Here is a 118343-nt window from a genome sequence, read left to right on the forward strand (position 1 = left end):
GGACAAGGGATGGAGAGATAGCACACAGGGAATGGCTCCCACTGCTAGAGGGCAGGGATATTGGGAAGGAGTTCCCTCCTGGGAGGGTTGGGAGGCCCCAGCACAGGGTGTCCGGGGAAGCTGTGGCTGCCCCATCCCAGAAAGCGTCCACAGCCAGGAGCAACCTGGGATAGTGGAAGGTGTCCCTGCCCATGGCAGGGGGTGGAACGAGAGGCACTTTTAAGATCCCTCCAATCCAAACCATTCCATGATTCTATAAAGAAAAAACATTACCTGCTTTCCTAGGCTGAAAATCACAGCATAGGAGCCCTGTGCTAGGGAAAATGAGCAGGACTGAGCTCCTGGCACAGCTCAGCATCCCTGTGCTGGTGTGGGCTGGCAGCAGCATCCACATCCCTCCTCACCCTGGGACCTGGTGCTGGAATGTGTTCCCTTTGGCAACCAGCACTGCACCTATTTGCAGTGGCTGTGAACCACAGCCCTCACCTTCTCCAAATGAAGTTCCCTAAGAACACCAATTAACTGAGCAATAAAATATCCAAACTTTCCAATTGCTGACCCACTTGTCTCACCTCCCTGCGAGCTCTCCCTCCCAGCACTGGGTCTCCCAAGGCCTCCTTTGGTTGAGGTGCACCTTTAAGGCAGGAATTGGCTGGTCCTGGACGTGTGGCAGCACTGGGCATGGCACTGCCTGAGCTCATTTTGGAGGAACGCAAACACTCCTTGAAATTCTTGAGTGCGATCTGCCTCTGGAGCCGCAGCACCTCTCGCTGGGATTCCCGCAGCAGGCGGTCAAACTCGATGACGTTCAGGCAGCGAGGGTCATCCTGTGGGAAACCAACCATGGCACCATGGCACTGACAAGCTCCAAAAGGTGGGGCATCTCACATTTAACATGCAAACTCCAAAAGAGGAGAGGCTGGGAAAACCCACGTAGTGTGGCACACATGCATGGCTGATTCCTGGGTCTCCAAAGCCTCAAAACTCACTTTACAACCTTTATGCAAAAACATTATTCCTTGTGAAGATGAAACCCAGACTGTAATGCTCCTGCAGCTCTCCCAGCAGGATGTGCAGAGCTTTTCCAAGCATGGGCCATCTCATCACATGCCAGCAGGGAGCGTGGTAGGATAATGTCATTTCACAGCCCAGCCAAACCAGAGCTCTCGCTGTTTTCTTTACTCCTTGTTGTGGGTGCTGGCAATCTCTTGGCTTGAGAGGTTGCAGGAATGAAGAACATCTGGGATTTGGTCAGTTCTTACTCAAAATAATATTTGGTTTCCTCACATTCTTGATTTCTCTCCTCTCAAGACAGTATGTGTGATGGACACCGATACATAGCACAAGGGGTCACTCCCATCCACACACGACCCAAACACAGCAGCTTTTAGAAGGAAACCAGCACAATCTGACTATCACAAAGCTGGGGAGAATATGTCACCAGCTTGTTTGATTCTTCAAAGGCTTCCAAATTTCAGGAAGCTGAAGAAACACGTACCTGCATGTCCATATATACAAAATCAAGTTATAAAAACCTGTGTTTAAAAATCTGCTGCTCGAGGGGACATTGTTCATTCCCCTGGAAAGCTTCTAAGCCAAAGAATTCAAGACATAACTGGTATCCAGGACAAATTTAATTTGCTTCCTTGTTTGCTTCTTTTTTGCCCTAAAAATAGTGTGTGCTTTATAAATACAATTTGTGGAGAGAACCATGGTTACTCTCACGCTGCAAGGGGGAAACTGAGGCAGTATTAATGGGAACTGATTATAGATTCAAGAAGTGAGCAGCTGGGCCTGCTCTCTGCCAGCTCCACGTTCAGGCTATCAGGGTAGTAGTTCTTTAAACAAAATTGGCTGGGGCTATGTATAAAATCTCCCTTCCCCCACCACAAAAAGGCAGCTATTCCCAACAGACAGCCTTGGAAGCCTGGGGGAATAAGGGAGTAGAAAAAAGCTGAGTACTCCCCTCAGTTTCTATTATACCGATCCCCCTGCAGCTGTTCCCCCCCCAGTCCTCCACGTCCAAGAATCCATGCTGCAAGAAATTGCAGCCTGGATTTAGCTGGAGCCAGGGTTTGGTTGGAAGCAGATCACTGGAGTATGATTTCAGGAAATTATTTTATTCTGTCCTAAGAGCCCTGGCTTTGCAAAGCAAGGCCAATGCATTTGCAGCCTGGGGTGCAGGTTGTGAGTCCTGCTACTGCCAGGGAACTGAGTGGATCCTTTTCATCACTACTGAAAAATTTCTACTGATTTAAATACCCACGATTGAAATTGATTTGGTTACAAACTCTAAGTGTGCACATCATATCTCTGCATAAAACACCCTTCATTGGCATAATGCATTTTGCATGCTGCAGACAGATTAGGGGAATTTGGAATTTTAAGTAGCTGGAAATTAAAATTTAATGAGTGGTTTGCTTGGAAGAGAAATGGGAAAAACAAGATCAGACAGAATGATCTATACTGCTCTCTTTTCTATGGATTCCCTGCTCAGGCATCAATGTCCCGGCTCCTGGTGCCACAGACAAGGTCACGGTGGTCACCCAGGTCAGCCAAGAAAGGCAGTGACTGAATTTGTCAGCCCTGGGGGTTGCACCCATGTGCTTTTCCTTGGCCAGGAATGAACCTTGCTCACCCACTTCTGTCACATTCCTTTGCAATCTGTCACACCTGTCCCTAGCAGGTCCAGATTGCCCAGCACACTCTGCTAGGAAAATCAGAGTGCTTTGGAAAGGGTCTGTTCCCCTTTCTATGGGGGCCTGAGGTGAGAAATCAAAGGCATGGGAAGGAAACTTCTTGCTTACACTGTAGAGCACAGAAAGACCTGGATAGGTTTGTCCTTCGGTTTAATGCCAGGCAAGATCAATGGGGCAGCTCTGTACAAACACCAAATACACCCCATTGTTCTAGTCCTGACTAGATCTACATTAGGAAAAGACTGAGAATCCACCTTCAAACCTGTAGTTAAATTGAACATATGGGGAGGTCAGGGACAAAAATAAAGATATTTTCAGTGAGGAACTATTTGTCACCTAAATACCACGTAAGTAGGACAGGTAGAAGTGCAAGTGTTCAGCTCAGCTGGGGGCAGGGAGGTAGGATGTCACTTGACCACATTTGCATTAGCAAAACAGGAGGAAACCAGCATAGGCCCAAGTGTTACTGAGATCCTTTGGAGATTTGAACTGACCTAAACTGCAAGCATCCAGTCTGGGAATCAAAGATACAATTTAGATGCCCAGAACAGGTTGCTTTAGTCACCTTGAGTGGGAACCATCTCACCCAGCCCCAGCTGTCTGCAGAGGCTCCTTTCAGAAAAGTCACAGAGAAGAATGTTGCAAGAGTGACACATCTGACCAGTCCTAAATCTTGGGATGAGCTGAATTACCACTTTATCCCACCATTTATATTGACATGGCCTGGGCTGGTACTGAAGGGAATGCAGATCACCAGCCCAGGAGCAGACAGCAGCACTGCAGATGGTTTCATGAACACCCAGCCCTGCCTGCTGATTTGTAGCTGTCATAATAAACATTTCAGGAGGCATTGAATTATCCCCAGTCTCATGGTGGCTGTGACTCCTCAGAAAGCTGCAGCTTGAAGCTTGGGATCTAGATTGGTTTTTGGGAATGTGCTTCTCAAAGAAACGCTTTGAAAGGAGGCCCTGCTTCTTGCCCACATCTTGCTTGCAGCTCATCCTTTTGAAAAGTCACCCTGTGTCTGTGGCTTATCAGGGGTTTCCAGGGAAGGAGTTTTAGGAGTTTTAGTCACTGCTGGAAATGGCAGCTCAGATCCATGAACTGATAGAGGGACAAGCAGGGTGTCCCCCAATGCACTCTTCTGGAGAGATATGGACAGTCTCTGCCACACTCTTTCTCTGCCACTCTTTCTTTTACTACATGCATTGTTTTGCTCTTGATGTTTTCTTCTGTTCATGACCAAAAAATGTTAGTAATAGCAACTTTTGTTGATATCTTATATTTCTCTATGCAATTTTGCAAAACAAGTGTCCCCCAAGTGTCCCCACTCAGCTCACACATCAAATCCCCTCCCCTGTTTTCAGCCTCTATTTGAGGCTAATTCTCCCACCCCCGCCCTCGCCACCACTTCCCAGAGCCTGGCTTCCATCACCACTGTTTGTTCTTGGCCCCAGCCCTGGAGTGATGTCCCACAAAGTGTCTCACCTTCCCTGCCAGAAGTTTAGCCTGCAGTTCCCGGCATTCCTGCTGCAGAGCTTCAATCTGCTTGTCTTTTTCCAGGAGAGCACTGGCTTGCTCTGTCAGGTCCTTGGCACGTTGGCGGGCAAATGCTTTTTTGCACAGTTCCAGGCTGGAGCCCTTCAGAGGCACCGGAGCAGTTACCTACACCAGAGAGCAGTGAGGTGTGTTCATGTTATCCACCACCTCATCACCACTTGGTGTTCAACAACCACCACCCCATCACCCTTTGGTGCTCCTTAACCACCACCCCATCACCCAGCACAGGGAGCACTGCCAACAAAATTCAGCCTGGCCCCAAAGGAGAGACAAACAGACAGAGGAGAAGGACAGACCTATGGAAAAGTAGAAGAGGAAAGGCTGGATGGAAAAGTGGCTCAAAGAATAGGTGGGAAGTACAATGTACCCAATAGGTACAACCAGCACGGGGGCTGCAGGCAGGGCAGAAATGGGGAGGGGAAGGAGAGAAAAACAGGATGAGGTAAAAAAGACAAGAGAAGACAGCAGAGAGGAGGGGAGAATGGTAGGAAAGATGAGCATGGGATCAAAGATGATCAATACGGGATCAAGGGTAGAGATGGTGAAATCAGGAAGAGAAACAGATTGCATGGGTTTCTAGTAGGAAAGAGCTTCTGCATGGATGGGCAGAAGATAGAGGGAAAGGCAGAAGCTAAGGAGAGCCCATCCAGGGCCAGCGCAGCCAGTGGGGACTGGGAGAAAAGCAGGACTGGGGGAAAAGTAGTTCAGGTTCACATGCTCCCTGAGAGGGAGGAAAGCGTAAGATGGGGATGGCAGTGTGCTTAGGGGGAGTGGGGCAGGCAGGGACAGGCAGATGGCTGAGTATAGGCTCTGCCCAGCCACAGTGTCCCTGGGATGTCCCCATCCCTGGAGTTGGCTCTCCCACTGGGTACCAGCACCAAAGACTTGGATGAAGGGGCAGCTGAAACCCTCTGTTCATCCCAGTCCTACAGGCAGTGAGGATACATCCGGTCTCCAGGGTTATCCAACCCTGCCTCTCTCTGCCCAGCTATTTTCATCTGCACAAAGCCTGACAATCTGGGAAGGGGATCCTCTGCTGCCAGATCAGGCACACAGAATCCTGTGTGCAAAGTTTTCTTCCCCAGGTCTTCCCAAATATCTCATGCATGTGCAGAAGCTGTGTGGCCATAGCTCCACAGGACCTGGTACCAAACACTGGAGGGATCTGGTGCCAAATTAACCCCAGCTCCTCAGGGCCCCTTCTCTGGTCGTATCTCCAGCCCACCCTCCAAAAGGCACAGCCACCCCAGCACTTGCTGCTGTCAGGACACGTGGGCCAGCAAGTCAGTTCTCCAGGGCTTGCACAGGCCCTAAACTGTCCCCACCTCAAAGTTTCACTGGGGAAACAAATAAAACAGTATTTGTATAGGTGCTGGAGGGTCTGCATAGTATGTCAAATGGTTTCTCTCAACATAGTATCTGACAAGTCCATCTGTTGCCCTGCAAGTACCAAAACCCTGTGACAGAGGGCAGCAGTGCCAGGAAATCCCCCTACCTTTTCTCCAGCACAGCTTTCACTTCCTCCTTTCTACCCTAAATGGCTTGAATTCCCCATCACAATCCCTGCTTTCCTTCAGGAAGGTGTGCCCAAGATGTGTTGCCCTGCAAGTACCAAAACCCAGTGACAGAGTGCGGCAGTGCCTGGGGACGGAGAGGGCAGCAGTGCCAGGAAATCCCCCTACCTTTTCTCCAGCACAGCTTTCACTTCCTCCTTTCTACCCTAAATGGCTTGAATTCCCCATCACAATCCCTGCTTTCCTTCAGGAAGGTGTGCCCAAGATCCCATACCCTACAGCCACCTCCCACTGCTGCTGCACCATGTCACACACTCCAGGGTTCACAACAAGCTGCTGTTGGGTTGGAAAAGGCAGAAACCCTGTGGTTTGCGCAGCATTTCCAGTGAGGTGTGGATGGGACAGAGCTGCCTCTCACCCCTTCCTGTTTTGCTTCACCGCACTCCTTTTCTTTTTCAAATTCTTCCTGTTTCTTTTTGATGAAGTCAGATGAATTATTTTCATGACTTGCCCAAAGAAAGCAGAGTTAATTATTTTAAACTATGACCTTACAGTAAGAAACCAAGCAGGAAGAAATTCCTCAAACCAGCCCCAAGAGGAGTAGAGAAGCTGGCAATAGCTGGGTTTGGTGATTCTTGCTCTGCTGTGACGTGCAAAGCATGTTTGCTGTAGGTTTAAGAAAAAGGGAAAGGAAAAGCCTTTCTAGCTCAATGGAAGCAGAAAACCAAAGGTCCTGGTGGTGAGATGCTCTCCCAGCCCAGGTCCCCAGCCGCAGCAGGTCCCAGCACCCACCACTTTGAGGTTTGCCTCCTGGAGCTTCCGGGCTCTCTCCTCCAGGCGCTTGGCGATCACCGCCAGCTCCGCGTTCTTCCTCTTCAGGTGCTTCACCTTCTCCTCTGTCTGGGGGAAGCAGCTCCTGCGCTGGAGACCAGAAGGAGAAGTTGGAGGTGAAGCCTTTGCTCAGGAGCCAACATCCTGGCCTGTACCTGACCTAGGGAGGGCACAGAGGCCTTTTCCTGGCCAGGGCTTGGCCTGTTCTTTTGGAACTATCCCAACCATTGAACACCAATCTCTGTTGCCTCTCCCATCCCTGAAAACTGTGTTTTCCTGGTATTTTTGTTAATGTAACCTCTCAATCTCCATAAGATACCCTTCACCCCACCCCAGACCATCCCACATGGTCCCTCTCCATCCACATCCCTGTTGCAGGCTCTGCTAGGACTCAATGTGTTTCCAGCATCAGGGTATACACGGTATATCCACACTTTGGGCTTTCTCTTCCAGAGCCTTCCCGGTTTATTTCCCCAGGATTACAGGACTCATCACATGCCTGAGCATTTGTAATGCACCACCACAGCAAGCTTATCTGTGACCTTTCTGTCCTGACACCAAAGCATGAGCAGGAGAAGGCGACAAATGACTTTACAATATTTGCAAAGCAAATTTCCTTTTTCTTCCTATTGATTCTGTTCGCTCTTAATTCCCTTTTATTTGTTATCTGTCTGTTCCAATAAGCTGCCTCTTGCCAATGGCTCCTTCTCCCAAGGTCGAACCCAGATGTGTTATGCTGTCTTTTCACATCAGCAGAAACGTCAGGTTGACTCATCCTCACGATAATTTCCCTCCCTGCCCCTGTGAGAGTGCACCATGGGTGCCTGGGCTGGAAGGCTGAGGCTGATTTTTAAGAGTCAAAATTTGACACACAGGCTTGTGCTTCACTAAAATCCAGATGACTTGATAAGGGGTAACTCCTTGGGGTGCAGGTCATGCTGAATTTATGCTTTTAGTGTAAGAAAATTCTCTAAAATATGCATTTTGAATGGGGTGATATGAATCTGAAATGCTGAGCAATCAAATTTGCCCAGCATGGCTGGGCTGCACCCACACACTGCAGGGCTGGGGTGATGCTCTCCAGGAGGATGCAGGAGGGGAATATCCCCTCTTTCCTGAGAATCCTGGCTAGCCCACCTGGGGAGTCAGGGATGAGGGAGGGGGCAGAAGGTAGATGGCCCAGGCTGTGGCAGCCTGGCTTGGCTTTGGGGTGCAGCTGGGGAGGATGCTGGTGCTGGGCTCTCATGGGAGCAGGGGGCAGTGCTGCACTGTCACCCACAGCCAAGGCTGAGTGAATCAGTGTTTCTGCTTTTCCAGTTAAAGAGGAAACAAGAGTGACTTCCCCTCCCCTGCCCAGCCCTGCTCAGCACTGCAGGGAAGGGTCCAGCTCCAGCTGATGGCTGCAGCATAAAGGGGACTCATAGCACCAGACCTCCTTTGTCCTCTGGCCCTGTCCAGGTTATCTCATGAGCTCAAGAAGCATTTGGACAATAGTCCTGTACATGGTGTGACTCTTGGGGATGGTTCTGTGCAGGGCCAGGAGCTGGACTCAATGATTCTTGTGGGCACCTTCTCACTCAGCATGTTCTGTGATTCTGTGATCTCTTAGAGTTGGCAGCAGAGAGCAGCTCTCTGTGTCCAGGACTCCCTCCCCACAGAGCATCCATCCCATGACAGCATCTCCTGCTCACCAGCAAGCTGTTCTCCTCGGCCAGGCTGGAGCAGCGGTGCCGCAGGTCCTCCAGTGCACTCAGGAGCTTTGTGTTCTGGCTCACGAGGAAGCTGTAGTCAGCCCCACTCTGCAAAACAGTATGGAGGGGCAAGGCAGGACTTCACCTGCCTGGAGCAGGGACTGCAATCATGCAGGACCACAGGGATTCACCAGGGGCAGTGACAGAGGGGGATGCAGCCTCACACCAGCCCCAGCCCTGTGGTGAGCCTGGCCTGGCTGTGCCAGTGGCTGGTGGGGTCAGGGTGCTGGTGGCAAAGGGTGGGATGTGGGGGCTGATTTCAAGAGGAGGCAAGGCACTGCATGTCCACTGGGCAGCAACTGGCCTTTGAGACCACCCTGAGGGTGACAGCTGCCATCTCTATAGCTTTAAGAATGCTTTCAACTTCCACCCAGGAAAAAAAGCCCAGACCCTTCTGTTGTCCTGAGCCATGGCACCATCCAAACTGGCTCAGGTGAAACATGGGCAAAGCCAGCAAGACCCAGGCAGGCAGAATACAACCCCTGGCACCCCAGGCATGTGTGCTTCTCCTCACAGCTAAAGGATGCAGTGGCCTCCAGCTCCACATGGCTTTGGAGGCAAGCAGACTTCCTCACTCTCTTCCCCACACCAGCACTCGTGTTCAGCCCAGAGCCAGACCCCAGACCATCCTCTCTGTGTCAGCCTTGGCTTAAAAAAAAGGTGACATGCAAGATTCTTTGCAAACACCACCTTCATTTTGCCACCTCAAAAGCAGCAGCAGCAGCAGCTCTGCCAGGACCTGTATATAGAATTTTGTGGTTGCCGCTTCCTGCCCAGAGCAGCTCGCCGCAGGCTCTCTACCGGAGCCAGCTCCCAGCAAAGATTTCTGGGTGTTAGCAAAGCTCGGAGCTGAGCTGCTGTTTCACAGCTGCCATGTGGCAGTGCCTTGGGAAGATCCAGCTACATGTTTTCCCAGCAGCCAGGCAGGTCTTGCGAGACCCACTCCAAGAGCCCAACAAGTCTCCGCTGAACGGCTGCGACCTTCTCAGTGTGCACAGCTCTGCCCTGCAGTTTTCCAGCCAAAGGTACTGGGGAAACATCTCTCACTCCCAAAGGAATGCTGCCCAAGCTTTCTGGGTAGCAAAAGCTCAGACAGGAGTTCAGCTCTAGGAGGTCTGAGCTCACTAAACTTTTGAACAGTTCTGGTTTCTCCATCATGTCCATTGCAGAGATAGGGCAGGAGACCAGTGCCACAAAGTCCCTTCTCACTGAATTCCCCAGCATGGTGCCATGTTCACGGCTCTCCTAACCTCTCACACCTGTTTGGAAATGTCTTGACAAAGCAGGGAGGGAAAACACAGCTGAAGGAGATTGAAAACAAAAAAAAAAACCAAACAAAAAAAACTCCAAAACAAACCAAAACAAACAAACAAAAAACAAACAAAAACCCAGAAGATGACACCCAGCCCTTCCCATCAGCCTCACGTGGTGTCCCCAGTCCCATCAACCCCTTGAGACACCAGGATATGACGTGCCACGAGCTGACAGACTTTTGGCAGAGTGGTTTATAGATGCCCACTCTCCCCACAGATATGCCAGGGCTTGTGAAAACTGGAGTGAAATGCCCCATAGAAGGAGACTGTACTGCTACCCACACGTTGCAAAACAAGAATACATCTTCCTGTATTTTTTTCCCTCCTAGGCACTCCAGGCCACTGCTCCTGGGGACATCACATTGCAGCACCTGGGTGCCCTCTCCTGCTCTCCAACAACTTAGGGCCACTTCCAGGAATGGTTAGGCCCAGGAACAAAGGAAATCCCTGAACCCAGCATCACAGGGATACCAGGAAGCTCCCCTGGGAGCTCTGTGCCCAGTACCAGCTCCTGCAGCATCAGTCCTGTCCCTGTAGATTTACAGGTACAGTGAAGTGTCCCAGAGACCATTTCCCCCATCACCAGCTCCAGGACTAACAAAGCACTTCCTTGGCCAGGAATCCATATAGGGAACACTTCAGGTGACAAAATGGGGCAGGTTCATGGAGAGAGGAGTCCTACCAGCATCTCCTGTGCTGTGCATGGCAGCACCTCAGGCTGGTCCCCTGCTGCCACCCCCAGAGCCAAGAAGGCAGCCCTGCAATGAAGTCAAAGTGCATTATTTCCATCTCCTTGCCACTGCCAAGAGGCCTCAAAATTCTTGTCTGTGGTTGCCCTGAGACAGGGCAAGCACCATGAACCAGCAGCCTCTGTGCTGGGATGGGAGCAGGAGAGCTTTTGACGAGGAGCTGATGTTCTCCTGCCTCCCCCACCAGCCAGCCAGGACTTCTGACATCAGCAGCATGGGGTTTCAGTAGGAGACAATCAGCATCTCCAGCATAGTATGGGGATATTTTGGGGACCTACATTCAAATTTCTGCATTTGAAACCCCATTTCTGTTGCCATAAACCATTTCATTAGGGCAAGATGTAAAGGCTCATAACCCCTCACCCCCACCGTGCCAGGCTGTCCCCAGCTCAGCCCAGGTTTCATGTCACGACTCCAGAGCCCATGACACGGCAAAGGCTGGCATGTCTCTTCCTATTCTGTGGATGTGGCAGCCTCCCCAGGCAAAGTGCCATGGAGCAGGGGAGTGTGGCTGTGTGCTCCAGGCTGGGGCCAGGCACAGGGCCAAGTGTCCCCTGTGCCAGCACGTCCCTCTGCAGCCGCAGCTCCTTGGGGCTTTGCCCAGAGAGGCACAAGGGACAGAAGCAGTGAGAAGACGTGGAGGCAGGAGATCCTTGCTGTGCCAGGATGTCTGTCCTGCGCGGGGACCTCACTGCCACAAAAGCTTTGCCAAACCTTCCTGTTGGCTCTGAGCCAGTGCTGGCTGCATCAGCTGAGCCCTCCGCCAAGACCACAGAGAGCCTGGAACCGAAGGGCTGTCTAGACGTCATCCCACACTCATTAAACATTCATTTCCTATAATGAAATGGCTTTTAATTTATCAACTGCTCTGCAGTTCCTTAAGGATCCCGCGCTGCACGGCGCAGCCTCGCTGCTGGCTGCACTCAAGGCTCCCATGGTGCTTTTCATGGGAAGCTGGAAGAAATCATTACGTAGGAGAGACACAGAGGCTCCCCTCAAAGTGACTCATCCAGATGAAGACATACAAAAGTGTCAGCGGGAGCTGGAATCCAAATGTATTCCTTGGTCAAGGAGGTTTTCTGTAAGCCAAGGCAGAGTTGACACCATGGGGCAGCAGAGAGAGTCTCCAGGCAGCCACATTCCCCAGATCAGGAGCATCCTCGGCCACTAAAAAATTAACCTAAAAATTAACACAAGTGACATGCTTCTCTGTGGTCTTTTGCCACAGGGAAAGTTTCTAAAATGAGAGGAAGGCAGGAGCAGAACAGCAGGGATGCTGAGGGAGGAGAGCAGCAGGCACGTGGCTTTGAAGCCTCCATTTCATCTGTCATCTCTTCTGGCAGGCAGAGCCCAAAGTTTCTCCAAGATGCATTAAAAACAGCAAAGAAAGAAAAGCCTCAGCAGGGCAGCTGCCAGAAAAGTGCTGCTTTTTCACCTGAAAGCTTCAAATGCACCAGAGAGCTGCAGCAGCTTTGGCAGGGAGAAGTGCCCAGCCAGGCTGTTAAATGGGTCATGCAGGCAAAATCCCTCTGGAGCACCCAGCATCCAGCACAGTCCTTAAAGTCCTGCAGAAAACTTGCAGGAGGCCATTGGAGGACAGTAAATCAGCCAGGCAGTGCCTGCAGCCGTGCTCTGCAATGCGGCTGGGGCTGTGCCGGCACTGCAGCACGCCTGGCACCCACCAGCCCAGGGCTCCCCCAGCCAGCCCTGGGGTACAGCTGAAGTCTAAACCCAGCCTTGCTTTGGAGCCCCTGCTGAAAGCCAGACAGGGAGGAGGTATTTACCAGGTGGCCCCATGAACAGAAGGTCTCAGGTAGCCTTTGGAAACAGGCAGGCACACAGCTGATTTGAAAACATACCTAATTTGAGTGTAGAAACCACACACAATTTAAAGGTGTATAAAACACTGACAATTTCAAGATGCCCTGATTTCTCCATCTGCACCTGATCCAGGGTCCAGTTCCTGGGTTTGCTTTGCAGGAGCCATCTCTGAATACAACCCCTCTCTGAAGACACCTTGCAGAGTGACCCAGGTGAAGCTATCCCAGCTCTCCTGCTATCTTGGATGTATTAAATCAACCACCTCTCCTTCATTTGAAATCATTGTCCCCAAACCTCCACAATGCCAAAGCCCTTTAGCAGTTCATTCCACCTGACTTTAGTAATTAGTTCCCTTAACTTCTCAATCCTCTTCACTTGGAAACGAAGCCTGTCATTGCCAATCCATTTTCTTCTCTTCCAGACAGTTTCAATGGAATCAGCCACCTCACAGGACAAACTTATTTTCCACAGGCTGCTCTCTTGCAGTGCCCTCACTGCATATCAAAAGCAAGACAAAAATAGCCTCACCTCCTGTTGGGTCAGTGAGCAGAGTCAGCCCCAGCGCTGCCGGCACAGTGAGCAGCCAGAACATCCCCACCCAGGGAACAGGGACAGTGCTGCCAAGGGTATGGGAGAAGTAAGAGACATGCCTGGGATGAAGCTTGATTATCCTGCCACTCCTCTGACAGGCAGTGTGTTCCACTCTGCTTGTCCTGCTTCCTTCCAGCATTTTGTGCTGTTCCTGGTTTCAGACACGAACATCTCTGTTGTGCCCTTGCCTTTAGGGCACTTCCCCACAGCCCTGTGTGCTGCCACTCCCCTTTCCATCAGTCAGCATTTTCTCCTGCTGCCCATCCCTCTTCCAGCCTACTACTTGCCCTTATTATGTGATTTCCTCATTTATCTGATTTTTATCACCCCATGTAACAAATTCATGGAAGAAAAAATCCATCCAAAGCTATTAACTTCAAAAATCCTGCCTCCAGCATGAGGAGTGCTGGAGCCATGGATTGGAAGATATTGAGGGAATATTCAGGGGAGCAGTCACTATACATTTGCTGTTTCTCTGCATTTCCCCAGGCATCCTCTCCTGCACACCCTCTGACCACTGCCAGCTCTTCATATACTCTTGACTGGGTTTTAAAATGAGATGCAGCTGAAATTGGAGTCTCGCAAAACCAGGTTCTCTCTATCTTAAAACCCTCTGTGGAAGCACCATTATGAATCCCAGGAGCACAAACCGAGCTATGCCAGGAGGAGAATAATCAGCTCAATAGCCCTGATGGACCTGGCTCACTGTCCTTCGATGAGCTCAGCTTCTCCAGCCTCCCAACCAGGGAGAAATTAATGTTCCTGCAAAACTGAGACAGGGAGGAATGTGAGTGGAAAATAAACTCCCAATGCAGAGGATCAGCTCTTCAAAAGCCAAGGCTGCAGCTGGGTTCAGGGTGCAATGCGACACAATTCCTCATGTTTGACAGCAAATCCAAAAGACACGAGGATTTGCAAGGAGATGAGAGAAAATGACACTGAAATACCTCATGGCTGCTGGGAAGGTGGTTCTGAAATGCTCCTGAGATGCTGCACATGTGATTCTTCATCCTTCACCATCAGACAGAAAATAGTGTGAGGAATGGAGGCTTTGCAGAAGCCATGGCTGACTCTGGCAGGGGACAGGTGCTGCTCAGAGTGCAGGTTCTCATCTGGCTGGACACTGCTGGTGTCACCTCTTCTTTTGTCTGGCCATTTTGCTCCTGGCCCTGCTCTCCAATAGGCTATGGAGACATGTCCCTGCTTCCAGATGGCCACGACCCACCTGAAGCAGAGGCATGACAAGGTCTGTGTGGCCCTGGACAGGCTTTCCCCAGCTGTGACCCAGCTCTTTCTGTGTTAAGCACAAAGTGTTTCACAATCCTAGCTTGTGTGCAGCCACAAACTGCAGCTGATCCATCAGATAACCTGAAGCAGCACCAGGTTGTGCAACACTCTTCAAATACAGCAACACCACCCTCCTACTTTTGGGGCACTGTGTGACCCCTGGCCACCCCTGTGTCCCCTGCAGGGTCTTTGCCCCCTAGACACCTTGTAAGAAAGATATCTGCATTTTGTAAGGTGAAAAAAAGGTACAAAGCCTGTTCTTGCAACTGCCCTTTGAACACTGGTTTACAAGTGTTGTAAACCTTGTCTCTTACCAGCTTCCAGAAAGATTTGGCCAAGCTCCACTCTTGGTAAAGCAGGACCATGCTCATCCCCACTGCACTTCAGGGGACGTTGCTGTTTCACTACCCACCTGGGGAATGTGTGGAAGACAGCCTGTGCATCATACAACCTGGTCAGGTTGTAACATTCTGAAGCCAAGACAGCCATGCTCGCTTTTTCCCCCACTGCAGAATTTTCTGGGTGCTGCTGAACAAATAATTGAATCTGCAGAGAAGTAGCTCATGCAACACTATTTCCACTATATTAAAAAAATGCAAAACCTAAAAGATGTGGGAAGCAATGTGTGAAAAACTTCAGTGCAAACACAGAAAGACTTCACAACCTCTGCTGCTGTGTATTCATGCACATTGCAAATTATTTAAGCTAAAGCACGGGTACTGGCTTACTGTAAGACATTTCTGGAGCTTTTTGTTGCTTAGCTCTAAGCAGAGGTCAGTCGGTAGCTCCCAGCACTGTGGGCTCAGGCCCACACCACCCTGAGGTCTTTGTGGAGCATCTGGACTCTTTCTGGATGCCATAGGTCAGATAATTCTATTTTCTATAGAACATGCAAAATACCTCAAAACCCCTGGTAAAGAATGATAAAATTTAGTTCTTTCCAGGTTTGGTATTTGATGGCTGGAGTAGGCATGATTGTTCTCTGATATCTCATATTTCCTGTAACAGAAACTCTAATCCAGAGGAACACTCCCAAGAAAGTCATGAGAATTCTGCCTTCACCCTGGGAAGCCACTGAGCTGCAGGTCAGTAAATCCCCTGCCCATATAGAAGAGCCACAGCCTTCTAAGAGTATCATGGCTTGCAAAGTCAACACCAACTCTCCTTCTCACCACAGAGCCTCAGCACCAACATCCTGATCACAGGTGTGCTTTGATTAAGTGCAAATACTTGATTCCTCAACATATTCAGCTCTGAAGAGGTATATTTGCTCTTCCACCTCGCAGAGTACATCAGGGGGCTGAGGGGCCATGTATGTACAAGTCAGTTTTTGCCCAGAAATCTGCACTGCAGTTTCTCACCCACTTCTTCCTATTTTCCAAATCACTGGCAGCTTCCCAGGGGCCAAGAACACCTTTTCTTTTGGGTCACATTGGCTAAAAAAACCTGCTCTAGTTGCCCAGGCCATGGCATGATTAGCTAGGAAGGAATTGTTCCCTGTGAGGGTGGGCATGCCCTGGCACAGGGTGCCCAGAGCAGCTGTGGCTGCCCCTGGATCCCTGGCAGTGCCCAAGGCCAGTCTTGGAGCAGCCTGGGACAGTAGGGTGGGACTGGATAAGCTTTAAGGGTCAACCCAAACCACTTTGGGATTTTGTGATTCAAAGTTGGGATCAGTGTTCTTGCTCATCTTGGTCATGGTCTGGCAATGGCCAACAGCAAGACAGTGTGACAGCCCTGTCCCAAATTCAGTTTATCTCCACCAGCCCAGAGGAGCCAAGGACACAGCGAGGAGGCACTGCTTGGTGCCCTCACCCTCCAGATGTCACACAAGTGACCTGGTCAAACCATTTGGAGATGTCTTTGCACAGAAGGCATGAGCTTAATCAAAAAAGGGCTAAAATGAGCATTGCCTTCCCCTTCCTAGTCTCACTTTGCCTTGTTTTCCATTCATTCCTACAAACAGAGAGGCATTGGCTTTTCCTGGCAGGCAGCTGCCTGAAATGGCCATGCATCCATAGTGCTGCAGCAAACAGCACTAAGGCATTTGCATGAGACTGTGCACTGCCAAGCCAAGGAAAATTAGTTTACTCAGATTTTGAGCATGATGGAATACAACCTTCTAATTAGGATTGCAAGAAATGGCAAGAACTGGCTCCATTGCCCAAGGTGTCCCTGTCCTACTGCCATCTTTCATCCTGCTGACCTACCCTTCCCAGTCAAGGGTGCAGCTCTACACACCCTCAGACACTAAATGAACATCTTTCCAGCTTTGCCAATGGAAAATTTGAAGCTCTTGAAAGACCACAAATTCCTGCAAAAGGCACTGAGCTTATCATTAAATGATAATGATAATGAGCTTGGCCTAAGCACTTGATGTGGAGGATATTTACCAGCATCTTATAATTCTTCCTGTGTCTCTACTTTGTTTTATTAAGCCCCACTGGGACCAACAGGTTGGGGTTTTTTTTGCAGCCATTTAAATTCCTACTCACTGCAGGGCTCCTTAAATTAAGCATTTTCAGTTGGATTTACAGATTTATTGAATATTCTCAGCTCTACATGACCTCAAGGGAAGGTGAGGCTAGGATTTTAAGAAATTCAAATCCAAAGCAACCTCTTGTGATTGAGAAGAAGTCACAAGAACTAGCTCAGAGCACCCTAACTGTGCCCCTTGCCTGTGTGGTTCTGGGATGGGAACAGGGAATGGTCAGCTGCTGAGCTCATCCCTTCCACGAGTGATCTGGGGAGCTTGGGGAGATGAGTAATCCTGGAAGGGAAGGATGCAGGGAATATACAGAAAGTCAACAACCTTGATCCTCTTCCCTTGTCCAGTGCAGGTCACCAGGAGGGAGCCTTCCCTTCAGCAACCCACTCCCAAACCACCCTGAATTTTCCAGGGCCAAAGCAGATCCTGCTAGAGCAGCATCCCCTGCGAGATGCAGGCAACTGAGCTCTTGTGGGAAGTGCTCTAAAAATCCATCTGACAGCATTCTGAGAACTTTCCAATTTCCAGACAGACTGTATCTGTGCCACTTTAACCCCATTCTTCCTACACATACAATGTTTTTCTCCTCTGATATTCATGATTTGGATTGGGATCCTACCCCTGCAGTGCCTGGAGATTCTCAGCAGTAATTTCTTATGTCTCATGTCCACACAGAAATGTTGGGAAGCGAGACCAGAGCAATTCCAAAGGCCCAGGAGGAAGGATACACTTGTGACAACCCCCAGACAGCATTATCCAGTGGGGCCATGGTGGGACACACTGCTCTGACGAGGAGCTGGGAAAGCCTGCAGTGCCTTGCAGAATGCAGGGACATGTGACAAATGGATGGAGAGATGTGAGCACAAACCTCAACAAGGAAAATTCCCACCAGGCTATGGAGAACATTTCTTGGTGGGATCCCAGCCCCTGGAGATATTCAACACTTGCCTGGTCAGGACATGATCAGCCTCTTCCATCTCTGGAGCCTTCTAGGGGCAGAGGCTGGATGGGAGGCTCCAGGTGTGTCCCCCCTGTCCCACCTCCTTAACTCCAGAGTTCCTCTGCCAGCTCCCAGATGGGAGAAGGGCAAAAGCTCCCTGCACTCTGCACTCAGGAGAGACGCAGGCAAGGACGCCAAGATCAACTTGACCTCCAGACAGTCTTAATGCCTCTCCACAGCCTGTCCCCGAGGGAATGGCTGAGCAGTGGTGGCAGAAGCTGGGACACACAGCAAGAGCTTCATCATAAAATCAACATCTTTAATCAACTCTGTCAGTGATGAGCCCTCAGGAGGCTCTTCTCCACACCAGGAGAGGACTCCCTGGAGGCAGCTGTCCTGTTCACATAATGCAGCTCTGACATCCCAAGGACAAATGTCCTAAAGGAAGCTTGTCTCTGGCAGCACAAGACACAGGGTGTGTCCCAGCCTAGCCAGGAGCAGCCAAGCTTTGGAGGGGAGCTGTGCAAGTGTGGCTTGGCCCCAGCTCTAACACAGCACCTCATCCCCAGGTAGGAGGGTGTTGCTCCACAGCCCAGCAGCCCAGCAGCAGTGGGAACAGCAGCACTGAGCTCTCTCCTGGGGCTGAACTGAAAGCCTTTCACATCCCTAAAGCCACTTGGCTCCAGGAGAAACTGCTGGATTTTGTTTTCCCAGGAAAACACAAGGTAACCTTTCTGGAAATCAGTATCAATGTTAAGGATTGTACTGCCATGGTACCACCAGCACCACTCCAATGACATCACAGTGCCACTGTGGCACTGCCATGATACAGCAGAGTAACACTGGTCCCACAGCCCCATCAGTCTGGCACCAGAGCACATCATGGCACCACCAGCACCACCGGTCCCACCATAGTACATGGAGCTCTGATGGTACTACCATGGTGCTGTCAGAATGCCATGGAAAGGCTCCCACCCAGCTAGGAACCTCCAGGATGCAGGAAAACAGTGCAGCCCAAGGACCAAGGCAAACTGGATGGCAGGTGCTCAGCAGTCACCTCCATGGGGACCAATAGGGGGGACCCACTGCAGGGATCAGCAAGAACTGGTGCACAGCTCCCACCCTCCAGCAGTTCAGCTGCTGGAGCACCCACAAACACCCTCTGAACCAGCCACCTGCCGCCCTTCCAATCCCATCCTTCCCACCCAGGCTCCCACCAGGACACAGCACCCACTCCCTCCCTTGCCAGCCGGCTCTCCCAAAGGACACGCTGGGCAGGGCTTGTGGCAAACTGGTCTAGTGGAAGGTGGGCTGGAACGAGATGGTCTGTAAGGTCCCTTCCAACCCAAACCATTCCAGGATTCTCTAAAAACAGTAAGTCTGGCACAAGTGACCGGAGTCCTGGGATACAAAAGAGGGGTGGGAGCAGAAATCCGTCCCATTCTTCCATCCAATGTTTTGACTGTGGTGCTTCTGGCACAGCCAGGGCTGGGGTCAGAGTCTGACCAATGTTCAATGTGGTCTTTCCCTAAGCATCACAATAAACAGCCCTCCAGAACAGACCCTTAACAAACTAGGCTGCAGTGAAATCACGTTCTCCCTCTGTGGGTTTCCAGGGGCTCCGTTTCTCCCGCAGGCTGCTCCAGGCTGCTCTCCAGCTGGGCTCAGCAGCATGGCACAGCCTTGTTCAAAACACCCCTGCTAAACCCCAACCAGCACTGGTCAGCTCTTCTCCCCTGTGCTCAATAAGAAAAAGTCAAGAGCCATTTCTCCCCTATTTTTAAAGCACCACAGAGCTTCCCCCTGCTTCAGATTCCAGGAGACCTCAGGAAGATGGCTGATGTTCCCCATGGGAACGGGTGGCAAGCTGTCCTAAACAGGGTGAGCCGATGAACTTCTGTGACCTAGATCAAGGCAGTGAGACCCTGAGGAAGCCTTTTGGGCTGTTTTTAGGGAGGGGCTGCAGGGGCCAGGCATTGCACTGCCCCGAGGTGCCCGGGTGCTGCCTGCAGGGGCTGGTTCCTCCTGCAGTGGAGGTGCCCTAAGCCCTCCAGGGCTTCCCAGATAGGAGAGGGGATGCTCTGGAAGAAGGTGGCGGTGAGTCATGTCCCTGCCACTACCCGCAGGGCCATTGATGCTGCCGGAACGGGGACATGCCGCAAGGGTGGCTCAGCCTTGGCTGGTGCATGGCTGTGCCTATTCCAGGTGGGCTCTGCTCAGCGCTGGCTCCGTCAGGGCTCCGGCAAGACCTCGCACCAGCTCCTGCGTTTTCCAGGGTAGAGGTAGCTGGAAATCCCTGCTGAAGGGCAGCAAAGGCTCCTTTCTCTCGCGCGGGTGTGTGGCAGCGGCGGTGGCAGGTGCCGGCCCCACGGTTTGGGGATGGCTCAGCCGCAGCCCCGCGCTCCCAATTCCCCGTTCCCGTCTCGTACCGAGGTGACATCCTCCCGCCTCTCCCCCAGAATGAGCAGACACAGCCCGACCCCCGCCTTACCTTGGGGGGTGTCTCTGTCCGGTCCATCGCTCGCAGCGGCCTGACGAGCTCCGGTGCGGAGTGAACCCGCTGGGGGTCCGGCGGAGGGACGCGGGGGGTTCCCGAGGACTCTTCCCGGGGCTGGGGTGCTCCGTCCTGCTCCGACCCCGGGGACAGCTGGCAGCCGGCCGTGTCACCCCCCGCGCCTTCACGCGTGTCCAGGTCCGGGCGGGCGGAGGCGGCGGGGACACCGCTCTGCCCCGGGGCCGCGCTGGGCACGCCGCGCTCCGGCTCTTGCATGGCTGGGGCAGGGCTGCGCTCACTCCGCACCGGCCAGGGCTGCCCGGGGCGTCGGGAGCCGGCAAGGGAAAGCCGAAGGCATCAGAGCGGCGGCGGGAGCAGCCCGGGCCGCGCTCCTCCGCGGCGGGACCGGGGCAGGGGGCGGCCGCAGCAGCAACATCCCCGCACCGGGAATGGCTCCGTCCCGCACCGGGAATGGCTCCGTCCCCGCCCGGATCCGCGGCTCCCGTGCGGAGGCTGCTCCCGCCGCCCTCAGGCCCCCGCCGCCCCCGGCCCCATGACGTAGCGGAGGGGCCGGGGGAGCTGCCAGCCCCTCGCCGCGGCCCCGGGCAGCCCCCGGCGCAGCCGCTGCCGAGTCATCAATTCGGAACCGGGCCGGGCACCCGGGGGGGCCGCGCCGCGCCCCGGGCCGCCAATGGCGGCGGCTCCGCCCGTTTCCACGGCAACGCTGCGGGAGCGGGGTCTGGTGCCTATTGATGAGGCAGCGGCGGGGGGAGCCGCGCTGAGCCCGCAACCCCCGCACCGGGCCCGGGGAGCCTCGGCATGGGGCTTTGGGGACAGCAATGGCCCGAGCCCCTGCTCGACTCTGCCCCAGCGATGCTCGGCTCTGCCCAGGGATGCTCAGCTCTGGCCCTGGATACCCGACTCTGGCCCCAGGATACCTAGCTGTGCCCCAGGGATGCCCATCTCTGCCTCGAGAATGCTCAGATGTGCCCCAGGATGCCTGATTTGCTGCAAGGATGCCCACCTCTGCCCCGGGCATGCCCTGGGGACGCCCTCAGCTCTGGCCAGGATGCCTGGTTCTTTCCCAGGCATGCTTGCACACCTTCCTTCTGTGTGAACCAAACCTCGGTACCTCCCGGACACACCGACCTGGAAACAACCCTCTTCTGAAAAGGGCTGGGCCCCGCCTGCAGCACGCCCGGGACAAGTGGCAGAGCGTGGTGCGGGAGGGCAGGGAGAGGATGGTTGATAGGATCCTTGCCGACAGGAGTTCGCAGCATAACGCTACAGCCAAGCGGGCACCGCCATCCCCGAGCACACCGAGCAGGCAGGCGTGTACTGTACTCTGTCTCTCCCTGCCTCCTCCCTGCCCTGCTGTGTCTTTGATGAAGATCACATCATACATCAGGCTGCACCGTGTTAGTGATGCTCAGGGGAAAACCACTGGGCCACCCTGGGGGACATCTGTCTGGCCCTACTCCCCAGCCCCACTCAATGCTTGACACACTTGCAGAGCAAGGTTTGCCGATCCCAAACCCAAGAGGGATTGATGATCCCCAAACCCCTGAGGAGCTGGGACAGGTCCTGCCTCCCCACGTCCTTGTGTGTGGTAATAGCTCTCAGTCCCACTGCTGGTGCCTCCCTGCTGCAGCATTCAGGTGGCATTTGACAGCTCGCACGTGCTGCTCCCTTTGTGGAGGTGGAGCCACCAGGAGAACCTGCCTGGGGCCACCTTCTCCAGAAGAGGTCCCATGGGGGGTCTTCAGTGTTCCTGTCAGACACCACTTTGTGGGCACCTCCTTTAAGCAGCTTCTCCAGCCCATCCAGATGAGCAGATGTGTCAGCTCTTGAACACAACGCCATCAGCTCTGTGTCACATCTGCCTGAGCCCAGGCAGCACAGGCAAGGCACCATCGAGACAGCAAATTCACTGCTGACTGCCACAGGTGTAAGACCCACTTGGATGGGTCCTGTGTATAGGCAGTTTTATCAGTGGGTCTGGCAGAGTCTCTCTTATATCTGGGTGTGGCTACAAGTCACCTCTCACAGCGTGCAGGACTCTGCATCCCACCTGAATCCCATATCTCCGAGCCCATTCCTAAGAGGTGTTTATGTATGGTGGAGGGAAGCCCCAAGCTTTTCATGAGCAGAAAATGCAGCCAACAGACCACAGAGAAGATTCCAGAAAACTGATCCCACTTTCCTGTGTGTTCTGGTACTCATGTACCTTCAAACCACCAGCTTATGTGGCTCCTTCTGCTGCAGGAACAAGTCAGGGTAGATCTCACCATCTCCCACCACCAAGATCCCCTCAGTTCCTGCCCATGGCTGTTCCCCCTGGCAAGGTACCAGGCAGGCTCCACAGGTGCTGAACCAATGTGGAAGAACACGCAGGCACTGCTGAGCTCCCCAGTGAGACAGAACAAGCAGGTTTCATTAGGAGGAGTGGGAGGAGAAATGCACCCCGATAAGATCTCATGTGCCTGTCAGCCTTCTCAGAACCACCTGCTTTGTGCTTCCACTGCCCTGTGCTGCTCACAGGCCCTGCTTTGCTCATCTGGGACATGCTGCCCCCAGTGTCCCTCGAGCATCTTTCCCCTTGTCCCACTCATCTGTGCCAGACCCCCCTGGCTCCACGGCACTGCTGGGGCCTGCTGCCCTGGAGAAAGAGGGGCCAGGGATCCCCCCGACTCAAGTCGGGATCACCCACAGCCTTCAGTGAAAGCCCCAGTCAGGTGAGGTGAAGGATGGGGTGTCCTAACCTTAACCCTAACTCTAACTCTAACTCTAACTCTAACTCTAACCCTAACCCTAACCCTAACCCTAACCCCACACCATTCCTGGGGAGAGGATATCTCCTGGAGGCCCTGAGCTTGGGAAGCTGGAGATGATTTTTCACATCTTGGCCAACCTACAGCTGGATAAGTCCTTAAAGTCTTATTAAGTCTACTTAAAAGGGTTAGAGGAAAAATTTTTCTGGGCTGTTGAATACTCAGTGGATCATGAGGTCCCTGAGCTCTGAGTCATGAAGTTCTCATGAGGGCTATGGGGTGCTCCAGGTCCCCTTGGTCCTCCAAGTCACCCAGGGATCTGCTGTAGGGCTGTGCTCCCTGCAGAGGAGACCTAGAAAGATCCTTGAAACTCTCCAGGACAGGGGAAACCACAGGCTCAGGGAAAGGAGGTGACGACATAGAGAAAATTAAGAGCAACAGTGACACTGGAGAGCTCAAGATCAACAGCTCAGACGTGGGGAGACAACAAAGCATCCCAGGAAAGCCCTCCAGCAGCTCCCACTGCTCTCCAAAGGTCTCCAGGGAGCCGGGTCCGTGCCTGGTCGTGCAGGGACAGGGATCCAGTGCATGGTGCTCCCTGTGCTCTCCATCAGGGAGCAGCAAGGATAGGGCTGCACCACAGGCAGCAGCAAATGGGAACCCAAGTGTGATCCAGAACACACAGTGTCCTCAAACCCCAGGGGACTGTCCCAAAGCTTCTGAGCTGGACAGTGGTAATGGGGTCCCTGGACAGCTCCAGACAAGATCAGATGAACCAGGACAGGGACTCCAGGTAGGATCAGGAGAAGACAGAGCTGGGGCTACAGATAAGGCTCCAGCAAAGGTGCATCCAGCCAGGTGCAGGACCAGACACAAACTGGTTGGTCTGGGCTCCAGCCAGCACATGTGGCTGGAGACAAGATTCTTACAGTGATGATCCAGGGCCTGCTGAGTAGATCAGACCCAACAAAAGCCCAGCCAAGGCCTGAAGTACCAGGGCTGAGCCTCACTGATGCTCCTGGCCCAGCACCTGCAGGTCCTACAGGCAATTAAGTCCAGTTAGTGCCTGATGAGTTCTGCTGAGGTCCTCCCCTGGTTTTGGAGATTCCAGCAGGCAATGGAGTGGGCAGTGTGAGCTCTGCTGTGGTTTTGACTGGGAAAGAAGCACAGGAATGATCATGAGGGGCCAAGGCAGCCCTGAGGGAGGTCCCCAGGGTGTGGGGACAGTGACGTGTGTCAGCACTCAGGGGCAGCTCCAGGCAGGTGCCAACCCATTCCCACCCTCTTTCTAGAAGTTCCTTGGGAATGGCTTCAGCACAAGATCCCTCCTGTTTCTGTTCCTGAGCCACGCTGGTGACTGCAGGGATGTGCAGTGACACAAGTGGGCACCTGCTCTGCCAGCAGAGCCCTCCAGCTCCCATTCCCACTTCCTGAGCCTGAGGTCTGATGTGTCCTGGAGCAGGCTCCAAGGAGGAGATGCACATGGCCACATTCGCCCTGATCCTGCCATCCCCAGCAGCACATGGACACTGGCAGGGAACGGCTCCACACTCTGGAGCAGCACTGGGATGGAACCCCTGTAAAAAATAACCTAGAAAAGGAATGTGCTGGGCTGGCCCTGCCAGAGGTCACAGTGAGCCCCAGCCCTGGTAGCTGCAGACAGTGTGCTGTGGTGTGGCATGGCAACACCAGTTCAGGCACTGGAGCTGTGCAGGAGAGCCTGGAGAGAGCCTGGCGGGGCTCTGTCAGTCCCTACAGCCCTTCCAGAGCCATCCTGAGAGTTCTGGGATGGACACCCGCACCCTCCACTGCCCCCAGAGGGGCCTCAGCCCCAAACCCTGCCCTGCTCAGGGCATTTCTGGGTCAGCCTGGGTGGCATCAGCCAGGGAACAGATGAACACAGCAAGGTCCTGTGGAGACTAGGAGCTCACCTCAACAGGGACAGGACACATTTCCTTGCAGTAACCTGCTAAAATGCCCTCAGGATGGAGGGAGGGCTTGAAAAAAAATTGAGGGTTTTAATTTTAAAAAACAGGAAAAAAGTAGCAGTTTCTGTTTTGCTGCTCTCAGCAAGAACTGCCTTTCCAACTGCCTCTCCCAGCAGTGACCACGGAGTAGTATTTGTAACCACAATAGACCTTGGGCATGAAAATTGGATATTTATCCTTCCTAGTAGTTGAATCTATATTATTAGGAGGTAAATTTTCAAAGCTTTTGCATGTTAAAAATTTGAAATTGCTTTTCCTTCCCAGTGCTCACAAACTGGAAGCTGCTCAGGGCAGTCCGCAGTGGCTGCTTGGGGTTTTTTTTAGCCCTTTTTCGTTTTTACTGTTTAAAAACTTGGCTCCTTGTGACCATGACGACAGTTTTGATTTGATTTTTTTTTTCCTTCCACATCCCCTTTGGACAGCCACAAAGCCAGGGAACATGGGAAGCTGGGACAACAAGAAGTAAAACAGTCATATCTGGACAGCTCAGTGAAAGAAAAATACCACAAACTCAGTAAATCCCCCCAAATGATCCTGAGACCAGCATAAGAAGTTTTACAAAATTTAAAAACTTTCCATTTGGGTTTTAAAAAAAAAAGTATTTTTAATATTTTTTCCTACTATTTTTAGATCCTCTCTTCCACAGGCAGGAGGACATTGGGAGTCAAAGACAAAGGGATGGTGCCTGAAGGGGTTTTGGGAGCTGACATTTGGGAACAAGGACCAAACCTCCTCTGTGGAAGCTGGGTTGGTTTTAGACCCCCAGGAAACACAGGCCAGGGGAGTGTGGATGGAGGGAGACTGGGATTGTAGGAGGATTTTTTGGCTTCACTTGGCCTTGTGACCATGGCCGCGGCTGCCATGGGACACAGCAGCTTTGCTGGTGACCCTCGAGGGACTGAAGGGGACAGTCCTGTGCCAATGGACTGAGATTTGCCAGCCACCACCCCCAGCTGTGGTGTCCCCCAGGTTCCCCAAAGCTCCAAATCTGGAATGACCCCACTGCACTTTGCCCTGGGCACGGTGAAGAGCTTTTCCCCAGTTCTCAGGAATTGCGTAAAAAAATCCACAAGTCAATACCAAAAGAGTTTTATTTAGCAGTCCCTAACCCTGCTGAACCCAGCAATCACCACTTTGCCTCCCATGTTCCATGTGGCTGCCACTGCCCAGCTCTTCCCAGGGCTTCACCACGTGGAAAATGAAGATGGGGGGAAATGTGCATGGGAGGCTTTGCTGCCTACCTGGCCTCACAGTGCGAGGCTCACGCCAATGGGATGGGTCCCTTCAGTGGCACTCAGAGGACACTGCGTTGGCCCCTCCCGCCCACGTGGCCATCCCAGGTGCCAGGGAGACACGTGGGGACAAGCAGAGCATCCCCAGGAGGGTGGTGGAGCTCTGGGTGGGTGCTGTGAGCCAGGCAGGGTCCATCAGCACTCTTGGCACGCAGCGGTTCCCGATGGGCTCGTGGGTCTGGTGCTGCTCCGTGCTCTCTTCTCCGTAGCCCACAGTACACTCATCCATAAAGTAGGAAACACTACACCCTGCAGTGCTGTTTAGTAGTGCTTTCTACTTTATGGGTGACTGCACTGTCTCTCAGTCGCTGTCGGCGGCCGCTCTCCTCCGGCGTGGAGCTTCTTCCCCCACATGGGGCCACTGCCACACCCCACGTGGCCCCGCCATGGGGCACGTCTGGCCTTGGTGTGGCCACAGATGTGAATGGCAGGTCTGGTCTTGCCCCAGGACAGAGAGCCTACGGCAGTGTCACCTCCTGGGAGCCATGCCAAGCATGAGGGACATCCTTATCCTGGGGGGAGATCCTGCCTTGCTCTCCCTTATCTCCCCAAAACGCCCATCCTGAGCACAGGGAACATCCTCACCTTTTACCCGTGGGCGAGATGCCACCTCATACCCCATAGTCCCACCTTGAGCCCTGTCCTGGGCACAGGGAATGCTCTCACTTTTTCCCCATGGCAGGGAGGCCACTTAATGCCTCATCCTGGTCATAGGGGACAGTTTTGACTCATTCCCAAAGGAAGAACCCCACATCGGACCCCACCTTGGTCACAGAGACCCCAAATGCCCTGTCCCTGCTTTTAATGCCTGGTCCACATTGCAAACCCCATCACCCCCTCTCAAACCTCATCCTAGACACAGAGGGTGCGTTTGCTTTGACCCCCATGGGGACACCTCTGCTTCCCATCACATTCCCAAAGGACCCCCTTGCCTTGTGCCCACAGGGGAGGTTCCACCTTGAGCTCCATTGCTGACCTTCAGACCCCACCCCAGTCCCAGAGGACCCCCATGTCTGGACCCCAAGGTTAAGATCCCACCTCAAACTCCATCCTTGTCCCTCAAATCCCATCTGCGTCACAGAGGGACCACCATGCCAAGTCCCCATGAGGGGACCCCACCTAAGTGGCATCCTGGACACAGAGGGCTCCTTTGCCTTGTCCCCGTAGCGGCAAGCCCATGGCAAATGCCACCTGCGTGATGGGGACCCCCTGCACCGCCTTGTCCCCAAGGCGGAGATCCTATGGCAATGGGTCCCTCTTAAAATGTCCTCATGGGGACCCTCCTTGTTCTCCCATCCTTTACTGAAGTCCCCTCTGCCCCATCCCTGCCTGGAGGTCACAGGAGCTCCCTGTCCTGGCGCTCCACTTGGACCCCCCCTTGCCCCATCTGCCAGACACATGGAGAACCTTCGGATGCCCCCACAGCCCTTTGGGATTACCCACAGGTCCCCACAATTGAGACCACCCAGCCTCAAGAGCCTCACCTGCCACACCAGCCTCCATGTCCACCCGGTCCCGTCCTAGCTGCCGCCAAAAACCCCCTGGATGCCACTTCTGCTTTGGGCACTTCCTGCCTCTGCCTGCCTGCCTGCACGGCACCTCCTCCCCTGCCACCCCACTGTGCCCCCCTTACCTGTCATCGGCCCCTGGCACCCACTGCCCCCCTCACGGTGGCACCAAGGCAACGGCTGCCAGCGCCCCTGGTCACCCCGTGCCGCTCCCCCAGTGGGCGCCTGGCCGGTCCCCGTTACCAGCTCGGGTGCGGGCGGCTCTCGCTGGGTGCCGATGGCCCGCGCTGGCTGTGGGTGACCCACGCAGGTGCCAGTAGCCCACAGCGGGCGTGGAGGTGAGTGCCAGGTGCTGGTGGCCCAAGCCAGGTGCTGGTGGCCCGTGCTGCGTGCCGCTGCCAGTGTCGTGGGGTGCTGCATGGGGTGCTGGCTGGGGAGCAATGGGCCCCTGTGGGGCGCGGGGCTGCTTTTAACCCCATCCTGCCCACGTGGCCCCACCACAGGAAGAGCCGTCGCTGCGGAGCAGATAACGGTGCCGGTCCCACCCAGCGCCGCCCCGCAGCCCAACCGCAGCCGGCCCAGCACCGGGCCAGGAAGCACCAGCCGGTTACGCTCTCGTGGGCTTTGCTGCTGACAGCGACAAACATGTTTGTACAAAAAAAAAAAAAAAAAAAGATAGAAAGAAAGAAAGACAAAAAAAAAAAAAAGAGGTGTTTGCACAGGGTGACAGTAACTGAATCCACCTCCCACAGCTGCTCGGCTGCACTGTGGCCCCTCACCCAGTCCTAGTGGTGGGACCTGCATGGGGGCAGTTCCTGCCCATGGAGGGTCCAGCAGTCTGTGGCAGGGGCTGCAAGACTCAGGGGCTGCCTGGTCACTGGGCTGAAGCACTGGGGACACAGGTGCCAGCGAGTCACAGTCCCTAAACCTTGCTTTAGGAAACACATGGCGCAAGCAGCTTCCTGTAGCCTCTCACCCCCTCAGGGCTCGGCAGCACCAAAGTTCCCCTGGCCCCGGGCAGCGGTAGTGACCAACAGGGATGTGAGGCACCGGGAAGAAAACCAAAAGCTGGGTTTGGAAGTTGGCACATCCAGGTCACAATGGCCCTGGTGACGACAGTGGGATGGTGCTGGGACACAGAGTAGGTGGATTTTGCACGGTTAACACTACCCCATCCCAGTGCCAGGGTAAGCCCACCACTAAACTAGATCAAAACCTACAAACTAAATCCCCAAAAGTGACCATAAATGGGCCCTGTCTGTCCCTGCACTGGTTTTCATGTGCCTCTGCCAAAGGCTTCTTTTTAGGCCAATGCAATTCACTCTCAACATTCATAATCTGGACAGAAATCTATAAAAAAAACTGTACTGGTGAGGTTTCCAAGATGCACAGGAAGAGCAAAGCCAAAAATAACCAAGCAGCAGCCCAGGCAGAAGTGATTTGACTCGAGCTGCATGTGTGCTGATGGCAGCAGGTAAAGGAGGCTTTAGGAGAGAGGAAATTGGTTGGGAAACCCTTTCCAAACCAAGGCTGGTGGGAGTTTCAGTGAAAAAAAACAACCAGAACCCTGTGCCTTGGGCCACTTAGGGCTGCCCTGTCTCCCACCCTTCCCTGGCCCTGCACCCATCTCCATCCCTTATGGTCATGGGGCTGGGGCCACTGTACTCCCTGTGTTGGAGAGAAATTCAGCAAGGGATGTAAGTGCTGTTGGTGATGCCTTCCAGGGCCCTTTTGGCAGCTCTGAGCCCAGGAGCATCATGCTGCCTTGCCAGGGGCCTGTGGTAGGCAGCCATTCATCCATGGCAGAGGCCACCATGTGCACACCGGGCCCATGGGGTGGCCTTCTGATGCCAGGTGACTTCAGGTGCCTCCCAGACTGGCCTTCCTGGGGACCTGAAACATGTAAATATAATTTCTCATGTGAACAACAGAATATCCTCATTTGGAAGGGATCCACAAAGATCATCAAATCCAGCTTCTTGCCCTGCACAGGACACCAAAACAATGCCACCCTGTGCTGAGAGCAGATTGTTACCAACTCAAGAGACCATCCTGGAGACATGCCCCAGTGCCATCAGCCACCTCAGTGCCATGGGACACTCCCCAGCAGTGGTGGGTGCCATCACAAAGGGTGAAAACTGCACAGGGTACAGGTAACCACACTCTCACAGCAGAGAAAGGAGCCTTTTGGGGGCAACCAGAGAGAGATTTGGCCCCAAAGGTGCTGCTGAGGGACTTTCCCCTTGGCCCAGGGTCAAGGCCATGCTTCTGGCTGATGACAAACTGGTCCCTGGTAAATCCTGCAGTCTGGGAGGAGGGCACAGGGTGAGAATTTGGGCCCAGTGAAGAAATCTGAATTTGAGGCTGACCATGGGGCAAAGCACGATGAAAATATTTCTGAACAGAGGCAGCTGGGGGAGACTGCACCCAAGGACAAAATGTCAGGGGAGAGTGAAGCACGTGGCCAGAGCTGGGGATGTGCAGGATGACAACAGGGAGGAAGCTGTGCCTTCCCAAAATGGGGTCCCTAGCAAGCAGAGCCCAGCCCAGCACCTGCCTGTGCTGCTGAGGGGCCATGCAGAGGGGCCACAGGCGCTTTCCCAGCAGAGAAGTGGGGGGAGGCAGCGCTTCCTCTTTCCCCAGCCCAGCACAGATGGAGGATATGACATGTTGGGTCCTGGGCTGGTTTCCTTCTGCCTGCTCGGGTCTCAGAAAGGAAGAAATCAGCAGATCTGGTTCCTTGGGCTCTGACAAGGTCTCTGAAAGTCTCCAACTGATGATGAACTCACCACATTCCCCAGCCATTGGCTAATTCTACTGGCTGGCAAACAAGGCTGTGGGAATTCCTACTCCAGCCCTTGGCTCTGCATCATTTGGTCCTGCTCCACTCACGTCCATCTGAAGGGGCCCCAGGAGCTTTTTGGGGTTGGGGGAAGCTGAAAGAGTTGCATTTCCTCTCCTGGGAACCTAATGAGAATATCTGGTCCCCAGCCTTCCCAAGGCCCCTTTCCATACTCTGCCCACCTGCTCAGCATCTCCCAGGGGCTTGCTGATGGACTCCAGGGTGCAGCTCTCTGAGACAAACCATGACCCCAAAGGCACCACTCCCCCACTCTTGCCTTCCCCTGCCCTCATCTAGAGCACCCGGATGCAGGTCAGACACTGCCACGCACCCCAAAGTTTCCTGTGCATGGAGCACTGCGGGTGCCTCATGGCCACGCTGCAGCACCGAGGCCCCCTGTGCTGCAGGGCTGTTCCTTTTCCAGTAACTCTCCCAGTATCGGAGAGCGCAGGGCAGCGGGAGCCCGAGGCCTGGGCAGCGGCGCTGCTGGGCCCAGCGCAGGGCAGGGGGAAGGGCCCTTGTCGGGCTGTGCAGCCGAGGCGCTGCGAAAGCGCTGATATTTCTTATCGGCCTTGCAGCAACTTCCCCTCCTCGCCTGCGGTTGCGGCGCTCGCTGCCGGCAGGGGAAGTGCTGCCCTCAGCCCCAGGGTGGGGAGACGAGCTCCTGCCGGCGCCTCAGCCTGGCCTGTGAACCCTGCTCGGTGGTGAGGACAGGCAGCTGCCCCGCCACGCTCATGTGATTCCCATCCATCCAGCGCCCCATGGCTTCCATCCAACTGGCACCTTGTGAAGGAAGAGAAAGAGAAGGAGGAACAGGATGGTGTCACCCAAACCCTCCCTGAGCCGCCTCCACTGCCCTGGGGCCAGCAGGAAAGTGGCCAGGTGAGCCACTGGATGCACAGCCAAGCTGTAGCATCTCCTGGCCAGGTCCCAAAGGAGCTGCAGTGTCTCGGTCAGGCCACTGTTCACACTGAAACCTAATGACACCACATCCCTCTGAGAGCACAGGACAGAGGCACGGGGTGGGGGGCACGGATCTCTCTGCTTGACAGTGCAGAGTGATCTCCTAAAAGACCCCCGGGACAGAGGGCTCTGAGCCCTCTCTCTCCAGCAGAGCAGATGCTACTAAGGACATCTGCAGCACCAAAAAAATCAGGAGTGCCAAGCAAGCACTGCCCCTGAGAACTTTCTGGATGGGAAGAGCATTGTCTGCCACCATCATGGCAAACCTTCAAGGAAGAACTGCAGCACCCGTGGCACAGCCGAAAGGCCACCCCTGCAGCCCAAAGACGGGCTGTGGTAGCGGCGTGGGCCGAGCCCCATTTCCCCACCGGGCACGGGATGAGGCCCTGAGTGGGATGCTCGGGGAGCTCCCGGAGTGCTCCCAGCCCCACGGCCCGGCCCGTTCCCCGCCGCCGTCCCGCAGGCCGGGCGGGAGCGCGGCCGTTAAAAGTGACTCAACCAGAAACTGCCGGGCCAGGGAGGCGGCGGGCGGGAGGCAAATGAGAGCGCCAAGGGAAACCTCAAAAAGGCGAAGTGACGCGGCGGGCGGGGGACACGGCGCTGGATTTGCCCAAATATGGAGAAAATCGCGGCCCGGCTGCGCCAATGGCGGGCGCGGGGCGGTTGGGCCGGGCCGGGCCCGTGGCTGCCCGCGGCACCTGCCGCTGCGGGCCGCGCCGGGGGAAGGGACCCCATGGCCCGGGGCGCCGCAGGGGCCCCCACAGCATCCGCTGCTGCAGATGGGCGGCTCCCGTTCCCCCTCCTCCTGGGATGGAGGGTGTTGTGGGACAGAGGAGGCCAGCAGGGATACCGGGAAGCAGGGATGAGAACCACGAGGCTGAGCTGTGCATTTCCCAGGGCAGCATGTGCTCAGGAGATGCAGGGCTGAGCTCTGTGGTGGCAAACTCTGCTGTCCCTTGACCTTCCAAGGCAAGGGGCAGGGATAGCTGAGCATCTCTGAGAGCGAGAAACATGGAGGAGGGAGTCAGGCACTCAGGGCTGCCGAAGCTGGCATTCATGGCACTTTCCGTGCCAGCCATGCAGTTCCAAAGTCCCCACCTGGCCAAGGGGATGGATCCTGCAGCCACCGGAATGTGTTGCCACAGGAACGTGTACCACACACCTGGGCTGTTTGGGGACCAGAGGTGCAATGTCCTTTCCCAAAACAAGTCCTAGGGCTCTGTTTTGGCACTCTGGTTCTTCTGCAACTGCCCATGCAGAAGGACCGTTCCCTTGGAGGGGAAAAGCTCCTTCCAGCCCAGCACCAGCATCTGCCTGGGTAACATGCAGCTGGCCAGGAGGGGGGAAGGACAAGTGCCACCTGGGATGCAGTGGGAGGTCTGGGAGGTCTGGGGATGCAGAGATACCATCAGATTCTCAAATCACTCCTTGGACTTCAGCTGTGGTCTCACTTTGCTTTGTGCCCCCAGGAAATGCATCCTCAGCACTCCCAGCCACCTCCACTACCAAGCTGAGACTCCACTCTGCCCCTCCCAACCCTCTGCATCTCTCCCTTCCCATGATGGAGTAGACCAGTGAGGTGAAAGATCTCAGTCTAGAGGAGAGTTGGGACTCCCCACCAGACTCCAGAACCCCAGCTCTGTGGGCAGACCCGTGGGTTTGGAGGTGTATCCACCATGACACAGTTCAGGGCTCTGGCTCTTTGAGACAGAGCTCACAAGGGGTGGATGTTCCACTTCCAGGTACCCTTTGCAGGCCTCTGTCAGGAACCCACCAGTCTCTCCCTTTCACAAGAGAGAGCCTCTTCCTTCCACTGCAGTTCCTGAGGGGAAAGCACCCAGAGGACCCATCATGCATCAGAGCTCCCTGTTTCCACACAGATCCCCTGAGCAGGGAACACATCCCAGTTCCTTGCCCACCTGCTTCCATCCTGGTGCACCAAGGACCCCTTGGGATGGGCACATGGCAGCTGGGCCCTGTTCCTGCCACGCTTTGAGAGCTCTTGTAGCTTGCCCCCTCCCCACCTCCCCCCCCAAAAAAAACTTGCCTTCCTCCTGCTGCTGCTCAGATCTGGCCCTGGGTGCCTCCTCTCCCCACATCAGACAGAGGGGCCTCGGCCCTGTGCCCCGGACATAGAGGTGACAGGCAGATGGGGCACCCATTCCTGGCATGCCCCAGGCGTTGCCATCCTCACTACAGCAGCATTTCACTCCAGGTACCAGGACAACTCAGGTCATCTTCCCCATCACCTCCACCTGGCAAGGTCTCCTCAGCCAGTTTCCAAGGAAAACAGTCTTAATTGGGGATCTGTTTGGGGCTTTTCCCCCACCCCTACCACCTGTCTCTCAGGGTTTTCACATGCCTGAGGTAACCAGTTCCCCCAGGCACACAGGGTGGCCAAGAGGCACCTGGGAAAGTCCAAGTCCACACTGGGAGCCAGTGAAGCAGGTAAAAGTGGATTTAGAATGAAGCCTAAACCCGAGCATCCTGCAGAGGCAGGCCCTGGGTTGCTGTGACAGTCACACCTCTTGTCCCACAGGCCTGTTGGGAATTCTCAAGGTCCATCTTCTGCCCAGACTGCAACCCAGCAAGCCTGAAGAATTCTCAGAGAGTAGGAGCACCTCTCCTATCAGGAAAGGCTGAGAGAATTGGAATTGTTCAGCATGGAAAAAGAAGCTTCAGTGTGACCTAACTATGGCCTTCCAATACCTGAAGGGAGATTACAGGAAAGATGAAGAGAGACAATTTACAAAGGCCTGCGTTATATGGGATATTGCGAAGGAATTCTACTCTGCAAGGGTGAGGAAGCCCTGGCACAGGGTGCCCAGAGAAGCTGTGGCTGCCCCTGGAATGGTCCGAGGCCAGGCTGGACGCAGCTTGGAGCAGCCTGGGACAGTGGAAGGTGTCCCTGCCCCTGGCAAGGTGAGGAACAGGATGGTCTTTAAAGTTCCTTCCAGCCCAAACCATTCCATGATACCATGATGCTGTTGCCAGTGCCAGCAACACCTCAATGTACCAGGCCCAGAGCAGCCCTGGGGGCAGAATGGGGGGTGCCCCTGCCTCGGCCCCTGGGCAGGGTCCAGTGTGCTCTCGTACACGTTCTCCCTCACCTGAAGCCCGGGTGGCCCCAGTGAGGCCGAGGGCCGCCCTGACCCGGCTGGGGCAGGTCCCCGTCCCCGGGCAGCGCCGGAGGGGCCCCGCGCAGGTGGGGACAGGCATTTCCCGGCAGCTGCCTCTGCAGACGCACCGAGGGCTCTGCGGTTTGGAAAGTCGCTTTTCTCGTCCGCAGGGAGAGCCGGGGTATCGGTTCTCAAAACCCGCACGAAAATCCACTGGCTCGTGTTTCCTGTCCCGCTGCCGAGGCCGCCCTGGCCCTGCTGCCTAGATCTGCCAGGCAGTGCGGGTGCCAAACCTGCAGCATTTTCGGGCCTAGCTGAAACATTTGAGCGTCATTTGGTGCAGGGGGAGGAGCCGTCCTGACTCATATCTCAGCTCCCAGCCCGTTGACGCTTTTCTCTCCCGATTCCCACTCTGGCTGCTGCCGCACATTTTTCCTCCAGTTTCTTCAACGTGAGAGCTCCCTGCCCTACTTTTTGCAGCAAACAAAGCTCCGCATCGTTTGCTTTTTTTCTCGTACATACCCCAGACAGCTCCGGGGCTGGAGTCTCACTGAAGGGCTGCTTTTGGGAGCCTTGCGGGAGCAGAGGATCACCGGGGCTGCGCGGTGTGAGGGAGCTCGGGCTCAGGGGCTGGCCTGGTGAGAGGCACCGCGTTCTAGGAAGCACTACAGGCACAGGAGGTGCAGCTTTCGAGGCCCACCACCTTCATTTTCCTCACTGGGGTGGATCCTTTGCATCTGCACTGCAGCTCCGGCCAGTCTTAACTCTGCATATCCTGGAGCACTTGGGTTTCTAGCTAGGGGTGAGGTCTCTGCAGGGTTTCCAAACCCCTTCAGTTTCCCCAAGAGGCACAGTGGCAGTGCACACTGCTCCCTGGGGACAATTTCCTAAGCAAAGTTCCCAGCCCTGAGTGGTGACTGCAACTTCCCAGGAAGGGAGATGAGAACCACGGAGCCTCAGCCCCACAGCAACCCCAGCCAAACAAGCCCATCGTGCTCAGGGTTCTGTGCAGAGCCCTCTCGTCACCTCCTTTGTGTCATGGGCCGGGGAACAAGGGTCCTGATGTAGCTCCAGCCTTGAATCAGCTCCAGCATGGCCATTCCCTGCAGACAGGGGAAGGCAGCTGGATTGAAAGGTGCTGTGAAACAACACAGAAAATGCCGTGAAGCAGCAGAAAATGGAGCTTGTGCCTCAGTCGGTCTCCAGCAGTTCCCCAGCCCCAGCACAAGACTGTGCTGCCACCCCGTGGCACTGCCAGCGTGAGGCTCCCAGGGCTGGGCATGGCAGGGGGGTGGATCTGTCATCCAACATCCTCCCAGCCTGGCTGGAGCCAAACCCTTGTCCCCCAAAACCATCTCCAGCCAGCTGGAGAAAGAACCAGCCAGCTCATCCTCCTTGTCCCCTTCCATCCTGAACATGTCAGGCTGCCCAAACAGCCCATGGCTGCAGCTTTCCCAGACCATTCCACGGGATAAATGCATCTGGGGGGATCCCAGGTTATCCTGTGCCACTCATGGCCAAAATTGCCCTCCAGGGCCCTGAGGTGCATGCCCAGAATGCCTAAACCCGAGCATCCTGCAGGCAGGCCCTGGGTTGCTGTGACAGTCACATCTCTTGTCCCACAGGCCTGTGGGGAATTCCCAACACTCATCTTCTGCCCGGACTGCAACCCAGCAAGCCTGAAGAATGATTCACCAGTCAGCTCAAGGGCTTTGATTTCACCAGGGATGTGTGAAAGACATGGTCAACTTCCCCTTTTGACTTCAGAACCGAACCTGCTGCTTTCTGTAACCAAGAGCCCAACCCCCAGACCAGGGGCCAATGTGCTCTCAGCTCTTTCCACAAAACGTGACCTGCACCTGGAGACATTTGCTGGAGCTCAGAGCCCAGCAAGGACTTGACTTGGCCCTGGTCTGCACTGAGTAAATACTCATTACTTCAGCACCACATCTGCAAGGGCCCATGCAAAAGGTGTCTTAAGGCACCTTCCCCTCCAGCCTCCCTGTGCTCCAGGCTTCTCCCATCACATTTCTGCTCCAGATCTCCACAGGAGGCCTTGTCTGACCTGGGGCACCTGGGACTCATTTCTCATAGCAACTCTACAAACTAGAGCAGTGCAGAGAGGGCATCTGCTCTGCACTCCTGGCAGGGTCTCTTCAGCCAGTCCTGAATTCCCTGTTCTGCAGCTGCTCTCATCCCAGACCAAGTGCAATTTTCAGGCTCTACTTCCATTACTTGTCTCCAGAAAACAAAACTTGAGCTTTCCAGCTCCAGGATTATTTCAGGGAGGAAAAAAAAAAAAGGTTATTTCACAGAGCTACTGATGGAGGACTTGGCCCTTCTTGATTGATGGGTGCTGCTGAACTGAAACAAAGTAATTCAAGAAGAAGGCCAAATCCCTCCGGAGTTCAAGTGTTACAGACACTTGCAAGCTGACACTTGTAACAGTCAGATCTGCAGAACACAAGGCTGGGTGCGCGTTTCCACCCTTGCTGGTCCACCTCACCCGTGTGCAAGGCCTGGCGCTGCCTCCCAACCACACTGGCAATGGGCTCGTCCTGCTCTGCCTGCCCTGGAGCCCAGAAACAGCCAGTGGATGGTCCTGGAAGCTCCATCCTGCTACTGCATCCCTTGTACAGGACCTGCAGGCCCAGGGCACTGTGACCTCCATGTAACCAACTCCATCTGCTCCATCCATCTGGCAGCCGCAGGTTTTCCCCATGGAAGGACACCTCACACAGCCAGGGCAGGATCTCGCTCTCAAGGCAGGAATGTGGCCCATGGCACAAGTAGTGACAATCGCAGGCTCCGCAGTGTGGCACAGGCAGGGGGGTGAGTGTGAGCCCCTCCATCTCACCACCCTGCAGTGGTGAAACCAGTGACAGAGTGACAACTGGACCCAGCCCTGACCAAGCAGTGGGCTTTATTGAACTATTTACACAGCTATTTCCCAAATCCCCTCTTTCCCACACCAACTGTAAAAAAGCTTGGGCATCATGATTAAACACCCTTTCCCAACTCTACTCACAGCCTCCCCCCTGTCAAGACTCAGATAAATGTCTGTGGTCTGTGGTGTGGTTCAGTCCAGAGGTACTGAGCAAGGGAAGCTGAGCCAGCACACTCTGAATCCAGCCCCACTTCCCTACAGGATAAAGCTCAGAGGTTTTGGAGCAGTGCCCACTGCATCTTCCATGCAGCACTGGGATCTCCAGGCAGCACAAGGGCCCTTCAGGTTTTTATGGCTGTGTCCCGAGACTTGTAGGCCACGCCACGGCTCTTCAGCTCTCGGACGATCCCTGCAGCAAGGAGACAAACACATTTCAGTCTTCTCCTGGAATGAGGAGCCCTGGGAACATGTGGTGGTTCTGTCATGTAAAACTGGACAATCACCTTTATTTCACAGAATCATGGAATATCCTGAGTTGGAAGAGGACAAGGATCATGGGAGTCTGCCCTGGTCCTGCACAGACACCCCAACAATCCCACCCTGTTCATCCCTGGGAGCAGTGTGCAAATGCTCCTGGAGCTCTGCCAGCCATAGGGCAGTGCCCATTTCCTAGGGAGCCTGGGCAGTGCCCAGCACCCTCTGGGGGAAGAGCTTTTCCCTGAGATCCCATTTAAACCCTAACCCTGGGTATTTCAGATGCACCTGGGCTGTGTCAGAAAGCCTCAGCTTCTGGCCTCATGATGTTTCCAGCTCCTTCCTAATGCAGAGCTCAGTCATTTCAGTCATAAGAAACCTGGGATTCCAGACACAGGCATAGCTTTGACCCCAAGGGTTTGGGATTCACTTCTGGGTTAGGAGTCTACTCTGGGGCTACACACTGGGCAGGAACTCAGCTGGATGGATGATGCCCTTTCTGCATTCCAGAGATGAACCAAATCCTCTGCACCCTCCACTCCCAGAGATGAACCAAATCCTCTGCACCCTCCACTCCATTTGTCAACATACAAATCCACCATGGCATAAACCCTTAGTGCAGGAGTAGGGGTGTACTCACTGGGATTGCCACAACAGCACCCCATCCTGCAAAACCCTTTTCTATGAACAAAACTCCATGTTATCCTAGATCTGAATGGTTTGAGATGTGCCCACTTTCCAGAATCACTCACTAATCCCAGTTTATGCCTCTGATAGCCAGGCTTTAGTCAGCAGCTTACAATATAAACTTCTGGCAGGTGCAGTGCTGAACCCTGAAACTCTCCCGCTCAAGTCCAACACCTCTTCGCAGTCACCTTTGCTGATCCTATGACACCTCTGCTGATCCCATCACCCACACAGCATGTTCCCTGTGCAGTGTTCAGAGCCCCAAACCCTGACTCCATCACACAGGTACCTTGGGGCAGGCGGCCGGTCACAGACACTGCATAGACACCTGGCTTGAAGGTACCTACAGGAAATAAAGCCCCAAGTTACCCCACATGGAGCAGCCAAGTGGGAATCCTCAACATGTGCAGATATCCCCTCATTGGAGGGCAGAACCCCTTCCACAGCCCAACCAGCAGTTCCCACTGCCCCTGAGAAGGGTTTGCAGAGAAGGGATCTCCAGCTCCCAAATTACTCACTGATCCGCTGCCACTTGGAGACCCAGCTGTCCTCAGGGCTCATCATGGTGATGATCCTGCAGGAGGGATGGCAGTGAGGGGATGTTTCCCAGCTGGGTGACCCCACAGTGCTACTTCAGTATTCCCAGGTTCCTGGGGGACCGAGGCCGGGCCCAGCCCCACTCACCCATCAAAGGAGGAGCTGGTGCAGTCATAGACCATCTCACGGTTGCCCTTCATCTGCAGATACGTCTCACAGTTGTCACAGCCATCATACTCAAACTGGTCGATGGTCTAAGGGAACACGGGTGTCAGGGACTGGGACCAGTTAGGGGCCGGGGAAACGGAGGGAACCCCGGGATGGAGGGCTCAGGGCCAGGGCGAATGGGAAGCGCCCAGAGGCTGCAGGAGGCAGGGGAGGGAGAGAGGCCCGGGCAGGGAAGGGCCGTGGCAGGAGCGGGGAGGCCGGGCCGGGGTCGAAGGGACAGACCAGGCGGGGGAAGGAGCAGGAAGGTCCAGGCCAGGGAGGGGGCCTGGGCCGGGAAGGGCCGGGACAAAGAGAGCCAAAACGGGCGGGGAAAGGGCCGGGAAGGGCAGAAATGCTCGGGCCGGGGCCGAGAGGAAATAGAGCCCGCGCAGGGAAGGGCCGCGGCCGGAGCGAGGAGGCCCGAGCCGACCGGGGAGGGCTGGGACAGGCAGTGCCGAGGCCAGGGAGAAGGGCCCGGTAGGGGCTGCGAGGCTGAACCCGGGCGGAGGAAGGTCCGCAACCGGCGGGGAGCAACCCCTATGCCGTCCCCTGTCCCTGTCCCCTTCCCGGTCCCACCTTGACGAGGGAGCAGAGCAGGCAGGCGCGCAGGTGCCGCAGGTCCTTGGGGACGGTCTCCAGCGAGATCGCGGCCATCGCTGCGCCGGTCCCATTCTGCGGCTGCGCGGCGGCTCCGGACCCGCCCCGGGAACGGGAACGGGAACGGGAATGAGAACGGACCCGCCCCGGGAAAGGGAACGGGAACGGGAAAGGGAATGAGAACGGAGCCGCCCCAGCCCTGGACCCGCCCCGGGAACGGGAACGGGAACGGCTCCGAACTCGCCCCGGCCCTGGATGCGCCCCGGGCCCGAGTGGGCGCGGCGGGCGGAGTTTCTGTCACGGCCCGGGCCCGGGTCCCTCCCCGCGGGCTCCGCCAGCGCAGCCCAACGCACAAAGAACAACCGCAGGCAGCAGACCGGTACATGGATAAATATATTAGTAAATAAATATATTTCTGAGCACATCAGCATATTCACACATCTTTCTGTTTATCGGACATAAATACACAGTTTTGCATATATATAAAACGTATTTTTTTCCCCCCCTATGTGTGGTCTTTTTTTTTTTTTTTTTCCCTGGGTCATAATTTATTCCCAAACCCCGAGAGCCAGGTTAGACTCAGCAAAAATAAAAACGAAACAAAAAGCAACAACAAAATGAACTGATATTCACATTTCCAAAGGATATGAAGGATTTGTGCAGGAGGGGATATCCAGCCAGCCCGACCATATGCCCAGTTCAGGAGGTGGGAGCTCCTGGGAAGGGGTGCCCCAGCAAAAGCAGTGGGGCTTCAGTTTGGATAGAGGGAGTTTGGGATGCTCTGGCTTCCATCAGTTTTTGGCTGTGACTTGGGATGCAAAGAAGGAAAATGAGCTCTGCATCACTGCAGGAATGCTGGAGAAATTCCACGGTGGAGCTCACAAGCACTGAGCACTCAAAAGCATCACCCAGAAGCAAGAGGTAAAGAACTGTGAGGAACCATTCCCTATATTCTCAGATACTGCTTCTTCCCTTCCAGGCAGCCAAGGATAGTCATCCATCTACTGAAGAGGACTTTCAAACCCAAGTTCCCAGACAGTTCCTCCCTGTCCTCTCCCTGAGCCCCACTGAGGCAGACCTGCACTCCAGCATCTCCTACGTGAACAGCAGCAGCAGCATAAGGTCGGGGAAGGGAGACATCTGGAAGCAGGAGCTGCCCTGGCAGCCTGGTAATAGTGCAGTGGGGAGTGGAGAGGGTGCAGCTTTCCCAAAGAAGCTTGTGGCTCATACATTCAGGAATTTCCTCTTCTGTTAGGGGTAAGGAGGGAAAAACAGGTCTTTAGAGCTGCACTTGTTCTTTTGAGCAGTGAAATGCATCCCTGGAGGCTCTCTGCTTTCCTGACTCCTAAAAAAAGCAGCAGGAGCACCCTGACTTCATGACGCTCCCCCTCTATTAAGCCTCTGAGCCCTCCAGGATGGTCAAGGACACAGGGAGCTGGTTCACACAAGCCACACACCAGGAGCACAAGAAGCCGAATGAGGTGAATCCAGACCCACTCCTGGATTTTTCCTCTAGTTTAAGACTGACTTCCCTGCACAGGAGAAAACTTTCTGGGCCTGTGTCTTCTGCTTGTGCTGTAGGACAAACAAGAACCTGGAAAGGTCTGTAATTCTGCTGGGTTCTTTGACAAAAGAAATTCAGCTCTTCCCTAGACTGAAAGGTCCCACAGGGGCTTGGTCACAAGGAGACAAGGAATGAGCACTACAAGAGAATAATCTTGGGTTTAAAACAGTGCTATTGGCTGATCACTTGACTGTCAGGGACTGATTAGCAGCTGGGACAAAGATGCCTTTTTCAAGGATTAAGGGCAGCAAACCCCATAAAAAGCTTTCCCACCAACAAAAGAAGGCAGAGGATTATCCTGAACTGGGACTGCATCACCAGAGCGACTCTCTTGAGAAGCTGCTGCTTCAAAGGAAGACATGGGAAGGTTTACTGAGCAGATGGGAAAGTTTGTCCCTACATCAAGTTTCAAACTGTTAAGCGTTATCTTTAGCTCCAGTGTCGTATCCTCACCAATGTTGGAAGCACTTGGTGCCACAGAAACGTGCATTTCACATGGGAATCTGGCTGATTCTTTGGCCTGACTGCTCATTTAGGGCATTCTGACAGGAATTCTCTGCTGTTTGAAAGCTGCATGGGTTCTGTATGTTTTGAATTTGGCAGGTTTTATTTTGCTTGAATGTCTGCAAATTATGAGACGTAGGAAATAAGAACTAGTGACATTCAGAAAAACCCAAAATATTAATAAATGGGGGAGTGGGGGAACATAATAAACTAGAGCCTGATGATTTCTCAAGTTTTCTCCCTGAATCATCAAAATGTTGGAAAAGACAGAAAATTCCTTTTGAAGGATTTCAGGAGTCTCAGAATATGAAGTTATGGCTGGGTGATGGACAGGGCTTTGCTCTGCGTTTATTATGGAAGCTTTTGCTGGGGATTTTTGCTGTGTCTTGGAGCAATGAGAGGAAGGAGAGAAGCAGGAGCCACATGAATTCCAGGATTTTCTATGACTCCTGTGATGGGGACATCTAAGATATGTTTGAAATATGCTCTTAACAGGGCTGGCCATGACAGCTATTTGAGGGTAGGCGGAGGAGTTAGGGGGTGAGTGAGAGACTTTGTTCACATTGCCAGATGAGAGGGTGGATTCTTTGCAATGGAAAGAGTCTGACCCAGCTCCTTCCCAGAAATGCTGACGTCCCTGTGTCTTCCCCTCTCCTGCTGCTGGCAAACAGTCAGTGGCCGAGATGGCATCAGCTGAGGGACACTGAGGTGACCAAAAGTGATGAGAGCTCTTGGTTTCCACTGAAGTCAGAAGCAGCACCTTGCAGGGCAGGCCTGTGAGCGGTGAGATGGAGAATAGCTTGTTCCTGTGTCTGAAATAAGCATGGAAAAGTTAATTGAAGAAATCTGGCTTTTGACCTAAGTGAGGAAATGAAGTCAGGAGCTACCAGGCCACAGAAAGTAATTTCTGCAGCTTTTGGTCTCGAAGGCTTGTTTATTTTTGCAGTGTTTAGCAAAACCTTCTGTGGCATGAACATGCCAAAATAGCAGCTTGCACTCACTCGGTGAGCTCTCCCTGGGAGCCCTGCCCAGCTCGGAGCGGTGCCACGCGCTGACGAGGGGCTGCCTGTGCCTCCAGAGGAGACGGCTGGACAGCAGGGCTCTGTCTGTGTGACTGCCGCGGCGTGGGGACGTGTCAGGAGACCACGAGTGGCCCGTTGCTCTTGCCAGTCTGTGTCTCAGCAGGGCAGGGCTGGGCAGAGCCAGACGTGAGCAGCTCCATCAACATCTGTGTCCACTCCAACTCCCACTGAGCAAAGAGGCCAATGTTTTATTAAACAGAGTGTTCATGAACATCCTGGACCTCCTCTTCAGATCCTGCATTCAAAGAAAAGGACAAAGAACAGTGTCAGCTACACCTGGCTGAACATTCCCAGGCTCTGCAGCAGCTGGGGCCTTGACCCTGCAATCCAGAGAACAAATGCTGCAGGAAAAACCACTAAGTGAAAGCTACTAAAAAAGCCACTAAGCCACTGAAACAGGCTCCCCAGGGAACGGTCCCAGCCTCCAGGCTGCCAGAGCTCCAGGAGCGTTTGAACAACGCTCCCAGGGATACACAGGCTGGGATTGTTGTAGTGTCCTGCATGATCCTTGTGGGTCCCTTCCAATTCAGAATATTGCATGATTCTAGGAAGTTTCTGTCAGTTTTTCAGAGGGAATTTTCTGGCCACCTCCCAGCCAATTTATTCCTCTAAGGTGAAGTACAAGAAAATCTTAAGATAAGACATCAAGCTACTCCTTATATATTTCAGAGGAGGCAAGCTAAGGGACCCTGGGATTCACATCACTGCTAGGTGTTTGCTTTTGAGGCTTTTTAATGTTTGCTCTTTGTGAAAACCCGTACAGCTGATTCAAAAATTATTAGCAACAGAAAACAACACCAATTCATATCTCACAGAGCCAGGGGGCAACAGAAACTCCAGGCAGTAAGAGCAGAGGGCAGTGATGCAAGACAGGAACAACATATGTTCCACAGTGTTCGAGAGGTTGCACAAATTGCTTCTGAGCCCAGCTCAGGTCCGGGCTCTTGCCAGCCCCTTCTGCCTGGAGAATTATTGATAGGCAGGTGCTGACTAGTTTACTTGGAACCATCCAACAAAAGGGCTGCCTGAAAAGGTTCACCCAAGTCACTGCTCCAGACAGCCCCTCTCTCTCTAAGTCACTGCCTGTTGTCACACACACCACAGTCCCTTCCCAGATGTCTCTCAAGCCTGCCCAGAACTCTTACACAAGGTCAGCATAGCCCAGCAAAGGCATACAGGCATTATTCTTCCTATCTCCCTTTTCCTGAATGTTTCTGAGATCAAAGGAAAGAAATGCCCTCTTAAAGATTCATTGAGGGCAATTTAAAACAGCTTTTCAAAACAGTCACAACAAATTCTTGCCGGTTATATATCACCTATGTATCTGCTCCAGCTGTAGGAGCAGAGCCTTGAAAATTAAATATGTGGGAGGAAAACAAACAAATGAGATTTTGCTTGGAAAAGTGTAGCTAACCATGTGGGAAAATGAATGCACATGGTGTTATACACGTACACGTGTGTGCAAGCATGGCCATAGTACCTGAAGACAGAGTTTAAGCATCTCTTGCATTTGTGACTTGAGTCACAAGTATGTGGAATAAACCATTTCCAACTGCTTCCCCTGTCACCAGCTTATGTGCAACCCAAAAACAGACTGTCCAGCTTCAAGCCCTCTGTGTTCACATGCCTTCAGTCTCAAATAGCATTACTACAATATTTTCTGAAAGCTGTGCCTGCGGAAGTGTCCCCTGCTTGTGCTAAGAAAAGATCAAGAACTCGGAGAGGTGGGAGAACCTTGGCTGGTGGACTGGCCATGGCATAGCAACGACCTGGAGCACACCGTTATGACACCATAGAAATCATGTTCTTTGGGTGTTAAAGGTTTTAAGGACAGTCTTTTTTTGCCCTCTAATCCCTTTTCCCCTCCCTAGTAAGGTTAAAAATGTGGCAGGAAAAGGGACACTGGATGAGCAGGAGGGAAGAGAGGGGGAGGATGTCGAGTGCACTGCAGGAGGTGAGCTTTTTCAGGGAGAGAAATCAAGATTTCATCAGCCTGTGCTGGAGCAGTGTGGCTGTTCTGGGATGCTTCCCGGGTGTGCCGGGCGGTTCAGGAAGCCATCCAGCTGGAATTCACTCCCAGCTGTCTGTTTTCCCATAAGAGGATCCATCAGCATTGCTCCAGGATTGATTCTCCAGGACACGACTCCCAGGTGTGGTCTCTCCAGGCAACAGAAGAGTCAGGGATGCACCTTTATGCAAAGCCTGCCAAGAATGGCTGATGGAGATGCTCAAGGAAGAGGCATAAACTCCAAGATCATGCAAGGCTCTTTGGGATCATCCACAGAGTTATTCCCTGAGATGCCAGAGCATGGCACTGCCTGCACAAGTGGAATTTCTCCAGGGGCTGTGCACCAAGATTCAGCCTCACCTGGCAGCTGGGTGAGGTTAGCACACACCTGGAGGGTGCTGCATCCCACAGCAGCACCAGCAGCTTCTGGAAGCCTTCGTTTAGGAACTTCCTGAGCCAGAGGGTGGATTTGCATCTCTGCATTTGCTACCTCTTGATCTGGGCTCTCAAAACCATATTAATTCTGGCATCTACATCCCGGGGGCTACCAGCACCAGTTTCGCTACACACCATGTGTTGCCTTTTGGGTGTTTTAAAGCTTCTGGTTCCCATTTGATGCCATCAGTTACTTTGTTCTAAGTACTCTCTTGTCTGCCTTGTCTTCTGCTCTCCTTATTTCATATCCTCTCTTCCAAATCCTCTGCTCATCACTTTTTTTCCCCACATGAAACTCTCACTATTCTTCTATTTTCTCAGAAAAAAACATTGCTGGGATTGTACCAGATAAATTTCTGCCCTCCTTCCAAGAGGACAGAAATTATTTCCCTTTCTTTTTCCACCCTTTTTGATGATCAGGAGCTGTGAGATCACCACAGGCTTACACAGCTGCATAAAGGCACTTTCTGCTTGTTCCACATAGTCCCCATCCAGCTAATGATAATGGTAATAATAACAACACTAATGATAATAACATTGTGATTTTTACTTAAAAGTGGCTCTCCTCATGTGTGGCATTTTGTGCTACTTACAGGGGATTTCATCCACCACTCTCTCACTCAACAGGTCAGCAGCAGGAGATCCTCCTGTAACACTCTGTATCCAGTTTTAATATGTTATACACTTTCCTATCTCCTCTCCTTGTCCAGGATATTTATGAGCTTGCTGGAAGGTTCATACAGTTGCAGAACTCCATTTCTCTCCTTCCTTGAGTAATTCCCCTCTATTAAGTCTGATCTGCACTTGTCTCCTTTTTCAATGAGTTATTTACCTGTGGGAGCACCTTCCCTTTTATCCTTTCAGAGCTTCCTTCCCCTAAAAGATCTGCCAGGTGTTATCTCTCCCTACAAAAACTGGGTTGCCTCCTCCCCTGGTTTTCACATTCAGCCATGTGCCTACAAGTCAGACCCTGTATTTGAATTTTTAACAATTTGCTTGGCTGGAAAGTCAGGCTCATCGTTCTGTGGCTTCAGCTATTTCCAGCTGATATTGCCCTCAGCTCTTCCTCCTCGGTCTGGGCATGGATAAGAGATTGCAGTCCACATTCAGGATTTATCAGCTGTGTGCTTGAGCCCTGCAGGATGCCCAGTGGGTAATCTGTACCTCTGGCAATTTGTTACTCTCCACTATATTTCAGAAGTGCTCAAACTGATGATTTGATTCATGAGGGATTCTGCCCCTCCTGCTCTGAATGGAGTTGTGCCAGGTGAGAACCTCTCTGAGCACTCCCCTGGTGACCACTAATGCAACAAAGGCATTTTGCTCTTCTGCTCTGCACTTACAGCTCCTGAACATCCCTCAGACTTCTGTTACTCCTTAGATCTGAAAAACCCCAGGCAGCCTTCTCCCTTCCAAAGCAGCTGAAAACGTTTGCATTAATAGTCTGCTTTACACAAGCTGTTCACAGCAATATTTCCTGGCCTGTCTCTCCATGGCTCTGTACTTCACTTGGCATCCAGCTCTGATTTCCTTCTCCAGCCACACCTTGGCTTTGGAGCAGCAGTTTCCAAGTGCCCTCTCTGCCCTGCTGCTTGACCAGCCCTTTTCTGGGGCTGTGCATGATCCCTGTGCCCAAAGGCATCTTTTGACTGCTTATTTTAGCAATATTCTCAAGACTCTCCTGTCTATGTAGCCTCCTCTTTGCAGCCTGTGCTGACGCAGTGTTATAACCCTAATGCCACCCCCCTTCTACTTGGGGGCAATTTGTGTCACTTGTCACTGGACTTCATACTCTTCTTAGTGCACTGTCTCTCCCACGCCACCAGAAGAGACACACGCTTCCCTCTCTGTAATTTCACCTACGAATTACAGGGTCCCACTGTTTGCTTTTCTTCTAAACTGGGTTTCTGAAAAGTTTATGTCAAAACTTTAATTTAAATCTGGGCTTTCTAATTCATCTACTTATATTTTTAGCCTTATGCTATTTATCTGGAGGCGCTGACGCATTTTTCCTTGGTCTCCTTGTCTGTGTTTTGTGTCCTGCTTGCATGGGACTGTCTACTGAGATTGTTCTTTGCTCTTTTTAACTTCTCTATTGATTTATACCTTTCTCAAGATAAAGAACCAATGTGATTATAATTCAGAGGTTGTGTTATGTCAACCAATGTTTTCAGCTTGGTGGCTTTTCTGCATAAGCCCTGCACAAGCTCTATGCTCTGACCTCTGCCCTTAATGAAGTTAAATCTGAATCTGTGTAGTCTCTCAATCTTGCAAGGGAATTCTGACTCTCTGGGTGGCCCTGAAAGCATCCATAGAAGCTACTGCAGTAAACACACATAGATTCATAGCACTTTCAGATACATTGGTCCTTCTACCTGCTGGAATGGGGAGGGAAGAGGGAATGCAGGCTTGGTGTGCTTGAAAAAGCAGCTGGCGTTGGCTCTGGGTGGGGGTCAGAGGGTCATGAGGAGGTGGGCACAGCCTGGGGCCACTGGGACCATTTCCAAAGACACAGAAGCATCCCGGCATGGACCCTGCAATGCCTAGCACCCTGTGTTAGGTGCACAAACTCCTGCTCTTGAAGCCCTCCCAGGCTCATTCGGGAGCTCAAAGCAAGCCCTGAGCAGCCTGCCCTGAGCCAGGAGGGCTCTCTCCCTGTGGGGTACCCAGGGAGGGCATCAGCGCTCAGAGCTCCCTGCAACCAGAGACATCTCTGACCTGATGCTCCTTATCTCTCCAAACACCAGCATCCCTCCAGGCCTTGGAAGAACCTCCCTATGACCTATCTGCAGTGTCAGGCACTTCTGCATCTGGGAAAAATCCCTGTTTCTGGGAGTCTGGGAGGCCAGAAGGCTGCAGGGAGCCAGGACCATGCCCATCCAGCCTCCCCTGCCCCACTGCCTCCGCAGCACCGGGAGCCTGGGTGTGGGGTGGGGCTGGATAGACAAGCACTGGGAGGAAGTTATTATCTCTGTGGCACAATGGGCACAGTGAGTCACAAGTTTAAGGCCAGTGTTATAACAGAAATTAGACAGCCAGATCTGTGTTTGGTACCTAAATCAAAAGGATTTGCCCGAGGACCTGCAATGAGTCAGAGGCAGGGCGAGGAAGGGAGCCAGGCTCTGCTCCCAGCCAGCACCTGTCCCTGCTGACTTGCAGGTTGCTGCCTTCAGAGGACCTGAGAGAGCAAAAGCTGGGAGCTAAACTCAGGTTCTTTCAAAGACACTCGTCTCAAAGGCATTTTCCCTCTCTTTGTGAGAGAACGCAGCACTTAGGCATAGGGCCAAACTTTAATTACATCTGATTTCCAAAAGACTCTAAAAAGCAACTCCCACGCAACAGAGGCAGGTGAGAAATGAGGGATGTGCAAATCAAGCAACTCAATTAGTCTGTTCTACTACCCCAGGCCACACACACTTCCTTTCTCACTGATTCCAGTTAGCTGGGCTTGGCTAAAACAACTGGAGCCCAAAAAGCCTTAATCATAACAACTCTGCCAGTAAGACACCCAAAACTGGTACAAGGACACTGAAAAATGTGGTCCCACCCCTCCTTTTGGGAGATATTCCAGCTGCTAGAGATGTTTAATTAAAATTAGCCACCTTATTTCTCAGTTGTAGTATTTCAGGGTTTGGTGCACTCTTTAACACACCTGCTCATCATTCAGGCCACCACCCTCACAGGTGAGCTTCTGGAATGCTCCTGCAGTCAGTGCTCCTGTAGGAAAACCCATCAGGAAGGTACCAGGTGTCCTGACAGCTGGAGTTCCTTCAGCAAACCCCCTCCTCATTCATCTGCTTGCTGGCAGGAGAGGCGAAGGCCAGACTTACCCTGACCACCGCGCTGGGATGGGCAGTGAAGGCGGACACTCAGACTGTGTCTGGGGGTGCACGTCCCTGAGGAATCTGCAGGAACTGAGCGGTTTCTCTCCCATCCTGACAACCCCTCCTCCTGCTTCCTCAGCTCGGAGCTGGACTGTGGCACTAAACACTTCCAGAGCAGCTGGGAGCCGCTGGGCAGGGGAGCACTTGGGATCAGGGGCTGGGCTTCGGGAGAGCAGCGGTAGCCAGCGGGGTGGCTGGGAGGAAGGTGAGTGTTGCAGGCTCCGGGCTCGGCTGAGTCCTTGGGCAGGAGAGCGGGGTCAGGCTCCAGGGGACACTTTCTTTTCCTTCGGTGATGCCTGCTCTGTAAGTTGTGTCTGGAGGGCAGCGGGACAGGGGGTGTGCCAGCTGCTCCCAATTGTCTGTTGGCACCTACACTGAAGTCCAGCCTGTTTGGAGAAGTGGAGGGGGCATGAGGGGGCTCCTGGCCTTCCTGGGGACAGGCTGGCTGGCCTGCTGGAGCTGCCTCCTGCAGCACGGCACTGCTTTCCAGAGGCTGCTGAGAGTGATGGCTTTTCTCACCCCTCTTTTGTGTCCGAGCACTGTGGAAGGCAACCTTGGCCCCGGAATAGCGGGATTTGCGTGGCCCGGGCCCCTGCCCAGCCCGCCCAGGGGAACAGTCCACGTCCTGCCTGTAGTGATGGTGCTGGTGGTGGTGGTAGTGGACGTGGCTGAGCACCTGGGGCTTGGCCGGAGCAGCCCCCCCGGGCACCACCAGGTCCAAGGAGCGGGGCCGCCTCTCCCTGGGCAGCTGCAGCTGCTCCTGGCCGTGGTCCGTGGTGGGGCCCTCGGAGCTGCAGTACACGAAGGGATCATAGTCGCTGCTGAGGGAACTGCGGAACGTGGAGCAGCTGCCATGGATGCCCTGCAGGCTGACGTCTGTGCAGTTCAACATGGAGTCACTGGAGGAGCCGTGGCAGGGCCCCGAGCTGGAGTCGCTGCCCGGCCCGTCGGCCAGGTACCCGCTGTGCTCCGTGAGATAGCTCTCCCCAGAGCCACTGCTGTTGTGCTGGTGCCCATGGCCAAGCCCTCGGCGCAGGGCGGGCGCACGGTGCTGCTTCTGTGCCACAACTGCCTTGGGTGCCAGACAGGGGGGCTGAGGCTGAAGGGGACATGTCCTGTGCGGTGCCAGCGCCTGCCCGCATGCAGAGGGGTTGGGGTGCTGCTGCCCCAGCAAGCCTGGGGCCAGCGGGGCCATGTGGCCACAGGCCAGCAGGGAGGTGGCTGGTCTGTAGGGCATGTAGTGGATGGTGCCAAAATCCATCTGAGAGAGCTCTGGAGAGTGGAAGAAGGGGTTGCTGTGGGATGGCTCTGGGGGAAAGCTCCTGAGGTTCCTCTGAGGATATGCTTGTGGGAGGTGGTAAAGGGCATGTCCCGGATGCTGGCGGAAAAGGTGGAGTCGCCGCCCAGGCTCCATGTCCTGAGGGACCAGCCTGGAGCTGGCAGCCATAGCCTGGTCCCCTGAGTCCCTGGCTGTGGAGAAAGAAGGGAGTATACAGCACACATCCCACAGCCCAAAAGGGAGTATCCAGCCCATGTCCCACAGCCCACCTGCAGCAACCCTAGCACTGATGCTCCACTGCCCTCCCACCATGGCCCCACGTCCCACCCGTATTCTGCAACTCCTTGCTGCCACCACCAAACCACCCTGATGGTCCTGCACCCTCTCCCTGCTATCATGACCCCCAGTGTTGCGGCGTTCCCTTCCCCACAGGTCTCAGGACTGGAATCCCTCCTCTTGGTGCAAGTCCCAGCCCAAGCCCAGCAGCTTTTTGTACCCTGGTGGGCTCACAGGCAAGGGACTTCTCTCCATGCACACAGTCCCCTGTCCACTCTGTGCACAGGGACATGAGGACCTGCTAATCCATCTCCCAAGAGTAACTGGAGCTCCTGGGCACAATCCTGCACCCAACCCTGTCCTCAGCCAGGAAATGCTGTGTCTGAGCCCTACCAAGAATATTGAACATGCAAAGTGGACATGTGTGGTGTTGCTGCAGCCAAGGGTCAACACACTCCCGATGGAACTCATGGGAACATGAGATGATCCGCAGTTCCTAGAAAAAAGTGGAGAGGAGGAGAATGAGCAAGGAGAACCATGTTCCAAGACCTAGATGGGTCCTTCCTGATGGAAGTGAGCCTTGAAGGACAGACACACGTCTAACAGTAAGGGATCTGCAGCCCAAGTGTGCATGGAGGAGGCTGTGGAGCACCTCCAGTCCTTCTCTGTGAACATCCAGAGCGGTGCAAACCCTTGGGAATAGGGAGATTTCAGGCTGGGTGCTCTGGAGCAGCAAATCCAATTTTACCCTATTTCAAAATGGGCATTTTACCCCACAGCCACAGCTGGAGACCTGCCTGGAGACAAGACTTCAGCAGAGACTTTATAGCCCAGAGGCAGGCACACCTCACGGATGCAATCCCTTTCCAGCACTCAGGAGTTCAGGAGGAAGCATCTCACAGGCTCCTGCCATGCTCAGCTCCCACTGCTGACCCCCCCACCTGGGAAGCCAGAGCCATGAGCACAGCAGTCCTGGCCAAGCCCTACCTGCCCCTCGCTGAACTCCTCGAGGCAGATGGCACAGAGCGGGGCGGAGCTGCAGCTGCTGGCCGAGTCCCAGCGCGGGGCCGGCCGCGCCCGGGGCTGGTAGCGGCGTGTGGCCAGCTGCCCGATGGCCTGCAGGGTCTGCTGCTGCACCGAGTCCTGCAGAGACACACGGGGCTTGAGGAGAGGCTCAGCCTTACTCTGCCCTCCCATACTCAAAATGGGATTATCAGAAACTTGGGGACGATACCCATCTGCAGAGGTGACTTTCTAGCTAAGCTCAACCAGAGTAGGCTTTGTCACCAGCAGGAGACATCTGGCCCTAGACATTCAAATCACTCAGCAGTGCTGAATTTTTGATCCCCAGAGGATTGTCTCTCTATAGGACAAATGGGATAGTTTCAAATATGGAAATACATCTGACTCTGGGAAGATGATTATTTCATTTGTTAATTTCTATTAAGAATACTAAATCGAACAATCATAGAATCAAGGAATGGATTTGATTAGAAGGGACCTTAAAGCTCATCTTATTCCACTCTCCTGCCATGGGCAGGGACATCTTCCATTATCCCAGGGTACTCCAAGCCCCATCCAACCTGGCCTTGGACACTTGCAAGGATCCAGGGGCAGCCAACAGCTTCTCTGGGCAACCTGTGCCATGGGCTCACCACCCTCACCTCACAGGGAAGAATTTCTTCCCACATCTAATCTAAATCTCTCCTCTTAGTTTAGAACTGTTCTCCCTGTCCTATCATTATCTGCCCATTTCCCCTCCCAAAAGGTGTCTGTTCCTGCTTTTCCTGTATTCCTGTTTGCTCAGACACGTCTGCTCCATGAGATCCCTACCTGAGTCCTGTTCAGCTGGCACTTTGTGCGGACAACAAAAATCAAAATGATGACGACCACAGTGCTGACCACTGTGAGAAGAATCCACACATCGTAGTCTGGCTGTTGGATAAAACAAGACAGAAATTATTCTTGTGTGGAAATTACTCTTGGTGGGAGTTAGAGGCTGGGGGAATCTGGTCTTCTGGACCATCAGTCTTGGGAAACCTCATCCTTGGCCAAGCTCCTCCTCTTTGTTCTTTACAGGTAAAATTAAAAACAGTTCAGTTTTTTCTGCACATCCATACAAGAACAGAATATCTCTGTCTTGCAGCATCTCAGCTCCCTTGAGACCATGGTCTAAGGCAGCACAAGATGAGAAAATCAAGGCTTGGTCTTACTTGAAGAGACAGAGAATCCCCTTGCCTCACTCATGACATTAAAGCAAAAGAAACTAAGTAAGCTGAAAATGCTTTTGAGCTTTTACTTGCAGCAGGTCTGAATGCTAAAGACAATTCCTGCAAGAGGCCATGATCTCCACCCCTGAGGAGGAAAGCTCAGCCTCTCTGGGAAAGCCTAGCAGGTTGGGAGGGGGGATACAGGAGGCAGTGGGAATCATGTGTCTCTCACCCAAGCTGGTGGCTCCTTGACTTCTATCTTCACGTGGGCCTCTCTGTTCTTGTTCACGACGCCCATGAGGAGCTCAGCGTCGTGGCCCCTGATCAGGACCACAGGCTGGCTCAGGCCTCTGGGCTTCCTCAGCTGCAAAGAAACAAACAGTGAGGGCTGATCCAAAACAGCCTGAAACAAGGATGATCCCGGCCCCCCAGGCACGTCTGTTCCTCATGATACTCCTTGCAACACTTCAGAGACTGACTGCTCCGCCAAGTTTACACTATTCCTCTATGATGAATCAGATGGAAGTTTCTCTTTTATCAATCTTCCAGCATGGATTTCTTAATTTTCCCTGCTGGTGACTCCTCATGCACAACCAGCCATTTCTTGGTGTCTCTTGAGCTCCTTTCAAGCCCCTGTGCAAGAGCTCTTGGTCCCTCCTCTTCTCTGTGAAAGTGCCAACAGCACTGCCGAGTGCTGCCTTCACCACAGAAATGCTTCCTCTGCTCTGGACCCATCCAGTTCCCCTCCTCCCTAAGGATATTCTGCTTGTTCCACTTGTCACACCGTCAGTCTTCCACTGTGGTGTGTGAGGTGTGTGGTCAGCAGGTGTGTGAGCCTGCTCTCCTCCAGACTGAGCTGGATCAGGGTGGCCATCAGACCCAGTAACCCCTTCCCACACCCTGCGGGAATCCAGAGGTCGGTGGACAGGGATGGAGATGTGAATGGAGGTGCAGATGGTCAAGAAGACCATGGAGGCAAGGCTGAAGGCTCTGAGTTGTTGATAGGATTTGATGCTCTTGGCTTTTGTGTACCAAATGGGAAAGCTGGAAAAGTGGGAGCCAAGGGTCAGGGTAGGGATCAGAGACTGGGATCTAAGCAACCTCGGCATCACCTCACGGACCTGCATTTCCTGCTGTGTTTCTCTGGCACCAGAAATTAAGATATAAGTGCATGAAAGAGCCACGAGGGATGGATCCAGCAAGGAGTCAGCCCAGAGCTTGGATGAGATCAGGCACCAGCTCCCCTGTCTGTTCCCTACCTAAAACTGGATGTTTTTCATATCCCTGGATTATCCGGATGGGGAATTAATTCCCTTCCAGAGATGACAACATGCTGGAGAAAGGGACCTTTGCAGGTGTTCTAACCAAGGTTAAACCTGCACCAACAGCAAAGCAAGCTGGCTGGAAACCTGAGAAATCACCTTTCCTGGGGTACACTGGGCTGTCTGGGCTATGTGGGATGGGGAAATTTATGACTTCCCAAGAGGAAGCATCCAGCTCCTCACAGAAAATATTGATTGGCCAGACAATGTCTTTTAAGAGCATGGATGTGCCATGGAAAGTGTCTGCGTGGGGTAAGAGCCAACACCCAACACCAGCAGCATCCTCCTGGGACGTCCCACTGGTGGCTGGGGGGTCCTGCCCTGAGCACATTTCGGGATAGGACAGGAGCACTGTGTTTTAGCTGAGGGTATCACTGGGGTCTGTACCTGATCAGCAGCACTTTCATCATCGGTGATGTCAAAAAGGATCGCACGGGCTCCACGCTCCCCTGCCAGCTTTGCCTGTCCAAAACAACAGAAGCTTCAGTGGACATTTTGTACTGTACCCTGTGTCCACACCTGCCATTGGATCCATGTCTGCCTCCTGGGCTCTTCCCAGGAGAAAGAAGCACCTGTTTGGACCGCGGAAATCATTCCTACCTCAGTTCCTGACTTGTGTTGGGCTGCAGTGCCATAGCCCTGCAGCTCACGGGTGGTTTCTTCCTAAAGTTGTGGAGGTGAACTACTTGGTGGCATTGCAGTCACAGCAACACACAAACCTAACAATTCCCCAGCTGTCCGCGTGCCAGCCCTTGTTTCAGAGCTGTATTTACTGGGGAGGGATGTGCAGTCCCATTAGCCCTGCTGAACTCCACAGACAGCAGAAACTCCCACAGGTCACCTGGCAGCACCAGGGCTGTCAGGGGGCCTGACTGCCACTCACGCTCCCTAGCTCCTCCTGCTCATCAGGGAGAAGCTCAGCTGGAGCCAGCTGCAGGTCTGCTCTAGGATTAGCAGTTCCATGGCTTTCCCGGAGGGAAGGGACAGCTCAGAGACCCACCCAGCCGAGCACACATGCCACCCTGCTGAGGTAACAGCCAGGAGCTCGCGGGTCACCCACCTCCACCCAGGCAGCCCCTGGAGCCCTCCGGGCAGGCAGAGGCAGCCCCGGGAGATGGAAGCTGGGCTGGGCTGGGCTGGGCTGGGCTGGGCTGGGCCGGTAGCCCAGGCGGAGCCCTTTGATCTGTGCGTCCCGAGCAAACAGGGGCAGCGCTGCCAGGGCCGGCGGGGCCGTGGGGCACTGCCCGCTCCCAGGCCCGGGGCCTGCCAGGGCCAGGCCGAGGGATGCGGCATTCCCGGCATGGCCGAGGGGCACCAGCTCCGTCCCTGCTCCCGGGCACCTCGGCAAGGAGCAGTGGGGACCTGGGTCTGGGTACAGGCATGGGAATGGAGCTGCAGGTGGCTGGCAACAGGCAGAGGTGGAGGCTCTGGTCTGCTGATTTAAAACTCATGGGGAAGCTGGAAAAGTGGAATCAAGGCTCGGGAGAGGGATCAGAGACTGGGGTCCTGCCTAGGATCAAAGGAACCCAGTGTTTGCCAGCACTTTCAGGGGAAGAGGACTTTCAGGGAGTGAATTCCATCCAACAGTCAGGCTTTGATGAACAACAAACAGCTCTACAATGATTTTATCCTGCTAAAGACACTGACTATGGAGCAATGAACAACTGAGACTGGACAAATGACTTTTCCCAACATCTTTCTGACTCTTGTTGCAAAGGACACAACTTCTGGTGTTGGGAATGGCTGGAACTGTGCCAGGAAGGTTTATATTGGATTTTAGCAAAAGGTTCTTCCCCCAGAGGGTGCTGGCACTGCCCAGGCTCCCCAGGGAATGGGCACGGCCCCGAGGCTGCCAGAGCTCCAGGAGCTCCAGGGATGCCCAGGGTGGGATTGTTGGGGTGTCTGTGCAGGGCCAGGGCCTGGACTAGAGGATCCTTAGGGCTCCTTTCCAACTCAAGATATTCTGCAATTCTGTTCAAGCCTTTCACAATTTGCTTGATACAGTAATTTTCTCAGTGTTAGCTGTGTTTGCACTGTATCTCTTCAGCCACATGGCACAGCCGAGCTCCCTCTTTTAGGACTGAAACAATTCTGGTGCAAATAGATATTTACAGGATGATTTTGGAGGTCTCAGCAGTCCTTTTTACCAGAGAATTGGACCACTGACCTCAGCTTTTGGCACAGGAAGTGCTGCTTCACTGAGGTGCCTGATCCAAAGAGCTCTGAGATCTCCCAGGGCACGAACTGTTAACAAGTCATGACCCACCACTAGTTCAGCTGATAACCAGGCTTGCAATTGAACTGTTAACAAGTCACGACCCACCACTAGTTCAGCTGGTCTGATAACCAGGCTTGCAATCACTGGTTCACTCAGAAATAAAAAAAAATAAAACCCCCAAAAATTTACAAATTATGATCAGAAAGAACAAAAAATCACTTTGAATTGATTCCAGAGGTCCTTCCATGCCTTCCCCTCCTCTAATGCTTTCCCTGCTGGTTTTAGCTTTGGAAGCGGAAGCAGTGACAGGATTTAGGAAGCAGGGAAGTGCCTCAGGTGGCTGGTGGAGTTCTCCTCATGCTGGGCTGGCCAGGGCTGTCCGTGTGCAGGGCTTGGCTGGGTGACAGCTGAAGCAGAGGTTGTGATAACACCCTGCACATGGCTATTTTTATCATCATTGATACAGCCCTGCAATTCCACATGCAAAGCTCTGCCCCAAGACACACTTGCCAAGAAAAAAAGGTTCCATCTCCACTCAGCACCAGCCACATCCCCAGCTACACTCCAACTCCAGAGGAAGAGTATGGTCCTGGGATTTTGAGGAAGAGCTCTCAGCATCCCTGCCCATGGCAGCAGCTTAGGATGCAATGATCTTTTAAGGTCCCTTCCAGTCCCAACCATTTTGTGATTATCTGTATGATGTTAGAGGAAGGGAGCTTGACAGAGGCTTCAGGAGGTTGGAGAAGCAGACAGGGAGGAATTGCAGGGGGTGGAGGATCCATGATAAAGGCAGGACCCAGGGATGTCACCAGCCTAAGGAGCATCTGCTATATTTCATGGCTAAACTACTCCTGCTAGTGGGAGAACTGTAAACCTCCCTTGGTGAGATTTTAGAGCAGGAACACCTGCAGGACTGCAAGTACTGTCAGGTACAGCTGGATATCAAAATCCAGTGCTGGATCTGGCTCTGGTAACAGAGTAGTGATGACTGATGGCCAGTGATCTCAGTCTAGCAGGTGAACTGAGGGTTTGTTTGCTTTGGGGAGTTTAGGAATCCTGGAGAAGGGATCCAGGTGGATGAGCAGAGTGCAGCAATGCTCCATGTCTTGTCCCCTTCCTCAGCTGATCCTTGGACTCAGTAACACACTGGTACTTCCAGTGCTGTGATCAGAGTCTCAAAGATGCAGGACAAAACTAGTGAAACAGAATCTCATCATCCCAGAATGGTTTGGGCTGCATGAGACCTCAAAGCCCATCTCATTCCACCCGCTGTTACAGCCAGGGACACTTTCCACTAGACCAGATTGCTCCAAGCTCCATCCAACATGGCCCAAGTTTTGAAACCTTTTAAAGTTCTGAAATGGAAGATGGGCCTTTGCAGCTGCTTCGTCCTCTTGTTCACGGTCCTCCACAGCAGCTGCACTGACCAAACATCCTGGGGCATCCTGGCACCACCGTCATGTCACAGTCACGTCACCTGCCCGGCCCTTTTCCTCGTGTCTGTCACAAGCTGCCCAGGCGGGCCCAGGCCATTTTCCAGGTGTGGGGGAACTGACACCAGGTTGGCAACTCCATCACACTGGCTCATGCCAACATCTGGCACCAGCTCCTGAGCAGCAGCATCCCAAATTTGGGCTGGGCAACCCAGGAAGGGACAGGTACTGCTGCCTGTCTGCCTGTACAACCAGGGGGAACCAGCCCTGGGATGGCAAATCCACCATGGCATTACACCCCTTTCCTTACCTTTGATGTCAAATCCTCCATGAAAAAACCCTGGTGTGCAGGAGAAAACACTGGATACAAGTTTTGCCTGCCTTCTTCAGCTGAGTTGCAGGGAACATGGAAAAGGACCCTGTCCCCATACCCACCATATCACCACCAGCAGGAAGATGGCAACAGGGTGAAATCACCGGAAGGCAATCCAGGTAAAGGCAAGAAGAACTGAACAAGGGGGTTTTCATGTTTGTACAACACTTGCACAAGCATGAAAATACCCAACATTTGGTAGAGCGACAATCAAAAGAAAAAGCCAATGTCATCCTTATCCATGCAACTTAATCAGAATCACAAAGATTTTAAGGCTTAAAATGACCCTTGTTCCTATGTGACTTCCTTATTACCAGAGAATTGGACCACTGACCTCAGCTTTTGGCACAGGAAGTGCTGTTTCACTGAGGTGTCTGATCCAAAGACCTCTGAGATCTCCCAGGGCACGAACTGTTCACAAGTCATGACCCACCACTAGTTCAGCTGGTCTGCATTTATCTCACTGCTCAGCACTGAGTCTTCCCATGCCTCATCCAGTGAAGTATTGCAGCATTATTTTTGGCAACAGAGCCACAGAAGATGTTTTCTGTGTTCATGTTTTCCCACAGGCCAGAAAACACAGAGAAACACAAATCACACAGACCAGGAAGCAATGTGAGGCTGTAAAACAGGAGGGGAACAAGGCTACTGGGCAGCAAAGAGTGTGGGACGTTGGGTAAGGTCTGACCATCCCAGAGCTGCCAGGCTAGGGGGAATTATACACCTTTTACAGAGTCAGGCAGCCCAAAAGGCCAAGGGATGGGTATTTGGGATGGCTGGCACAGCATCTCTCCCAAAGGATCCCCTCTGCCTAGGACTGCTTCTGCCAAGGACCTTGCCCTGTCCTTGTCCTTTTCTCTACTTCCCAACAGCTCTTTCCTACCTTGCTGCCTCCTCCTCCCCTTGTCTTTGCTGCAGCTGCACCACAGGTGTCACTTCCCAGGCTGATGCCATTTCAGGCATTTTTGCACTTACCTTGTTGGCCAGGGACAGGCAGGGGTTGGGATCCCGATCCGGCTGTTCCAGCTTGACGATGGTGATGAATCCCGATTCCGTGTGTTCATCCTCACTAGTGTTGCACAGGGATAGTGGGTGGGACTGCAGGACAAAAGCAAAGGGAAACTGATCCTGGGGCTCAGCACTGCAAAGGGGGCTCAAACCCACCCTGCAAACCCTCTGGACCTGCCCAGAGGTGTAGGACGCCCTGTTGCTGGGTGTCACCATAACACTGTTACATCCCGTGGCCCTGCCCAAGCCAGAGGCTTTGAATGACACAAAAGAACAGTCATTGCCCAAGCTGGGCGTCATCCCAGCCACTCCAACTACCACCCAGAGCCTGGCTGGACTCTGGAGCTGGAGACCACAAGTTCTATGGCCTCCAGCTGCGCCCCACTGACCCCCCTGCCACTGGGCTTCCCAGGAAGGTGGCTGGCAGACAATCCCTCCAATCCCAGCGTTATACCCATTAGAAAAGTGACAGGAATGCTTCTGGCAGTCATGGGGAGGCTTTTTGCTGCCTGTGCAGTGATACAACTCAGCACCAATCCCACATCCATGAGCACCCAGCACTGCAGAGTTGGGAGGCACCACAAAGCCGTGGAGCTGCTTTTGGTAGCACCAAGTCTTGGGCATCAAAACAAAAACAGGTCTGATAAAACCATGAAAGTAAGTTAAAATTATCAAATCCTAGGATGATAGCATGGAGACCAACTAGTTCCAGTGCCTAGTGCAAATGTTTGTGGTTGTGAATTTGTATCCAACTTCTAATCATGTCTGGAACTGCTTAAAACCAAAGTAAAAGCAAAGGATTTCAGTGACATTTGAAATATTTTAAAGTAAAAGTTTGTATCCTTTTGTCAAAACACTGGTCTAGTGGAAGGGGTCCCTGCCCATAGCAGTCGGGACAACTGGATGATCTTTAAGGTCCCTTCCAACCCAAACCATTATGGGATGCTACAACTTAGACTTCAGACTACAGGACATCAGATAGAGTGCAATTGTACCAAGCCAAGCACCGCAAACTCTAGAAACCCAGGTTTTCAGGGAAGCAATGGGATCTGTTATGGCTTGGAGCAGTCAGGGAAGCTCCCAAAAAGCCTCTGGCCCCTTGGAGCACTGACAGCTGCTGCCTTCACCGACACCGACATGGCATCCAAGCACCCGTGATCCCGCTGGATTCACCCAGAACATCGCTTTGTGCTCTGCTTGTCTGGCTGGGAGCCTGGGTTAAGATGTGATCATGGCTTTGGGTTAATACGTGCTTCAGAATACAGCCTCAGAAAAACACCAAACAGGAAATGCAGAGTGCGTCTCAGGATAGCTCCAACAGCTCAGAGGCACCCCACCCAAGCCTTCCCCGTGCCGCTCCTGGAGGCTGGGGGAGCTGGGAAGGACCTTGGAGCTGTGTTTGATGCCGGCTGTGACACCCACGGGGCAGTGACAGTCCTGTGTGCTGAGCTCAGAGCAGCCTCTCAGTGACCAGGATTGCTGGGCCTGGTCCCATCATTAGGCGAGGGGCCCTGGCACAGGGTGCCCAGAGAAGCTGTGGCTGGACCCCAGGAAGTGCCCAAGGCCAGGCTGGATGGGGCTTGGAGCAGCCTGGGACAGTGGAAGGTGTCCCTGTCCATGGCAGGGGGTGGAACAAGATTCCAGCATTAAGGTGTGTTCCAACCCAGGCCATTCCATGATTAATGATGAACACCAGGAATATGAGCAATGGGCCAAGCTGCTGCACCTCCAAATGTGCACGGGGAGCATATGGAAAATGCTGGCAGCTGCTCTGAAGCAAGACCCAGATGAAAAATCTGGAGAAGACCTGCTGCTACCTGCACCTGAGACCCTTCCCACGTGAGCAGCTGTCCATGCAGCTGAGGTAGAGTAGTGGACCCTCATTATTCTGTGCTGAGTCCTTCACAGACACTGATCAGGCTGGAGGCTGAGCCCAGGAGCCTTCTCAGCACCCTGCAATGCCCAGGGGCAGCTCAGGGACATTCCTGGGGTGGGGACACAGGCACCACCTGCCACAGCCACACACTCCACTCGTCTCTGCTCCAGAGACCTCTTCCCTCTCCTCCTCTCAGCTCCTTCTCCTGTTTGTTGCTGTACAGTCAAATCCTCCAGCAGCAGCAAGACATGGCTCTACTTTCTACATCCTTTAACAGCATTTCTTGGCATTCCCACTGTCCCGTCCCTGGTATTACGAGTGAGGGATCCTGGCTGCACACTGTGCTCACAGGACAAGAGCAGACTCAGAAAATAATCTAAGGATGATGTGGAAAAACAAATATTATGAGACTTCTCAGTGCAGAGGACTCATGCCCCAAGCGTGGCTGCAGCTGCAGAGTCAGGATCCCTTGCTCCCTCCTTGGTCTGTGGCTGCAGATGGGCTCCCAGGCAGGGCATCTGCTGGGCTGGGCACCTCTGCAGCACCAGACTGCCACAGCCACTGGGCCACGCTCCTTACAGACCCTCGTCTGATGGAGGAGACAACAAAATCCCATTGCTGGAGAGAAGGGGTATGTTCACACCCAAAATCAGAGAGGTTTCATACATGCTGCCTAAATCCCACCACACTCCTGTTCCAGCACTGCCCTCTCCCAGGGGCTCCCAGTCAGAGCGACCTCAGGGGTTATTGCGCTCTTCCAGCTAAGGCTCCCTGGTGGAAGACACATTGCTGTTCTGCCAGATCCTTCTCCCAGGATAATCCCTGCCTGGCTCTGTGCTCCTAGGATCCCAGTGGTGAGCTGGGATCAGCTGGCAGGGTTTGGACCCACTCTTGGGTGATTCAGATCTGTAGCTCTGTCCACACCCCAGCCCTGGTAAGACACTGTCAGCCTGTGACCCCTGGCTTTGTCACTCCATCTGTCTCTGTCACCACATCCCTCCTCTCATGCCTTTGGAGAAGACACAGAGCTCCTCCTCATCCCTATCTTCTTGATATCACCTTTTTGGTTTCTTGTTTCCTTACCTTATGGCTTCTCTTTATTTTCTACCTTTTCTGTCCACAGTACCACTCCTAAAATACTGAAGTTCACACCAGCATGAATCACAGGTTGTACTGAGCAGCAGAAACATGGGGATAGGTCCTGGGGAATCAGGCATGAAGAGGGGCACAATTCTCACTTGGGAGCTTCATGTAGAAAACAGGAGGAAAAAAGGTGACCCTGAGAGGTCATCCAGAGCACTTTGCTGCCGGAAGGCAGGATCAGCCAGACCTAAAGCATTCCTCTGAGACACTTGCTCAACCTGTTTTCAAGACCTCCAAAAGGGGAGACTCCTCACTCACTCCAGAACTCCCTTCTCCTCCACATCAGAAAGTGTATTGCAATGCCTCACTGGAGTCAGTTTTGCTCCAGCCTGAAGCTATTAATTCTCACTGAATCAACTATGCCTGTGGAAAAGAGATTATTTGTGCTTTTTTTTTCCTCCCCAGTGAGCCTTCAAACATTTCTGTTCTCCTTTCTGTTCACCAAAGAGTCCTGAGGGACAAAGGCTGAAAAAGGACTTGGAGAAATTCCTCAGTTTTCTCTGTAAGGGAACTCAAAGCACTTCCCATGCTTTCTTCATGGGGGAGGAATCAAAATTTGATCTGATCTGAAGTGTCAGGAGAAATGGTACAACCAACCCATAGGATTGATATGTAAGCGACAGGAAGAGAACAGGACAGGAGAGTGTTCACCAATGGGCTTGAGAAAAATCCTGGACTGAACTCTTCACTGCATTGACCACAATCCCAGAAAAACTGCAGACAGCAAATACCAAAGTGCATTTGAAGGAGTCAAAGAGCAGTGCAGGGAATGGATCCCTGGCAGTTTCCAAGGCCAGGCTTGGAGCAGCCTGAGATGTCCCTGCCCATGGCAGGGGGGTGGGATGAGATGGGCTTTAAGATCCTTTCCAATCCAAACTATTCCATGGTTCTATGATCTTCAGGACTAAAAAGAGAAGAAAGTGGGGCAGCCCTTACAATGAACTCACCAGGACAGTCCCAAAGCAAACTGCGTTGTCCAAATATTCGTAAACCACATGGAGATGAGAGGGACAGTGAAACGACCGAACTCTTCAGTAACACATAAAAATCCAAGTTGGTAAATATTAAAACCGTCTAGCAAAAGATCTCATGCTACTGAGTGATGGAGTGATACAAGATATTAAAAAATGCAAATATGAAAAAATATATCCAGGTATTTTACACAGGGATGAGCTCTAGGTGAGCCTTTAATGAACAGGAAAGAGCTTGGAGTCACTGCGGGGAGTTTTATGGAAACCGTTGTTGAATCACCCCAAGCAGTCAAAAAGCAAACAGGCATTACTGTAAAAAACAAATGAAAAATGAAAATCCACTAGATAAAGCTGCAGTGTGTCAACATTTTGACTGTTACAAGGAGTCCCGCTCACTCCATCTCAAACAGATTTCTGTACAAGTAAGTGATTAAGTGAACAAGAATTCTTCAGCTTACAGGTGGGATATGTTAAAGCTACAGAGACTCATTAAAAATATGAAGAATTCCTGGATCAAAACACCAGGAAAAGCTGTTAAATGCAAAGGTGGGGACTCCAGCCTGGTTGTGGGCACAGCCTGCTGCAGTCAGGGGACTGCAGAGGACTGTCCATTGGGATTTGCCTGTGCTCTGCCCATTTTGGGGCACACATGGGGATCTGCACTCACCAGGCAGCACCATGGGCTGCACACTCACCTCCCCGCTAGAAGACTTTTGCCATGAGTATTTCATCTAGGAACCAGACTCCTGAATACAGCTGGGATTTGTGGTCAGTGGTGCCAGAGAGCCAGGATAGCATCTGTGCCCAGAACACCAGCAGTGCCAGCTGCTGCCTTATCTGTGGACAGTACTGTGACTTCTGGCTGTGTCCCAGCACCCAGTTCTCCTTCCCCTCCTCTCACCAGTATTCCAGCAGATAGAATCCCATGCAAGACCTTGAGGGAATGCTCACACATGCGGGGCCAGGAGAAGGGTGCAAGGATTTTGTCCAGGAGAGCAAGGCCTCCCCTACCACAGCTCATGCCAGGACCATTCTCCATCTCATGCTAGGACCATTCTCCACATGCCACTGGCGCCACAGCCTCGAGTGGATGAAATGCCTTGTGGAAAGGCTCCTTCACAGATGAGCTACAGCCAAAGTAGCAGTGAGGGGATGAAGGAGCCTAGGGCACCACAACAGCACTGCTGGTGCCACAGAGCGTCTCGGACATTGTCGTGCCACGTCCATGCATCCACGGGCGACACTCACTGCCCACTGCTGGCTTCACCTAGCTGTCATGTCACTGTCACCCAGCATGAGCTTCTGAGGCAGGATATGGATATTCCTGGATTTGTGGATATGGCTCAAGACATCTCTTCCCTGCTGGAATTCTGTCAGTGAGCCTCTGAGCTAAGTAAGGTTTGTATTCCTTTGTAAGCTTCAAAAGGCAAGTGGAAGTGGTATCCTACCACCCTCTCCATCCTTGCTGCCAACACTAGCCTGGCTGTAAGAATTACTGGGCAAGATCCTCTGCTAGATCTATGAGGAGATGGAAACAGGGCACCTGAGACAGAATTCCTGTGGGAAAGAGCAGGGCAGATGTCTCAGCTCTAAAAGCCAGAACTGCACCTGCACATTGCATCTCTCAGAGGTGTCAGAGCATAGACAGTGTTCCAGCTGCTGGCACCAGGGACACCTCCAGGGACCATGCACAGCTGGGATGGAACAGGCCATGTGCACTTCCCAGTCACTGCAGAATGCTCCTGACAGCAACACTGCCCTGTTGGGATCACCCAGTCACCAGATCCTCCTCTCCCAGCCTGCCCCAAAGCTCAACCTGATAAGAGGCTGGACCCAGGTGGGGACTGGACTCCTCACAGACGAGTGACAGGACAAGAGGAAACAGCTACAGGTTGTGTCCAGGGAGATTCAGGTTGGACATTAGTAAGAATTTCTTCATGTCAGGTATTGGAAGGGACTGCCCAGGAAAGCTGTGGAGTTCCCATCCCTGGAGGTGTCCAAGGAATGGCACTCAGTGCTCTGGCCTGGGTGACAAGGTGGGGATTAGTCACAGTTTGGGCTTGATGCTCTTCAAGGTCTTTTTCAACCTCAGTGATTCCATGACTCCGTGAGTAATACTGTGTGAATGTCTTTATCGCTGTAAGAAAGGCTCTTCCCAGTTTACCTGAACTCTCCAGCTTTACCAGCTGAACAAAAGCCACTCCCACCCCAAGACCATTCCACTCCACTCACAGACAGCAGCAGCAATGACAGGACACTACCACAGGCACAGGAGATGCTGCCAGGAGGCTGAAACACAGTGACAGCAGAACTGGAAAGTGCTGTGGGACACTGCTAGAAGGACATGGGAGGATGAGGAGGGACGGGGCAGGGACGTGAAGTGGATTTTAGCCATGAAAAAGATGGAAATGGCTGGCTGGAAAAGAACAGCAGAGTGTTTCAAGAGGCCCAAGGGAAAATTGCCACTTCCATGACTCCTGGGCATGAAGCTCAGCCATCAGGATATGGGGCTTTTTAAATTTACCTGCATAAAGTTTCAAGAGCTGTTATAACAGCAAACACACCTTACCCACATGTGAGTCACAGACAAACACATTCACTGATAACAGATGCATTATTCTTAGAGAGACTCAGGTCCTACCTCAATGTGTGAACAGCTCAGACAACCATCCAAGTCCCCTGAAGGAATGGCCAGAGGTGGGAGAGGAGACAAAGGACCTACAAGGTGCCAGTGCAATACTGCTGTGCTTGTGCCCTTACTCATGCTCATGAACTTCACTACCTTTGGCCCAAGTCAAGGGTCAGCAGGGCCTGAAGGTTTGATACAACAAATCAAGAAATTACTGTTTTTCTCTCTCCTTTTCATTACAAACTGGTGAGCAATGAAGAGCAGTGCTGAACCCCCAATAGGGATGTTTATTTGATTACCACATGTGCAGGATTACACAGTTTAGGTGTTCTGGATCTTTCCGTCACTCTCTGCAACTCCCTGAAAGGACTTCAGAGCCAGGTCGGGGTCAGGCCGACAAGGGACAAGGGACAGGACAAGAGGAAATGGCCTTAAACTGTGCCAGGGGAAAGTCAGGTTGGACATCAGGAGGAATTTCTTCCTGGAAAGGGTGGTCAGGCCTTGGAAGGGGCTGCCCAGGGAGATGATGGAGTTCTCGTCCTTGGAGGTGCCCAAGGAAGGCCTGGACGTGGCACTGAGTGCTTTGGGCTGGTGACAAGGTGGGGTTCAGGCACAAGCTGGACTTGATGGTGCTGGAGGGCTTTTCCAACCTAAATGATTCCCCATGGGGCTGGAGCTGAATTTTGCTCTCCTGTGGACAGAGAAATCCCACATGAGGAAAGCAAGTGTCACTTCTGTTGGCCCAGGCACCATGAGGATTGTATGGACTGGCAAGGAAACCTCTGGCAAAATTCCATAACAATGTCTGATTAAAAAGTCTCTGTCTGCTCCACACATCCATGTTGGAGTATCAAAGGCAAAGGGAGTCTGGTCAGCCCTGACTCACAGCACTAAATGGAAGTAAAGGCAAGCTGGCCCAAGTCACGGGAGAACAGCTCATGCTCCTCTGCCTCAAGCACTGTGAAGGCAGTCTGGATCCCAAATGCCATGGAGAACATCCAACCCACAGTGACCTGCTCACATCAAATACCTTGGAGGGCCCAGCCTGTCCCCACTCTGGAGGCATCTCCATCCTTGAAGACCCTCTTTGACAAGCCCCTCTGTACTGTGCTGGCAGTGGCTGGGAGGTTAAAGCTGTCCCACAGAACTCACACAAGCCTTGTCCCTCTGCAGCCCTTGGCAAAACCCAAACTGTGCTGGCAGCTCTCTCACCTCTCCAAGCATGGAGGTCCCTTGGGAGCAGCTCAGGGGTGGCACAAACACATGAGGACTCCCACAACTGAAACACCTGAGACAGCTCTGACCCTGAAAGCAGTTCTGCAGTGACTGGCCACATACAAGACTCACCTGAGCCCAGATGACTTTACTGCAGCCACTGGGTTACTTTTCCTCAACCACCAGCTTTTTACAATGGGTTTCAAAGTTAAAATGTTAACAACTGATGCCAGAAGGAGCATTCTTGATCCTCCAAAAAGGAGAAAGTGGATGTGGAAGAGCAAAGACTGACAAGAAAATTTCTTTTGGGGCAAATTAAGCAACAACTTCTTCTGAAGCATCACACATCTCCATGAGAGCTGAACTGCTCCTAAAAAGAGACTAAAGAGCTCTCCAGAGGTTGATGTGGACTGGGAAATTCTCTAAAAGTCTTCTGAAGATGAAGCATCGTTGCCTGGTAATGTCAGGACCCTGACATGGCCCTGAACCAGCACTGTAGCCATTTCTGGAGAAACCAGGAATGGTCCAGGCAAGCTTTACCAGTTCGCGTTGTTCACCAGTGAAACGTTTGTTAGGATTGCACATGGAGCTGTTCTTGCCAAGGAAATGCCGCAGCCAGGAGATGGGCTTGGAATGGAGGAGTCACCCCAGAGAAAAGCTGCTGGCAGGAGATGGGTTTGGGGTGGAGGAGCCAGCCCTGCTGAACCTTCCTGGTGGCGCCGGGGGGAGCGTTGCCTGATCCCTTCCCCCTCCATCTCGCTGGGCTCCACCACTGAGCCAGGTGCAGAACAAAAGGAAAGTAATGATTTAGTTATTGCTGCAGCGCCGAGGGTTTGAAGGTCAGGCGCGCAGCACCCGCCGCACAGCCGGGCCGTGCTGCAGCCCTGCAGCCAGAGCTGCTCTGCAGGGGCCGGCGCTGCGCGGCTCCGGCTCCTGCGCGGGCACATGAAAGGCTTCTCTCTAATGTAATAACTGACGGCCTCTTCAGTGCCGTTTGAACTGTTTACAGACCGAGTTAACGATTACAGGCAATGTGTACCTTGGCTGCTGCCCAAAATTCTTACCCACCCGTCAGATATTATCAAAGAGCCCTTCACTGCTGGTCTGGAGTCCTTCCAAAGCACAGCGCTGAAATGCCGGTGTAGAGGAGGGGCCTTGGGCGCTCCGTCATGAAACCAAAGCTAGAAAGTCACAGATCTGCTCCAGAGAGGTGTCCTGGGATCTGGGCGCCAAGTCACGTAGAGGCACAGGAAGGCCCAAGGGCTCCCTGAAGCCCCCCGTGCCCAGGGCTGCACGCAGGTGGGCACTCCCTGCAGGACATTGGCCATAGCTTTGCTGTGCTGCCTTCCAGCCTTTCACAGAGGAGACCACACAATCCACGAGCTCTGGCTGTCCAGGTTTCCCTCCCTGCATGAGGTCACTGCCATCCATACTCGGTTCTTTACACATAGCCTGGGTGGTTGGGTTAATGCTGGTGGTTACACAGCTTAAAGCGCCTCCTGCCAAAAGCATTTTCAATACCCTCATGCCTAAGAGTGAGCACAAGAACAAACCAGGTGGTGGGAGATTAGATAAAATCACTTCCATTGTTGTTTGTAGATGGAGAAATGCAGGCGTAGGTATAAGGTCTGGCAAGATTTGGGCTCAAAAACAAACTCCAGCTCTCTGGGGAAAATTGCACTAGATCTGGAAATCCCATTGAAATGAAAGGCTGAAATAAAGTACTGGCAAACTGCTCTGATTACAGCTGAGTAACACAGAGCCATATTCAAGCAGCACTGAGGCTGCAAACACTGCTTCCAAGCAGGAAATTCTGCAGCTGCAGAGGAGGGTCTGTTCCACCCACGGTCCTTCATCCACAGCCACCTGGGGAGGCTCAGTGAGTGCAGAAGTTAATCTCTGCACCATGCTCTGCCCTGGAAGGTCCTATCAGAGGTAACTTCCTAAATACAACTAGAAAAAAAATTAAGATTTCCATTTCAGATAATAACATGTCTCATGGCCCATCAGTCTCCCTCACCGCCAAACTTTAGCCTGTGAAATGCTATTTAATGTCATTCATGTGCAGACTGTGCCATTGTGGCTTCAAGGTACCACCAAACCATTGTTTTAAAAAGTGCTGCTTTAGTCCATCCCAGAGTTCCAAACTCCCAGCTACACCAGCAGCAGGAACTGATGCATCCCATGCCTACCGAGAGCCTGCACTGTACTGGTTTGCCATCATCCCAAAGCTTCTGGTACAAAATGCCAGGTGACAAAACTATGAAACTTCAATTAAAATTTTGCTTCTGTGCTCCTAAAACAAGCTATTTTTTCCTGCACAAAAAAATGCAAACCCATCTCTTTCACTGGCTGACAAGAGATGGAATTTCCAAGGGGTGCTTTCCAGAGAAGGGCTGATGCCTTCACTCCATGCCAGGTCTGTCTTGAAATATGTTTTATATCAGCAGGTCCTGGGCACAAGAACAAAGATTGAACAGCTAAAGGAATAAGTTATTTGCTTTTCACTCTCACTCTGCACTGTCTTCCTGCTGTTTTATTGCTCAGATGTAGTTTTCTGTAGCATGGATGAGCAAGTGGCTGGTGGAGGACATGAGTGTCTCTTGCTGGACATTGTTGTATTCCCAGAAGACAGAAATGGAGATGCAAATACATTTGCTGTGATTTGAGTCAATGAAACTTGCTGGTACAGTGCAGTACATGACAAAAATTGGTTCCTCCTACGCTTACTTGCTAAGACATGAGTTCAGGCCCTCTGGGATCTGCAATTCCCTGGCTGCTATCGATGACATCACTGACATCTAAGGAGCTGCAGGAATGCCGAGAATGCAGCTCCAGGCTCCTGGGGATGCTGAGCTCATCTGCTGCTGCAGGAGGCACCAAAGGTGGGGTGCCTGGGTTGCACTCCTGCCTCACTTCCAACCTACACTCACTGCTCTTCCTGACGCCACACAACAACTGGGCTGGACCAGTTTAAACAGCAGAAGTTAAATTGCTTGAAAATTTCTTTCACTGACATCTTCAGAGGCTGAGCACAAACCAGAATTTCAGCATAGGCCCATGGGATCAGACCCAGAATCCTGCCTGTGACCTGGGCAGGAACTGATGCCCAGGAAGTTCCACCTGAATATGATGTAGAACTTCCTCCCTGGGTAATGCCCAAGCCTTGAATAGGCTGTCCCGGGAGGGGGTGGAAACATTCCAGACCCATCTGGACACAATCCTGTGCCCTGTGCTCTGGGATAACCCTGCTGAGCAGGAAGGTGGGACCAGGTGGCCCCTTCCAGACTGACCATTCTGGGATTCTGGGAATCTGTGACCTATCACAGGCCAACAGAAGCCACTTGGTGCTCCACCTGGGATATCTTCCCAGCATTACTGGAGTTACTGATCTGGGAGTTGTACCCAGAGCCAGCTGGTGAACAGCCTGAAGGATTTAAAAAACACACCTTATTTCCTTTAGCCTGTTTATACTCGTTCCACAACATTCCCTGCAATTGATCTCAACAAAGAATTTCAGAGAAGTCAATAAAATACTCTTTCTTGGACTGAAGATAATTTCACAGGAGACTTCCAAGAGTGAATGCTGTTACCATCCTTGCTGCATCCTGAGGGACTCCAGCCACTGAAGATCACAGAATCCCAGAATTGTTTGGGTTGGAAGGGACCTTGGAGATCACCTCATTCCACCTCCTACCATGGGCAGGGACACCTTCCACTAGACCAGGTGGCTCCACAGTGTCACAAACATTCAAAGAGCTGAGCTGGCACACTGGAAGGAGATTGAAGCATGAAACTCCTCCCTTAGTTTCAGCCTGCTGGGAGCCCCTGGAGACTCCAGCATTCATCACCAAAGGGCAAATCTCCATGTGGAGGTTCTTAGGGACAGGGATGACAGAAGTCTTGCCCCAGGACTCAAGAGACTGAGGCCAAAAATGTGGATAAATTTCCATTTTCAGGCATCTCTGCTGTCGTGTCCAGAGCAGCACAGAGCAGTGAACACAGGATGAAGGACAAACAGGGCAGAAAGTGAAATAACTTCCCTGTTCAACAGAGTGAGATCCACTGGATGCTCTACCCACTGCCTTCATTCAAGGGTCCCAGTAATTTGATCAAATATTCCTTTGAAATGACTGAGCTAAACCAGCTGTTTTACTCCAAGGAATGGGAAGGGAGCCACTCACAGCCCATTTGTTTGGGGCAGTGAAAGGAGATGAGCTGTGACATTGCCTCCACTGGAGCATCCAGCCCTTGCCATCCTGGATCTCTGCAAGAGGGGACAGAGGAGGATGAGTGCTGGGATAACGAGGACATCTGGAGCCACAGTACATCAGACTAAAGAATTTCAGAAAGGAGAAAGTCCTCCTGGTTACTGGAGGGAAGTCTCCTGCTCTCATCCCTGGTTCCTGCAGAGGAGACGTGATGGATGGAGTCTCCATTGGCACCTGCCAATTCTGCTTTTTTCTTAACAATGACACTGGCCCCTGCCAAACAAAGACCACTGGGAGAGTCAAGCACTGCCTGAAGCTTCTGCTTTGGCTGCCCAGCACTGAAACTCTACTTTGTGTAAAATGAGCCATGAACACCTTGATTCCACTCATGCAGACTCTAGTTCCTGGGCTCCACTGCCTTCTCTCCTGGTTCTGCAGGGTGGAGGTGGTTGTTGCAATCACAGATTCTCCCTCTCTGTCTGCTGCTTTTCATCTTGTGGTGCTCCCACTCCCAAGGCAGGATGGCTGAGGCAGGTTTACTGCACAGCCATGCTGGAAGCACAGGGAAGAGCTTCTTGGTGTAGTACCTCACCCCTCTATGCCATAAAACCTCCATACTCTTGCCCTGATGGCCTGGGAAAATGGCAGGTGCCCATCTCCCAGGGAAGCAGTTTGTTGTGCTGGATCCCATGTCCAGAGCCATGCCAGGTCCACACAATGTGGATTTGCAGCTCTCTGCAGAGAGCACACTCTGTACAGCTGTGCCTTGCTGGCACCATGGAGAACCTGCTGGTGTCTGCTCACGACTGCAAACTGCAAGGGACAATCCTGCGTTACAGCTCAGTTGATTTCTCCACTGGTCCAATGCAGTTACTTTTCCCACCAATATTCCCTAAAGTCACACTGAACAATGTGCATTTTCACTGCCCAGTACACTGAGCCCTTGGTTCCCTCATGCAACTGGCATCCCTGTCACAGGAGAAGGACAAAAAGCCATTGTGGCCAAAACCTTAAGAGTCCCAATGGTTTCTGTGGTATTCAGATTCAGTGCAGCACTTGAGAACACAGGGATAAATCATTAACAAGTCATTATTGTTCACAGGTATTTTTGGCAGGAAACCACTGAGGTCAACTTGGACAAACTGCTGTGGGGTAGTGGGGGTGGCATTCTTCCTGCAGCAGCATTGAAATCCTCCTCTAATACCAAAAAATAGGCTAGAAGTGACTTTCCTTGCTGAATCTAATCCAGACAGAGAGCGTCACAGTCCCTCCTTCCCACTCTTCTTGGCCTGAGCTCTCTCCCAGCTCTGTGATCAATCCCTCACTGCTCATCACAGCTCCCCTCGCAGCGCGGGCAGCCTGACAGCCCAAACACCACTGCTCATGTACCAACCCTGGGATCTCCCAGCTCCCATCAATCACTTCTGCTACCGGGAGTGGGGAATTCCCAAACACTGCTGCTTCTTCCAGAGATGCGTCCAGGGATGACTGTTTCTCATGCTTTGGAAACCTACACAGATGCTGCTTCTGTACAACCGTATCAAATTCCCTCATCCCCAGCCAAACTCATCGGCTCAGTGGGCAATGGGCAGATGAATCCATGTGCCATCTGCTCCCAGGCTATCAGCACTGGCAGCAAATGCCGGGAGCCATCTCCATGGTTATGTATCAAATTCCCTCATCCCCAGCAATGGGCAGATGAATCCATGTGCCATCTGCTCCCAGGCTATCAGCACTGGCAGCAAATGCCGGGAGCCATCTCCATGGTTAATACCCTGGAAGCTGTCCATCCTCACATCTCCCAGTGCCATCAGACACTCCAGCTTCCATGGAAAACTATTCTTTCTTGTTGTCATCCAGTGGGGTCAGTGGCCAGCTGACCACTGACCTACCTGCTATTTAGTTGCTATAAATCAAGTGCCACAGGACACTTCCAGAGAACCATTTTTGGCAATTCCTCCAAATATGGGGATGTGGCCAGTTTAGAATTAAGTAACCAAACAATTTGGATACAAACAGCTTAAAGGCTGTGGTGTGTTGATCAGTGTGAGCTCCTGCCTGGGAGATACAACACTAATACAGGGCTCCTTTCAAAGTCCTAAAAAATCTAACAGGTGCCACGGATTCAGCTCAGCTGCTCAGGCAGTTTTGTGCACAGCCAGTTTGGGATGGTTCAGTGATGTTTGTTTTTTACTAAGAAAAAGTACTTTCAACTTTGACATTTAAAAATCGCCTTTTGGAAGCACAAAAAAATTTCTTTCCAAACTCACTGGCTTCTGGACACATTCATGGAAGCCAAGAAAACCAGTCAGGTAACCGAGTCCAGCTCCTGAGGCAGCCCATGTTTCCATCTTTCTCTAAAAATATTGACTCCACAACTGCAGATCCAGGCAAGGACACTTGTACTGCAAACGGACACAACAGCTACTTTCCAAAAGCCTGAGGCATGGACAGATAATTCAAAACAGTTCTGCCCAGCCTGACCTGAGAAGGTTCACAACAGGGCTGACATCAAGTAGGGTTTAACAGAACTGGTTGTCCCTGGAATGATAACAAACTTCTTTTTTTTTTTTCCAAAGAAAATCCTTCTGAGTTTGACATGGTCATATTGACTGAGGCACAGCCTGAGCTACAACATTTCAAGGACCTTCATGCCATGGAGCACCCAACAGACTTTAAATCCAGCCAAAAAAGTTGCAGGAGTAGAAGTCTTCTCAGCCTACCATGGCACACACAGGTGATCCCCCAATGCTTTCTTTCCAGGGATTATTCCTTTCCTTTGCTTTGCATTTCGTCCAATTGCTCCCACTCCCAGAGATGCACCCAAGAGTTTCACTGGCTCTGGAGTGTCCCCAGAATTCCTCTACCCCATCCCAGCTGGGCTGTGGCACTGTCTACTGTCCTCTTCTTCACAACCTCCAGCCTCCATTTCCCTGGTCCCTCAAAACCCATTTCATAGCCCAGAACTGGGGATGAACATCAAGTTGATTACAAAACAATTTCTTTTGTTGATAGAAAATTCTTTGCAGGGCGTGAACAGCAGGAGGAAGAAAGGACTCCTCTGAACTGCGAGCTGGCTGGAAACCCCCGGAGGGCAAGAATCCGATCCCTCCTTTGAGGAGCACGGGCCTGTCTGTACAGGCTGCGGGAGCAGGAGAGCTCTGTGTGTGCAGCTCCACCAACACTCACCACCCCTGCCCTGCCTTGCCTTGCTCAGGACCAGCCTCCAGCTCATGCACGGGAAATGGCTCCGCTCCTCCCATTAGCACCCCTGGACAGACCTTGTCCTCCTCACCCCACTAATCCCCTCCTCCAGAGCCAAACCTCTTCCCCATCACCCACCTGCCCCATGTGCTCTTCAGTAGCCCCATCATCCACCCAAACCCAAATCCTTCTCTCCTACTGCTCAGAACCACCCTGCACATCCTTCAGAGCTGCTCTGGAGGAAGAAATCCTTCACACAACAATGCCAAATCTTGGCAGGAACAACCATCCACCTATTATTTTATATTTACCAATACCCCACCAAATCCTCTGCCCTGGATGCAGCCATTCTGCAGATGCCATAGTAACACTTTTAAAAAGACATCCTGAGAATGGACACAACATGTCCCTTAGGAGCAAGGAATCTGCTTATCAACACTGAGTTTGAGAAGCCATGTCCACAGATTTTCCAACCCTAGGAAGAAGAAACATCCTTCCCTAATCAGCCAATCCTGCTCTGGATCGGTCCCATCTGCTTCCCAAGAGGACCAAAGTCCTTCAAAGTTCTTTAGATCTAGTAAAATAACAAATACATTAAAAAAAACAAAAAACAAAAAACAAAAAACAAAACAAAAAAAAAACAACAACAACAAAAAAACCCACAACAAAAACTACCAGCAATGGAGAACGGTTTGAAATCCCCCTGACAGTCTCTGCATTCTAGTTCAGGTAATACCACAGGCCCAGCAGCATCTCCAGACTCAGCTGTGCCATCCTGAGCAGTCCAACTGGGACAGATCCATTCCAGCACCATTTGTGTCCCACATCCAGGAAAACCCATGGGTGTGTTGGTTTCCCCTCTGTTTCCTTTCTGCCTCTGCTCCCCCACACAGCTTTCACAGCCTCTCATGCAGTGCCTCCACTACTGATATTTATATAAAATATACAAAGGGCTGCTCCCAGTGCTTAGTGCCAGCAACTGAGCAGGGAGAAGGCAAAGTCAGTGGACCTGGGGAAGGAAGCAAGAAGGTGAGACTCCCTATTCCTGCACCTCAGCATTGCCAACGCCTGTGTGCTGCAGTTCCCTTTATCCCACAGAATCCTGGAGCAGACCAGGGTGGAAGGGAGCGCAGAGGGTCCCTGGTGCCAGCTCCCAGCTCAGGCAGGGCCATCCCAGAGCACAGGGCACAGCATTGTGCCCAGAGGGCTCTGCAGGATCCCCGCTGAGGGGGCTCCGCCGCCGCCCTGGGCAGCCTGTTCAGGGCTGGGCAGTGCCCAGGGCAGAAGTTCTGCCTCCTGGGCAGGGGCAGCTCCTGGGCTCCGGCCCTGCCCGTGGCTCTGGTGCCACTGCTGGGCCTGGAGCAGAGCCTGGGCCCTGCTCTGCCCTCCCTGCAGATATCTGAGAAGTTTCAACTGGAGCTTAGAACAGAGAACTACTACCAAAAGAGCAAAAACATTTTGGGAAGCTTCCCTGGAGTGGTGTGGGGCTGCTACCTGGGATCTAAGTCCCTGAAATCAGAGATCAAGACTTCAGGAAATGCTTGAGAAGGGGCTCAGCTCAGGTGGATCCCAGAACACACACTTTCCTTAAAAAGAGAAAGAGCCCCTTGGGTAACTCCTTGCACAACTATGGGGCTGCTACCTGGGATCTCAGCTTCCAAGAGGAGGTGTGAGAAGACTCTTGGAAATGCCTGGTGCATCCTGGAAGATGAGGTTTCCATGAAAGTAGAAAAATAATTTCAGATTACTTCCTTGGAGAAGTCTGGGACTCCGACTGAGGCTATCTATCCAGTGCCTAAATCAGAGATGAAAAGACTCTGGGAGATGGTACCTGGGATATCAGCTGCCTGGAGGAGATATGAAGACTCCAGGAGATGCCTGGGAGGTGTCTCAAGTAGATCCTGGAAGATACAGATTCCACAAAAAGAGAAAAATCATCTCAGCCAGCCTCTCTTCAGTAGTCTGGGGTTGCTGCCTGGGATTTCAGGTCTGCAATCAAAAGATCAAGACTCCAGGAATGTGACCACCGTGTCATCTTTGAATTACAGTGGTAACATGGTCCTCAACAAGGCTGGACAAGAATTTCCACAGCTGCTGTCAGGCTGATTCAGGTGGCAGCCCCTGGCTTGGGGCTCTGCTCATCCCAGTGTCCTCCAGCCCACCCAACCAACACAGACAGCTCTGGCGGGGATTTTTCATTCTCAGCCTTTTCTGCCATTCCCATCCTTTCTGGAAGAAGCACCTGTGCTTGTCCCACCTCCCCTGCCACAGCTACAGATGCCCTGGAACCGTGCAGCTTCCAGCTAACCAGGGTCCTGCTCCAAACCCAGGGTGGGGAGGACACTGGGACGTCTCTCCCTCTCTCCCCATGGCACTGCAGCTGAGAAACTCCTGCTTGATTCTCGCCCTCCTGGCTTTGCTCTAAAGGTCACCTGGCTCCTCCACTGCCACTCACAACCTCCTTGGGCTATCAGGAAGTGAGGGGTCCAGCAGGGAATGGAAGAGAAAGTCTGCTCAGGGGAGCTCAGCTAAAGTCTGATTAGGACTGTGACAGGAGCTGGGAAGAAAGTGAAGGGTGTGGAAAATAGGGAGGAGAAGAATTGTTTTGGAGGAGAATAGGTCCAGAGCTCAGGGCAGTTTCATTAGAGGAATATTAAGTAAATGAGTCAGAGCTTGTGGTGCCTGAGGCTCGGGAAAGCTGCTGCTGGAGTGAAGGATGGTGAGGGAAGATGAGGATCGTGGCGTGCTGTCTGCGAGCGAGATCCAACCAGGACACAACAAGAGGAAACTTGTTGCCTGCTCAGACTTTGATGAACGTTTGCAGAGATCAAGCACTGCAGATGTTCCATCGCTGCCTCCCTCTGAGCCCGGTTCCAGCTCCGGAGCAGGCACTCCAGGGAGCCTTTCCCAATCCACTGCGCTTCCCGAGGCACCGGAGCTCCTGGAGTGCCCTGCTCCAGCAGCACCCCCACACCATGCTGATCCCTCGGGTGTCTATAAAGTAATTTTGCAAGTCAGGTTTTATGTATTCATAGCTGGCATCTGGGGATAAAATTTGTCTCTTAATTCCTGCACTTAAAAAACTGAATATTGCACTAATACCACATGCAAGAATGCTCTGGGTATCAATAATCCCTGCACGTGTTCCAGGCCAGGCTGGATGGGGCTTGGAGCAACCTGGGTAGTGGAACATATCCCTGCCCATGGCAGAGGTTGGAACTGGATCATCTTTAATGTCCCTCCCAAACCAAACCTTTCTGGTTTGATGAATAAATGTGTATCACGTATGTGTAAATGTATATGTACATATGCGTGTGTATATATAAATATATGTGTACATATATACAGATATACATCTCTATGTATAAATATATATAAATATTTACCGGTACTGCAAACACAAAACCCAAGCCTGAAGTTAAGATGGGTAAACCAAATTGACTACTTTCAAATTACAAAATTAATTTCATAAGCACCTGGGAAATTCAAGGTAAAGAAGTTAATTCAGATGTTGTTGTGATAACAGAGATACAGGAATAAAACAGTGGGCTGCACTAAAATATATTTAATTGCATGAAACAGTTTCAAAAATCTATAGGTTGAAATTCCACGCCAGTATGGGAAAAAAATACCAAAGCTACCAACTGATGATATCCCCGTGGTAATCCCAGAAACCAGGAAAGGCAAAAGCAAGTGAGAGAGGTAACAAAGGTAGAAAAGCACAATATTAACCACAGAATCCCAGAATCACTGGGATTGGAAAAGATCTTCAAGACCACTGAGTCCAAGCTGTGCCTGATCCCCGCCTTGTCCCCAGCCCAGAGTGTTGAGTGCCATGTCCAGCCCTTCCTTGGACACCTCCAGGGATCGTGACTCCAGACCTCCCTGGGCAGCTCATAATTAATGGGGGACTTCAATCATCTCCATACCAGCAGGGCAAATGTATGGAAGTCTGATCAAAAGACAGGTTTTGGTATCTTTAACAACTTCTTTAGAGTAACCTCCAAAGTAAGTGCAATCCTGGATAGTGCATAGGGAGGTTGGGTGAAGACAGATTATTTCTCTAATAATGCCCATTATATATTCAAATCCCCCTATTCACAGGAAAAATAAATAAATAAATAAATAAATAAAACATTCTCAAACACTAGAAGTCTAAGAATAAGAAAGTAGTTGGAAAAACATTTTAGAAAGCAAATTAAAAGGCAGAATGTTTTTGGGTTATACAGAAAATATTGAAAGACTTCCTGCTGGAGGCTTGGAGTAAATTACACCATTGAGCCCAAACCCCCAACAGTGAATAATAAAGGAAAGGAGAAGACCTGAAAGAAAAGGAAACCTTTGAAAAGTGGAACTTGAGTCCAAAGGATGAGAACAGCAAAGACTAATTCTGGCAAGTTAAGGAGACTGGTCAAAAGAGAAAAACTTGCCAGGGGCTCCCATACAAACAATAAAGTCTTTTTCAACACATTAGAAGCAGGATGTCTATTAGTGAGTCTCTGTGGCCAACAAATAACTCAGGGAATGAAAGAAGCACTCAAAAAATATTTGCAAAAAAAAAACTACATTAATTGTTTGCATCATAGGGCACCACAGAGGAAGTCAGGAAGTTCCCATGCAGAGCATTTCAGCATGGTCATAAATTACTCGGGAAAGGGTAAATTAATGAGGTGACAAAATTTGCAGATGAAATAGTTGGTTTTTTTTAGTTATCCAGATCTCAAAATCCCAATTATCCAATCTCCAACTGGTTGGGAAGACTTGCATGAAGGATCTCAGGCTACCCAGTGGATGGTTTATTGAGCAATGCAATACCAACAGCTCCCACCTCCTCCCATGCTCCTGGCCACACATTTCCCACTGCTCACCCCATCCTTGACTCCTCCATGAGCTCATTCAGCTCATGAAAATATTCAGAAAATGAACTCAGCAAGTAAAATTGAGCATTTGCTGCAGTTGTAATGAGTTGGACAGGTTTGGGAAAGGGTCTCACAAGGCCTGGGGTCACAGCAAGTGAGGGATGAGTTATGGCACAGAAAGTAGGCAAGGTTAAAGCAGTAGTTAGGGAAAAAGAAGAGCAAGTCCTCTTCAGAGAGAAGTTGGGATCAGCCCTGTGTGTAACTGCTGCTGAAATGGCTCTGTGCTGGGAGAGGGGAAATTTAGTACCAGTGAGGACAAAGGGATGTGCCTGGGAACAATCATTTGGGCTATAAAGACAAGGATATAGACTTTAAAATAGCTCATTAAACTCAGGAGAGATCCTGGAATTATTCTGGAACACTTTTTGAAAGCATCACATTGTTGGTGGACACTATATATATCTACTCCTGCCCTACTCAATAAAGCAGATAAAATTAGGAATTTATGGGGAAAAAAGACTGGGAAATGCTGTCCATGGCACACTTACAGCCCAACAGGCCATTTGGTAATGGTGACTCTATCTCAACATGGGAAAATCTGAAAAAGGGCACAGGTAGCAAAAATGGACAGGTAGCAAAAAGGTGGGAAATTTGTGGGTAAGAGGACCCCAGGATGCTCCACCCAGAAGAGGACGGTACCTTGTAAAGTTGCGAACATTGGAAATGATGCAAATACAGATTAATTATTCACTACTCTTCACAATGCAAAGAGAAAGATGTCGCCTCAAACCAAGGAAAAGGTGCAAAATAAACAAGAATAATTCTTCTTGCAGGCTCAGAGTCACACTCCCTGCTGACAGATGACGTGGAGATATAAAAGATCCAGATAAACCATGGGGCAAGATCCATTCCAGATAACAAACCAAGTATCCTGTCTGTCGTTTCCAGCCTGGATGACCCTGAAGCTCCTGATGCTGGGATTTCAGGAGCATGGACCCACTTTGATATTCTTCTCCTGCTGGGCCTTCTCTCCTGACTCCAAGCACCTGTTGTGTTCACTGTGCCCATGTGTAGCCCACACCTGCTGAGCTGTTTTGCCCCATTTCCCTTTAGAGACAATCCCAGACCCCTTGGGCCCTCGCATGGTTCATCTGCCCTGTGACAGACACCCACGCTGTGTTCAAGCAGTTGACTCAAGAAGTCCCAGTCCTTCCCAATGACTTTCCACCAAAGAGGTAAAACTCCTCTGCACAGAAAACAACCTTTTGGAGAGATTAAGTCTAACAGCAGGGACTGGATTCCCTGGAGAAAGAAGCACCATCTCAGACCTTATTTTTCACTTCTAGGCAAATCTTTTTCTTACTTCTAAGTAAAGGCACCTTTGGATTAATGTTCTCCAGTAAAAGTAAGAAAACTGTTATTTTAAAACCAGCAAAGCAAGTCTCTTGCCTGTACAAAAATCCTGACCCTAAGGAGATGAGGATAGAACAACTTATGGAAGCAGGGACCTCAGAGCAGTGCTGGCAGAGGTTCAACACTATCTAATATCATGGAATCACAGAATGCTTTGGATTGGAGGGACCTTAAAGCTCATCCAGTTCCAACCCCATGCCATGGGCAGGGACACCTTCTACTGTCCCAGGTTGCTCCAAGTCCCGTCCAACCTGCCTTGGACACTTCCAGGGATCCAGGGGCAACCACAGGTTCTCTGGACACTCTGTGCCAGGGCCTCACCACTGTCAGGTAGGGAATTCCTTCCCCATACTCCATCCAGCCCTGCCCTCTGGCACGGGGCAGCCATTACCCCTTGTCCTGTCACTCCAGGCCTTTGTAAATAGTCTTTCTCCATCTTTCTTGTCAGCTCCCTTACGGTGCTGGAAGACCACAATTAGGTCACACTGGACCCTTCTCTTCTCTTGGCTGAAATATCCCAATTGATTACTGTTGGTTTATTATTGCTGAAAAAACCAAAAAAAGGCAGCAAAGCTGATACAGAATTAAACCCTTGGCTCAGGTTTTCCTACTTCCTTTAAACCTGGCTCCAGGCTTTGATGTCCACTAAACCGATCAGGCAGTTTAGCAAGGCTGGGTTTATTGTGGGTTTCTCTGGGGGAGGCTCCCCGAGAGAGGCAGTGTGGTCACTCTCCTGCTGCCCTTGGCCTGGCTCAGCTCAGCCTCGCTCACCTCCCCCTGCAGCACGCCCGTGAGGCCCCTGGACACCTCAGGGTGTGAAGATGGACACAACAATCTGTGTCTGCTTGGCTCCAGGCAGGATCACACCGATACAAACACTGACCCAGCACTGTCCCACTAAGACCAAAATAATATTGCCAGGCAAGAAGGAGAAAAGGCATTATCAACTTGACTTTTGTTCAGTTATCTGAATTTACAACCTTGATTTCTCATTTGAGCTTGAACTTCCAGTCAATCGCAGGTAAAAGTACATTGCATTGCCATGTTCCTGCAAGGCTTCCTGAGGAGATTGCATCAGTTATCCAGGATTTTTATCAAGCAAGATCACAAACGTGAGCTCTGAGGATATAGAATAGACCTGAACCCTTGGTCAGCTCGTTTTAAGAGAACACATCACATCTGGCTTCAAGTTGTTTCCTTATTTCTTTGATGTAGAACCTCAGTTATTGTGTTTTTGTTACAAATCGCTTTATGGTTTGAATCTTACATATACTCAAACTCGTGTCTTTTTCTTTATTGCTTTGCAGCACATCTGAACAGTGGCAAACACTGAGTTGATAACAACTGGATGGAATTTTTGGGGGGGCTAAATGATTTCAGTGAAAAACCTTTGAAAACCTGAAAGAAGCTGAATTTCCACCTCGGTGACTGATGATGTCAAATTTCCAGGCATCTGGTCAGCAGCTCTATTTACAAGGGTTGTGTCTTTGGGGGAGGGAGTTGAGAGAAAAAAGTGGGGGTTTTTTTGTTCCATTTACTGCTCTGAGGAGCTTTTAATGAATTACCTGGGATGATAATATGATTAAGTGAAGGCTCTATGCACTAGGGTACGTGGCCTCTGCACAGAGGTCTTGATACCTGAACAGAAGAGCACAGGAAATGGGTCACTAGAGAAGGCAATTACTGAAATGAAGGGAAAATAAGGAGAGATGCTTATCTTGTTAAAACATGGTTGGAAACAAAGCAAAACAAACCAGTGAAGCTCAGAGAAACCCCAAAGATATCAGCTTACAGGTACAGTCTTAGTGGAAAGGGCAGATACATTTTCCCTGTAAGCATATCTGAAAGACAGTTCAGCTCCCGAAGTTTCTCTGAACTCTGACAAAACACAACTGAATATCCAAATTTAAAGATGGAAAAGAAATTACTTTGAAACTCAGAGCTCTCTCCCTCCACCAGTGCTCACTGGGTGATCACTGAACTGGGCTGTGCGTAAGAGAAAAAATTCTACAGAAACATTTGATAAACAGGATGTTTCAGTTCATTTTTTACCCCAAGATGTTTCATTTCTCAACTGGAGAGAGAGAGAAGGGAGTTTGGTAGAGATTTGCTTAATGAGTAATTCAGCTAAATGTAACAGTCAGGCTTCAAACATTTCTGTGGGCAAGACTCTACACACTGAAGCTTCCACAGGTAGAGAACAAATCAGAAATGCACTTGAGATGCTCATACATCGTTCTGTCCTCTTTACCCTACTCCGATCAATTAAGTTTAATCATTCAATAACTACCCATTTAACTGGAAAAGTCAATCAAATGGAGGAACTTAGATTAGCTGTTTGCAGCAATCTCACTGCAGATAACAAACATCAAATCCTGGACCACCATAAAGAATGTCAAAAACAAGGCTTGCCACCAGCTCTGATGCCTTCCACATGAGAAATGCACATTTCAGTGTGACCAGACACCAGAATAACTCAAGAACAAAGAACTCAAAATACAGAGGATGAGGGACTTGCATTTGTGAATGCACCGACTCTGAAAACAACCAAAGGTCAATGAAAGGACAATATCATGATGAAATAACAAATTAACAGAGGCTGCCAGACTGATATCATGGTCAAAAGGTCAGATGTGAACCTCTGGGTACAATTCAGATGGAGGAGATCGAAGATCACAGGAATTGCCAGACTGGATTAAAGGAAATCCGTAACAAACACCCAAACTGTGGACTGGTTTGCATGGCCATGAGGCAACCAAACCATCACTGACCTCTCCAGGCAATATGACCTCTCCACCAGGACACAGACAAACTACAATTCAATACAAAATTGTCCTTCAAATCTGTGCTAACAAATCTGTGCCAGCGTCAAACCATGACACATACACACAGCCAAAAAAAAAAATCCTCAAAGGTCTTAAAAGTCAGCAGCTTTCACCTAGGTCCAACAGGATTTTTCAGGGAAGCAAAGGAACACTCCCAAAACACCCACAGTTCCACAGCCTACCTCCTTAAGCCCATGTTCACACAGATGCTTAGCTGGAGTTTAGAAGGCATTAAAAATCTCTTGAAGTTCTCAATATGGTCAACAGAATTAAACAAACACAAGGAAGTCTGTCTTCATGGAAACATCAGCCTTACTCCCTGCATTCATCTTAAAGTGCTATGGCCACCCGAAACCACCACCAGTTTCATTCCACCTTTTTCCCCCTCACTTCAGAAGTCATGGCATAAGGGTCCCAGTCCTGCCAGAGAAGAAGGAAAATGCTCCCAGTATTAAGCAGTGTTCTTTGGGATGCAGACTTCCATGTGTTTGTGTTCAGAATGGGAAGCAGGGACAGATTCCCCATTGTGGACTGACAATTCACCCCAAGAAAAAGACTGCAGTGGAAGCAGGGAGAGCAGTTCATGTGGATTTGTACATCTCCAAACAACCCAATTACTATTCCTTTATCTTCTTTTCTTCTCTAAATGACAATCCACATAGACATTCAGGAGGCAACTCCATGCACCAATTCTCTCTCCACAGATGGGGCATCTCAAGCACTTTTAGACTAGTCTGCAAGCCACAGTCTACCTAATTGGGTAGCAATCCTGAAAGCATCAGCAATGGTGTAGAGTTTCATGGAACTCCACAGCCATGCAGACATCAGGAATGGAGCCATCCTCTGGAGAGGCCATTGAACAACTTGACCTTTGATGGAATTTACTGGTGGCTGGAGGCACAACACTTGGGTAGTATCACATCTCCTGATACAGTATGTTATGCAATTATCAGTATCACTGCACCTCTTTATCTCTCAGCTCATGATGCAAATGGACAGAGGTCTCCTGCAGGGTTTGGTCCTGGGCAGACAGAAGGGGATGTTCTGCTTGACAACAGTGTCTAGGAAACAAAATTCTCTGTCCATGAGGTCTGGGGGTCACTGGGGAGAAAAGAAGGGCTATTTTCTGCCTCCAGCAAAACTTAGGTATGATCTCAGGAAAACACGCAAGAAACCTTAACTGGGAAGGCGAACCAAAGATTCTAGATGTCAAAAATTTAGCAGAGGGTCCTTCTCACCCTCTGGCAGAACTTTGTGCTGCCAGGGAAGTCACATTTAGGAACACGGTTAGAACAACAAACAAACTGCCACAGCCCTCTGGTGTCTGGATGGTGAGATTCTGCTTAAGATCTCATGCTGGGGTAGAAGTCACCACTCTTTTACCAAAGCTTCCTACAGAATTTTAGGACCGTGATACCAGGATTCAAAGGAACAGGCTGGCCTGTAGGCAACAGGGCCAGGACTTGTTGTCACCTGAAGAAATGGATTTTGCAAAGCCCCTTGTTTCTGCATAGAGTTAAAATTGAAAATCCCCCAGATGAACAGAAATAGTTGCCCAGGTGTCTGCATTGGTGTGATCTGTACATCACAGCTCACCGGGCTAAATGAACCACCCAGGACCACTGAAACACAGTAGGGATGAGAGGTCAAGAAAAGAGAAGCTGTTTTTAATAACCACCAGAATCTGGAGGGGAGAGCTCAGAAGAGGGATGAGAGCAAATGTCTTGTCTTCTGTTTGAGTCAGGCTGGGAGAACAGGCCAGATGCTCCAGTCCCTCTGGCTTTAAGTTTCCCTTAGCCTGTCCCAGCCAGACCGAAGGCTGCAGAATCACCAACTTGCCTTATCTTGAACTTGGCTTTTGGGGAAGAAGGATTAGACAGATATCAATCAATCCTTCAGGCTGCAAAATCAAGAATGTGATACCAGGATTTCAAGGAACAGGCTGGCCTGTAGGCAACGGGGCCAGGACTTGTTGTCACCTGAAGAAATGGATTTTGCAAAGCCCCTTGTTTCTGCAAACTGCCCTTTGGGACATTATCCCACATTTCCCACGTGTGACCTGTCAGTTAAACCATCTTTCTGCCCCTGACACAGCCAAAATTTCCAGTGCTGGGCACCATCAGCATGCTGCATTCCCTGGCTCCATGGCTTGAGGCAGAAACTACAGGACCTCGAAATACCTTCTTTGACATTAGCTGAACAAGAAGACCTAAAAATGCAAATCACAGAAACACAGCAGTGTTTAGGCTGGGAAAGCCCTCTGGGATCATCGAGTACAACCATTCTCCCAGCACTCCCAAGGCCACCACTGCACCATGTCCCCAAGTGCCACATCCCAGGGCTGTTAAACCTCTCCAGGGGTGGGGACTCCACACCTGCCCTGGGCAGCCTCTGCCAGTGCCTGACCAACGTTTCAATGAATAAATTTGCCCCAAAATCCACTCTAAAATGGTATGGTTGGCAAGGGCTTGAAGCTTATTTTTGACCTCCCAGTCGGGGTAAGAATTTATGTCCCAGAAGTAGTTATCTGATTTCTTTATCTGATATCTCTAAATAAAATATATATTTCTAAAATGCACAAATTATTTATGGCCATTCAGGGCAAATTTAGGGGGTTCATTAAATTAGCAGTGTCGAGCAATTCAGCTTGATGGCCATAGGATTACGGCTGGGTTTTTTCCCCAGTAGTATGATGTCTCAGTCCTACTTGTTTCAATATAAATGTTTATGGTTGCAATTGATGATTTTAAAGATCTTTTCCAACTTAAATGATTCTATGATTCCACACTCACTGGTTTTCTTGGTGATGAAGCATCTGATATTTGCAGGTTACCTTGATTCATTCCCTAGGCAAGGAAAGGGGACTATGCCAACAGCCCTTCAAAAATATATATTCTCTAAGAAGTAGAGAAGCTGTTATTTCAAATGCAGGAATATCTGACTGTTACTGACACACAGCTCTCAGAAAGGGAAAATAACTGCTGAGGGCATGTGCTATACCCAAACTCTCTGGATGGCATCAAAGACCCAGGTTTTGTTGCTTGAGATACACACACAGAGTTATTATCCCATCAGTGGAACATAGTTAACAGAATCATGAATGATGAGGGTGACAAAGAATAAAAATGCTATGTTTAGTAAAGCTGGATAGGACTTGGAGCAACCTGGTCTAGTAGAAGCTATCTCTGTCCATGTCAGGGGGTTGGAACAAGGTGATATTTAAGGTCCCTTCTGACCCAGGCTATTCCAAGATTCCATGATATAAAGGCCAAAGTGCCAAGGGCTACAAACGCTGATTAACAGCACCATGAAACTGAAAGTCATGTTGTGAGATTTTCAATATTTGAACCTAAGGAACTTTGCAGTGCATTCTATGTGACCAAAGAGCTGAGCTTCATCTCAGTGACAGAGAATGGAGGAGGTACTTCGGCAGTTTTTCTGCCCAGACTTGCCCAAAAGAGCAGAGGGGGGCTGGAAGGGCTGGTGCAGAGAGGGCTGAAAGGTTTCTGCAGGACAGAAGAATGCAAGAGTGGATTTGGACCAAAGGTCCATGCAGCCCAGCATCTTTGCCTCGATAGTTGGCAACAGTGGATTTCTGAAGGAGAAGTAAAAACAGGACAAGCTTGTAGGGCTTCTGTCCCAGGCATTCTCCAAGCCTCCAACATTTTATAGACTCCCAGAGGCAAAGCTGGGACCTGTTATTTCATAGCCATTGATGGAGCCTTCTCCCATTCATTAGTTTCAGTGGTTTTTGAACCTCTGTAAACTTTCAGCATCCACAGCAGTTCCTGCAGCAACGGATTGTACATGTTAATTGTACAGTGAGTGAAGAGCACTTCCCTTTGAACCTGACTCTCTGTAGCCTCATGTGATGCCCCATTATTTTCATATGAAGAGAAACTAACAGTCAATCCCCTATTCAGGACTCTGTGGATCTTCTCTGTACCACCCTTCAGCTGCCTCTTTTCCAGCCAGAAGACAGTCCAGTTTGTTTTTCTTTGGATAAAACACATCTTCTGCTTTCTTTTATCCTTATGTTTTTCTCCAAACATCTTCCAATACAGCTACTGCTTTTTTAGAGCTGTGGGGAACAGAACTTTGCACATGATTCAACATCTGGATGTACCTGGGATTCCACAGGAGACCAGAGAGATTCTCTGGTTTATTCTCTCATTTTCATTGCTAATTTTCCCTTTGTCTTCATGACAACTACTACATACCAAGCTGACACTTGCATGGACCAGTCTGTTAAAATCACAAGACACAACTGTGGCAATGGGCAAATTAGAGCCCATCACCTGAATGTGAAATGACTGATTCTCCATGTTCTCCTGAAGTACTTGGTATTGTAAAGGTCATGCAATGATTCACAGATGAACCTTGTCTTCAATACTTCTAATTAGATCATGTATTGAAAGCTTTAGAACATTACCAAGCATTCCCGTTTCCACATGCTCATCAACACTTGGGATAGCACAGCTACAGCACACACAGCTGTAGCCAGGGCTCCTTACAAAGGGAAAGTCTGATAGTTATTCCTTCCACTTGCTTCTTACCTTCCAATAATTAGTTATCCAGAAGCCTCCTTCTTAATCCACATCTTAGTTACCCTGCAAGTCTTTGCATTTGGGAAATTCAGCCAGACTTGGCATCAGCCCAACTGATGCCACTGTTGACTCCTTCGCATCCATTTGTAGCACTCTGTGTTATAATTTCTATCAACTTATCATTTTATAACACACTGCTCTAAGCTTTTGTGGATGAAGTGGAGCTCAGAGAAAAACTGGATCCCATCAGCCACCTTCCAGGGATTTTAAACAAGAGTTCATAGACAAGTTAATAGTTCAGTGATTTCATCCTCCCCAGTCCTTGGGTGAATACCACTTGATCCCAGCAACTGATAGTGGTAATTATGTCTATCTCCATCACCATCTCATCTCCAGACATTTCAGCCTGAGACAGATGAAAGCACAAGGAGAATTGCATTCATTTTTTTGCTGGGAGTTTAGCTGCCCTAAGCACAGCTTTTAGACTTTAATTTTTTATAGATCCTACCACTTGTCAGGTGAGTGTTCTGCCTGTGACTGAAGAGAATCTAGCATTACCATTTTCAAGTTATTTCTCCTCTCTTCACTGTCTTCATGTATTTTTAGGCTGTTCTTCTTTTTTCTAATTTTATCAAATTTCTTGCTTTTCCAGCATGCTTTTATATACTTTCTTACTCTTATGTTTAAATATCCTGATAGGCTTTCTTTCATTTTTCAAGTATTTCTTGAGAGGTACATTTTATCTTAACTCTTACTGCAGTGTCCTCAAACACTTTGATGCAAAGGATGTAACTCCTGGTTGCCCTCTCCGATTCTTTTGAATGACCTTATTTGATTTCATGTCAACCTTTTCTAAATTAAAACACAACTGTGGATGATTTTTGGCCTCTTAACATCTCAGCAGGAATAAAGTACATGACTGTCACTGTCCCAGAGCGGTTTTTCAGAAGCAGGATTTTGAATGAGGGTGTGGAAAAGGCCAATGCCAGCATGGCATTCCCCAGTTTGTTCTGTTGAGAAAGTAACCATGAGTCAGGCAGCCAGAGAAGGAGCAAAAGAAAAGAGCTGCCACCAACTCTGGCCACAACCAGGTGCAACTGCCAGAAATGATGAAATGGTGGTTTCTCAACCAAAAACCAACACAAGTTGTTTGATGATCTTTTTTAACATAAGGGCTGCATGTTGTACAAGCATGCGGGGTTTGTCCATCACTCAAATCTGACATGCTTCGCTCAAGTTGGGCAAAGTTTACAAACAGCAACTTTGGGTCCCCTGGAGTGACAAAAGAGAGGTCAGAGGTCCTCTTAAGGAGGCAATGAAAAGGCCAGATTTTCCCACTGAGGAGAGCAAAGTGTTGGAAGGAAGTGCTGACAGACAACAGCCTAAACCCTTCTGGGAACTGCTACTGAACAAGAACAACATGCACAGAAAAGCAACCATTATTCTAAGCAAGATGAAAATTACAGAAGATTAAAAAAAGACATTTGAGAGAGCAGATGAGGAAAAAAAATACCTGAGTGGGACTATATGGCTGGAGGCATGCTATGTGAATGAGGCCAGGTGAAACAGAGGGTAATGGGGAGGACAGAGGCATTTTGGTGGCCCCAGGGAAATGTTTGGAGAGAAGCCTCCTGCACTGACACTCAGGGACAATGTGCACCCACAGCATGGCTGCAGGAGTACCATCCAACAGGACGCTTAGGGAACAAAGGAACAGCAGAGGTACAGCATCACAAGCAGAAGAAAGGGAACTCTTATCTCTTCAGGATCTTGGGGAGGTTCTACTTATATTAGAATAGAACTGTCTTAGTAAATAAAAAGTTATTCAGATCATTTTGCAAGGAACAGGACTCAAGATTGGAGCAGTAACACAAACACAAACACCATCTCTCTTACTACTCTAAAAAGTAGTCAAGGCTGGGTTTCTGGAGTTGTATCTCTACACTGGATGGTCATGTAAAGAGACCAACTGGCCAAAATTCAACGTCTGATTCAAACTGACAAACAGGAAGCTACAGGAATTATCACAATTCACTCTCTTATTTGACCCTCATATTCTTACAGATGTTCCCTATATTTAAACAATCTGAAAGAAACATTTTGGTGCAGGAACCTGCACAAAATTCAACTAATGAAAGAATCAGTGTTCTCCACTCACTCCCTAGAACTTGTTTCTTCTGCTCTCCCATGTGGTCATCACCCCATACCCTTACTAGACACTGTGCCTGCCCTGCTCTGCTTTTCGGCTTGTTGGCCTTTGTAAGGAGAACTGTTTCACATCTCTATCAGGACTGGAGTGCTGTTCATTTTTTACATCTGGATCAACTCAATCCCAAGGTCATTCTCTCTGAGTTTCTGCAATGGACATGTCCCTCCTACAGGTCAGCACCAACAGTGCTGACCAACGCACACCCCATAGAAACAAAGCTGCTGAGGAGCTTTGGAAGTAGGAAGTTGAAATCTATCCTTTCATGTAATTTTGAACTAGAATTCACATACTTTTTACCAAAACAAAGCAAATTTAATCCCCAAATTGCTTTACTTACATTCAGAAATAACATGTCATAACCAAACTCAGTCAAAAGCTTTTGATTTGTTTCAGAGTTTATGGCCAGAGGAATTTATTCAACTCCCCAGTCAGAGCTGCTGTGTTTGACAATCCAGTACATCTCTGCCACTACCCTGATGCTGAGCACAGTAATAAGCATTAGATTAACCCATTTGATCACTGGAGACCAAATTACTGAGATGGAGAACAAAAGAGAGATCAAAGGGCCACTAATGCCCTTAACCAGACCCTTCAGGGATGGGGAAGTGACGAGGTGAGAATACATCCGTTGATTTAGGCAGATGATTCAGATCTCAACATGCACGGGAAGAGGATACACACCCAAAATTTTAGATAATTTGAATGGGGTGGCTGCAGGGGGAAAGAGAGCCTTCCACAGAAATCTGGCAGCACAGGAGTAACCCATACAACCTAAGCACATTCAAACCAATATTCTCTCTACTACCTTTGAACATTGACCTACATGTTTAAGTGCCTTGTTCTGAAGTAAGGCCAATCCTTGATGCTCCTAAAAACAAGATGAAAAGGTCCCAAGACAACTCTTGGCCAACTCCCGCCTGAGCCGTGCTGGCAGCAGGCCCAAAGCTCCGAAGCATGAGATGTGATTACAATTCCTTAATGCAGCCTGAAAGTGTTGTGGGCAAATGAAAGGCTGTGCAGCGCTTCCTGTTCTTTACAGCCAGGGAAATAAGGGGAAAAATAAATAGACATTAAAATTAAGTCATAAATCACAGAACTCAAAGACAGAAGAGACCACCATGACCATCCACACCACTTCTGTCTACACCTGTCCTGCTGCAGTCAAGAGCAAGACCTTGAATGGAGGGAAGATCAAAAGGGTAATAAAATATGAATGTGCATTACTGAAGTGTGATATATTCCCTTGTACTGAGATTCATTTTATATTTCTGCTTTGTTTATAACCAAAAATTTCACTTATCTGACCCTTGGCAATCCCTGCAACATAGACTATCGATGATATTAAAGATGACAGACCTGAAGGTCAAACTACACAGCACGTTTGCCACTGTACTTACTTATTACTTTTCTCAGTTTAGGTTGAAACTTGCTTGTTTTCATACTATGACTTTTGGGCAAAGTCCACAGATAGCTTTTAGGCAAAGTTGTGAACATTTTAGCTTTTAGGTATGTTTTTGGCATGTTTCACTGCATGGAAAGCCACTGAGATATATCAAATAAAAATGCCTGTCAATTTTTGTCCAAAATCCAGTCTGATACAACAGAGCCATCTTTGATCATACTGAGCTGTATGGTGTTGTATTACTTTGACAATTCTGAAGGTTTTCGTTTTAAAATAACAAAGTCACATGCAATTCAAAACAGCCTTACTCAATGGGAAATGCCCACCAAAGCTTTCACTTGAAGGAGGCACAGAAAAAAATTCCCTAATGGTTAAGAACCATTCTACCACAAATTCAGCCTGGCTGCAGCCTGCAAGCATCACAGGGGCCTGTTTCCCTTCTCCTGTAATCTCACCCCTCTGCCAGCTTATCTTTGGGAAATGTCCACTTGTTCCCTGGATGTATTCCAGGGCCTGTGCATGACCAGACGTCCTCTATTGACTGTCACTCACTCCAGCCCTGTGGGTTCAGTCTCCTGACCACAGATCTCTGCTCTGCTCCAGTTTTGAGCCTTCAGAACTGTTACCTTTTTAGTACTGAAAATCTTCAGTTCATGATGGATCTGCACCCACTGTCATAAATAATTCAACTGCAGCTGCAACCAGTACCAGATGGTGCGCTGGGAAGTTGGGAGATTGAGGTTTAAAGTCCTTTAAACTCCTTAAGCAGGGAACAGTTTCCTGTCACATGTTTTCTGGGTGAGGAAAGAAGACACACCATGGAAAGCTCCAGCTCAGCCTCTGTATACGCTCAAGAGAGGGGTGGAGGTTCAGAAACAGCCTCTGAGACAACCTCTTCTAGCAGCCAACTCTCAGATTCCCACTCTGCATCTAGATTTTAATGGCTCACCTTCCAGCTACACTTAAATCCTGCACCAATACTGAACTAATCCACACTGTTGGTTACACTGGACACTACCAACACTGCACTCATACTCTATATCCAATTTCCAAGAGATCTGTTTGGGCCAAATGGTTTCTTCAACACTACCAATGTCCCTGTGTTGGGTGACTACAGCCTTTTTGAGTCACTGCTTTGTGTGTTCCCCAGGACAGCTTCTACTTTCACAGAATCACAGGATGGTTTGGGTTGGGAGGGACCTTGACGCTCGGCTCGTTCTCCCTGCCATCTGCAGGGACACCTTCCACTGTCCCAGGCTGCTCCAAGCCCTGTCCAACCTGGCCTTGGACACTTCCAGGGATTCAGGGCAGCCACAGTACAGATTTCTCTGGGCAACCTGTGCCAGGGCCTGCCCACCCTCACAGGGAAGAACTTTATCCTGAAATCTAATATCTAAATATACTGTCTTTTGGGTTGAATCCATTCTCCCTTGTCCTGTCTGTCCAAGCCCTCGTAAATAGTCTCTCTCCATCTTCCTTGTCAGCTCCTTCAGGTACTGGAAGGCCACGATCAGGTAACCCTGGAACTTTTTTTCTCCAAGCTAAACAATTCCACAGGTCTTAGCCTCTCCTGAGCAGCATCTATGTGCCATGTAAAAAAGTGGGGTTTTTTCCTCTGTAGGAGCCATGCGTCTCAGTGCTTCAGTGCAATTTCCTGTTAATGGTTTGTGTGAGAGTAATACTTTTTGATACTTAGGCACCTATTTTTATTGTACTGCAGTCAGGCCAAGTGGCTCCATTATTGCTGCTTCTGAGGCAGGTCTTGCACATTACTTAACGCTAACTCAAGTCTGTGTACACGAGTACAAGCTGTTCCAAGAGGCAGAAACTGCTCCTTTGAACTGCCTGGCATTGTGCTGACCAGTTTATTCACACGTAACTTAAGTCTCCATAATCATTTGGTTCAAGTTTCCCACTTCTCTGTCAACATTATGCACTCAACATCCTTTTGTTGATGCAGGAGCTGGGAGTATAGAAGATACTAATGTATTTACTTTGGGATGGGTTGGGAGTGTAAACCTCTGCGAGCACTGAAGGAGGTGATTCCAATTCCAACTGCATGTGCCTTGCAACACTGGGAACACTCTCCATTGTCCACAGTGATCCCATAGGGTTCACTGCAGCAATTCCACAGGACATTTATCACTGCTGTTCTGAACACCACACTCCTCCTCTAACTGGATCTGTGACTAATTTTCTCCTTCTCAATGGTACATGGCACCTAAAAAAAAAAGATGATTCAGGCTCCTCTTTCAATTCTCACTCAATACATCCTAAATAGATCAATTTGAATGTTTTGTAAATAATTTATTTTTCAGGGAGGAGAGGAGGATAATCCTTGGTTTGGGGGTTCAGAGCCTTTAGGGAGCTTTTTCTGTGGGCTTCCTTCAACTTCGTTTTTATTTTCTTCAGGTGTTTTCCTGCAGTGGTAAGTTAAAACAGTGTACTCCATGGTTAAGTGAAAGCTGACTTTCTTCTACAACCCCCTCATTACGGAACTGCTGAGTTTGTACAGAAATAGAATAAAGTATTGTGAGACTTGCAATGAAACAATGGATGTTGGGAAAACTAGTGCTACACACTGCCTGCTCAGTGAGACTGTGTCACTGTCCCACACATGCACTGGAATTTTCTATGTGTCAGCATGTCAAGGGATTGGGACTGCTGATCACTTTGCTCTCCCTGTAGTAATGTGAAGTTATCCATTTCTTTTTAAATATCATTAATAGGGACTCGTCCCAAACTTTTAACACTTTTTCTCAAATACCCTAGAACTAGAGATTGTACCAATCCCTGCCACTCTGCACAGACTAAAGCAATCATCTTCCCCCTGTGTAGAAGACAGAGATTATACACCCTCAAAGAAATATTAATGCTCACTTTTAATAATGCATCCTTGAATCTTGATCATCCTCGAACTGTCCTAAACAAGACTGTAAGTGATGAATTATATCTCAAATAAAAAGGGTTTTTTCCCCTTCCACAATTAGATTTGCCCAGGTTGTAATTCAAATTAGAAAAATCTTTTTGCAACTCTCTCCAGTGACTCTCTCCTTTTCTTTCTAAGGCATTCCTTATTTTCCTATCTACCTTCAAACCAACATGAACTTGCTCCAGTACTAAGTGGAGTCAAGGGCAAGAAGGAAACGAGACTTATTTCTCAAAAGTCAGTCAACAGAGCAGCAGAAGTATCAAAAAATGAAGCTGAAAAATCTCTGTAGCAATCCTGTGAAAGGGAGTTAATTGGCAGCCACAGGAATTGCAATTCCGAGTGCATGTCAAATCCTGAGCTACTCATGGATCGTCCACTGTCAGTAAGTTCCAAATATGTTCCTTCCAACCCACTTGTCTAAAAGCTTTGGCTCCTCCATTTGTAATAAAGGGCCAGGTTTTGACTTCCATGGAACTTTTAACAGCAGTTCAGGCTCCTACAGTGGCCCAGCAGAGATCACAGAATCCCAGACTGGTTTGGGTTGGAATGGATCTTAAAACTTACCCAGTTCCACCCCTGCCATGGCAGGTGCACCTTCCAGTGTCCCAGGCTGCTCCCAGCCCTGTCCAGCCTGGCCTTGGGCACTGCCAGAGATCCAGGGGCAACCTCAGCTGCTCTGAGCAGCCTGTGCCAGGGCCTGCCCACCCTCACAGGGAAGGATTCCTTCCCAATTTAAACTTCCAAACCGAAATTTCCAGTTTGGAAACTGCCAGTGAGCTCCCCAGGTGCTTCCCACATCCAGCAAGAGTTAATGCTCAGAGCTCCCTGAACAAGCTGGAGCACTGCACAAGCCTGGAGATGATTTCTGCAAGAAGACTGAGGTGTTGGTTTTTTGACCTATAAAGGCTTAAGTGGCTCTGCCTGCTTGAGAAATTCCTCTCCCTTTGCATCACACAGCAGCAGCAGCATTGGAGTGCCAGAGGAACACTGCTGGGGTTACACTGGCAGGGCTGGCTGCTCCCTGGCATCTTCCTGCTTGCCCACTGGGCAACAACAGAAATACAGAGATTTCCCACAAACTGCTCACAAGGGCAAAGGCTGTGAGGGGGAATTCAACGCTGGGGCTCTTTTATTGTAGGTAAAGATGATACTGCTAAAGTTGGCTTCTAAGATGTAACACATCACAATCAAAGTCCATTTCTGTAGATGATTCTGGAAAATAGGACAAGGAGAAACGAAACCAGGAAAACATTCTGGTAGAAGTAGTGAGGCTCCATCACTTGCGTGCAGGATTTTCTGTATTAAATTAAGAATGCATTTCTAAAAATATATTGACTAGAGCACTATGAAGATAATTACAAGTCATAATAAAGAGAACCTGACTTGCCTACAGGGCAAACTCTGTACCACTGTTCCCTGGGCAATCCTATTCTACCTCTGAAAGAAGAGAGCATTGCATTGGAAACAAGACTGGGCCATCCATACCTCTCTTCCAAGCTAAGTTCTGCAGTTTGTGTTCTCCTGGACAGGCTGACTGTACCTTACAGAGTCTGACATAACCAAAACCTATCCAAAAATGCTGTAAAAACCCCACTTCTTTACTCAGTAACTGTAAAATACCATGTTACATCCCTAAACTACATTTGAAGAAACAATTGTGCAGGTATGCATGCACAGCCGTAAGTTTATTTATTAAGTAGGAGTTCCAGTGACATCAAAGTTAAGCATGTGACCTAAAGTTTTTGCAAGATTCGGATGTTGACAACCATGTAAATGAGATGTCCCAATAAAGCCTGATTCTGGTCTGTTTAATATCCCACCATTTAAAAACAAACTGAAAAGTATACATCCCACTAATTTCTTATTTATTTTGTACCTGGCGAGTTATGTCCCCATTTCCCATTTTTTCTTTCCAAAGGTAAGAACTCACTGCAGGATCAGGACCTGAACAATTCTAAACGTCATTTTATAGGCCAAGTTTCAATATTCAGCAGCAGAATTAGAAACCACAGCATGAGATCTGCAGGAGAGGTCACACGTACACTTGGCTAAACCCTCCCAGAGCACAGCGCCTGGCACCGGGCAAACATCCTGCTGCAGGAGGCACAGCCTGACCCCCTGTCTCAGTGCTGCCAGCTAAAACCAGGACTTCCCGCACTGGATCCAGTGGGATGTGGAGCAGGAGCTCACCTGAGCACACAGAGTGGCAGAGTCAAGGCCTGAAAACACACCCAGGGCAGGTCAGTGTCTGCTGCGCCCAAACTCAACAGGCTGGATTAGTTTCCCCATCCGTCTCCATTTGGAGGATGACTTTTAAAGGATTAAATTGGACACTATTCACAACTTTTTATTCCAAACACCTGGTTGGTGCTGCTGTGACAGCACAAAATTCCCACTTGGTATTGCTGCATTTGGTTAGAATGCACACATCCCTCAGGAGAGGTTATCACCCTCCCATTTCCAAAAGGTCCTACTCTATACTTTGTGCTCAGTTGCAACACCACTGTAGCTTTAGTAAGGAATAAATATTGACTTTCCTGGACATTGCCTCACAACAGAAGAGGACCTTGAGTGCATTTGTCTCCGATTTTTTTTTAGCCTGGTAATATAATTTTATAGCAGAGATTTCATTCTGAGAAGTTCAAAAGGTATGGAAAAGCAGGCTTTATTCATGTCACAAACTGTCCATGTTCACTTTCAGACAGGTGACCATGTTCTAAAGCTGGCTCAACTGTCGTCCTCTTAAACTACACAAAATTTATTACTTTAATTTAAATTTCCATACTACAAATGTAATTAAGATTTCAACATACCCCATTTGGAAAGTCCTGGAAAAGCCCAGGAGAAAATTAAGACTTAATATTAATGCAGGCTATTTTGTAATTTTTTTGTTTTATTTGGTTTTTTGGGGGTTTTGTTTTTCGGGTTTTTTGGGGGTTTTTTGTTTTGTTCTCAAGAATAAAGCACACAATTGCCAAGCAAATGAGCCACAGAATGGGGAGAATGCACACAGGTCTCAGTAAACTAAGCTCCAAACCCAGTGTGTGCAGGAGATGGGTCTGTTCAGTGAATGGCTCAGCTCTGGCTGTGCAGCACGTGCACCTCCTGCCCAGGTGTGGAGATACCTGTGGCCTTAATAGATTAGCCTTAATAAAGGTCAGAGAACAGCATTAATTCGTCTATAAAAATACCTGGTGGTGACACCACTGGAGCTCCTGTGTAGGTAACATTCACCCTTTAGGTACAGGCAACGAACAACAAGCAGAGCTAGGGATTCTGGTGGGCACGGCCAGGATGGGATTTGGGGCTGTAACAGAGCCCCGGCCTCAGCAGATTGTGTGGAAAACTTCATGAATTTCAGAGAAAAAAATACTAATCCTGTCTTCTGTCAGATGTTTCACATCCCGACATGTGGCTTGACACACTCAGCTTTATAACATCAATTAAGATACGAAATAATCTCTACGGAATCAGCCGACCACATCCACAATTCGCAGTAATCAGGCGCAGCCACAGCTCGGCCCCGAAGGAAGGCTCAGCCCTTTGCACGATGCCGTCCCCTCGGCCCTGTGACCACACAGGCGGGGACAGCGCCACGAATCCCCGCCGGGACACGGAACCCAAGGCACCGCTCGGGGACCGAGGCAGCCCGGAGGGAAAGGGGACAGGCTGGGGCGGGTGGCGAGGCCGCCGGGGCGCGACCAGGCACCGCTGCTCTTACCTGGAGCAGTTTCCCTTCGGCCGGAGTCACCTCGGCGACGTTGGCGAACTCCCCTTCCAGGATGATGGGCTCCACTTTGAGCGGGATGACCCTGATGATGGCTTTCTGCGCCGCCGCCCGCTCCGACTCCACGGCCGCCGCCAGCGCCAGCCCGGTGTGGCCCAGTCCTGCCTGCAGGGTCGCCATGAGCAGCCAAGGCCAGAGGACAGCCAGCTGCACCTGGGGGCCAGCACTCATGCTACCAGCAGCGGGCTCCGGCCGCTCATACCGCTCGGGAACGCGTCCTCAGCGCAGCGGGCCCGGCCGGCGGCTCCGCTCCCGGCTCCGAGCCGGCTGCGGACAGACCCAGGGGCCGCAGAGCGGGGCTCGGTCACCGCCAGCGCGGCTCCCCGGCGACGCCGGCTCTCGCCATCACCGCTCTTCTCGCCCCGTGCCACGTGCTCAGAGGCCGCCGGGAGCTCAGAGGCATATTTTAAACAAACAAACTAAAAAAAAAAGAAAAAAAATCCTAAATTGTGAGTCTCTCCTCCGGCAGATAAATCCAGAAGGATCAGCAAAACAGGTCGCAAGCAAGAAGTCAGTTTGGGTGCACAGGGAGCATTAGGAACTCCTCGGTCCCACGGAGATGAGGCACGGGGAGGTCTCACCGTGGATGTGCAGGCCTCCTGTCTCCTGGCCAAGAGTTATGAAGACCCACAGGCTCAAAACACCCATCCCAAATAACCTCGAGAGACACCTCACCTTCTTGCTAGCATTTCCCACACCTTAAGCACAACCTTGAATGTTATCTGCACCAATTGGTATCCTTCCCAGAAATTAAGAAGGTGGTATTCCTTGAATTTATGGTGACAGGGCTTGCTCCAATACTGTTCCCTTCCAAATGAAGATGATCCCTTCCATCTTCCTCATGCCAGAAGTGCTTCATTCAAATCTGGATCAGCTTTACTTTTCCCTTAGAAATCCATGCTCACAGTCTGACTCCGGTAGAGTTCTCAAAGATAATTAACAGAACACAGAGGTACTCTCCATGGCAGGAAGATCCCAGGAAATAAAAAAAACCCCAAACACTGCCGAAGTTTAGACAAGAATCCCAACAGGTATCAGGCAGAAAGTTACGGCGTATCTAGTTTCTCTCGCACTATTTCTGTGCGCGCCCGAGTTCCGGTATGACCACTTCCAAGCACACGTTAAGAAGATCCCGACTCAAGGCCCCACAAAATAAAATAGAAAGCTCCACGGTCTGCCCAAAGGTCACATGAAACGCATCGACGAGTCTTCATAACTGGGAGAATTAAGACAGAAAGTGTTTTCGATTAAACTGAAGTTACAGTGATCGCATGGCTCTGGAGAGAAAAGAGGATATATAAGGAAAAAAAAAAACCAAACAACTTTGCAAACCTGTTAGGCAGTGAGCCTGCTGGAGTCGGCAGGGGCCGGGCCGGGAGGGAATCCTGCTGTAAATCCCAGGCAAAAGTTATTTCCAGTAGCTTAACAAAACCATGTGGCTCTGATGGTGTTTGGATTCGGTCTTTTAAAAAAATAGAACTGGAATTTCTAACCAAAAAGAGTATTAAAAAAAAAGAGGAAAACTCTCGCACACACGCAGCAGGCAGGTAGGTGCAAGCGGAGCTCCACAGCCCGAAAAAGGATCCAGGGAGATCAAAGGGAGAAAATTACAGCAGACAGAGAGCTCCCGAGGCAGGCATGGCTGAAAGTGAAGTGTCCGCATGCAATCGCCCGACCTGCGCCAGCAGCCCCGCGCGCTCCGGGAACGCTTCCAAAGCGCGGCGTCCCCGCAGCGGAGGCGGGCACCGGCAGCGAGCGCGGACGGCGAGCAGAGCTGGGACATGGGCAGCGACCCGGCGGCGCAGCCGCTGCCGGGGGCGCCGGCGGCGGGGCGGGGGCCGAAGCNCGGGGGCGGGGGACACCCGGCCGGGCCCGGCCCGCCGCGCTGCCCCGCGGGGCGCTGCCCATCGCCCCCGCGCTCCGGCTCGGGCTCGGGGAGGTTCCAGGTCGGGTTGATGTCAGAGGGCTGGAATTCCGCCGCTCGGTGTCCGCGGGGAGGTGGAGGATGCTGCGGGCCGGAGCCGCGGGCTCGGGCCGGAGCGGGGATGCGGGAGGGTACCGGGGACCCCGCCGGGAGCACCGCGGGCCGGGACCGGCAACGGGCCGGGGGTCGCGCCCGCTGCTCCTGGAAAAGGGGCCCCAGGAAAGCGAACTGGTCAGCAAGCGGGGTTGTGACACCCCTGGAGTCACTCATGGAAATGAATAAATGATGCCAACGAGGATAATTTATCTTTTGTAAACTTGCCGCTGTGCTGAGGGTTATTTGTCGTGACAGCTACAAGTACTGAAACACGAAGCATGTTTTCAACTACAACATTCGACCATCTGCAATTTAAATCACAGAGAAAATGCAAATCAACACCCATTTCTATTAAAAAACTTACTGCAGATCCAGTATAAAATGTCAAGTTATCTATTTAAATATCTATATACTTATATAAATATCAATACACCTATGAAATGTCAATATACCTACAACTATATACATATAGCTATATATATATGTAAATCTAACTATATACACATATAACTATACACATATACCAATATAACTATATGTAAAATATAACTATTCTATAACTACAGACATATATATAACTATAGCTACATACACATATATAAATATAGCTGTGCACACATATAAATATAACTATATACATAGGGAGCCCAGCTGGCAGCTGCTGCACATTTTCACATGCTCTCTCTTGCTCCTTCCTTTCTGAAGCACCCCCACTTGAAAGGCACATCTGCCAGCAGATGGAGATCTAGGAAGAAGCGGGAATGCTGAGTAAATCTGGGGCCTTGTGTGTGTCCACTGGCACACACATGGTGGGTGTGCTCCTATCAGGGACTAAAAAATACAGCTCCAACTTGGGAATTTGAGGCCTGCAGTTCAAAGTACAGGAATCCTAGTTCTTCAAGCTTTAAATATAAAACAACAAAAAGCCAAATTATCAGCAAATTTCTCCCATGCTCCAAGATCTTTGCCTTCCCTTCCATGGATACCAACTGCCTACCATAAATTAATCTAAAGGCTGGCAGGACCTGCAGGAATCTCCCACGTATGATACACACACCTTCCCTGCTCCATGAAGGGCTCAACTGTCTCAGCATTGTCAAGACTGGTGCCAAGATCCTACAGAAAACTCAAGGTGTGACAGAGAGCACAAACAAGAGGCTCCTTTTTTTGTAAATTACCCTAATTCGGGGCAGTATGAGGATATTTCCAATGTCTGGTCAAGAAAGTGAACACACACCCTTATGTCCCCACAGCAGCTCCGGGAATGGCACCCAGGAGAGCTTTAATCTCTCAACAGAGACATTCACATCTGAGGCAAAGAACTGCAGCCCTTGTTCTTTCTCTGTACTGACAAAGACACTTCATTCTTCCTTAAATGTTTCAAATGGATGGGCATTATGAGCTGAATTATTAACTAGCACCATTATCTGCAATCTACAAACTCCCCTTTGAAGTGAGCAACAGCTCTTCCAACTTCACCACCAGCTCCTGGATGCACAGTTGGGAGGGAAAGAGCTTCCTACAAGGCTGAAGGTGGCACCAACTTTGGCTCTAAAATGTATCCAGAGGGCTCCTGGTGTCCTCTTACGTCTCTGGACATTTAGGTTTCTCTTTTCATTACTAGATTAGAGGATTGTTTGCCCTCAGATGTTCTGCTGCTGGTTTTTCTCATGTACTTCAGCATAGATATCAGCAGGCTGGTACAACGTTTATTTTGTGATTTGAGATGAAATATTTGGACTTCTATATCAACTTCATCAGTCTGGTGTGTTTTTTCCCAGTTATGTCCAGAGTCATCTCATTACTCAGTGTTTCCTTTAGAGCACTGTCACCTTCAGCAAACACATCTGTGGACATTAGCTCCAAATTGTGATATCCAGGTTTCTGACAACTCCCAGAACTTCAGGTTTTAATTACTAATTTAATTAATACCTTTTCCATGGAAGAGGAATTAGTGTAAGCATCTCTGCAGAAGGGTGTTGGTAAGAACACCAAGAGGCTGTACAAGTGTAATATTTTAACTGTAATATTTGAGGATTTACAATGCCACCAATAACTAAACTATTCCTACCTCCCCTTTCTTTAATAGTCTCAGAGTAGTTCTCTTGGCAATCTCTTAAAAAAGTCAAATCTCTTTTTTACCAGGGGAGAGGAAATTGTTTCTGCTAGGTTTTCCAGCTGAGTGTCCCTTCTAGAGATTCAGTCAGATGCTGAGTTCCTGAATACTCCCAGATCACACTGATATTCTCCTTAAAAAAGAAACAAAACAAAAAAGGAAGGAGGGAGGGAAGGAGGGAGGGAGGGAGGGAGGGAAGGAAGGAAGGAAGGAAGGAAGGAAGGAAGGAAGGAAGGAAGGAAGGAAGGAAGGCCAAACATCACTCAACATTTCCCTGTAATCACTTCACCATAAAATAATAACTCTTCTTCTCCACCTCAAAAAGGCATCTAAGCTGAGGTGAATACTACCTGGATATGTTACATAATAAATTATTAACTCAGGATTGAAGGTGCCAGATTGAAACTCAAGCTCTTATAAAATTAAGCAAAACAAAGTCAGAAAAGTAGAGTTCACAAAGCTAGAGTACATGTCCTCACAGTCTGAACGGTGCCCTCAGCCATCAAACTAGCGAGAAGAAATAAGCCAGAATCCCAGAATGGCTGAGGCTGAAAGGGACAACAGAGGGTCACTGGTGCCACGTCCCAGCTCAGGCAGGGCCATGCCAGGGCACAGGATTATATCCAGAGGGCTCTGCAGTAGCCCCTGTCCCTGTGTGCAGGGAGGGCAGAGCAGGGCCCAGGCTCTGCTCCAGGCCCAGCAGTGGCACCAGAGCCACGGGCAGGGCCGGAGCCCAGGAGCTGCCCCTGCCCAGGAGGCAGAACTTCTGCCCTGGGCACTGCCCAGCCCTGAACAGGCTGCCCAGGGAGGGGCTGGAGTCTCCTCAGCGGGGATCCTGCAGAGCCCTCTGGGCACAATGCTGTGCCCTGTGCTCTGGGATGGCCCTGCCTCAGCTGGGAGCTGGCACTGGATGTGTCTCACTCATAAGTCCTACCAGATGAAACCAGCGTCCCAAGTTCCTTCCAACTTTACTAATTCTGTGATTCTGTGAGTCTGCTCAGTGTTATACATATACAGAGACTATATTTATATCATATTAATAGAATTACATTCGCAGTATTTGACAGTGTTATATAATACTATTCTTAAAGACCTGTGCAAATATAGTAACTGAATATTCCAGTTTGGGAAGAAGAGAAGAGTTAGAGAAAGGGTATTTCTGAAAAAAAGAGAGAATCTGTCAAACAAAAGGGCTGATAGTCCCTGAATTGCTCTTCAACACAGAATAAGCTCCAGTCATTGAGCCAGTTCCTGTCCAGGACTACTATCATCCTTCTCACCAATTACCCAGACATGAGGCCTCAAAACCAAACCATCTCCCTGCAAAACAGGGGGCTCACACACCTGATCCTTCAGTTCTCAGCTAGGAAATTTGGGCCCCAAACTCCAAACACCTTCAGCAATGTCCAGGACTACTATCATCCTTCTCACTAATTACCCAAGACATGGGGCCTCAAAACCAAACCATCTCCCTGCAAAACAGGGGGCTCACACACCTGATCCTTCAGTTCTCAGCTAGGAAATTTGGGCCCCAAACTCCAAACACCTTCAGCAATAGAGAAATTGCCCAGTATCTGAAGGAGCCAAAAGGAAAGATGGAGTGAGAGTATTGACAAGGGATGGAGGGACAGGATGAGGGGGAATGGCTTCCCACTGCCAGAGGGCAGGGTTAGATGGGATATTAGGAACGAATCCTTGGCTGTGAGGGTGAGGGGGGCCCAGAACAGGCTGCCCAGAGAAGCTGTGCCTGCCCTTGGATCCCTGGCAGTGGCCAAGGCTGGGTTGGACAGGGGTTGGAGCAGCCTGGGAAAGTGGAAGGGATGAGATGAGCCTTAGGGCCCCCTCCAGCTCAAACCATTCCATGATTCTTTGATGTAGTTCTGTAGCTGCAGCTCAGGAGCTGGCAGAGCTGGCAGTGTTTTGGGCTGGCCAGCACTGCACACGGGGAAGGGGTGCTGAGGGAGATCCCACCAGCTGCAGCACCAGCACAGGGACGAGCACTCTCCTGGGGCCTGCCCCAGCACCGCCCCACTGCACAGGCCACTCCAAACCTTGTGTACAGAAACAGCAGGCACAGGTACACAAAGTGCAATTGCAAATTGTCAAGTACCACCAAATATAAGCCTGTGAGGATGCTTTATAGCAATCAAATGTTATTAAATTAAAACTTCCACAGAAAACAGGAACTTAATATCTGTTTATCAGAAACAATCTGACCATTTATATAAATTTTCAATGAAAATTTTTGCCTTCAGTGGCAAATCTCAAAATACTCTTCTATATAAGATTAATACAACTTTTAAAAGCTTCCGATTCATCACCATGAATTCACCTGCACTCAGTTACCTACCAAAACCATTTTCTTCCTCTTCATGGGTTTGTCCAGGTCTACAGGGGGATGACTCCCAAGGATGCTTTTGCCATTACAGACTAGGTCTGAAAGCTGCTGAAATGTTCTGCTGTGATCATAAGCTGACAGGGCACAGTCACCTCCAATGGCCTTTTTTAAAGCAGAATTCATATAGATCAAACAATCTTCAAAGCAGAAAGAAGACAAGGAGAAGTTTCAAAACCAGCAAGTCCTACCCAAGGGAAACAACAAATCCCATTTTTACAACCAGTGTCTGTCCTGCTCCTTCTTCTGGAGATAAATCGGAGTTAAAGGACACTAGAAAGGTAATTTCTTTTGACAAAGATGAGTCATATAAATATGATGAAGAGAAGCACAGGTATACTTAAAATACATGTTTATTTTGGAAGAGATTTAGGTATGAAGGATTAGTCCTTAGTGCCTGATTATCCTTAGACTTTCTGGCTGAGCTAATGGTTAATAAAAAGCTAATTCCATGGATGAATTAAGGAAAACAGGAAGCCATACGATCACCTACCAAGGGAGTCAAGTCCTGCTGTGACCCATGCAGGTGCACCAGCCTGCAGACAGCCATCACCTGTGCAGGGGGGGAAAGGGAGGGGAACAGAAAAGCTGGAGTTGGAGAAGTTTAGAGGGGAAGTTAAGCAAAGTCCTTCCATTAAAGGCAAGCCACTTTTATATTTTTGTGGTCTGGGTTTAAACGTAGTTCCCTTCATTTAATTTCTTTTTCAGCTGTATTTTTTAAACCACAATCTCTTTTGCTCTATTGGTTGATTATTATCTGAAGCAGCCAGGATTTTAGGTAAGATCCTGGTTCCCAATTCAACTGTCCAGGGATGGATGAGTTCATCCTACCAAAACCAAACCCATCTGCACTGCAACTTCTGCCTCTTCTCAGGGACCTCAGCTCTCACCTGCAGTAACACAGGTCATCTTCTGGGATGCATACAGGATCTCACAGGCATTTCAAACTGGAAAAAGTGCTCAAAGTGCAATTTAAAGTCTTTAAGTTTCTCTATCTAGGATAGACAAGAATGGGACAGGGGCAGCCATAAAACAATGAAAAGGGACAAAAGATGGAGAAGTCAGGACACAAAATCAGGACTGACTTGTGTCATCATCAACATCACAAAAAGACTGATGGTTTGCTGGTCACTTGAGCTCAAGAGTAAAAATGGTCAAATTTAACCAACGTGGTGAAAGGGAAGATGGGAGTTTCATTGACAACGAGCCCTTTTCAGGGACTGCCATGACTAAACTGAAAGCTTTGGAATCATTTTCTATCCCATACCTCCATTCTGAGATAAGTTTTGTGATTGTGACTCCCACCACTCTGATCCCTAAGTCCTGGATGAAAAAGAAGCTAATGATGAAAGTCAGAGCACAAAGCTGGACTGGATGAAAAATAAATATTGGAATATCAATAGCTTGATTGGCTACTGGCTATTCCCATCCTTACACCAACACATTATCCTAGCCATAGTCTGGCCAAGTTGGATATGGTTGGATAAACTTGGATAAGCTTATATTTTAAAAAGAAATCATGAATAAAAGACAAAGGTTGATATTTGCAAGGCAGGAAACTGGATGATCAAGCTTGGGTAGGTCAAGCCTTTTTCAACACACATAAGCATAACTTGCTTTGCTTGTCCTTTGTGAGGAGGAAAAAAAGGATAAGCATTATGCTGTAGTAAAAAAGGAAGCTCTTGCATTTTTACTTCAGATCTTTTGATATCTGATAAGCCAGGCCCTCCAAGTAAGGAGCACTTCCACTGCAATGATATAAAGCATTTAGAATAAGTCCTGTAGTTCTTTTTAATAAGGCACCTTGGAGGTGGGGCCGATTCCAAAAGTCACTATAGTTTTTCTCATTCATCAAGTGAAACTCAGGGCTGCAAAAAGCTGTCTGGGAAAAAAAAGTGGAGCTATTTCCCAGTCTTTTCATAATAATAAAGAATCTCTTTTTGTCCAGGCAAGGACATTCCTCAAAGATAAACATAGACTCGTTAACTAAGATAAGTTCTGGTGAAGTCAAGCAAAAAACTTTTGAAGAACAAACCGCTGCACTGATGAGGACACCCACTATGCTGCTGCCCTGGAACCTCTCTTGAATTACAGAACTGCTGTTTCATGTTCAGAGCTTCTTTGAAATAGATATTTGTAACCCACAATGCTTTCCCTTTTCTCAAGCGGATCCATTTTCAAATTTATAGCCTTCATTCCAGAAGTCCAGAAGCCTTCAGTTCTCTCCTGCAGTCTCTCCTGCCCTCCCCTGCTCCCTGGGCTCCCCTGGAAGGTGCTGCTGCCGTGGCAGGGGAGCTGCAGAACCAGCACAGCCACTGAGAGGGCTGGGGGCTGAACAGCCCCATGGGGGGGCTCGAGGATCTGAACACAGCCACCAGACTCCTAGAATCTGTGCTCAGTTTGCAGAGTGCTATGGCTTACTTTGATTTAATATTTCAAAAGTCACACAGTAAAATAAATTCCAGAAATGTATTCTTACCCAAGTGATTTGAAGACTGATTTATTTGTCTTCAAATACATTTATTCTAATATGTTATACATTCTATTTATTGTACATATATATATATATGTATATATAATTTATTTTATATATATTCTAGTAAATATTAAAAGTATACATTGGAAAATTGATCTACACACACGTAGATACTGCAACCACAGTCTTTAGTGTTTTACTATCAGCCTTTTGATTTAGCTGCTTGAATTTATCATCACAGCAAGCCACAGAAAGTGGATTCACGGAGGAATGTGAATTTCACAGGGAAATAAAATACTGATTTTATTCTAAAAATCAACTTTGTAGATGAGGCAGTTTTCTGCAGGTATTACTTGGTGATACACAGAGATAATTTAAAAGCAAAGGCATTATCTGCAGAACAGACAGTCTTTATATTCTGCAATTGTTCTGAGCAAGAGAGAAATCCTTGATGAAATCAAACTCAGTCCAATGCTGATAATCAGTAAATGTAACAGGTATAACTTGAGATGGCAAACAGCTCAGATAATTAACTTGCAATGCCTGGCACTTACATGGGATTTTACACAAGATCATTGCTACAATAACTAAGAAGGTTTTTAATATCTCTGCCTACTGCCCTTTTTAATAGGATATTGCTGTAATTTTGCGTTGTTTGGAACAACAAACCAGGGAGCTGAAGAACACAGAAAGAGCTGGTGGCCATCATTCCAAAGCAGCAGATGTGGGAATGACTCACATTACCCAAAAGCTAATTCTGAGCAGCTTTATGATGAAATCTGGGCATCTTTGAGAACATTCTGTGACCTGTGAACAGAACACAATTCTGGATACTGCCAAAACCCCTAAATGATATCTGTGAATCTCTCACTGCAAGCTCCAAAGTGTGTTTGCAAACCTGAGAAACCAACAAAAGAAACCTTTGAAGGGCTCCAGTGAAGACAAAATGAGCAAGCAATAGCAAGGAAGAAATTTCTTGAAGCTTGTTGGAATGATTCCAACGGAAAACAAACAGATACTACAGAAAAACCTAATCTTCTAAGAAAAGAAAAGGAAAGGCCTGAAGGAAGAAAGTGCTTGTGGAATAGGAGATAAGCATTAGGCATCAAATCCAGATCACATGCTATTAAATGTTATAAATAAAAAGTCAAAACCACTGAAGGAAGGGTTTGCTAAGGGCAGAGATATCGAAGGGGAAGGTGGCGATTAATTTCTAAGACTTCAAGATTGAAGCAAGAGTCAACAAACAGACCGAGGTGACTTCACTCACACGCTCTCATCCTGCCCCGTTAATTCGAAAGAAGTTTCTGAGCTCTTTTGTCTAAGAGCTTGTGGTTGATCCAGTCCTACCCAGAAGAAATTACCAGCTACAGCCCATTCTCTCACCAGGTGTTATGAAATAGCTGATAGGGAACAATGATCTCCTTTGACTACTATGGAAACAGGGATGAATGGCATTTTATGGACTAAATCAATATTTACTGATAAATTACAAAAAAACCACAGCCCCTTCCTTCTTCCAAACAAAACAGATTTGGTTTGGGTCAGAAAGGAGACGTACTTGGGCCCACAGAAGCTCTGGATGGACCCTGCATCTCAGCAAGAGCATACCAGAGAAGGCACATGGATAGTGGACAGAACACTGACCTGAAGAACAGCAAAGTAGGGCAGGACTCTCCATTCCAGGGAAAAAGCAACTGAGGGAACTGAGACAGAAGTGTTTAAAATCATGGGCCATGAGGGAGACATGGATGGAGACCCAATCACACCAAAGACAAATGGAGATTGAATGCAGAAGGCTCAAGAGACAGGGGAAGGTGGCTCTGGGCACAACAGCCCCATGGTGAAGGCCTTGGCACAGTCATGCATGTGCCACTGTCTCCATCAATTGGGACAAACAAATTCATGGAAATTAAATACACCAAGGGCTATTAAATAGAACTTATTGTTTATTAATTCTGTCAGCCCACATAGAATCACAGAATCATTTGGATTGGGAAAGCCCTCCCAGACCGTGGAGTCAAAGCTGTACCCAATCCCCACCTTGTCCCCAGCCCAGAGTGCTAAATGCCATGTCCAGGCCTTCCTTGGGCACCTCCAGGGATAGGAACCCCAAACCTCCCTGGGCAGCCTCTTCCAGTGCCTGACCACCCTGTCAGTGAGGAAATACACTCTGTTGGAAGTATTTGGGAATGCATCAGTTCCTGCTTGCTGTGCTCCTTCCTCCTCCTTGGGCATTGCTGTGCAAAGAGACAGTGAGCTTTGGGATGGGAGTTTGGTCTGACCAAGGCCAGTGTTCTTATCTTCAAAGCAGAGATCTGTTCATTAGAGAATTATTCAGACATTCACTAAATCCTGCTTTCTCAAACTGGAAAATATTGGATTAATTGGATAGAAGTAAGTGTGTGAAATCTAGCTGGAGGGGTGATAACCACATTCTTACAGACACCTTCCTCTTGAGACAATATTATTTTGTGTCTCTCAGTGTTCCAGTAAAGAACAAATTTATCATCACTTTAGCTGAAGGCACAAAGACTGCAGTTTTACCCGTGACTGTATCCAGGTCCACTCTGTGGCACACTGGCTGTTAATACTGGGAAAATATCTTACTCTTCCATTTCAGAACTGCCACATCCAAACAACCTGGTGGGAATGGTCGCACACCTAGCACTAAACTAAGCCCAGCACTTTTGGGGAGAGCTCTTACCAGTCCAATGGTCCAGTGATGATGCTAAGCAAGACCCTCAGGAACTTTCCCTGGTGGGGTCTGCTCTCAGGAGGGGCCCCCATTGTACTGCAGGCTTCTCACAGGTGCTAGGGCTACCTGCAAGCTCAGGACATTGGAAAGCCCAGAAATCCAGCCTTGGGGTCCCAGCACAGCAAGGACATGGACCTGTTTGAGCAAGTCCAGAAAAGGCACCAAGATGATCAGATGGAGCAGCTCCGCTGGAAGGAAAGGCTGGGAGAGTTGGGATTGTTCAGCCTGGACAAGAGAAGGCTTTGGGGTGACCTCATTGTGACATTCCAGTGCCTGAAGGAGCCAACAGGAAAGATGGAGAGAGACTATTTACAAGGGCCTGGAGTCACAGAACAGGGGGTAATGGGTTCCCACTGCCAGAGGGCAGGGGTAGATGAGATTTTTTGAAGAAACTCTTGGCTGTGAGGGTGGGAAGGCCCTGGCACAGGCTGCTCAGAGAAGTTGTGGCTGCCCTGTCCATGGAGGTGTCCATGGCCAGGCTGGACAGGGCTTGGAGCACTCTGGGGTAGTGGAAGGTGTCCCTGACCATGACAGGGGTGGAATTGGATGAGCTTTAAGGTCCTTCCCAAATCAACCCATTCCATGTTTTTATGGTTCTATGAAATAAATGCAAATCCAACATGACCAGCATCAGATGTTTTCCAAGCTCAAAGTAGTGCGTGCTACATCAATTCTCCAAAGATCTGCTGGAAATTGAAGGAATGTCCACATCATTTCCAGGCACTGTTTGTAGGAATAGGCATCAAAAGGGATTATCACCAACTCAGCTGGGCCAAAGGACACAAGACCGACACTCTCCAGCATCTCCCATCCTACTCGAGCACGCGCTACACGGGAAATACCAAGGAAGCAACTTAAGACCATCCTTTTACTGGGAACTTATAAAGTTAGGCCCAAAAGTTATGCTTAAGGGGAGGTAATTACTCATCCGGGGTCAACAGGACTCAAAGCTATGCAGGAAATTAGGGAATGCAGCTGTGCCTGTTCCTGCCTGATCAATGAACACTTGGAATGGGTCTGGATACAAAATCTGCAAGCTCTGATCCTGTACCAACCAAAGGACTGATGCAAATGAAAATGATCTCTTCACTGAAATTAAGAAAGTCTCTTCAAGAAGGGAAAATGGGAGAGACAGTGTTGTCTGCACTTCGACAGCCAGGTGGGATTAATGTCTTCCTGCCAGAGCCCCAGAGGTCTGGCAGCTGTCAACTCCCTGCACACTTGATGAATTAATAGGCTCATCAGAAAGAAATTAATTGTCTTCCAAAGGCATCCATCTAAGAAAGCTGGAGTGATTCAAGCTCTGGGAGGTGCCTGTTTCTCTCCACTGACTCTCTGTGCAATCTCTGTGCAAGCCCAGGCACATCCAACTGACTATTACACATTCAGATGAATCTTAGGCAAGATGAATCCTCCAACGAGTTTTGCAAGTGCATTACTAATGCGGCTATTCTGCTTTTCTCAAGGGAAAATGTGGTGCTCTTCACGCTGTGTTAAAACAGATGTTTTCAGCTGCTTTTTGTTTTAAGAATCCCCTTTTGGCCATGTGAATTTTAAGCCCTGCATAGAAAGACAATTATTTATCTTAGTGGGGGTGTATCACTCAGAGCACCATGACTGCTCTGAGGTTACCACTCACCATAAAGGTGATCATGGGCAAAAGAACCCTCGGCCACTGATGCATTTGAAGGCATGACTGGACTTGCAAGGTCAGGTGGCACCAATAACTCCCATTTCTCACACAGCCTCCTTGACTGATTTTTCGTTATTCTCTGATAATAAAGCTTCACTGCATTTCTCTGATCCAGCCCTACCTCTAGCAAAGGTTTTGCCAATAGTATAAAGCAAACAGAACTAAATCCTTCAAATAATTATGGTCTAAAAGACCCAGGTGGGCATCTTTTCTTTTACTGCTCTCACAGTGAAAAAAGCCAGAGAAATCTTCTTGTTACTGAAGTCAACAAAGAAGTTTGAATACACATAAAAAGAAGCCTTTTGACAAAGTTCTACTTTTAATTAATTTACTGAGATTTCAACAGTGACATGAAAAGAGTCAAGAATAAAATTGAAAATATATTCTTTAGTCCCCTCACTTAGGAAATACATATTTGAAGTATCACTTTGCAAATAAGCTAATCTTGTTGCTGTGCCCTTACGATGAAGGGAATATGTTTTTATGTGAACACAAGAATTAATAAGCTTTTAGCATTCTGTATGTAACACTGTAAAGAAGGAAGGAGAGCAGAGAGATTAAGGGATACATGAAATCACAGAATTAAAGAATGGTTTGGGTTGGAAGGGACCTTGAAGCTCATCCAGTGCCACCCCTGCCATGGCAGGGACACCTTCCGCTGTCCCAGGCTGCTCCAAGCCCCATCCAACCTGGCCTTGGAGACTTCCTGGGATCCAGGGGCAGCCACAGCTGCTCTGGGCACCCTGCGCCAGGGCCTGCCCACCCAACCCCCCCACAGGGAGGAATTGTTTTTTTAATAACTTGCTTCAGCTTCTCTTCTGAAGAATAAAAATATTTTATTTTATTTTCAGTGAGACTGAAAATTTTAGCAGAAGCATTTTGGATGAAAGGAAGAAGTCACGATTTTTGTACTTTCTGCTCTTCAATGCATTAAAAAAATACAACACAAAGAAGTTAGACAAGAAAAAGAAATATGACCAGAATGAACTCTTCTACACAATATTTTTGACTAATCTTTGCTTTTAAAAAGCATAACCTGGGAAAACATGAGACCAAGAACTTTTCAACACGTCATCAGTTCTTTATTGTCCTAATTTTGCTTAATTAAAAAATATATTAATGTTAGCCTAACAGTGACTAGTTGTGGACAAATGTTTTTCTCCTTGCCATTAAACCTCAGCAGTGACTGTCTGGAAATCACCAGGGAATGCTCAAAATCTGGAGGAAGGACAGGAACACCAAACAGAGAATCTTTTGGGTTTAAAGGTTTCTCTTCTGTTTAGACTTTCCACTTTCTATCCAATTCTCACTTGAGATATACACACAACAGAGCTTTGCAGAAATATATGTAAGAGTATCGCTTTTAACTCCCCTTTTGACAAGCAAGTGCAGAAATTCTTTTCATGTCTGATGGACCTGAGTCCTGTCCCGAGGATGTGCAGGGGCAGGGCTGGAGGACAGAAGTGTAGGTGGGCTGAACCCATTGCTGAAGCAGCCAGAGTGGAAAGTCCTTTATCTGGAAAAGTTTGGGAATCATCCTGTCTCTGGGATGAGGATGTTATGTAAAAGCATGGAAAGAAAGTGATAAAAGTGCCCTGAGTCTACAGTGCTGCGGGGGGTACACGAGACAGTGAAACGAGTGTTGGGGAGAGGACTTTCCCCAGGCAGTGAAAGGCAGCACGAGGAGCTGAGGCTTCACAAAGCTTTGGGGAGCAAAGCAAGACCACCTTTGCTGCAGCTGTCCCAGAACCAGGCTGCGTCCCCACCCTGAGCACACGGTGCTGCTGCAGCGGCAGGAGGGCAGTGCCAGCCCACCTCTGTGCAGCGCTCAGTCCCCTCCAGCCTCAGGAACAAGGCAGCAGAGCTCAGGAATGCTCTGGAAATCCCACTGTGCAGAAGCCACTACACCAAAGCTGTCATTCAGAAAGTGCTGTGTGTTAAACCTGACAATATGGTAAAAACCAATGGAAATCATAAAGCCAAGCTTCACCACAACTCCAGTGCTAGCAGCTCCTGGACAACTTGGGGAAGAGCAATGTCCAAATCCTCTGGGTGACCCTCACAGCACTTTATGACAAGGCATTTTGTCAAGAATAAAAATTCAATTCCAGTCAGCTCAACTAGTTCAGTTTAGACAAAAATATCCAAAACTTTGCAACTTTGTAATTTCATAGATATTCTCTTTATTTTTCTCTTAGCTTTTTCTCTTGCTGATTATTTAATTAAATTAGCTCACAAGCTGGGACAGTTTGATTCCTATTAGAGGCTGTAGTGAATTTGTTCAGACACTGACAGCAACACCCAGGATCCCTGTGCTTGCTGAATTCCTACAAACACATCTGCATTTGTGCCTTTTCCGCAGAGAGGTCACATGCTAAATACAAATTTCGGGATAGTTTACACCAAAATGATTCATCCAGCAGCTAGGCTTTCTCACCTTGGAGTTCCCAATTCTCACTCTAAAGGAATTTTTAAAAATAGCCTCACATTTACCTCTTTCTGTCCTCTGATAGGCCAGGTTGGATGGGGCTTGGAGCAACCTGGTCTAGCGGAAGGTGTCCCTGCCCATGGCAGAGGGGTGGAATTGGATGTGCTTTAATGTTCCTTCCATCCCAAACCTTTCCATGATTCTACAATGGGAACTAACTCAAGATGGGCAACTTACAGTCATCATTCTGCGAGTTCACATTAAATCATTAAAATTCACTAAATGCATACAACTTGGCCCTGAAGATCTAATAAGAGTTAACTTTTAGGACCGATTATTTCCTGCTGAGAAAGAGCAGAAAGTAGCATTTTTATTTCAATTAGTATTTTTACCATATATTGACAGAGAATGACCAGACATCTGAGAATTCCCTTGTTTATATTTTGCTTTTGGATAGGGAAAACATGATTGTGTAGTCTTAGCATATCAACAAGACACCAAGCTAGGAAGAACAATTGCTTGACAGGAGTTGTTCCTGGATGTTAACAGAAAGTTCCATGTTGCAAGATACTTGGAACAGACTGACGCTTTGCAAACAAAAATATCTTTTATCTCTCAAACTACCTCACATTTACAGCAAAGCCATGCCTAAACCATCAGGACAGGGAACTGCCAGCCCGTCAGAACTTGGCTGCGCATGAAACCCAATGTTTGCCTTGTTCTGTCTTTCTAGAAACTGCAGCCCCGAGAACCAAAGCTCCCTAAAACTGCATCCCATAGAAAGAGAGGCCAAAAAATCAAAAGGCCCTGTCGTAGAGTTTACTCTACCACTACCCTGCAGGGCATCAGGCAGAGCAGGCTGCACTGAAGAAGTCTCTAATGACTCATCTTCACCTTAACAATGTTAATATCAAATCTTAACTTAAATTTTTCCTAACTTGGTGTTAAGGTGAGTTTTTTACTTTCTCAAATGCTTAGTTCTATTTTCTTGGTATTACAGGGGAAGTCCCACATATACCACAGAAAACACCCCAAGAATCAGATGGCAATCCCTGCTCTTAAACAGTAACCAAAAATAAGGACTGGGATACTCTGACGTGTCCTTAAAGGTGGATGGTGCGGCAGGAAGCAGGGCAAGGGTGTCAGAGCAGCACACGGACCTGTAGGGTACGGACTGGCCGGGACGGACTGGCCGGGAACCTGCACATCCACCTTCATGGAGAGCAACCCCTTCCCTACCCCGGGTGACCGAGCAGCCACCAGGGCAGGTCCTCCCTCTCCCTCCGCTCCCCCAGCCCTCGCAGCCCTCACGGCCCCGCCGCCCCTCACGGCCCCGCCGCCCCTCAGGCCACATCGCCCCCACGCGCTGGGTCCGGCCGAGGCCCGGGGGTACTCAGCGCCCTGAGGGAGGAGAGGCTGAGGGAGCTGGGAAGGGGCTCAGCCTGGAGCAAAGGAGGCTCAGGGGGCCCTTGTGGCTCTGCACAGCTCCTGACAGGAGGGGACAGCCGGGGGGTCGGGCTGTGCTCCAGGGAACAGGGACAGGAGGAGAGGGAACGGCCTCAGGCTGGGCCAGGGGAGCCTCAGGCTGCACTTTGGGGAAATTCCTTCCGGGAATTTGTTGTCCAGCCCTGGCACAGCTGCCCAGGGCAGGGGTGGAGTCCCCGCCCCTAGAAGGGTTTAACAGCCCTGGGATGTGGCACTTGGGGACATGGGGCAGTGGTGGCTTGGCAGTGATGGAGAACAGTTGGACTCTGTGATCTCAGAGGGTTTTTGTAACCTTAATTATTCTGTGATTCTAAAGCTGCATGAGCAGCCTAAGCTTGGTGAGACTGAAGCTGTGCACTGCTTTTGTCAACTTTTTTTTTTGTTTCGAATTATGATAATTTTAAATTTAAATTTAAATACTGGAGGGTGCGTGCAGCATTTCATCTACAGACAATTATTTTATCTAAGGACACACAGAGACACCAGAGGTCCCATAAACAAATGACAGCACCCCAAGTTCGCTTTCACAGAAGCCCAAGATTTTGGGAGTGAAATGTGTGAACTATCACTGAAAACGGATCGGACAGACACTCACACTCTTCAGAAAGCTCGGAATCCTTCCTGCCTGTGTCCCTCACTTTGAACTGTCTCCTGCACAGCACTCAGAGCGTTCACAAGGCCACACATCACCTTCTTCCTCTTCTTCCTCCACATCCCTGGCCGTTTCAGCGTTATCCATTAACACACCTGAGTAACCCCAGCCCTTGCCAGCCTGACCTGGCTTCTCACTACACCAAAATGTGTGTTTATTTTGTTCAGTGGCTGCTGAGATAGCGTGGCACATCACACGCAGCCCCGGTTGTTAATTCACCAAGGATTCCTGGCAGTTGGTGCATGGATGGGGAAGGCTTTGATGTCGCTGTTTGTGCTGGGTTCAGACCCATTTTGGCAGATATTGATTACCTCAGGTTGAACGTGTTAGCAACGAGGGCTTTATGTTCCTGTAGTGATAACACTTCCCTCCATGCTTAATAACCAGGAGAGTTCAGTGCCCCTCACTAGGATGGCCATGCTGACGTCACACTAGCCACGAGTGTCCCAGCATCTTGTTACTTAATAAATATTATTTATAAATAATGATTTCTCTTTTAACTGTACATGGGAGAATTCTGCTGTGGTTTTCTCCCTGCTGGGGATAAGAAGCCAACAGGTCACACCCATGTGGCCAGCAGTCAGCCTTCCTCTGCCTCTCCAGATGACATTGGGACTGCTAAAGACTGAAGTTAATAATAAATGCCATTTTCTTGCAAAAATGCTGGTCATGACTAATATTGAGCAGTGTTGCTGTGGCAGAGCACCCACCACAGCTGGGACCAGCCCCTCCAGCCAGTGTCCTGCCACAGAGAGTCCCAGTGTGACCAGCCTGTCACACCTGTGGTGGCTGTGGTGGGCAGTAGGTCAGATGCTGGCCAGCCACGCTTAATGTGATCGTTTGACCACAGATCAGATTGGACTGGGCTGGAGCCCTGCCGAGGGTCAGTGGAGTCTCATCCTTGGGTCAGCAGTCAGGCATTCTCTCTGAGGGCCATCAGCTGTCTGAGGGAATTCCTCAGAACTGAGCCCTTGCCTCTCTGGGGCAGTGACTGCACATTCCATAGAGAGGCTGCCCCTCTAAACTCTTCATAATTCCCATGTCAGTTGGGTAGAACCAATTCCATTTTACATCACAAATCTGTATTCAGGTGTTAGCAGGGCTATAATTTCACTGATTTATCTGGTTTCTAGAAATAATCTCATTTTAACACCTTCTTTGTCTCAGTTTTACAATCTCCAGCAAAAGCAGCCTCCTGAGCTGACATCATGCGACTGTGAGGAACAATGGTTCACATTTCAATGTGACAAACTGTCCTGTTCCCCACATTTCTTATACAAGGCCTTTAGGTATCACCTGTCTGACAGGAATACCTGAGCCAAACTGAGGGAGTAGTTTACCAGGGAGCTGCTGTATTTCAATATCCCTTGATCTTTGAATTGAGGACAGGCTTTCCAAGAGATTCTCTCTGGCTCTATCACAAACTATAACTGACCTGCAGCACCATCCAGCTGACTAAGCACAACTCTCCCACCCACTATCCTGCACAGAGGAACCACCCACACACCCACCTGGAACAGGTGGTAGGAAATCATCAGTGAGAAGCGAGGGGATCACAGAATTAAAGAATGGTTTGGTTGGAAGGACCTTGAAG

The 118343-nt window shown here is 50.1% G+C and overlaps 3 protein-coding genes across 11 annotated transcripts in view; all 3 read right to left on the reverse strand.

Moving 5' to 3' along the window:
• The window catches only part of TSPOAP1 (TSPO associated protein 1), a 67463-nt gene extending 46835 nt beyond the window's left edge, over positions 1-20628 (reverse strand). For 5 of the 8 annotated variants that reach the window (XM_039732880.1, XM_039732879.1, XM_039732878.1 and 2 more), the window contains exons 1-5: positions 20033-20626; positions 8296-8403; positions 6566-6694; positions 4188-4364; positions 573-827 (exon numbers count right to left, since the gene is read on the reverse strand). In XM_039732880.1, the coding sequence (XP_039588814.1) occupies positions 573-827; positions 4188-4364; positions 6566-6694; positions 8296-8403; positions 20033-20311 (948 nt within the window). In that variant the 5' untranslated portion in view covers positions 20312-20626. Of the gene's footprint in view, positions 1-572; positions 828-4187; positions 4365-6565; positions 6695-8295; positions 8404-20032 lie in introns of all 8 variants that reach the window. The other 3 variants (XR_005630275.1, XM_039732883.1, XM_039732882.1) reach the window with 2 other exon arrangements.
• Positions 20629-37424: 16796 nt separating this feature from the next.
• On the reverse strand, positions 37425-40042 carry SUPT4H1 (SPT4 homolog, DSIF elongation factor subunit). The gene is made up of 5 exons (XM_039732929.1): positions 39887-40042; positions 39251-39357; positions 39085-39140; positions 38856-38909; positions 37425-37814 (listed from the first exon to the last, which is right to left on the reverse strand). Exons 1-5 carry the CDS (start codon positions 39962-39964, stop codon positions 37747-37749), a joined length of 363 nt encoding a protein of 120 aa, XP_039588863.1. The 5' UTR covers positions 39965-40042; the 3' UTR covers positions 37425-37746.
• Positions 40043-40067: 25 nt separating this feature from the next.
• On the reverse strand, positions 40068-100568 carry RNF43 (ring finger protein 43). 2 transcript variants are annotated; one of them, XR_005630277.1, is made up of 11 exons: positions 100059-100568; positions 98661-99942; positions 59471-59593; positions 54859-54933; positions 53382-53513; positions 52773-52874; positions 51927-52082; positions 51333-51435; positions 49331-50854; positions 42977-43292; positions 40068-42787 (listed from the first exon to the last, which is right to left on the reverse strand). XR_005630277.1 is itself a non-coding variant. In XM_039732928.1 (10 exons), the coding sequence occupies exons 2-10, from the start codon at positions 98895-98897 to the stop codon at positions 43249-43251; spliced, it is 2496 nt and encodes an 831-aa protein (XP_039588862.1). In that variant the 5' UTR covers positions 98898-99942; positions 100059-100568; the 3' UTR covers positions 40068-43248. The 2 variants fall into 2 exon arrangements, 1 of the variants encoding a protein (XP_039588862.1); XM_039732928.1 differs by having other exon boundaries at positions 40068-43292.
• Positions 100569-118343: the final 17775 nt, after the last annotated feature.

The sequence above is a fragment of the Passer montanus genome, unplaced genomic scaffold (genome assembly GCF_014805655.1).
Source record: "Passer montanus isolate IOZ18808 unplaced genomic scaffold, ASM1480565v1 scaffold81, whole genome shotgun sequence".
Classification (NCBI taxonomy): Eukaryota; Metazoa; Chordata; class Aves; order Passeriformes; family Passeridae; genus Passer; species Passer montanus.

What these genes read in the sequence shown, in the direction of transcription:
- SUPT4H1 (XM_039732929.1), bottom strand. Translation starts at nt 39,964, where the DNA reads ATGGCCGCGATCTCGCTGGAGACCGTCCCCAAGGACCTGCGGCACCTG. An exon ending in TGCTCTGCTCCCTCGTCAAG is followed by an intron (nt 39,358 to 39,886) that starts GTGGGACCGGGA and finishes GTGTTCCCTTAG; the next exon opens with ACCATCGACCAGTTTGAGTA. An exon ending in GACCGGCCGCCTGCCCCAAG is followed by an intron (nt 37,815 to 38,855) that starts GTACCTGTGTGA and finishes TCCTTGCTGCAG; the next exon opens with GGATCGTCCGAGAGCTGAAG.
- RNF43 (XM_039732928.1), bottom strand. Translation starts at nt 98,897, where the DNA reads ATGAGTGCTGGCCCCCAGGTGCAGCTGGCTGTCCTCTGGCCTTGGCTG. An exon ending in ATGAAAGTGCTGCTGATCAG is followed by an intron (nt 53,514 to 54,858) that starts GTACAGACCCCA and finishes GTTTCTTTGCAG; the next exon opens with CTGAGGAAGCCCAGAGGCCT. An exon ending in TCAAGGAGCCACCAGCTTGG is followed by an intron (nt 52,875 to 53,381) that starts GTGAGAGACACA and finishes TTTATCCAACAG; the next exon opens with CCAGACTACGATGTGTGGAT.